The 144,179-nt window shown below is 42.6% G+C and overlaps 5 protein-coding genes and 2 long non-coding RNA genes across 10 annotated transcripts; 4 read left to right on the top strand and 3 right to left on the bottom strand.

Moving 5' to 3' along the window:
* Positions 1–20,048: 20,048 nt before the first annotated feature.
* On the bottom strand, positions 20,049–21,871 carry LOC115148482 (forkhead box protein I1-ema). Its single transcript, XM_029690398.1, has 2 exons — positions 21,129–21,871; positions 20,049–20,926 (listed from the first exon to the last, which is right to left on the bottom strand). The coding sequence occupies exons 1-2, from the start codon at positions 21,721–21,723 to the stop codon at positions 20,385–20,387; spliced, it is 1,137 nt and encodes a 378-aa protein (XP_029546258.1). The 5' UTR covers positions 21,724–21,871; the 3' UTR covers positions 20,049–20,384.
* A 5,569-nt stretch (positions 21,872–27,440) lies between these two features.
* Positions 27,441–45,004, bottom strand: LOC115148480 (lymphocyte cytosolic protein 2). Of its 3 annotated transcripts, none has more exons than XM_029690395.1 (22): positions 44,944–45,004; positions 40,018–40,299; positions 39,807–39,869; positions 39,628–39,674; positions 39,372–39,437; positions 39,247–39,275; positions 39,083–39,123; positions 38,748–38,952; positions 36,115–36,212; positions 35,955–36,015; positions 35,739–35,840; positions 35,627–35,652; positions 35,294–35,313; positions 34,936–35,040; positions 34,456–34,480; positions 33,465–33,477; positions 33,260–33,335; positions 33,103–33,146; positions 32,887–32,972; positions 29,177–29,251; positions 28,772–28,921; positions 27,441–28,431 (listed from the first exon to the last, which is right to left on the bottom strand). In XM_029690395.1, the coding sequence occupies exons 2-22, from the start codon at positions 40,093–40,095 to the stop codon at positions 28,294–28,296; spliced, it is 1,548 nt and encodes a 515-aa protein (XP_029546255.1). In that variant the 5' UTR covers positions 40,096–40,299; positions 44,944–45,004; the 3' UTR covers positions 27,441–28,293. The 3 variants fall into 3 exon arrangements, with proteins under 3 accessions (XP_029546255.1, XP_029546256.1, XP_029546257.1); XM_029690396.1 differs by lacking the exon at positions 44,944–45,004 and adding an exon at positions 42,360–42,374; XM_029690397.1 differs by lacking the exons at positions 27,441–28,431; positions 28,772–28,921; positions 44,944–45,004 and having other exon boundaries at positions 32,787–32,972; positions 40,018–40,653.
* A 10,121-nt stretch (positions 45,005–55,125) lies between these two features.
* LOC115148218 (uncharacterized) lies at positions 55,126–64,062 on the bottom strand. The gene is made up of 3 exons (XR_003866599.1): positions 63,896–64,062; positions 59,091–59,233; positions 55,126–55,401 (listed from the first exon to the last, which is right to left on the bottom strand). It is a non-coding gene; the product is annotated as an uncharacterized LOC115148218 (long non-coding RNA).
* Positions 64,063–75,692: 11,630 nt separating this feature from the next.
* Positions 75,693–94,162, top strand: fam53c (family with sequence similarity 53 member C). Its single transcript, XM_029690394.1, has 6 exons — positions 75,693–75,710; positions 75,883–76,012; positions 77,280–77,520; positions 79,247–79,304; positions 85,794–86,635; positions 92,917–94,162. The coding sequence occupies exons 3-6, from the start codon at positions 77,449–77,451 to the stop codon at positions 93,172–93,174; spliced, it is 1,230 nt and encodes a 409-aa protein (XP_029546254.1). The 5' UTR covers positions 75,693–75,710; positions 75,883–76,012; positions 77,280–77,448; the 3' UTR covers positions 93,175–94,162.
* Positions 94,163–94,636: 474 nt separating this feature from the next.
* On the top strand, positions 94,637–112,242 carry LOC115148478 (C-terminal-binding protein 1). Of its 2 annotated transcripts, none has more exons than XM_029690392.1 (10): positions 94,637–94,769; positions 95,627–95,730; positions 105,650–105,804; positions 106,010–106,154; positions 106,286–106,492; positions 106,758–106,972; positions 108,039–108,169; positions 108,357–108,484; positions 108,757–108,877; positions 109,060–112,242. In XM_029690392.1, exons 2-10 carry the CDS (start codon positions 95,673–95,675, stop codon positions 109,247–109,249), a joined length of 1,350 nt encoding a protein of 449 aa, XP_029546252.1. In that variant the 5' UTR covers positions 94,637–94,769; positions 95,627–95,672; the 3' UTR covers positions 109,250–112,242. The 2 variants fall into 2 exon arrangements, with proteins under 2 accessions (XP_029546252.1, XP_029546253.1); XM_029690393.1 differs by lacking the exon at positions 94,637–94,769 and adding an exon at positions 97,485–97,600.
* Positions 112,243–127,530: 15,288 nt separating this feature from the next.
* LOC115148217 (uncharacterized) lies at positions 127,531–128,315 on the top strand. The gene is made up of 2 exons (XR_003866598.1): positions 127,531–128,073; positions 128,157–128,315. It is a non-coding gene; the product is annotated as an uncharacterized LOC115148217 (long non-coding RNA).
* A 3,244-nt stretch (positions 128,316–131,559) lies between these two features.
* On the top strand, positions 131,560–133,983 carry LOC115149627 (uncharacterized). Its single transcript, XM_029692577.1, has 5 exons — positions 131,560–131,787; positions 132,147–132,340; positions 133,077–133,159; positions 133,387–133,582; positions 133,853–133,983. Exons 2-5 carry the CDS (start codon positions 132,148–132,150, stop codon positions 133,981–133,983), a joined length of 603 nt encoding a protein of 200 aa, XP_029548437.1. The 5' UTR covers positions 131,560–131,787; position 132,147.
* The last annotated feature ends 10,196 nt before the right edge of the window (positions 133,984–144,179 follow it).

Raw genomic sequence — 144,179 nt, 5'->3', positions numbered from 1 at the left:
TCTCAGAACCTCCATGCAGCCTAAAAATAAATGTTCCCAGAACAGGCGAAATTGTCAGTTCTGTTCTCAGAATGGCTTCGTTTCTACAGCCAATGTGAAACCAAAAACATTCGTTACACATCTTCCAAGGAACCAAATGAGCTAGCTAGGATATTGCCTCACACACTGCCAACAAAGACACAGGATCAGGGGGAGGGTGAAGTTTACTGGAAAGCATTCTTTAAATGACTTAAACAGTTTTCTTAAACCACCCCCTGTGCTGTCAGTCATATACAGTATTTCAGTCAAATACTAAATCAACCGCATTATAATTTGCTATTGTTTCTCTGTATGTGTGTGTGCTTGCGCATGTTTGTGCGTTTGCTCGTGCAGTGTGTGTGTGTTCTTGTGCATCTATGTAGGTTTGTGTGTAAAAGCAGGTTGTCAGTGAGCCAACTGGACTACCTTGAGGCGACCTGTATTTGCTCTCTCTGTCTGCTTGTGGGGACTTGTTCTCAGATCCCTCACCTCTGTCTCACTGTTCATAAACTCCTGTCAGCTCCAGCAGTTTACACCTGAGTAGGGCTGCTGCAGTGACCGTATTACTACCACACACGGCAGTCACCAGTCATGAAGGCAGTCAAATTCCACGTGACCATTTAGTCACGGTAATTAGGCTTCTCCAAGCGCTGATGCTGCTGATGGTCATTAGTAGCCTACCAAACTTGCTAACTGCCTGGCACTATATTGTCCCTCTAATCACTCTGATACAAATGCAAATCTAATCGAAAATCTCATCAAACACTTCATGAGAGACCATGATCTCATGTTGCACAATATTTAGAAGATAGATACAGAAGATAGCCCTATTTGGTAAAAGACCAAGTCCATAGTATGGCAAGAACAGCTCAAATAAGCAAAGAGAAATGACAGCCCGTCATTACTTTAAGACATGAAAGTCAGTCAATCCAGAAAATGTCAAGAACTTTTAATGTTTCCTCAAGTGCAGTCGCAAAAACCATCAAGCGCTGTGATGAAATTGGCTCTCATGGGCACCACCACAGGAAAGGAAGACCCAGAGTTACCTCTACTGCAGAGGATAAGTTCATTAAAGTTAACTGCACCTCGGGTTGCAGCCCAAATAAATACTTCACAGAGTTCAAGTAACAGACACATCTCAACATCAACTGTTCAGAGGAGACTGCATGAATCAGGCCTTCATGGTAAAATTGCTGCAAAGAAACCACTACTATAGGACACCAGTAAGAAGAAGAGACTTGCTTGGGCCAAGAAACACGAGCAATGGACATTAGACTGGTGGAAATCTGTCCTTTGGTCTAATGAGTCCAAATTTTAGATTTTTGGTTCCAACTGCCGTGTCCTTGTGAGACGCAGAGTAGGTGAACGGATGATCTCCGTATGTGTGGTTCCCACCGTGAAGCATGGAGGAGGAGGTGTGATGGTGTGGGGTGTGGGGGTGCTTTGCTGGTGACGTTGTTGGTGATTTATTTAGAATTCAAGGCTCACTTAACCAGCATGGCTACCACAGCATCCTGCAGCGATACGCCGTCCCATCTGGTTTGCGCTTAGTGGGACTATCATTTGTTTTTCAACAGGACAATGACCCAACACACCTCCAAGCTGTGTAAGGGCAATTTTACCAAGAAGGCGAGTGATGGAGTGCTACATCAGATGACCTGGCCTCCATAATCCCCCGACCTCAACCCAATTGAGATGGTTTGGGATGAATTGGACCGCAGAGTGAAGGAAAAGCAGCCAACAAGTGTTCAGCATATGTGTTGAACTTCAAGACTGTTGAAAAAGCATTCCAGGTGAAGCTGGTTGAGAGAATGCCAATAATGTGCAAAGCTGTCATCAAGGCAAAGGGTGGCTACTTTGAAGAATCTCAAACATAAAATATATTTTTATTTGTTTAACACTTTTTTTGTTACTACATGATTCCATATGTGTTATTTCAGTTTTGATGTCTTCACTATTATTATACAATGTAGAAAATAGTAAAAATAAAGAAAAACCTTTGAATGAGTAGGTGTGTCCAAACTTTTGATTGGTACTGTATATTATTTAGCATATGTTTAGACAAGATTGAGTTAAGAATAGTCTGATGGTGACAATACTAGCCTATCACTTAAAATTATATTTTATCACTTGTGAAAGTTGCCCAGCATAAGGCAAGAAAAAAATGCCTTTTTTTGCTACTTTTTCTAATCATAGTCGCACACCTCATGTAGCCTAGCCCATAGGTCTATATGTTTTGATAAGGTTTGTATCACAGCTAAAGTGGCCAAATAATTTATTAAAATTAAGCGCATTAATACGCTTTACAAGGGGTGTAGAGCGTAACTGGAATACATAAGCAGCGCGTGAGTTTCACGTTTGGGGAAGATAATTGTCACCATAAAAATGCACATTAATAAATAAAGCATTACTGCCATGTGCGCATTGCTACGCTTATAATGTGAAGAAATAGCCTAATAGTTTAAGAAACATTTAAAGCTAAATGTTCTGATCTGTCGCGTCAGCCACATTGCATTAAAAAAAATATGCTAGTGGTTGTATTAAATTGGGATCTATTTCATCCCACAACTGTCCCAGAGCATGTTTGGAATATTTATTTATTGCACAGAATAGAATAGGTCGTCTTTTGTATTACAGTGTGGGGGATAGTAGATTGACATAGGCTAGTGCTTTTGCTGTTCGTTAGGCCTACTCATCTTGTTTGCTGACGAAAAGTAAATGTGGACAGTTCTTCCAATATCTTCAATATGCACCTCAGAATTGGTTAAGGACCGATCACATGAAGGAGAGCCATGTGAGTGAGAGGTGCTTAGGAGCGCGCACGGCCACTAGCCGCAAAAGGCATGGATTTTTTTTTAGGGTGCATTACGGCCACACTATTTTAGGTATTTTCAAGTGATTGTCAAATTGTGAATGAGAGCCTGATGAAGTTTTACAACCTCCGCAATACACAAAGCAGAGCTCATGCCTTTTCAAGCGACTTTTTCCTAATCATCATTAGTCGCATCATGCAGCCTTACAATGTGTTAAACGTCAAAACATATAGCCCAACGTTTGTAGAACAATAACTTAGTAACAACTAAGGCAAGCATATAGGAGTACCTGTTTCTTTGTTAGCCGCTCAACACAGAATAGCCGCATGTGCGCACACCCTCAAATCGTTTGGAGAAAATATAATTTATATTTCATTCAGCTTTGTTCAATTGTATTCTTCATACTTAAAAATAATGCCACGTAAATCTAAGCTAATCGTGTCTGCTAAATGAACTAGTGTAGCCCACAGCCATTTGGCATAACCAGATCAGGACCTAACATAAGGACTACTCAGAGTTTACAATTCTGCTCTTCTGAAATAGACTACATTTTATTAATATCACGCTTCTTTAGACCTGTCTAAAATAAATAATGGATTTATTGCGAAGGTGTAGGATATATTACATGGATTTATTCTACTTTTTAAAACGTAGATGTTCCAAAGGTCTGCATCAGTGGCTTGTAGGCTGTATGTGGAGCCAGGAGATGCTAAGTGAGACCGACAGTTATTTGCTTGACAATCACTGGCTGACTAAATTTCGTGACCACCACAGCGCTACACCTGAGTGCAACGAAAAGTTCCACTCTTGACTTGCGATCTGATCAAAGCAACGGATATGACCATAGAAAGCTGGCTACAGATAAAATGACTGCCAGGGCTTGTTTCTGTCGCTGTCTGATGTGAGCAAAAGGCTATCAGACAGTCTGATGACAGTTTGCCAGAAAAGTGTAACAGGTGAAAGGTCAATGGGAAATGTGATTATTATCTACACTGAGCCTTTCCAATCCATCTACTGTACCTGGACAGCTCAGTATGTTTAAGAGCACAGTAGTGGTTGTGGAGGTTAAACTTGTGTGTGTGGTACCTGGCGATATGGCCTAGAGGCAGGGGGTATGGGGTTTACCCCTGCAGTTTGTCTCTGTTCCCTCTTCCTGGCTCTGTTCCAACAATGGTGAGGCGCTGAGATAAGTGTCTGAGTGTTGGAAGACCCAGACTCACTTGATTCCCAGCTAGCACATTTGGTTCCTTGGAAGTTGTGGGAACGTATGTTTTTGGTTTCACATTGGCTGTGGGAACGATCTGAGAACGGAAGTGAACATTTAGCCTTTTCTGGCAACGTTCATTTTTAGGTTGCAGGGAGGTTCTGAGAATGTTTTACTCTTGTTACCTGAAAGTTTTCCTGGGAAGCTTCATTAACGCTCTGAGAACAGAAATGATAGGTTATTTGAAGGTAATTAAATAACATTCTCTAAATGTTGTGACCTTTTCATTTGATTTTTCCATTGTGTTAATGATGGCGAATTGATTGATGAGAAGAGAATCATCTAGCCCCTTTGGGTTTCTCACTACACCCTCATATGCCATGTCTTGAAATATGCAGATGGCTTAAAAGTATGTTTACATTATCATACTTCTGAAAGCCAACTTTATATCTCAGTCCATAACTTTTTGACTTGATAGCATTCCTATAAAGCATGGATTATTGAGTCATTATTAGTTTTACACTTAAGACATGACTCTGCTGTAGAATCTGTGTGACGATCGTCGTAAGGAGGAGACCAAGATGCAGCGTGGTAAGTGCTCATGATAAATATTTATTATAACTCAAAACACTAAATCAAAACAACAACCAACGGAAACCGAACGTCACGTTCTGCAGGCTTTACTGAGCTATACAAAAACAAGATCCCACACTGAAGGAGGGAAAAAGGGCTGCCTAAGTATGATTCCCAATCAGAGACAACGATAGACAGCTGCCTCTGATTGGAAACCATACTCAGCCAAAAGAAAGAAATACAATGACATAGAATGCCCACCCCATATCACACCCTGACCTAACCAAACAGAGAAAAACGGCTCTCTCAGGTCAGGGCGTGACAATCTGTAGAGTTTGTGAATTTTGTATCTTGTATAATAAATTCGAAACATTAGTCTATACTGGATTAAGCATACATTTTTCTTAACTGTAATTTTGTTAGTTATGCTCCAACTTTCCCTCCATCTTCAGTTATTTTTAAGTCTTGGGACCAATAGTTTAGTTTATTTACTTTAGGACATTTAAACAATATTTTTAATATACAGTAACTGTTGTTGTTAATGTTCATAGTTTTACCCTTTGAAAACAGACATGACGTTTTGCAACAAAAACAATTTACTTCAAACGGAAAATGCAAATGAGAGTTTCTATTGGACAAATTCAGATAGGTCGCTCCCCATATCTCTGTTGTCTTGCGCTTGGTTCTTATATGGTAAACGGTTTCTGTAATGAATACACACCCCTGGTGTGGCCAATTAGTGGTCCCGGCCAACACACCTGAAGACACTTAACAATTCACAGAATATTGCCAAGAACTGACATAAAAGAGAACCATAAATTCTCTGAATATGAGAACATTGCTTAAGTCACAACATTTTTCTAACATTTCCAGAATGTAGCAAAAATATGACTTTAAATAGAACCACATCGAAACTTGTTCTGCAATGGTCTGTGGAAGTACTAAAATTCCCAAAGAAGAATGTTGTTTCTTAACATTCTTGAAACATTTTGAGAACATTACTTTAAATAAAACCATGAGCAAACCTGTAGGAAACGTTATGCTGAAGTACTGAAATTCCCACAGAAGAACATTCCCAATGTCAAACCAGTTGGAGGACGTTAAAACGTAACCATTTTTTAACTTTTAGGAAACATTCTGTTAGCAACCACACTCTTACCAAGCTCTAAGAAACACATGGTTCTCAAAGCATTATGTGCTAGCTGGGTTGTTACCAAAGAAATAGAATAACTAGAATCTGCGGAGCCCCTCAGACCGCAGCAATTTGGTTCTGGAGATAATTTTTCTATGGCTGTAACTCTATGACCTTACATTATGAGATGTATCTGTCAGGGGATAAATGCCTCTGTGGTTTGATATGATGGATGACTGTGTTGATGTGTTTGGGTGTAATGGAAGATGTGAGAGACAGGGAGTATCAGTGGATCTGAGCGTCGTCACACAGTCTGTCACCAGAGACTCCATCAGACAACAAACACGTAATCCTCTCCTCAGACAGGGACACTGTGGTGCGGGGGTTAGCTGGCGACAGTCACCAACATCTCTGTTTCTCTCTGTGTTTGTGTTTGTTTACTCCTGTGTGCGCCCGTCCCATTGAATGAAACCCGTGGGACGAGTGGATGGGTATAGGGGCGAGGCGGTTCGTATAGGGGCTCACAGTGCGGCCCGCCAGGGTGACAAGTGAGGCAAGCTGGGACAAGACCACAAGCAGGCGACCTGGGAGTGGGACACACACTGAACACATAGGGAGTGCTTCCCCTATATTTTTCTATGTCTACCACCTCCTTAACGGTGCACTTCCACCTAAGACTTACCCCACACCATTGTGTCGCCAGTGTTATGTTAATGTAAGCTCTAGTGTAATTGTGATTGCATTGGTAGTGTGACACTAAAGACTTGGGTATAGCAGGATCAACAACCTCTGCATCATCAAGACAGTTGCCTTTTGAAAAGGTGTTAGCCATTGAAATGTAAATGCCAGCTGGCCTGGCATTGGCCCTAAGTCAGAGCAGGTCCGCTGGATCCATGGCCCAGTGAGACACGGACACTGGCCTGCGTAGATGGAAACAGAAACGAGCACTAGCTATAGAAACACAATTACACTGGAGTTTACATTAACACAGTTCATGTTCATGGACGCCAAGGGAAGCCAGGCTGCCCAAATATTTAATCAACAAAAAAATACAAATGATAAAATAATTTATCTTTCGTCTCTCTGTGTGTTTTTATAATTTTCCATCAATTCGCAAGTGGCTGAATCTTACCGGAGAAATCATCCGAGCGAGGGAAACAGCACCAATCTGTCTCAGTATGTTTAGCCCATGTATCTGATGCTGTCTGGACCAAAAGAGTATAACATGTTGCTGGCATAGAATTTGATTGATTGATGCCAGCAAGCATTTGGCCTCTATTGATAAAACATTTTATAAAATAATTTGGCAATCAGCGTTGAGCTGAGCTGAGCTGAACTGTGGGTTGTCCTGGTGTAGCAAAACGCCCCCCAAGGGTGGCCAGTTTGGATTTGGCTTCACACCAATGAAATCAATTTCTAAACAAAACTTAATTGTCTGTTTCTGGTCTGCTTGTGTTGATGTCCTGCAGTAGCATTTTGCTTTCTAATCCCAGCCCCTATCTCCGCAGGAGGCCTTTTGCCTCTTGGTAGGCCGTCCCTAGACTTCCTGGCGCTGACGGAAACATGGATTACCACAGATAACACTGCTACTCCTACTGCTCTCTCCTCGTCTGCCCACGTATTCTCGCATACCCCTAGAGCATCGAGCCAGCGGGGTGGTGGCACTGGAATCCTCATCTCTCCCAAGTGGACATTCTCTCTTTCTCCCCTGACCCATCTGTCTATCTCCTCATTTGAATTCCATGCTGTCACAGTTACCAGCCCTTTCAAGCTTAACATCCTTATCATTTATCGCCCTCCAGGTTCCCTTGGAGAGTTCATCAATGAGCTTGACGCCTTGATAAGTTCCTTTCCTGAGGATGGCTCACCTCTCACAGTTCTGGGTGACTTTAACCTCCCCACGTCTACCTTTGACTCATTCCTCTCTGCCTCCTTCTTTCCACTCCTCTCCTCTTTTAACCTCACCCTCTCACCTTCCCCCCCTACTCACAAGGCAGGCAATACGCTTGACCTCAACTTTACTAGATGCTGTTCTTCCACTAATCTCATTGCAACTCCCCTCCAAATCTCCGACCACTACCTTGTATCCTTTTCCCTCTCGCTCTCATCCAACACTTCTCACTCTGCCCCTACTCGGATGGTATTGCGCCGTCCCAACCTTCGCTCTCTCTCCCGCTACTCTCTCCTCTTCCATCCTATCATCTCTTCCCTCTGCTCAAACCTTCTCCAACCTATCTCCTGATTCTGCCTCCTCAACCCTCCTCTCCTCCCTTTCTGCATCCTTTGATTTTCTCTGTCCCCTATCCTCCAGGCCGGCTCGGTCCTCCCCTCCTGCTCCGTGGCTCGACGACTCACTGCGAGCTCACAGAACAGGGCTCCGGGCAGCCGAGCGGAAATGGAGGAAAACTCGCCTCCCTGCGGACCTGGCATCCTTTCACTCCCTCCTCTCTACATTCTCCTCTTCTGTCTCTGCTGCTAAAGCCACTTTCTACCACTCTAAATTCCAAGCATCTGCCTCTAACCCTAGGAAGCTCTTTGCTACCTTCTCCTCCCTCCTGAATCCTCCTCCCCCTCCCCCCTCCTCCCTCTCTGCGGATGACTTCGTCAACCATTTTGAAAAGAAGGTTGACGATATCCGATCCTCGTTTGCTAAGTCAAACGACACCGCTGGTCCTGCTCACACTGCCCTACCCCGTGCTTTGACCTCTTTCTCCCCTCTCTCTCCAGATGAAATCTCGCGTCTTGTGACGGCCGGCCGCCCAACAACCTGCCCACTTGACTCTATCCCCTCCTCTCTTCTCCAGACCATTTCCGGAGACCTTCTCCCCTACCTCACCTCGCTCATCAACTCATCCTTGACCGCTGGCTACGTCCCTTCCGTCTTCAAGAGAGCGAGAGTTGCACCCCTTCTAAAAAAACCTACACTCGATCCCTCCCATGTCAACAACTACAGACCAGTATCCCTTCTTTCTTTTCTCTCCAAAACTCTTGAACGTGCCGTCCTTGGCCAGCTCTCCTGCTATCTCTCTCAGAATGACCTTCTTGATCCTAATCAGTCAGGTTTCAAGACTGGGCATTCAACTGAGACTGCTCTTCTCTGTGTCATGGAGGCTCTCTGCACTGCTAAAGCTAACTCTCTCTCCTCTGCTCTCATCCTTCTAGACCTATCTGCTGCCTTTGATACTGTGAACCATCAGATCCTCCTCTCCACCCTCTCCGAGTTGGGCATCCCCGGCGCGGCCCACGCTTGGATTGCGTCCTACCTGACAGGTCGCTCCTACCAGGTGGCGTGGCGAGAATCTGTCTCCGCACCACGCGCTCTCACCACTGGTGTCCCCCAGGGCTCTGTTCTAGGCCCTCTCCTATTCTCGCTATACACCAAGTCACTTGGCTCTGTCATATCCTCACATGGTCTCTCCTATCATTGCTATGCAGACGACACACAATTAATCTTCTCCTTTCCCCCTTCTGATAACCAGGCGGCGAATCGCATCTCTGCATGTCTGGCAGACATATCAGTGTGGATGACAGATCACCACCTCAAGCTGAACCTCGGCAAGACGGAGCTGCTCTTCCTCCCGGGGAAGGACTGCCCGTTCCATGATCTCACCATCACGGTTGACAACTCCCTTGTGTCCTCCTCCCAGAGTGCTAAGAACCTTGGCGTGATCCTGGACAACACCCTGTCGTTCTCCACTAACATCAAGGCGGTGACCCGATCCTGTAGGTTCATGCTCTACAACATTCTCAGAGTACGACCCTGCCTCACACAGGAAGCGACGCAGGTCCTAATCCAGGCACTTGTCATCTCCCGTCTGGATTACTGCAACTCACTGTTGGCTGGGCTCCCTGCCTGTGCCATTAAACCCCTACAACTCATCCAGAACGCCGCAGCGCGTCTGGTGTTCAACCTTCCCAAGTTCTCTCACGTCACCCCGCTCCTCCGCTCTCTCCACTGGCTTCCAGTTGAAGCTCGCATCCGCTACAAGACCATGGTGCTTGCCTACGGAGCTGTGAGGGGAACGGCACCTCCATACCTTCAGGCTCTGATCAGGCCCTACACCCAAACAAGGGCACTGCGTTCATCCACCTCTGGCCTGCTGGCCCCCCTACCTCTGAGGAAGCACGGTTCCCGCTCAGCCCAGTCCAAACTGTTCGCTGCTCTGGCACCCCAATGATGGAACAAGCTCCCTCACAACGCCAGGACAGCGGAGTCAATCACCACCTTCCGGAGACACCTGAAACCCCACCTCTTTAAGGAATACCTGGGATAGGATAAAGTAATCCTTCTAACCCCCCCCCCCCTTAAAAGATTTAGATGCACTATTGTAAAGTGGTTGTTCCACTGGATATCATAAGGTGAATGCACCAATTTGTAAGTCGCTCTGGATAAGAGCGTCTGCTAAATGACTTAAATGTAAATGTAAATGTCATTGTAAATAAGAATTTGTTCTTAATTCACTTGCCTAGTTAAAAAAAAGGTTAAATAAATAAATACAAGTAATAAGTAGCTAGCTTGCTAGGACAGCCACCTGATATTTAATAACATTGATTGGACTAAATCGTTTTTGGTATCTTTAACTATATATATTTTATCTTTAAGCATATATAGCATTGTTGATTTGATGAACGTTTAAATAGCCTTGTTGATTTGATAAATGTTTAAATGGAAATGACGCTGGAATAGCGGAAAGGATGCTCCTGTTGTTTTTGTGCTGACTTGCGGTTGTTCTAAATCAGTAGTTGTTTAGTAAACTGTAAAAACATGAACTTTCTTGACCATGCTGCAGGAGATATAACTGTTTGTTACATGCAATATTTGCTTTGTGGACTTCAGCGGACAGATGTTGCTCTGCAGTTTTGTGATGAAACAAAAGTATGGGTAGTTGAATTTATCCTGTCACTGTGTGACTGTTGTTTTTGTTGTCACGGCCTTATTGTATATCATGGTGGCGTATGAACGAATGGGTTATAGAGCAAACAATGCAATTATCACAACAAAGATTGTATTGCTTTTTTACAGGTTTAGCTTGGCTTCCACAGTGATTTTACCCACACACTGCTACTGCATTAACATAAAACACTGGCAACTCACTGGTGTGTGGGTAAATCTCAATGGAAATGCTAAGTGAAAGCGTTCTGTCACGTCCTGACCAGTATAGAGGATATTTTGTTATTGTAGTTTGGTCAGGACGTGGCAGAGGGTAGTTTATTTATGTATTACGGGTTTTTTTGGTCACTGGTCTATGTTTGTCTTTCTATGTGTATATTCTAGGGTAGTTTTTCTATGTGTAGGTTGGGTGCTGGACTCTCAATTGGAGGCAGGTGTTTCTAGTTGCCTCTGATTGGGAGTCCTATAAATAGGTGTGTGTTTTGTTTGTCACTTGCGGGTAGTTGTTTGAGAGCACTGCTTTTGTTGAGCCTGCTTCTCTGTTCCTGTCGTTAGTTTGTTTATTGTTTTTCCGTGGTGTTCTCATTTTATTTAATAAATATGTTGAGCACGCAACCCGCTGCGCCTTGGTCCCATTCTCTCTTCCACGACAGCTGTGACAGAACTACCCACCACAACAGGACCAAGCAGCGGAGGAAATCTGGCAAGGACCGGGGAACACGGCTGGTAAGGGAGCCCGAGAGGCAGCCCCAAGAATTTTCTGGGGGGGGGCACAAGGGCAGTTTGGCGGGGCGAGGATGGAGCCCCAGGCCAGCTCCCCGTACCCTTTTTGGGCAGAGACATACTGGACAGGTCCCGTGCTTTGGGGTGATGGGTGCTGTGGCGAGGCCGGGTATTTTCAGGCCGGTACGCGCAGTACCAGCGCCCCGCATGTGCCAGGGGAAAGTGGGCATCCAGCCAGTAGGGGTGATGCCAGCCCTGCACTCGAGACCGCCAGTGCGCCTCTACGGTCCAGTGTTTCCCGTTACACGCACTAGCCTTGAGGTGCGTGTCTCCAGGCTGGCACGTCCAGTACCAGCCCCACGCATCAGGCTTCTAGTGCGTCAACCCAGTCCGACTCGGCCTGTTCCCGCTCCCCGCACTAGCCCTGAGGTGCGTGTCTCCAGGCTGGCATGTCCAGTACCAGCCCCACGCATCAGGCTTCTAGTGCGTCAACCCAGTCCGATTCGGCCTGTTCCCGCTCCCCGCACTAGCCCTGAGGTGCGTGCCCAGACTGGCACATCCTGTACCAGCACCACGCATCAGGCTTCTAGTGCGTCAGCCCAGCCTCGCCAGTCTGGTGCCGCCAGAGCCGCCAGCCAGTCAGGAGCAGCCAGAGCCGCCCGCCAGTCAGGAGCCGCCAGAGCCGCCCGCCAGTCAGGAGCCGCCAGAGCCGCCCGCCAGTCAGTAGCCGCCAGAGCCGCCCGCCAGTCAGGAGCCGCCAGAGCCGCCCGCCAGTCGGGCGCAGCCAGGGTCATCCGCCAGCCGGGCACAGCAAGGGTCGCCCGTCAGCCGGGCGCAGCCATCGCCGCCCGTCAGCCGGGCGCAGCCATCACCGCCCACCAGCCGGGCGAAGTCAGGGTCGCCCACCAATCCTCCGACGCGGCCAGGGGCGCCACCTAAGTGGGCGACGCCGAGGGTGGAGCGGGGTCCACGTCCCGCACCTGAGCCGCCTCCGATATAGGTGGGTTGGGGAGGGGGGTGTAGCACAGTGCCGTCGTTGACGGCAGCCACCCTCCCTTCCCTCCCTTTAGGTTAGGGGGATTTTTCTGTTTGTTTTGGGAGTTTTCTGTGTTGTGTTAGGTGCATCCGGGGTCTGCACCTTTGGGGGGGGGTACTGTCACGTCCTGACCAGTATAGAGGATATTTTGTTATTGTAGTTTGGTCAGGACGTGGCAGAGGGTAGTTTATTTATGTATTACGGGGTTTTTTGGTCACTGGTCTATGTTTGTATTTCTATGTGTATATTCTAGGGTAGTTTTTCTATGTGTAGGTTGGGTGCTGGACTCTCAATTGGAGGCAGGTGTTTCTAGTTGCCTCTGATTGGGAGTCCTATAAATAGGTGTGTGTTTTGTTTGTCACTTGTGGGTAGTTGTTTGAGAGCACTGCTTTTGTTGAGCCTGCGTCTCTGTTCCTGTCATTAGTTTGTTTATTGTTTTTCCATGGTGTTCTCATTTTATTTAATAAATATGTTGCGCACGCAACCCGCTGCGCCTTGGTCCCATTCGCTCTTCCACGACAGCTGTGACACGTTCATATCTTATCTGTTCTTTCCAAATACAATAGAATCTAGCTTGTGTGCTTTAGCTGACAAGCATGGTTGTGTGACAGTATTGCGTCTTTCCCTCTATTCGGCCCAACCTGGGCTTAAACCAGGGACTTTCTGCACACATCAAAGGTCAACCTAAAAGCATCGTTACCTATCGCTCCACAAAAGCCACGGTCCTTGCAGAACAAGGGAAACAACTACTTCAAGGTCTCAGAGCAAGTGGCGTTACCGATTGGAAAAACTACTAGTGCACACAACTAATTAGCTAGCCATTTCACACTGGTTACAGTTGTCCAGGGATGTCCTCAAGTTTGCACCATCCAAAGGTCATCTATGTTGTGATCAGTGATGTATATGTAACAGGGTTCTATTGGTGATTCCCCTTGCCACTTTGTTAAGCCAATGGGTTTTTGGTTTTGTCTTGCCTTCACCTACTCAATATGGCATCTTATTGGCTGGTTTGCGTGGCTTGCTTACGAGGGAGGATGTTTCAGTTAGAATCGTCCCAGTGAACAAGCACCAAACCAGAGGTAAATTGTTGGTTGCAAAGCTCTGTACGTCAAAAGGGATTTTTATACTCCCAAGTGATGATTTGAATGTACAATTTAGATACATTTTTGTAAATGTTATTAGAACATCACACATAAGATGCAGAATTTTTTGTGCATATTTGTTTTGGATTTTGTTGTAGAGAATTCCAGCTAATACTAGCTAGCAACTTACTGTGTCTGGTGGGGAGGTTCGTATATTTTGCACAGTACGTGAGTGCAGAGTTAGATGGTCAGCCGTGCAATTTTGTGCTGTTTCTATCAGGTACAATGTTGAAAATATGATATATTGTTGTATCTACGTTGCCCAGTAAACAAGCACAAAACCAGCGTGCGTGAGTGCAGAGTTGGATGGTGAGCCGTGCATTGCAATGACGTGCAATTTTGTACTGTTTCTATCAGAGTAAATCTCAATGACTGGTGCTATCATGACACAAGGCGAGACCCAGATGCAGACACAGGAGGCAGATGGTTGGAGTCTTACAATGTTTATTAATCCAAAAGGAGTAGGCAAGAGAATGGTCGTGGACAGACAAAAGGTCAAAACCAGATCAGAGTCCAGGAGGTACAGAGTGGCAGACGGGCTCATGGTAAAGGCAGGCAGAATGGTCAGGCAGGCGGGTACAAAGTCCAGAAACAGGCAAGGGTAAAGACCGGGAGGACTAGAAAAAAGAGAAATGCAAAAAGCACGAGAACGGGAAAACCGCTGGTTGACTTGGAAACATACAAGACGAACTGGCACAGAGAGACAGGAAACACAGGGATAAATACACTGGGGAAAATAAGCGACACCTGGAGGGGGTGGAGTCAATCACAGGGACAGGTGAAACGGATGCAAAATGAGTACTGTTACATAAATAAACCCTGGATTGCGGATGCTATGTATTGGTCGTTGAGAGGCTTTGAAGCCAACGGTCGGCCAGAAGGAGCAGTCCTCCATAAGAATGAATGGAATTCTACACTATTTCAATGAAATATATAGAAGTATTTTTGTTGTTGTAGTAGGCACAGTAACATTAGTTATCTCTAAAAATTATACTTTAAGAAAAATGTTTTATATACAGTATAATAATATAATTAAAAATATGCATTAATGTGTCTGTGATAGAATAAATGTGTATTTTTTTGTTGTTGCCATTAATAATGCATTTCTAGAGCTTGCAAAATAGTTTTTATAACGGTGGGGGAGTGCCAAGATGGTAATCTAGTGTATATATAAATCCTTGCTTGTGATCAATTTCCTTCCTCTAATCTTATCAGACAGTATTTGAACTAATGCCACTTTTCAGTTTCATAAATTGACCCATAATCTTCAATATGAATGGGGAAATAATGGATATACTGCACATAATAGAATATTGGAAATAAAATGGTTGTCAACAATCCCAAAGTGTTGTCATTCCATGTCTTGTGTTTGGAATGGGACAGCAAGGACCATGTACAAGCGCCTTGAGAGTACAAGAGAGTGTACATGACAGTGTACATGAGCCTTTTGTTATGTGATCAGGACATCTAAAGTGGGCCATAGAAACCCGCTCAGCCCTCTGGTTTCATCAGAGGATACACAGTAGAATTAGCCTTAGTCTAAAAAAAGTGAAGTGGAGAGTAACCGTTGTAAACCCCACATAAACACACTGAAAATACAACAAAAGTAAAGTGGAAAAGTTCATTAAGTTCAGTGAAATTGGTAAGACACAACATAGTAGTTAATATAACATCTGCAACGCTAGACGGGCAATTGAGGTCATGTTTTCTCAATCCAAATACCGCTTTGGCAATGTTCTGTACCGTCCATATTCCTATGCAAATAGTCTGGAGCTATAATTGTGGGAATAGCAAGAATGGGCACTGGGACAAATTTATCAAGGATTATGTCTGTGGTAAGAGGAATATTGTACCAACAACCCCACCATTTAAGATCATGTTTCCCAGGGTAAAGCACTGCAGGCCAAAACTGGATTATGTTCTGACGTACAGTACCAGTCAAAAGTTTGGACACACCTACTCATTCTTTATTTGTACTATTTTCTACATTGTATAATAATAGTGAAGACATCAACACTATGAAATAACAGATATGGAATCATGTAGTAACCAAAAAGGTGTTAAACAAATCAAAATATATTTTATATTTGAGATTTTTCAAAGTAGCCATCCTTTGCCTTGATGACAGCTTTGCACACTCTTGGCATTCTCTCAACCAATGTAGAAAATAGTACAACTTTTGACAGGTACTGGTACTGTATACTGTACACGTGTAATTAATTTAGCAATATTTGTGAGACATAAATTCCAACTGAAGACAATGTAAATATGGGTTTAATGTCAGTCTACTGAGCAATCCCCCAATGAGGCCTTTGTTCTTGTAAAATACCTGCAATAAGATAATACTATCTGGGGAAAAGTCATAACAATCAACTTTCTCAAATGTCTTAAAATGTAATTCATATCTTTGATGCTCTTACTCAACTCTGATCATATTTTTGAACTGTACCAAACAAATAAAAACACAATGTCTTCTACATACTCTGTATCCCTCTTCTTCCTTCTTTGGGTGGATCCAACAGTTTGTTTCCGGAACTGTATGATTGCGCTCGAGGGCATAGTGAGGTGTTCATCTCTACCCCCCATCAGCATCAGTGTTTACCAACAATACAGTCCTATTGTTGTGGAATGTGTCAGTAAACACAAGGCACACTTACTGTGTCGTTGGACGTGAGGCATCTCGTCAGATTTACTCATCTGAATGGGTGCCCCATCTTACCAAGGGCAGATAGAGATAGCATTATGCCTGCCCTGTTGTATCACTAAAGATGAACGCTTGTGTCATTTGATGGGGCAAGGTCAATAAAGTGAAGAGAAGTGTGTGTCTGTGTCTGCATGTGTGTGTGTGTGTGTGTGTGTGTGTGTGTGTGTGTGTGTGTGTGTGTGTGTGTGTGTGCGTGTGTGTGTGCGTGTGTGTGTGCGTGTGTGTGTGCGTGTGTGTGTGTGTGTGTGTGTGTGTGTGTGTGTGTGTGTGTGTGTGTGGTACATGCCGGCCTTATCAGTGTATTAGTGTTGACTGGGTTATTATTGCCCCAGTGTTGCCAGGCTGGGGTCTTGGTATTAAGGTCCAGATTACTCTCCCCCACCTCTCCTTAATTAGAGTCATTGAGTGATTCACCCAGTTGGGATGGTAGCACACCTTTCTCTGTGTCAAATGGGTTTACTGGTTTGGATTGAATGTACTCACGTTAGGGTTGGTACAATGAACTGTGTATGTGGTGTATTACAGTAATATAATTAAATGATTACTCAGGAATTACCTAGCTACATTATGATCATATGTAACTTCCTAAAACAACGCAATACATGTGCAGGTGGACGCTGATGCAATGGGAGATGAGAGTAGAACAACAACAAAAAAATTCAGCGTAGGACACAATATGGGTAAATCACGGTCATACTGTTCAACCCCGTCTTTTGGGATACAATATTGCTCCAAAGCAACTGGAGAGAAAAAAAGTATTCATTAAATATAATGTCTGATAGAGCCTTTTCCATGTCAATGAATGTCAGCAGGTCTTTTCAAATTAAAGTAAAGAACCTGGCTGAATTGACGAGGTAGTGATGAAAATGCCTTTTCGATCAAGCCACTAGAAATGTTGGGATATGACAGTGAATCAGGAGAGAAGCGTTCGAACAGGTAGAAGTGATCCACTGTGCCATTCGCCCCCTTTTTTAACAATACCATGTGGTTTTAGACTGAGCGTGTGGACGAGCAGAGAGACGGATGCCGTTTGCACCCTCTTTGGCCTCAGACGTGCTCCTGCTGTGAGCTAGAGACACCTGTGAACTAGAGACAGACCACCGGCACATACCACATGCCACACAGGACACATTGAGCCCCTCATTTACAACTATCTGGCAGCTGTTGATCTATTTGACTTGTCAGAGACATTCATTTACATATTGGGGTTTTATCTAATTATTAGATTCTTTCTAATCGCTTATGCATAGCAATTGTATTTACCTGAATTAAATCGGCCTGGCATTTTTAAAAACTTAGGGAGCCTGAGCTGGTTACTGCATGCTGTATTGAGATGAAGGTGATTTTTTTTCCACTACCGTCATGCAGAAAGCTAAAGGCAAAAGAAATCTATCTCTCCAACATAAGCAACACTGACAGAAACAGTTGAGGAGGCACAGGACCGTAAACACACGGCACACTTACTGTGATCGCTGGTCGCGTATTAACCCCCTCTTTATGACACGTCTGAAAGGAGAGGGCTGTTTCATCCAGTCAAGATAGTATTGTGTCAATTAAAAACACATGAGGATGGGGTCACTGGAGCATGTGGGTGGGGTGGTTGCGGCGATGGTGCTATAGTTAGAGATGTGTGGCACATGCCACTCGTATCAGATTTGAATGGGTAATGACGAGGCGGCTGTTGTCATGCGCTGACAGAGTGATTGGACGCCTGAGGGTTCATTAGGCTAATTAGACAAGGTGGGGCGATTACTGTATATCGCAACTCCTCACAAGGAGTCTCTCTAGACAGACAGGTCGCCTCCCACAATGTACCAATGTCTGCTGTTGCTCCTAGGTCTGGGTTTTCCGAGACTATGTCACAAGGCCTCTTTCATCTGAGGTGATCTCAGGCTGTTAAATGTAAATCTTTGACTCACTCTTATATCTTACATTTTGGATACCGCAGAAGTGTGGAGTTTACGTAGCACAAGTAACAGTAAGGACACATACTGTATTGATATTTGACACGGTTTAGTGTCAAAACCAACCATTCACACTTCTTCTCTAACAGAAGAAAGGGATTTTTTATTGTTTTATTTAACTAGGCAAGTCAGTTAAGAACAAAACCCAGACAACGCTTGTCCAATTGTGCGCCGCCCTATGGGACTCCCAATCCCAGCTAGATGTGATACAGCCTGGATTCGAACCAGGGACTATAGTGACACCTCCTACACTGAGATGCAGTGCCTTAGACCGCTGCGCCACTCAGGAGCCCAAGAGGGAAGGAAGCATCAAAGTAGAGAACAGAGGCAAATGATTATACCTGTGAATATCACACAGCCAAAACCACTATGACAAGTGATCACGCTTCCATGTTAAGGGAACCCTCACTCACCCTTCACTCACCTTCCAGACTGAGTAGTAACAGGGGAGGTGTGGAATGAGGGGGGTGAGGAGAGGAGAGATGGATTGGAGGGCGCTGAGGCCTGTAGAGAGGATCATTATCCACTACCCCCTTCTCCTCATTCCTCACATTCCTCCCTTCAATTTCTCACTCAATGTTTCTCTCGTGCCTCTCCACAGATTCTTCCTTGCCAGAGATATACATGGGAATGGTTCCTCAAGCATGTTCTCTTGTCCCCCTTTGCTGCCTGCTACTCAGAGGGAGAAATGGGGTGCTGGTTCCCATGGCGCTAAGCGTTGGGCTACAGATGTTGACCTCAGCATCTTACAGACCTCCTCAGTGGAATCTGTTGAGGTGACATGTTTTTTAGCTCAGGTGAATATTGGAGGTGTGAGATTTTAATGTTACAGTCAGCAGTTTATACATTGTGACGAGATGAAAGCAAAATAGTTCAAGCAAATAAATACATGCCGTATACTGTATGTAATGAGTCTACTTTCACATTGATTCCCAGGTTGTAGAGTTGTGGATACTCTACATTATGGCATAGAGAAGCTAAAAGAAGCTTCAAGTCGATGGTGTGCTAGAAAGATTTTGAAGTCTACATTTAATAATGTGACTTGAACAGAACTCAATTTGAATTGTAAAAAGGGTGGGACAGAAACGGGACAGGTAGGTAGTCTATATTTTACATGTCCAAAGGAGAAAAGAGGCCATCCGAAGTTGAAATGCCACACCCACCTCCAAACCCTTGCATGGAGGTGGGTGTGGCATTTCAACTTCGAATGGCCTCTTTTCTCCTTTGGACATGTAAAATATAGACTACACACCTGTCCCGTTTCTGTCCCACCCTTTTAGATTAAAGGTTGTATTTACCAATATGAGAAATAGCACACAATTGCAAATAGCCTTTTAAAGTTTTTAGGTGTACTGTTCATATAGTTCAAAATGAAATGTATCTGTTGAATAGGTTGTTATGTCTCCAAAAGCATGGCTGACTAATGGTGAGAGGCATTAGCTTATACCCTGAACCCAAGAGGGGCAAATAAAGGGAGATAGAGGTGATGAGAGGGGGCTGTAACTGTAAATGGGAGCAGAGGGCAACCTTGAGGAACAAGTTCTGTGGCATATATCTTTTTTTCCCCTGGCTCTCACCTGTCTTCTCCCCCATCCTGTTCAGTGTTTAACGGTTTCTTGGCCTCGCTCATTTCACACCCTGTCTCTCAGATCATTGACTGTAATGGGAGCTTGACTTGTCTTATCTCAATCAAAGGCGCTGGCAATCAGATCTTGATCAAACTGCATGATATCATGTTTAAGTACCATCCTAAATAGTTATTTCAGAATGAATCATGTTTTGACCATATACTGCATTTGCCTCTTTAAATGTGTTTTCATACAATAAATACTCCCAGAAATATAGCAATGAGAATTTATTATTTTTGTTGTTCTTTATTTAAAAAAATCTGAACAAATCTTGATGACAGGACATTTACGTACATCACATACAAAACCCATTTTTTTATTAAAGCCAAGAATTCCTCAAATATTTGACAGATAGTTGAGTTCATATTATAAAGACAGTATATGGAACAGCAAACAATATACATACAATCAATTAAGAGGGGAAAAAAACATTGTAAATCATCCTCTTTAGTATGAGTTCAGTGCAGTTTCATTCTCTGCTGAGGAAGACATTGTAGTGAGAGTTTGCCCAAAGGCAGAATGCCCTATGGAGTACAGTGGCTCTATCAGTTGTGCTTTACACCTCTGTGCCTTCCTGTTGGTAAAGCATTGAGTCCAAGGCTGGGTATATCTGGCTGCTGAGCCGGGAGAGGACAGAGTCCCTGTAGCCCCCAGGGTAGAGGGGAGGGGAGGAAGGGATGGTAGGTTGCTGCGGATGAGACATATGGACCTCCCAGTGAGGCACTGTAGCGTTGGGAGAGTAGGAGCCGTATCCCTGGGACGGAGAGGCCAGTTGGGGTACCTCTATAGGCAGCCTGGGTGTGTGGAGGGTATCTGCCACTACTGTGTTTGATTCCATCCCCACTTCAGCCATCTGAGACAGGAAGCTGTTCAGGCAGAGGGAGGGGGCTGAGGAGATGGGGGAGGGGCCGCGGTCAGAGGAGCTGGACACGTCACTCATGTTGTTGGGGTGTTTGGGGCTGGACTCTAATGACTCAGAACCTGAGGAGCCCCCGTCGCCAGGCAGGGATTCTGACTTCCTCTTCCTCTTGCGACGGAAGTTGCCATTGTCGAACCTCTTCTCACAGTTGGGGTCCAAGGTCCAATAGTTACCCTTGCCTATAAGGAGACACATAAGACATGTTTGTTAAGGATTTGCTCTCACATAGTTGGGCAAGAGTTAATATCTGTCTGAGACACATTACACAATTTTTTTAAAGGTTATAAATGTATACATTTCTCTTTTGTAAATAGAAAATTGTGTCGACATGGAACACCTTGAAATTAAAAGACCAATTTTTAAAACATGAAATGTTCTTACCTGGATCATCCTCATCTCGGGGCACCTTCTTGAAGCAGTCATTGAGGGAGAGGTTGTGGCGAATAGAGTTCTGCCACCCGGCCTTGCTTTTGTTGTAGAAGGGGAAGTTGTCTGCTACATATTGGTAGATCTGGCTCAGGGTGAGCCGTCTGTCTTGGGCCCCATGGATCGCCATGGCAATAAGGGCAGAGTATGAGTAGGGTGGCCTGACTAGCTTCATCAGCTCTTCCTGAGAGGGCATGGAAAACCAGCTCAGGTCCCCTACACCAACCCCCGGCCCATCAGCACCCAGATAAGGCCTCTGAATGTTGTAGTGTTGGGGCACATAGGGCCCACAGGCTGGCCCCGTGGGTCCCCCTATGTAGGGAACACTGTTGAGCTCTGGGCTATTGAACCACAGGTAAGGGTTGGTAGGAGGGTTGGTGTAGTCTCCCAGGTCGTAGGCAGGAGGGGTGGCCTGCTGCAGGCTAGGCACGGCTGGAGGGCTGCAGAAGCTGTCGCTGTACAGGCTGAACTCTGGAGACTCCTGTCTCAGACTGGGGTACTGGGTCCCACATGGAGGTGGAGAGAGGCTCTGTGGCACAAACAACGTCATGCTCACCCACAGACTGGTCCTTGGATTGGCAGCTGGTCTCTTCAGTCTGATAAATGGCTCTCGCTTTTCTTCAGTATTATCTGTTCCTCTGCTTCTAGCTGAGAGGTGAATTTGCCTTTCACTCTGTTCAAGACTATTTTGTGTCCAGTACAGGTGCATCACAACCTGCCACATGTCTCACCTGGTCAATTTATAGTACTACAGCGACACCCACGTCTGCTCTGATTGGTTGTTTCTGAGACAGTGTCACACTTTGCATTTGAGTGAGTTTAGGCCGGTTTAGGCGTGGAGGATTCCCTTTGAATTGGAGGTGGAATTCCACCAGTACTCCACCAGCAGTTAGTCTAAGCTCTGTGAAATGTTTTGCAATTTTAATTTGACACCCACCCAGAACATGGGAAAAATGATTGTTTTACTGAGTAATGGGAAATTGGTGCTACATTTACAAATATTACAGTAATTTAAAAGCATGTATAACAATTTAGACTCTAATATAATAATAGGTCACTTATTCTTTGGGGAAATCCTATACATGGGTTAGCTAACAACGTCACAAAAAACGATGTGCACACATCAATGGGCAGAAGTCCGTGAGTTGTTGTGAGTCTGAGTGGCCAGATAGCTACCAACAATGAAAATAAACTGCCATGTGGGGAATAGTAAGTGACTCGTTTCAGCTAGTTTCATCTTGTTCTTGATACCCAACCAGGTCACAGAGCATTTCGTATTATTCTGTACGTAAATCTATGACACTAGTTTTTGTATATGTTATGTTTCGTATGGTGTGTATTAATTTGTGGATGTCCATCACCCATTTCAATTACATATCGTATAATATGTTTTACAAATTACAATTTGTACAATATGTTACGAATTGGCAAAATGTACAATATGTTACCTGTTCTACCGGCCACTGTGGCAAGTAAGTAAAAAAATCTACCAGCCACTAAGATTTTTTACCAGTCAAAATATTTTTGGAAACATGAGGATAAGGTCTCACTTTAGTAGTTAGACCAACTGTTATGCCTGTGTGCATTGTTTCTAAAAACAAATCTTTCAGCACTTCACTCACAGCGCACACAGCCCCCCAGCAGGGATTCCTATTTATTTGTGTATTACCAGATATGAAACAAAATTAAATTAAATTCTTGCATTGTAGAGCCCTGTGTGTGACCATCTGCCAACGTGGCTGGTGAATTAGACATTCTTACCCGCCAATGCCAAAATCTAGCCGCATTTGACGGGTGGCGGGTGTTAATTTTAGGCCCTGGTAACGAATGTCCAAAACGTACAATATGTTACGAATTTGCAAAATGTATGATATGTTAAGGTTAGGGTTAGGGGAAGGTTAGCTAACATGCTAAGTAGTTGCAAAGTAGCTATAAAGTAGTAAGTAGTTGAAAAGTTGCTAAATAGTTAAAATGCTAAAGTTGTCCGTGATGAGATTCAAACACGCAACCTTAGGGTTATATGCCCACCCACTCACTCACTCACTCACCCCGACCAACCACCCTCCTTTCATTTTTGCTTAAAGTAACCTTCTGTCTTATGTAACCATACCAAAAAGGAACATTTTACTAATTTAGGTGGCCCGGATTTAAGTTACTATGTTATGTCTAGTATATGAGACCAGGCTGTCTTGTTTTGAGGTGTTTTGACTCATTTCATGTCATTGCTAATATGGCTAAAATTCACTAGCTAGCTAACCATCAAATGTAACGATGTATTTGAGAGACAAACAAGTGATCATTGTGCAAATGTATTCATGTTTTCAAGAAACATTGGAGACGAAATATAGTTTACATGTTGTCAACAATCTAAGCCAACCCTGTCTGTTTTACCACATAATTGCACATGCATCTGGTTTTGTTGCTAAACAACCAGCCTGTCTATGGTGAAATAACTGCCGTTTTTGTAGGGTTTTTAAATAATCACCGAAAATATGGTCATTGGTAAACACAGGCTTAGGAGATCTTATACGTTTTGTTCTATGATATCATCTTCATCAGCTAATGTCCCTTTTTGTGAATTTTGAAGCATTTATGTATTTTTAAAAAGTACATAAAGGCTTCATAATTGAGAAAGGTCATGACTGATATTATCTCATAGAACAAAATCTCCTAAACCTGTGTTAACCTCAGACCTTATTTTCGGCGTTTATTCATTCCCCATTAATTTTCCCATAGGGACGGCTGAACGAACCAGAGGTAACTCATTTCCAGGTTTTATGATACAAGCTGGCGATCTCTGTTGTCATGAATCTTGCCCTGGAGGCAGGACCTAGGGGTGTACAACAAATTACAGACACGTATTGACATACACCTATTGACTGTTTATACAGCTTTCTTATTCAAATAATGTAGAATTATTTTAATGTACTGCTCGAACTCCTTTTAGAAAACAAGGAAGAATGTTTTTTTATTTGTGAATTTATATGAATGAATATGACATTTCCCCATTAGCACAATTAAATGTGAAATTGTCTTTCTTTATCCTTACTATAGTTAAGGAAACCGAGCAGCACATTTTCCCATAATAAACAAAAGTCATCAAGAATATAATAAATTATAAATCCGCAAATATCTTGCCATAATCTCTTTACGTGTAGACAATGCCAAAATACATTCAAAAATGTTTCTGGATGCTCATCACAAAAAGTACAGTTAATGCTAATGTATGTTCTTATGTTAGCCATGGTATATTGGCCATATACCACAAACCCCCAAGGTGCCTTATTGCTATTACAAACTGGTTACCAAAGTAATTAGAACAGTACTGGAGGCTCCGGGCTGGGGAGCGTCGCTGGAGGCTCCTGACTGGGGAGCGTTGCTGGAGGCTCCTGACTGGGGAGTGTCGCTGGGGCCTCCGGCCTGAGGAGTGTCACTGGAGCCTCCGGCCTGAGGAGCGTCACTGGAGGCTCCGGGCTGAGGAGCGTCACTGGAGGCTCCGGGCTGAGGAGCGTCACTGGAGGCTCCGGGCTGAGGAGCGTCACTGGAGCCCTCCTGCGTGGAGCTGGGACCTGTCACCCCGGACTGGGAAGACTTACAGGAGACTGGGTGCGCAGAGCAGGAATGAGGCACACTGGGCCGTGGAGGCGCACCGGAGGTCTGGAGCTCAGGGCTGGAACACTCCGTCCTGGCTGGATGGTCCCTGTAGCCCGGCACGGGCGGAGCGCTGGCACAGGGCGAGCTGGGCTGTGCTGGGGGATGAGGGTTGCCGTGCATAGAGCAGGCGCAGGGTAAGCTGGGCCGAGGAGACGCACTGGCGGCCCGATGCGCTGAGCAGGCACACTCCTTCCTGGCTGAGTGCCAACTCTAGCACGGCAACGCTGCGGAGCCTGTACCGACCGCACCGGACTTTGAGTGCGGATGGGCTAGATAGTGCGCATCACCCCATAATGCATCGCTCAGCCCTCTGCACGCCTGCTCAGTCGTGCCCTCTCTGCCAGTACCTCCTTCCGGAATCTCGCGTCAAGCTCGGCGCTCGACTCCTTTCTCGGCTCCGGTTTGCTCCACGGCTCCCTCCGAATAGCCCGGGAAGTTAGGTCAGGGTTTCCCCATGACCTAGCAACACTCCCCTTATGCCCCCCCCAAAAAAAATGTTTTGGGGGCTGCCTCTCCACCTCCTGAATAGGAGGATACAACGCCTCGTACCCTCGTCGTTCCCTCTTCGACTCCTCCAGCTCCGCCTTCGGGCGCTGGTACTCCCCAGCCTGGCTCCATGGACCCTTGCCACTGAGGAGCTCCTCCCACGTCCATGACTCCAAATACCTCTCCTGCTGCTCCTTCTTCCGCTGCTTGGTCCTTCTTTGGTGGGTGGTTCTGTCACAGGTGTCGATGAAGGGGGACCAAAACGCAGCGGGTATTGTGCTCATCTTCTTTTATTACTTAATAAAGTGAACACTTAAACGAAAACAATAAACCGACAAACAACAGTTCTGCAAGGTACACAGACTATGCCAAAAGCAACCACTCACAAAAACACAGGAAAAAACAGGCTGCCTAAGTATGGCTTCCAATCAGAGACAACGAAAGACACCTGCCTCTGATTGGAGGCCATACCTGGCCACACATAGAAAAATAAACATAGAAATGGAAAACTAGAACAAAAATCCCCTAGAACCAAAAACCCCAAAACACACAAAACAAACACCCCCTGCCACACTCTGACCATACTACAATTACAAATGACCCCTTTACTGGTCAGGACGTGACAGTATCAAAGACTATGGCAAACTCTCTAGGATAGCGTGTATGCTGTTGTTTGTTTGTTTGTAGGCTTCCTGTATGTATACTGGTGTTTTGTGCAATAAAATAAAGAATAATAATAAACAATTTAAATAAATGTTAACAGATTTTTTTTTAAATGGCAGAACTGATTTTTAAAGGAACTTCAACAGGAGAGATCACATGGATCTTCTTGCCTTGGCTAGCTAGCTATCGATAAGCCACACTTGGGCCAGCTAACCTTTTGCTCACAGTACATTTAGCAGAAAGGGTCTAGCTATATGGTAACATTTGGTCAGAAATACCATAGCAAAATTATTTTTATGTGGTAGCCCAGTTAGCCACGGTTTGCAGGCAGCATCCATGTAACATTTGCAGGTAGCATCAAGTAACCTTCTGTCTTATGTAACCATACCAAACATAACATATCATACTGTCCCATCCTGACCAGTAAAAGGGGTTGTTTGTTATTATAGTTTGGTCAGGGCGTGGCAGGGGTGTTTGTTTAGTGTGTTTCGGGGTTTTTGGTTGATGTTCTATATTTTCTATTTATATGTGTTTGTCTAGTTTTTCTATTTCTATGTTGGGGTTTTGGAACAACCTCCAATTAGAGACAGCTGGTTGTTATTGCCTCTAATTGGAGGCCATATTTAAGTAGGTTAGTTTTCTCTTGTGTTTGTGGGTGGTTGATTCCTGTTTAGTCTATGCACCTTACGGGACTGTTTCATCGTTTGTTTTGTGTAAGTGTTTTGGTTTCCTTCAATAAAAGAAGATGTTCACTATACATTTACATTTAAGTCATTTAGCAGACGCTCTTATCCACCCGCTGCCGTTTGGTCCACTACCTATAACGACGCTTGTGACACATACTCATTTGTATCCTGGGTTTTCATTTACTATGTTACTTCTATTCTATGAGACCAGGCTGCGTGGCTCCAGAGAGCTTGATGTCTATGGCTTCTTCATGCAGAATAATAAACTTTTACTTAGACAGGGACGTATGTACCGCCATGGACTTTTTTGGGGTGAGCGAGGGCTTTGATTTCAGTGATCCATGCAGGCTTTACTGCAAACATTTCTGCACAGTCATAGATAATTCAAGCCTGAATTTGGGCAAACAGAGGCATGTGGCAGTTGGGTAGTTTTTGCTCTTCATTATTTGTTCCTCCCAAAGATATATCCCACCTTATCAGCTCAGAGTTGTCTCTCTCAAGTTGCCTGCAAGGACAGGTTAAGTGTTCTATGATTCATTTCCAGGAAAAAAAATCTTGTAGGCTGCCAAGGATGGCAGTTAGTGTGATTGATGTAATCCTCTCCTCCTGTGCTGACACAGACACAACAGCATGTCTGTCTCTCCAGGAGGGTTATATTGTCTGCTATTGTATTTTACATACTGTACGCTTTAAATCTTCTCTCTAGGCAGAGGAGTCAGGTTTAACATGTATTACACTAATGTAAGGCTTGTGTAAATTATAACAAACAAATCTGAGATTAGGGACATAAAGCTTTTATACACAGATTATGAGGCATTATGTTTTACAACAGGTTAGTGGTGCAGATGCAACATGTTTACATTTTTTTGGAACTGGTATTAATATTACACTACCAGATCAGCAGTGAGACAACCCTTTTGTCATCGTCTATGTTTCAGGCAAACAAAAGTCAATGAAAAAGCTGGGCAGAATTTGGCACAGAGGTCAGTGAAGTTTTTCTAGTGTGCCGCCATCAATGACCAATGATTTGTAGAATTTCTGCCACAAGTTTCCAATAAGAAAATTCAAAGATTGTTTAAACAGTAAAGACAGCAACATAAAGGAACATACAGTGTCAGAAATTAAATAATATTGCTTTCATTTAACCATGCAGGAAAGAAATACTGTTTTATTTGGAAGCCAATCAATTCCATATTACGAAAGCTCAGCAGTAGTGATTGACTGTTTACCCCACTATTTCCTTACTTGGATAATGTATGCTGGTTCTGATTCACAGCAGATCTTGCTGCTATCTAGGCTTGTAACAGGAAAATAACAGAGAGCAACGCACATGGACATTTTCAGATTCTGTGGTCTCCGTACTCAAATAAATACATAAGTAGAGAAAAAAAACGACAAATATTGTGACTTTTCTTTTTGAAGTCCATCGCGTAAACAGTTGACAGTGGCGTACTCTTCATCCAAGAGTTACTTGGCTTTACATTAAATGACTGTACATGTAAAGACAATGAACTGGAATTCAAAGGTTGCATAATTCATTCCCCCATAATGTTAGTGGTATTCTTTTATTAAAACCAATGCCAATCTTGACTATTGCTCCATGTTATTGTTCTCCCTCCCCCAGGTTTCTGTTAAAAGGATGGACGGAGACCTGCTGGGTAGATCAGGGGACACTGGTTCTGCTGACCTGATTCACGGTTCTTAGCATCAATCAGCAGAAGTGGTTGCTGTCTGTAATGGTTGATGATGTGTGCCACCATCGGAAAGGTCTGAAACATAAAACAGGAACCCATCCATTAGCAGGGGTTCATTCAGCCGTATCATAACAGAAGCTGAAACATACATGTCAGAAGGCTGTACATCTAATCAAATCTTCTAGTTGATTTTGGGGCAAAAAGCACTTCATAACAAACTTTCAGATTACAGATGCATGGATTCAGTTCACAAAGCTCACTACGTCATCCTCAGAGTGCTTGCTAATATGATATAGAATTACACATGTTACTCTGACTGGTCATAATTAGGGCTATGAATTTATTTTTGACCATTTGACCTGATCAGGAACAACTCCTAGCCTTAGTCAGGATGAATGAGGTAGATATTGTGTACCTCTGAGCCTTTAAGACCAGTTCCCAGCAGAAACTCATTCTGTTCGCAGCGAATCTGGATATTGTAGACTTTGTCCTGGTAAAGCACCATGAGCGTATAGGGCTGGATGGACGAGCGCTTAGAACTGTCTCGTACCAGGAATGCACCATCCTAATCAGCAAATGAAACAGAAAAACACTGCTCATCATAGTGGTGTTTGTGTTGTATTCTATCACCACAGAGCACTGGTGAACTATACATTTTTATTGAAATAATATTGTCATTTTGAACATTGGACTATATATGATATTTCCTTGTCCCCTTCAAAAACCATTGTCACGATGAATCTGTAAGTACAGTGCATGAACGAGAGTTATTACAGTCAACCAGGTGTGTGAGCGATATTGGCAGCAGAAGACGCCTCACCTTATTGACCCGTTTGAGGCAGCCCTCCGCTTGGCCCCGTGTCACCTGGCCGACGTACCACTGAGGGTTCATGTCCTACACATTCACACAGGAACACGATCACACATCCATCATATGGGATTTGTGACCTGTTACTAATTTCTGTAATAGGATTCAGACAAAAACCATGTCACAACAACAATTGCTGCGTTTGCAACGTTTCCAAATGTTTCAATGGAAGTGACTTGTCGTCTTTTACGAACCTATCAAGAATATTTTTTTCCATCTTCGTAACATTGCCTAAATCAGAAACTTTTTGTCCAAAAATGTGCAGAAAAGCTAATCCATGCTTTTGTCACACTCTCCGGCTGCCCGGATAAAGCACTAAATTAACTTCAGTTAGTACTAGACTCGGCTGCTAGAATCCTGACTAGAACCAAAATAATGTATCATGTTACTCCAGTGCTAGCGTCTCTACACCGGCTTCCTGTTAAGGCTAGGGCTGATTTCAAGGTTTTACTGCTAACCTACAAAGCATTACCTATCTCTCCGATTTGGTCCTGCCGTACATACCTACACGTATGCTACGGTCACAAGACCCAGGCCTCCTTATTGTCTCTAGCATTTCTAAGCAAACAGCTGGAGGCAGGGTTTTCTCCTACAGAGCTCAATTTTTATGGAATGGTCTGCATATCCATGTGAGAGACGCAGACTCGGTCTCGACCTTAAAGTCTTTACTGAAGACTCATTTCTTCAATAGGTCAGTAGGTCCTATGATTAAGTGTAGTCTGGCGAAGTTGAACGGCAAGGTACTGGAGCGACAAACTGCCCTTGCTGTCTCTGCCTGCCCGGGTTCCCTCTCTCAACTGGGATTCTCTGCTTCTGACCTTATTACGAGGGCTGAGTCACTGGCTTACTAGTGCTCTTCCATGCTGTCCCTAGGAGGGGTGTGTTACTTGAGTGGGTTGAGTCAGACATTATCTTCCTGTCTGGTTTTGCTCCCCGTCGGGCTTGTGCGTCGGAGGAGATCTTCGTGGGCTATACTCAGCCTTGTCTCAGGGTAGTAAGTTGGTAGTCTGTTGATATCCCTCTAGTGGTGTAGGGGTTGTGCTGTTGCAAAGTGGGTGGGGTTATATCCTGCCTGGTTGGCCCTGTCCGGGGGAATCGTCGGGCGGGGCCACAGTGTCCCACTTGACATTTCCCACATGTTATGTTACAGCCTTATTCTAAAATGGATTAAATAAATAAAAATCCTCATCAATCTACACACAAAATCCCATAATGACAAAGCGAAAAGAAAAAACATAAGTATTCAGACCCTTTAATATGACACTAGAAATTGAGCTCAGGTGCATTCTGTTTGCATTGATCATCCTTCAGATGATTCTACAACTTGACCGGAGTCCACCTGTGGTAAATTAAATTGATTGGACATGATTTGGAAAGGCACACACTTGTCTATATAAGGTCCCACAGTTGACAGTGCATGTCAGAGCAAAAACCAAGCCATGAGGTAGAAGGAATTGTCTGTAGAGCTCTGAGATAGGATTGTGTCGAGGCACAGATCTGGGGAAAGGTACCAAAACATTTCTGCAGCATTTAAGGTCCCCAAAAACCCAGTGGCCTCCATCATTCTTAAATGGAAGAAGTTTGGAACCACCAAGACTTCCTAGAGCTGGCCGCCAGGCCAAACTGAGCAATCGGGGGAGAAGGGCTTTGGTCCGGGAAGTGACCAAGAATCCAATGGTCCCTCTGACAGAGCTCCAGAGTAGAAGGACAATCATCTCTGCAGCACTCCACCAATCAGGCCTTTATGGTAGTGGCCAGACGGAAGCCACTCCTCAGTAAAAGGCACAAGACAGCCCACTTTGAGTTTGCCAAAAGGCATCTAAATGACTCTCAGACCATGAGAAACAAGATTCTCTGGTCTAATGAAAACAGGATTGAACTCTTTGGCCTGAATGCCAAACGTCATGTCTGGAGGAAACCTGGCACCATCCCTACAGTGAAGCATAGTGGTGGCAGCATCATACTGTGGGGATGTTTTTCAGCGGCAGGGACTGGGAGACTAGTCCGGATCGAGGGAAAGATGAAGGGAGCAGAGTACAGAGAGATCCTCCTGCTCCAGAGCGCTCAGGACCTCAGACTGGGTCGAAGGTTCACCTTCCAACAGGACAACGACCCTAAGCACACAGCCAAGACAATGCAGGAGTGGCTTCGGGACAAGTCTCTGAATGTCAGAGCCCAGACTTGAACCTAATTGAACATCTCTGGAGAGACCTGAAAATAGCTGTGCAGCGATGCTCCCCATCCAACTTGACAGAGCTTGAGAAGATCTGCAGTAAAGAATGGGAGAAACTCCCCAAATACAGGTGTGCCAAGCTTGTAGCATCATACCCAAGAAGACACAAGGCTGTAATCACTGCCAAAGGCTCTTCCACAAAGTAACGAGTAAAGGGTCTAAATACTTGTGATATTTCTTTCTTATTTTTCTTCTAAATTTGCAAACATTTCTAAAAATATGTTTTGCTTTGTCATTATGGGGTATTCTGTATAGATTGACGAGGGAAAAAAACGATTTAATCCATTTTAGAATAAGCCTGTCACGTAATAAATGAATGCACTGTATCCGGTGTAATTCTCCTGTCTTATCTGTTGTCCTGTGTGAATTTAAGTATGCTCCCTCTAATTCTCTCGCTGTCCCTCCCCTCCCGGAGGACCTGAGCTCTAGGACCATGCCTCAGGACTACCTGGCCTGATGACTCCTGGCTGTCCCCAGTCCACCTGGTCGTGCTGCTGCTCCAGTTTCAACAGTTCTGCCTGCGCCTATGTTCATCGGACGTGCTACCTTGTCCCAGACCTGCTGTTTTGAAAATCTCTCTCTCTCTCTACCGCACCTGCTGTCTCGACCTCTGAATGCTCGGCTATGAAAAGTTAACTAACATTTAGTCCTGAGGCACTGACCTGTTGCATCCTCTACAACCCTGCTGGTCATCTATGAACATTTGAACATCTTGAAGAACAATCTGGCCTTAATGGCCATGTACACTTATAATCTCCACCAGACACAGCCAGAAGAGGACTGGCCACCCTTCAGAGCCTGGTTCCTCTCTAGGTTTCTTCCTAAGTTCCTGCCTTTCTAGGGAGTTTTTCCTAGCCCCTGTGCTTCTACATCTGCATTGCTTGCTGTTTGGGGTTTTAGGCTGGGTTTCTGTACAGCACTTTGTGACATCTGCTGATGTAAGAAGGGCTTTATAAATACATTTGATTGAATGATTGATTAAATGCACAAAATTACCATTATTTGCACATACAGTACTGTATGAGGGCCTACTGAAATATTTGATTGATTCAATAGGAGCTGACTGTCTCACATTGAGTCAAAGGGCTCTGCTCATAGACACTGCAGCAATTGAGACTAGGGGCTGCAGCCAGAATCTACAGTACTCCCTTAGAAGTTATTCCATGTGTAACTCTGTGTTGTTGTTTGTGTCACACTGCTTTGCTTTATCTTGGCCAGGACGCAGTTGTAAATGAGAACTTGTTCTCAACTAGTCTACCTGGTTAAATAAAGGTGAAATAAAAAAATACAAAATAAAATAAAGAAGAACAATACAATGTCGCCACCTACTGAGCTATGCAAGTCATTGCATCACTAGAGCAGGTCCAACGTAAGTACGTTCATGTTCGAGAATCTGTCTGTCTGTCGGGCTGTCTGTATGGTAGGTCACCTGTTCATCCTCTAGGTCTGCCGGTGGAGGCATAGAAGCTTGCACAGGTGACGGCACGGGCATAATCTTGCTCCTGTGTGAGAAAGCTTAGAAAGGAAAAAGGAGAATCCAATCAGATATCAATCGAGAAGTTGTGAGTCATAGTTGTAAGTTGTGAGTCACACAGTTCCATTTACCAGAGTAGAGTGGGGACTGAAGTGAAAATACAGTACTCACATGCCTGCAGTCTTGAAGCAGTTGTAGCGATATTAGGTGGCAAGCTGGAGAGAGACGGAACAAGAGTTTACAGATTACCATTCAAATGTTAACCTTTGAATTCCATCACCTCTGCAAAGTTATGTCCTCCGTATAAGCCATTTTCAACTGATCTTACCAGTCTGAATGTAAGGTTGGTGTAGGGAGCCCTGGTCTAGGAAATGTGTTGGAGTTGAAGGATTTGGCCATGGACACTAGAAGAGATACATATAATCATTATGTGAATGAAAGACATACTGCATAGTCCTTCAGGGTAAAACAGGATGAAGAATAATGTAAAGTTCCCTTATACAAGAAGAAAAAGCTTTTAGAAAATGGCTTACCTTCCTTTCGTACCTGTTGATGACATAAGAGAGAAACAGGGTATGAGGTGGGACTACAGCCTTTTCTCAAGCCCCGTTTATACCTGGTGCTAACATGAGTTCTTTGTTTTGACCTTGTCCACGTTCTGATTGTGCCCACTTTTTCCAGATACGAGTCCACACATGGTATTAAATATGTATTTTATCCGTTCACTATGTCCGCATTGTGACCAGATTTCCTGGTTATTATTTGAAGGGATATATCATATTTTTTTATTTAAAGACACATGCCACCTGTCAATGATTTTAGAGGGCGGGATAATGATGATTTAAATGTTTTCACTATCCAGATCCATCTACACTTGCAAGATATCCAGACACAATGAGTGGTCAGGAAGATCTGATCACAATGCGTCTTTTATTTTCTCACTACACCTGGCAAAAAATGTGGGCACAATCATAATGTGGACAAGATCAGGACAAAGGACGCATGTTAGAACCAGGAATAAGTAGAGGTTTAGTGAAGCTAAATACACAGTTTCAAAATCCTTATTAGCACCCTGCATCCCACTGCTGGATTACTTCTGAAGCTAAGCAGGGTTGGTCCAGGTTGGTCCCTGAATGAACCAGATGCTGCACCCTTTCCTCTGGTCTTAAAAAAAACAATGCCCCAGGGAAGTGATTGCCCTGTGTAGGGTGCCGCTTTCAGATGGGACTTTCAACGGGTGTCCTGACACTCTGTGGTCCCTAAAGATCCCATGGCATTTATCGTAAGAGTAAGGGTGTTAACCCTGGTGTCCTGGCTAAATTCCCAATCTGGCCCTCGTACCATCACGGTCACCTAATCATCCCCAGTTTACAATTGGCTCATTCATCCCCTCTCCACTGTAACTATTCCCCAGGTTGTTGCTGTAAATGAGAATGTGTTCTCAGTCAACTTACCTGGTAAAATAAAGGTAAAATAAAAATAAAAAACTTCTACCGTTGTAGTGATCCAGTGAAATAGCCTTACCTCATTTCTTGCACCAGGCACATATCTGCAACAGAAATGGAAATTACAGATGAATGAGTTGTTATATTCACTTGCATATTTCTAATTAGGGTTAAACTGAGTAAGCGAGCACAAAGATTTAGCCAAATATGTGCAACAGCCAACAAATCAAATGAAACACAGACGGAAAACTGGAAGGGTAATACTAAAATGATACACATATCGTGATGCAGAGAGCTTCTCCTTTGCACCACAAGCAAAGGTCCTACAAAGGAGTGATCTGTGGCAGTGATTCACCCCAGCTCAAATAGCTCCCGCTAACTAAACAACCACAGTTCCATTCCTCCACCCCATGTATTCCTGATGGAGTGTGCTGTACTTCCCTAACCACGGAACCACAGTGTGTTTATTTAAGGATCAGCTGATATGTAGTGTATATGACATAATGTGTCTGGAGCTGTGCTGTATGGAGCATGAAGGGAAGCTCGATGCAGTGCAGACCTGCTGTTGCCCACCGACGAGCTGCTCCTGATGACTCTAGCTGACAGAGGGAGGGGAGGTTTGGGCATCCTGGGAGGGTCCGGACTCCTCTCTTCTGCCTGAGGCCTGGAAATAGATGGGACGTGAAGTCAGAGGTTCCCATACTGGTCAGAGTAGTGAGCATTTCAGTTGTAGCTTGTTTCGTTTCTTGAGAAAGGTACAGTTATAGAACTGAGTGTATGTACAACAAATGTGGCACAAATGCACATGTGCAGTCACAATTCAAACATGGAAGGCGGTGCATTGTCAATGATATGAAATCGAATTGAGAGAAGACATATGAAGGAAAGCAATACACAAAAAAAGAAGACTTCTTTACCTCCATAAATGTGGAGCAGGCTGTGTGTGTGAGGAAAAACAAACATGTCATATACTTCATTGTGAAATCTACCTATATCAAACTATTAGTAAAGATTCTGGGATGGCCTTTAAACACTCACATGTAGACATGCTCCTAGCTAAAATGTATACAGTTATAAAAAAGCTAAATATAACAGTTATAAAAAAAGCTAAATATAACTTCAGCAAGCACATAAAAGATATATGTGTATATTTGTCTTCACTTGACATTGAGCGATGATGTAGGGATGAGAAGAAAGTTGTTTGGACACAATATAGGACAAATTAGAACATAATCAAATGTAATTCTCACCCTATCTGTTGTGTTCAACTTCCTTGCTGTGTGGACAAACAGAGCAGGTGTAAGAACAGACAACTGCTGTAGTCAACTTTTGCTTGCTAGGTTAAGATTGGTGTGAGAGTACCTGGTATTGGAGATTCATTAAGGTTTGTTCGATCCAGTTTGGTGGGCTTTATTCTGCGGTCAACCAGTGGAGCAGGAGGAGCACTTGAGAAAGGAGCGGGCACTTTAAAAGACAACATGAAAAGACAAGGTAAAAATCAATACAAGTGACTAAAAAGTGTTAAATGCTATATTTATAGTGAGATACTAACATTCCAGTGTGTACACTTAGTCTTACCAGGGAGTCTGCCAGGGCGCTGGGGAGATTGCTCCCTTCTGGGCGGGGGAGGCTCCACTAGCTGCAGAAACAAGGAGTTTAACGTAATGATGAAGGACTGAGTGAAAGGAGAGAGAGTGGAGGAGTGAAAGAGGGGTGCAGTCAGAGGGGACATACTCACACTAGGGCGACTGGCGGAGGGGAGTGGAGGACCAGGCCCAGGGCGTTGAGGTGGTGGAGGTGGTTGCCTTGTAGTAGCCCGCACCGCAGTACAGCTATCTAGAGACAGATACAGACAGATACAGATAGACAGACAGACAGATACAGACAGACAGATACAGATACAGACAGACAGATACAGACAGACAGATACAGATACAGATAGACAGATACAGACAGATACAGATAGACAGATACAGATAGACAGATACAGACAGATACAGATAGACAGATACAGACAGATACAGATAGACAGATACACAGATACAGATAGACAGATAGACAGATACAGATAGACAGATACAGACAGACAGATACAGACAGACAGATACAGACAGACAGATACAGACAGATACAGACAGACAGATACAGACAGACAGATACAGACAGACAGATACAGACAGACAGATACAGACAGACAGATACAGACAGACACAGACACAGACACAGACACAGACAGACAGACAGACAGACAGACAGACAGACAGACAGACAGACAGACAGACAGACAGACAGACAGACAGACAGACAGACAGACAGACAGACAGACAGACAGACAGACAGACAGACAGACAGACAGACAGACAGACAGACACAGATAGATAGATAGATAGATACAGATAGACAGACAGATACAGATAGATACAGATACAGATAGACAGATACAGACAGATACAGATAGACAGATACAGATACAGACAGATACAGATAGACAGACAGATACAGATAGATACAGATACAGATAGACAGATACAGACAGATACAGATAGACAGATACAGATACAGACAGATACAGATAGACAGACAGATACAGATAGATACAGATACAGATACAGATAGACAGACAGATACAGATAGATACAGATACACAGACAGATACACATAGACAGATACAGACAGATACAGACAGATACAGACAGATACAGACAGATACACATAGACAGATACAGACAGATACACATAGACAGATACAGACAGATACAGACAGATACAGATAGACAGATACAGATAGACAGATACAGATAGACAGATACAGATAGACAGATACAGATATAGATAGACAGACAGATAGACAGACAGATACAGATAGACAGATACAGATATAGATAGACAGACAGATAGACAGACAGATACAGATAGATACAGACAGACAGACAGATAGATACAGACAGATACAGATAGACAGATACAGATAGACAGATACAGATAGACAGATACAGATAGACAGATACAGATACAGATAGACAGACAGACAGATACAGATAGACAGACAGACAGATACAGATAGATACAGACAGATACAGATAGACAGACAGATACAGATAGACAGATATACAGATACAGATAGACAGACAGATACAGACAGACAGACAGATACAGATAGACAGACAGATACAGATAGACAGAGACAGATACAGATAGACAGACAGACAGATACAGATAGACAGACAGACAGATACAGATAGACAGAGACAGATACAGATAGACAGAGACAGATACAGATAGACAGACAGACAGACAGACAGACAGACAGATACAGACAGACAGATAGACAGACAGACAGATACAGATAGACAGACAGATACAGATAGACAGACAGACAGATAGATAGACACAGATACAGATAGACAGACAGACAGACAGACAGACAGACAGATACAGATAGATAGATAGACAGATACAGATAGACACAGATAGATAGATAGATAGATAGACACAGATAGATAGATAGATAGACACAGACAGATAGATAGATAGATAGACACAGACAGATAGATAGATAGATAGACACAGACAGACAGATAGATAGACACAGACAGACAGACAGATAGATAGACACAGACAGACAGACAGATAGATAGACACAGACAGACAGACAGATAGATAGACACAGACAGATAGATAGATAGACACAGACAGATAGATAGATAGACACAGACAGATAGATAGATAGACACAGACAGATAGATAGATAGACACAGACAGATAGATAGATAGACACAGACAGATAGATAGATAGACACAGACAGATAGATAGATAGATAGACACAGACAGATAGATAGATAGATAGACACAGACAGATAGATAGATAGATAGACACAGACAGATAGATAGATAGATAGACACAGACAGATAGATAGATAGACACAGACAGATAGATAGATAGATAGACACAGACAGACAGATAGATAGATAGACACAGACAGACAGATAGATAGATAGACACAGACAGATAGATAGACACAGACAGATAGATAGATAGACACAGACAGATAGATAGACACAGACAGATAGATAGATAGACACAGACAGATAGATAGATAGACACAGACAGATAGATAGATAGACACAGACAGATAGATAGATAGACACAGACAGATAGATAGATAGACACAGACAGACAGACAGACAGACAGACAGACAGACAGACAGACAGACAGACAGACAGACAGACAGACAGACAGACAGACAGACAGACAGACAGACAGACAGACACACACAAATTGTAATCAATGTGGGACAATACAAAGTGGCAACATATGTCCTTTGTGAGAGCAGTTTTGCATGGCAGTGTTGTACTGACGTCTCCGTACCAATGTAGTCATCTTCAGCCATGCGCTTGGCAACACAGAGTTTATGGGGAATCTCATCAGGCGGCTCAGACGGAGGTGGCTCATAGTCGTTGTCACTGTCCTCACCTCCAACCTCCGGCCCCTCTGTTGGTGACTCATAATCGCCCACACTGCCGTCATCATCATCAGCATCTGGGCTTTCATAGTCATCGTCACTCACCTCATCCTGGGAGTGACAGACAACCAAGTTAAATACTGATGAAAAGATAAATAATCCAGAGAGGAACAAGACTTGAGATTAATTAAACAGGGAGGAATGGAATGCAGTAAAGTAACATAGCCAAATACAGACTTACAAATTCATCAGGTCCCCAGGGCTGAACCTCTTGTGATGTATCTGCAGTAGGTAGCAGTAGAATGGTAAAATTTCCCATTTATCATGGTCCAATTGCTTCTATGTCAATCATAATAACTTGATCTAGGGTAAGGTCTATGCTTTCAAATTCTAAATAATACATACCTGGTTCATGATATTTTGGTGCCGCAGATCTGGAGAAAATACAGAGGAGAGCAAGATTGTGCTTGGATATTGCTTTGAATTAAACTACTAAAGTTTAATAGCTAAGAATTGCAAGAAGTGCACACCTTTTAGTAAAGAATGGCCTTTTTTCTTCTTTCCTGTTGATTTCACAGCATATTTTGGAGATAAGTCTGTAAAAAGAGCAGACAACATTGTGGCAGTCAATATTTTGCCTTACCCAAAAGTGGAGTACTTTTTCAGGGTGCTTAGTCTACCTGGGTGCCTATGCTGGTTTTCCGTGTGAGCATGTAAAAATGGTTTGATGTAATTGTTGAAATGTTCAGTTTAACAAAATTCAAGAGAAATTTATGAAATACTCACGGTGAATGGACTTTGGGGAATTTCTGAATGTCATTTTCACTCATGTTCTACAAAATGATAGATTAAGTATTTCCATCAAGTGATATATTACATGACAGTCCAAAGATTAATTATTTTGTCTTCCAGTCCAACTAGGAACACGTGGGAAAAGGGACACACATTTACTTCATATCTCTTACCAAGAACCTTTGCCCATTTATGTTACATTTCACGATGACTTTGTCACATCCACTTAACTCCAACTATAAAAAAAGAAAAAAAAAAAGGAATTAATATGGACACTGTGAAACAGCTTTGAATATGATGTTGTATGACAGAGAAATTAAGGAAAGCTTTTACAGGTTGTGAACTGTCAACAAAAGGTGCAAAATTAACCTGAAAATGACTTACCCTCCTCATGTAGTCTGACAATTGGTGTGGATTCCAGCCCATGACCTCTGACTTGGATGGCACTCTGTCAAAACTCATTGTTTCCCCTCTGTCTTCTGAATATAAATGAAGTATTTACCAACTCCTTTGAAAGACAGCTGGCTGGGAAACCTCCTCTGTTACGGGGCAGTCATATCCATAGCCATGTTTGACTTTGAGGCCTGTCAGAAAATGGCTCCTTGTATCTTTCTGCGACACCCTTGGCAATGCTCTGTCTGGCGCTGTGCGGAGGAAGTGTGCAGCCTGAACAGTGTTCAGAGAAATAAAATGGGAAGATATCACTCTTTCACAACACAGAAAAGAGGCAGAACAACACCCACCACAAGTGCTATCTGAGAGCAAAAGTAGAAAAAAAATCTATTCTGTGAAATCGTGTCAGGTGTGATGTCAAGTGGCTGGTAGGTGATGAAATCCATTCACCAAGAGTTATGTATGATCTGAAGTCCAGACAACAGCAACATATACATTTAAATGTCAATATCTTAAAAGCTAGTCCGTTCTCTGAGAGCTCTGAGAAAAGAAAGAAAGCAAACTTCCTCTTGCGTTTCCTGTTGATGATGACAGTAGTGGTGGCAACAGCAAGGGGAAGTACAGACCCTTGTAAGAAAAATACCAGTTAACATAGCTAGGAGCATAACCTACACAATATGCCTAATGACACTCACTAAACCCCCCTCCATCCCCCTTGGACCCCCCACCCCACCCCCCACACACACACAATTCACATAAATGGCTGCTATTACTACAATGATTTGAGACTTCAGCAAGGTCATTAACTTGTAAACAAAGTTGAGAAATATATGGCAAATAGAAATCCAATATGGATGGTGTTAAGAGGTAGATGGGAAGGGTTTGAATGGAGCTGAAGGGTGTGACTAATAACAACAAGATAACAAATGTAAAATGTATATAGATTCAGAGTTTTGTGAAATAGCACAGATAAAAATATGTGGCAAGTGGAAATCAAACTGGATGGACATCACAAATAGATGGGAAAGGTGGAGGTTAGAGGAAGGCAAGGACTAAAGACAAACAAAATAAAACTGTTGAAAAATAGATTGTGTCCGTAAAATGTATATACTATGTGTAAGCCTTTATTAGTTTACTCCAAGGGGTGGGGTGGTAGGGTTTGCGGGAAATAATAAAGGAAAATACAACAAAAAAATACGTACATATATATATATTTATACATGTATGTGTATTTGTATGTATGTATATGTACATACAAATACATGTATGTGTATGTATATGGAAACCCATGCTTTCCACCTGGCTACCCCTACCCCATATATATATATATTTATACATGTATGTGTATTTGTATGTATGTATATGTACATACAAATACATGTATGTGTATGTATATGGAAACCCATGCTTTCCACCTGGCTACCCCTACCCCAAACTTGGTGGGTGTCAAATTAGCTAGCCGTGATGGCTGAGCTATGTACTCAGAATATTGCAAAATGTGCTTTCGCCGAAAAGCTATTTTAAAATCTGACATAGCGTTTGCATAAAGGAGTTCTGTATCTATAATTCTTAAAATAATTGCTATGTATTTTGTCAACGTTTATCATGAGTAATTTAGTAAATTCACCGGAAGTTTTCGGTGGGTATGCTAGTTCTGAACATCACATGCTAATGTAAAAAGCTGGTTTTTGATATAAATATGAACTTGATTGAACAAAACATGCATGTATTGTATAACATAATGTCCTAGGAGTGTCATCTGATGAAGATCATCAAAGGTTAGTGCTGCATTTAGCTGTGTTTTTGGTTTTTGTGACATATATGCTTGCTTTGAAAATGGCTGTGTGATTATTTTTGGTTGGGTACTCTCCTGACATAATCTAATGTTTTGTTTTCGCCGTAAAGCCTTTTTGAAATCGGACAACATGGTTGGATTAACGAGAGTCTTATCTTTCAAATGGTGTAAAATAGTCATATGTTTGAGAAATTGAAGTTATAGCATTTTTGAGGTATTTGTATTTCGCGCCCCGTGATTCCACTGGCTGTTGAATAGGGTGGGACGCTAACGTCCCACTGGCCCAGAGAGGTTAACAAACAGATCACCGACCATTTCAAATACCATCGTACCTTCTCCGCTATGCAATCTGGTTTCCGAGCTGGTCATGGGTGCACCTCAGCCACGCTCAAGGTTCTAAACAATATCATAACCGCCATCGATAAAAGACAGTACTGTGCAGCCATCTTCATCACCTGGCCAAAGCTTTCGACTCTGTCAATCCCCGCATTCTTATCGGCAGACTCAATAGCCTTGGTTTCTCAAATGACTGCCTCACCTGGTTCACCAACTACTTCTCAGATAGAGTTCAGTGTGTCAAATCGGAGGGCCTGTTGTCCTAGAATCGGCTTCCTATTTCACAACAAAGCCTCCTTCACTCATGCTGCCAAACAACTCTGTGTTGTTGTTTTTGTTGCACTGCTTTGCTTTATCTTGGCCAGGTAGCAGTTGTAAATGAGAACTTGTTCACAACTGACCTACCTGCTTAAATAAAGGTGAAAAAAATGAAAAAATAAAAGATGAAGCCCCTAAATAGCATCTGGTTGAACCAATTACCTTCAGAAGTCACATAATTAGTTAAATAAAGTCCACCTGTGAGCAATCTAAGTGTCACATGATCTGTCACATGATTTCATTATATATACACCTGTTCTGAAAGGCCCCAGTCTGCAACACCACTAAGCAAGGGGCACCACCAAGCAAGCGCCACCATGAAGACCAAGAAGCTCTCCAAGCAGGTCAGGGATAAAGTTGTGGTGAAGTACAGATCAGGGTTGGGTTATAAAAAAATATTAGAAACTTTTGAACATCCCACAGAGCACCATTAAATCCATTATTAAAAAATTGAAAGAATATAGCACCACAACAAACCTGCCATGAAAGGGCCACCCACCAAAACTCACATACCAGGCAAGGAGGGCATTAATCAGAGAGGCACAAAGAGACCAAAGATAACCCTGAAGGAGCTGCAAAGCTACACAGTGGAGATTGGACTATCTGTCCATAGGACCACTTTAAGCCGTACACTCCACAGAGCTGGGCTTTACAGAAGAGTAGCCAGAAAAAAGCCATTGCTTAAAGAAAAAAATAAGCAAACACGTTTGGTGTTCGCCAAAAGGCATGTGGGAGACTCCCCAAACATATGGAAGAAGGTACTCTGGTCAGATGAGACAAAAACTTTGCTTTTTGTCCATCAAGGAAAACGCTATGTCTGGTGCAAACCCAACACCTCTCCTCACCCCGAGAATACCATCCCCACAGTGAAGCATGGTGGTGTCAACATCAAGCTGTGGGGATGTTTTTCATCGGCAGGGACTGGGAATTTGGCAGAATTGAAGGAATGATATATGGTGCTAAATACAGGGAAATTCTTGAGGGAAACCTGTTTCAGTCTTCCAGAGATTTGAGACTGGGACCGAGGTTCACCTCCCAGCAGGACAATGACCATAAGCATACTGCTAAAGCAACACTCGAGTGGTTTAAGGGAAAACATTTAAATGTCTTGGAATGGCCTAGTCAAAGCCCAGAACTCAATCCAATTGAGAATCTGTGGTATGACTTAAAGATTGCTGTACACCAGCGGAACCCATCCAACTTGAAGGAGCTGGAGCAGTTTTGCCTTGAAGAATGGGCAAAAATCCCAGTGGCTAGATGTGCCAAGCTTATAGAGACATACCCCAAGAGACTTGCAGCTGTAATTGCTGCAAAAGGTGGCTCTACAAAGTATTGACTTTGGGGGGGTGAATAGTTATGCACGCTCAAGTTTTCCGTTTTTTTGTCTTATTTCTTGTTTGTTTCACAATAAATAAAAAATGTCGCATCTTCAAAGTGGTAGGCATGTTGTGTAAATCAAATGATACAACCCCCCCCAAAATATATTTTAATTCCAGGTTGTAAGGCAACAAAATAGGAAAAATGCCAAGGTGAATGAATACTTTTGCAAGCCACTGTATATATTTACCCAACAATATATGGGGGATTGGAAATGATGCAAAAAAATTACATTGATGGAGGCTACAATCTATCCACAATATTAAAGCTGATCTACCTCCTAAAAAAAAGAAGAAAAAAAGGTGTAAACAAGGTCCAAGACCAAGGCCAGTCACACAGGCCTTTCGCACGCTCCTCGGCGGAGGCCATTATTACGTAGCTAGCTAATCACACAGGTAAGGTTCTTTGATGTAATAGAAGCACCAGAATCGATGTATCGTGTCTGCCGCCATCACAAGCAGTCACTCACGAGCCTGATAACGAGAAAAACACATAGCTAATGTGCTTATACTTGTAGCTATTTGTTTAGCTAGCTACTTGCTTGTTTGTCATTGCATAGTTAGCTAATGGTTGCGCTATCGAACCTGCTAGTAGCTATTTGTGCTATCATTCTTTTTTCAGAGGGGTGGGGGGGGGGTTAGAGGTACAAAAACAATCAAAGAAATACATACAAAGATAACCCCAACCCATTCCCCACCTCAGTCACCATCCACCCGACCACATCCTCCCTCCCCACCTGGAAACCACGTTTCCCAACCCGTCTTCCACCATTCGACTAGCACCATTAATTCTCGCTGTTGATAATTCTAATGTTATAACTTGTAATTGTAACTGTATCCACTGGTTAAACGGGAGAGAGTGGGTTGGTTGCCATCTTAAGAGACAAAAACATTTTCCCCAGAAGTGCTGCCTACCAGCCGTAATCTTCTCTGATTGATTGAGAGATTGAAGGGGCTATCAACGTTAAGTAACATAATAGATGCAAAGCATTGAATATTTACATTCCTGCAAATCAAAAGTAATTTTGTAACTTTGCCGCAGAAGCATTTAACTGCAGTGCACTCCCACATCCTATGAAGGAATATGCCTACCTGATTTAGGGGACACCGTAAAACTTTTCGTTGGTGTTAAATACAGTCTGGGAACAAACTTGAAATGTTGATGGTTTGGATTACGGGATGCCAAGTTCATATTTTTCCATATTCGGTTCCAGTTAAAGGGTTGTTCGGATTCAATTAGGACTATGGACAATACTTTTTTAATATAAGCTTTCCAAAATGTGTTTATACATATTATAGAGATCAGTCCTTTCGGGAGTCCGGATAATTTATTTTTAAATCCCATCATTGGATGATTGGGTAGTTGGGTTTCCCAAACCAGCACAGCTGTCCAAAATTGTAAATATAGAAAAAAAGAGTTGCCTGGTAATGTGTATGTATCTTTCAAATCTTGGAATGTTATAAAAGCGTTACTGTCCATGATATCGGTAAGGGTATGGACGATTGGGGTGATGCAAAAGGCCGGCCTCCAGATCGCAAGGCATTATTGTGAGATATTGGAGTAGGGGCATGCAATTTTGATTCCCAGTTACATTGCTTTTCAATGTTTCTCCAAATAGAGATTGTGTGAACAATAATAGGACCAAAGCATAGTTTACATTGTTTAAGGGATATATCAGTGAAGACCACCTCCTCCAGGGCAATAGGAGACACCATATTTCTCTCTGTACTCAGCCAGGGGCAGAATAATCATGTCTAAACCAATTTAGGATGGGGCGAAATGCCAGTGCCTGGAGATGCAACTTAAAGTTTGGTACGGATAGTCTTCCTACGTCTTTCCCTCTTTGTAAATTTGATAATTTTATCCTGGATTGTTTACCTTGCCATATACAGTAAAAGCTCTTATTTGTGGATTAAAAAAATATTATAACTGTAGCTACAACTAGGATTGCACATGACTCAAGTTTGGGCTTGCGTTTGTGGACGCCGGCAAGACAGGTCCAAAGAACGTCTCCAATGTCATATAAAAAAATGTAGCAGACAGTTGAAAACAAATCGAACGTTTTCACAATTTGTTTCCAATGGTGGGTGGTGGGGGGGCACTTATCTTGAGCTGCACACCCACCTTTGAATTTTTTGGGGAAGCATCTTCAATAACACCTTTTGCAATATGTAAATGTTAACTTTGAAGAAGATCATTGTGTGAGTGTTTAATCTATGAAGAATCAAGAATCACATCCAAAAAATGAGACTGATATTTCAGGCTACTGTAGCTGTCAAATGCTCACATGCCTCCACTGACACCAACCCATAAACAGGTTGTAAGCAATATGCTTGCATGTTAGTGCAGTAGCAATAGCATGCATGCTGCTTGCTGTCTTGACAGCAGTTGTTTCAATACCACAGTTTCCACTTCCTGGTGACTGATGTGGCAAAGTAGGAGTTTGTGAACTATATTTACAGGTCAAAGGAGAAAATGAGTAGGTGACTGTTTAGATCATGAAGATCTTTAAATCTCCTGGAAAAAAGTAGTCATGCTTTTATGCAATACAACTAACAAAACAATAGGCCTAACGGGTAAAGCAAAGTTCACAAAGTTTTAACCCCTTTTCCATCCATTTTTTGCTTTCACAGTTGTCATCTTGCTGGCCCTGCATTTGCCTTTGGGGAGCACAACACTTTTATCAGAACCCAATTCTTCCACACAGTGGATAACACATGGTGCACTTCTTCAACTATGTTCGCTGTGCTGTGGCCACTACTCTGGCACTAGGGGCTGCCAACTAGAGAACAGAACCCACCAATTATCTGCAGGGTTGGGATGTAACTGATAGGGTTGGGGTGCAGGGTTGGGGTGTTACGTTAAAGGCAAAAATATTGTAATCAGATTACAGATACTTAAAAAAATATATATGATAACTTGTTGATTACTTTAAAATTCAGATGTTTGCAAAAAAATACATTATGGTACCTTACTGTTTTCACAATGACATTCAATTCAGCACTGAAAAAAGGCGCAAGTTTAAGTTTGTTCCACCTGAGCGAATCTGACCACAAGTGAGAGACCACTATGATGACACCCTAAATGTGTTTGATGGATCATTTTTGTCTTCTCCTAACGCATAAGGGGAAAGTAATCAAAAAACAACTGAAAGTAATCCAGAAATTACATTACTGATTACAAGGTAACTATACTGCTCAAAAAAATAAAGGGAACACTAAAATAACACATCCTAGATCTGAATGAATGAAATAATCTAATTAAATGCTTTTTTCTTTACATAGTTGAATGTGCTGACAACAAAATCACACAAAAATAATCAATGGAAATCCAATTTATCAACCCATGGAGGTCTGGATTTGGAGTCACACTCAAAATTAAAGTGGAAAACCACACTACAGGCTGATCCAACTTTGATGTAATGTCCTTAAAACAAGTCAAAATGAGGCTCAGTAGTGTGTGTGGCCTCCACGTGCCTGTATGGCCTCCCTACAACGCCTGGGCATGCTCCTGATGAGGTGGCGGATGGTCTCCTGAGGGATCTCCTCCTAGACCTGGACTAAAGCATCCGCCAACTCCTGGACAGTCTGTGGTGCAACGTGGAGTTGGTGGATGGAGCGAGACATGATGTCCCAGATGTGCTCAATTGGATTCAGGTCTGGGGAACGGGCGGGCCAGTCCATAGCATCAATGCCTTCCTCTTGCAGGAACTGCTGACACACTCCAGCCACATGAGGTCTAGCATTGTCTTGCATTAGGAGGAACCCAGGGCCAACCGCACCAGCATATGGTCTCGCAAGGGGTCTGAGGATCTCATCTCGGTACCTAATGGCAGTCAGGCTACCTCTGGCGAGCACATGGAGGGCTGTGCATCCCCCCCAAAGAAATGCCACCCCACACCATGACTGACCCACCGCCAAACCGGTCATGCTGGAGGATGTTGCAGGCAGCAGAATGTTCTCCACGGCGTCTCCAGACTCTGTCACGTCTGTCACATGTGCTCAGTGTGAACCTGCTTTCATCTGTGAAGAGCACAGGGCGCCAGTGGCGAATTTGCCAATCTTGGTGTTCTCTGGCAAATGCCAAACGTCCTGCACGGTGTTGGGCTGTAAGCACAACCCCCAACTGTGGACGTCGGGCCCTCATACCACCCTCATGGAGTCTGTTTCTGACCGTTTGAGCAGACACATGCACATTTGTGGCCTGCTGGAGGTCATTTTGCAGGGCTCTGGCAGTGCTCCTCCTGCTCCTCCTTGCACAAAGGCGGAGGTAGCGGTCCTGCTGCTGGGTTGTTGCCCTCCTACGGCCTCCTCCACGTCTCCTGATGTACTGGCCTGTCTCCTGGTAGCGCCTCCATGCTCTGGACACTACGCTGACAGACACAGCAAACCTTCTTGCCACAGCTTGCATTGATGTGCCTTCCTGGATGAGCTGCACTACCTAAGCCACTTGTGTGGGTTGTAGACTCCGTCTCATGCTACCACTAGAGTGAAAGCACCGCCAGCATTCAAAAGTGACCAAAACATCAGCCAGGAAGCATAGGAACTGAGAAGTGGTCTGTGGTCACCACCTGCAGAACCACTCCTTTATTGGGGTGTCTTGCTAATTGCCTATAATTTCCACCTGTTGTCTATTCCATTTGCACAACAGCATGTGAAATTTATTGTCAATCAGTGTTGCTTCCTAAGTGGACAGTTTGATTTCACAGAAGTGTGATTGACTTGGAGTTACATTGTGTTGTTTAAGTGTTGAGCAGTGTAGTAACTGTAACCAATTACATTTAGAAAGTATCCTACTCAAACCTGCATATGTTTTCTCAGGTATTCTCACTCACTGATTCTAAAACCATGTTGTTTGGGCCACTTTCTCTCCACTCAATACTTTTGAGGTGAGGTTTGTTATATGGCTTGTGTTGAGAGTGTTCTTGTTTTCTCAGAACTAATCTACCCTCTGGCTTGTCACTGGGTCTGGGACCAGCAAGGCATCGTCAGTCAAACCTCTGCCTCCTACCCATCACAGGTGTGAACCAGTCACATACCATACTCAAATTCAGGATTTAGGTATGTATTATAAGCAGAGAGAGTAACTCTTATTGACCTACATTTCTGTCCAGGACTATGCAGACTATATCAGTGTGATCTTACTGGGTTATGCAGCTGCAGCCATCTCACTGCGGGCTATAGGATCACGGACTTGATGCTGGAGTCCCAATTTCAAAGGCCATCGGAAAGTATTCTGACCCCCTTGACAGCCTTATCCTAAAGTGTTTTAAATAGTTTTCCTCTCATCAATCTACAAATCAATCAACACACAATACCACATAATGACAAAGAAAAAACAGGTTTCGATTTTTTTCTCACATTTATTAAAAATAAAATACTGAAAAATTCCATTTACGTAAGTATTCAGACCCTTTACGCAGTACTTTGTTGAAGCACCTTTGGCAGCAATTACAGCTTCAAGTCTTTTTGGGTATGACGCTACAGGCTTCGCACACCTGTATTTGGGGAGTTTCTCCCATTCTTCTCTGCAGTTACTTACAAGCTCTGTCAAGTTGGATGGGGAGCATCGCTGCACAGCTATTTTCAGGTCTCTCCAGAGATGTTCGATCAGGTTCAAGCCCGGGCTCTGGTTGGGCCACTCAAGCACATTGAGACTTGTCCTGAAGCCACTCCTGCGCTGTCTTGGCTGTGTGCTCAGGGTCATTGTCCTGTTGGAAGAAGAACCTTCACCTCAGTCTGAGGTTCTGAGCGCTCTGGAGCAGGTTTTCATCAAGGATATCTCTGTACTTTGCTTCGTTCATCTTTCCCTCGAACCTGACTAGTCTCCCAGTCCCTTCCGCTGAAAAACATCCCCACAGCATGATGCTGCCACCACCATGCTTCACCGTAGGGATGGTGCCAGGTTTCCTCCAGACGTGATGCTTGGCATTCAGGCCAAAGATTCAATCTTGGTTTCATCAGACGAGAGAATCTTGTTTCTCATGGGCTGAGAGTCCTTTAGGTGCCTTTTGGCAAACTCCAAGCCGGTAATGTGCCTTTTTCTGAGGAGGGGCTTCTGTGTGGCCACTGTAACGTAAAGGCCTGATTGGTGGATTCCTGCAGAGATGGTTGTCCTTCTGGTAAGTTCTCCCATCTCCACAGAGGAACTCTGAAGCTCTGTCAGAGTGACCATCGGGTACTTGGTCACCTCAGTGACCAAGGCCCTTCTCCCCCGATTGCTCAGTTTGGCCGGGCGGCCAGCTCTAGGAAGAGTCTTGATGGTTCCTAACCTCTTCCATTTAAGAATGATGGAGGCCACTGTTCTTGGGGACCTTCAATGCTGCGGAAATGTGTTGGTACCCTTCCCCTGATCTGTGCCTCGACACAATCCTGTCTCGAACTCTATGGAAAATTCCTCTGACCTCATGGCTTGGTTTTTGCTCTGAAATGCACTGTCAACTGTGGGACCTTATAGATAAGTGTGTGCCTTTCATATTCAGTACCAATCAATCTAATTTACCACAGGTGGACTCCAATCAAGTTGTAGAAATATTCTTAGGATGATCAATGGAAACATTTTTTGCCTCATAGCAAAGGGTTTGAATACTTATGTAAATAAGGTATTTCTGTTATTTGTTTTTTATTCATTAGCAAACATAAAAAAAACAGTTTTCGCTTTGTCGATATGGGGTATTGTGTGTAGATTGATTAGTAAAAATAATAATGTAATACATTTTAGAATAAGGCTGTAACGTAACAAAATGTGGAAAAAGTGAAGTGGTCTGCACTGTATACTGTAGAATAGCACACTGTAGTATCCCTCGATCATGTGTAGTACTTACTATAGAATGTTGTAGTATACTGTAGAATACTATAGTAAATACTACAGTATTATCCGCAAAGAAACTGTAGTAAATACTACAGTAATGTAACAATAATGTCCCCAAAAACTCTACACTTTAACCATAGTAAATACGACAGTTTTTAGTTTGCATAAACTGCGCCCATTCCCCTCCCCCAATTTCCAATTTGTGCAGCCCATAAGTGAGAAACCTACATGCTAAGTATTGACCATATATTGTGTTCCATACAGGTTATAGAAAAGAGCTTAAGCTCTAAACTATTTGGCTGCCCCCAGGTGGTAAGGGTAGGTAACAGCACATCCGTCACACTGATCCTCAATACGGGGGCCCCTCAGGGGTGTGTGCTCAGTCCCCTCCTGTACTCCCTGTTCACTCATGACTGCATGGCCAGGCATGACTCCAACACCATCATTAAGTTTGCCAATGACACAACAGTGGAAGGCCTGATCACCGACAATGATGAGACAGCCTATAGGGAGGAGGTCAGAGACCTGGTCATGTGGTGCCAGGATAACAACCTCTCCCTCAATATTATCAAGACAAAGGAGATGATTATGGGCAACAGGAAAAGGAGGACCGAGCAAGCCCCCACTCTCATCGACGTGGCTGTAGTGGAGCAGGTTGAGAGCTTCAAGTTCCTTGGTGTCCACATCACCAACAATTTATCATGGTCCAAACACACCAATACAGTCGTGAAGACGCCTATTCCTCAGATCCTCAAGAAGTTATACAGCTGCACCATCTAGAGCATCCTGACTGGTTGCATCACTGCCTGTTATGGCAACTGTTCGGCCTCCGACCGCAAGGCACTACAGAGTGCCAAGTCTAGGTCCAAAAGGCTTCTTAACAGCTTCTACCCCCAAGCCATAAGACCCCTGAACAGCTAATCAAATGGCTACCCAGACTATTTGCATTGTCCACCCCCCCTTACGCTGCTGCTACTCTCTGTTAATTATCTATGCATAGTCACTTTAACTCTACCTACAGTACATGTACATATTACCGCAATTACCTCGACTAACCTGTGCCCCCACACATTGACTCTGTACAGGTACCCCCTGTGTATACCCTTGCTACTGTTATTTTACTGCTGCTCTTTAATTATTTGTTATTTTTAACTCATCTATTTTTACTTGACACTTATTTTCTTAAAACTGAATTGTTGGTTAAGGGCTTGTAAGTAAGCATTTCACTGTAAGGTCTACCTACACCTGTTGTATTCAGCACATGTTCCAAATAAAATTTGATTTGATTTGAGGTTATGGAAATGTGCTCTTTTAGTATTTCTTCAGTAGGTTTCCTCTTTTAGAAAGTTTTCACTTCTATGTCAAAAGATAATTTAAAAAAAATACAATTTTAAACACTCCTGAAATGTCAGTAAAAACCCTGCAGTAAATATTACAGTATATTACAGTCTGCAAAAACCCTACAGTTAATACTACAGTATACCACAGTCTGCAAAAATGCTCCTGTACATTGCCTTCAGAAAGTATTCATACCCCTTGACTTATTCCACATTTTGCTGTGAAACAGCCTGAATTCAAAATGGATTAAATTAATTTCATTCTCACCTATCTACACACAATATCCCATAATGACAAAGTGAAAACATGGTTTTAGAATTTGTAGCAAATTTTTGGAAAATTAAATACATAGATATCTGTTTTACATAAGTATTCACTCCCCTGAGTCAATACTTTGTAGAAGCACATTTGGCAGCGATTACAACTGTGAGTCTTTCTGGGTAAATCTCGAAGAGATTTCCACACCTGGATTGTGCAACATTTGGCCATTATTATTTTCAAAATTCTTCAAGCTCTATCAAATTGTTTGTTGATCCTTGCTAGACAACCATTTTCAGGTCTTGCCATAGATTTTCAAGTAGATTTAAGTCAAAACTGTAACTGCCACTCAGGAACATTTACCTACTTCTTGGTAAGCAACTCCAGTGTAGATTTGGCCTTGTGTTTTAGGTTATTGTCGTGCTGAAAGGTGAATTAATCTCCCAATGTCTGGTGGAAAGCAGACTGAACCAGGTTTTCCTCTCGGATTCTTCCTGTGCTTAGCTCCATTCCGTAGCTTTTTTGTATTCAGGACAAAAAGTGAAATTACTTTGCCACATTTTTTGCAATATTACTTTAGTGCCATATGCATGTTTTGGAATATTTCTATTATGTACAGGCTTCCTTCTTTTCACTCTGTCAATTAGGTTAGTATTGTAGAGTAACTACAATGTTGTTGATCCATCCTCAGTTATCTAACCATCACAGCCATTAAACTCTGTAACTATTTTATAGCCACCATTGGCCTCATGGTGAAATCCCTGAGCGGTTTCCTTCCTCTCAGGCAACTGAGTTAGGAAGGACGCCTGTATCTTTGTAGTGACGACTGGGTGTCACGTCCTGACCAGTATAGAGGATTATTTGTATTATTTGGTCAGGGCGTGGCAGAGGTATGTTTGTTTTGTATGGTGGGTAGTTGTATGTTAGCACTGCTTTTGTTTAGCCTGCTACACTGTTCCTGTCGTGAGTTTTGTTTATTGGTTTTTCCTCGTGTTCTCATTTAAAATAAATGATGATGAGCACGCAATCCGCTGCATATTGGTCCACTTTGTCCAACAGCGATTTCAACATATCTTCTGACGAAGAGGTTTGTGACACTGGGTGTGTTGATACACCATCAGAAGTGTAATAACTTCACCATGCTTAAAGGGATATTCAATGTCTGCTTTTTTAAAAACTTTAACCCATGTACCAATAGGTTCCCTTCTTTGTGAGGCATTTTAAAATCTTGATGATCTTTGTGGTTGAATATGTATTTGAAATTCACTGCTCGAGTGAGGAACCTTACAGATAATTGTATGTCTGGGGTACAGAGATGAGGTAGTCATTCAAAAATCATGTTAAACACTATTATTGCACACAGAGTGAGTCCATGCAACTTATTATATGACTTGTTAAGCAGGTGTTTACTCCAGAACTTATTTAGGCTTGTCATAACTAAGGGGTGGAATACTTATTGACTAAAGACATTTCAGCTTTTTTTATTTATTACTTTCTAAAAACATCATTCCACTTTGACATTATGGGGTATTTTATGTAGGTCAGTGACCAAACAAATCTATATTTAATCCATTTAAAATTCTGGCTGTAACACAACAAAATGTGGAAAAAGTCAAGGGATGTGAATACTTACAGTATACTACAATCAACAAAAACACTACATTAATTACTATGGTATATACTACTACTACAGTATTTCTATTTTTACATGTAAATAGTTCACAAAATCACTACATTGAAAACTATAGTATTTATACCATGGTATACTATATTATTTTTTCATGTGGGCACTTTACACATTTATTTGGACAAGGGCCGTCTCATTTCAAGCAAGCGCATTTCCATCCACGGTCACTTTCCTCGCCGACTCTCCTCAGTTAACTTTTACCTTTTTCAATAGGAGGAAAGAGAGGACGGTGGAGAGAGGATGCAGGAGGTGAGCAAATCTAATTGATAAAAGGCCCTTATGTCTCCCTTGGGTATGACTGTTCATAGATGGCGGTGCTGGGAGGATGCCTTCAAATACTGGGCTTCTTGGCGTGGTGATGGGCACCCCTGTGTGTTGGATACTGATGAGAGCCAGCTGCTGGGGCTGGGCACTATAAACCTGCTGCATGCTGCTTCAAGCGGAGGACTCTACAGACTATTGATCCAACGCATTGACAAATACTACTTTGATCTCATCAGCATGCTCTCTTGGGCCCTTGCTGGCATGGTAACACACTTTGGGGCTTGAAGTTGTCTGTCTGTCTGTTGTGATAGCACATTATCAACGGGTCTTACATTGACCAGTGCATTATCAATAACTAAGCATTTATTTTTACGCTGACTTCAGAGTCCTGTCCTTCCGTGTTGTTTACAGGTGGCAGTATGTGCAGAAACCTACAGCACATGCCTGGTGTGGCAGTCATGTGTGGGGCCACTGGTTCGCTCCTCTTTCTCAGCTTTTGCCGTTCCTCTGTGCTGTGAAGGTGGATGACCCCCTAGTAGAAAAACGATCTCCCGTCCCCAAAACCGACATGAATCACGTGTCTCACTTCCTTTTTATATAAGGATACTTCATTTAAGGGGCCTGGGGCTTTTTGCTTGCTGGTTTATTATCTGATCATGGGTGCTCATTGAGTAAATAGCCAGGTGAGGAATAAAACAGAACACCCTCAGTCTAATTATAACAAGTGCGCTGAGAGTCAGGAAGCAAGTTCAGGGAGTGAGTGTTTTAATCAATAAAGGAACACAAAACACAAACAATGCACCGACATGAAAACAGAGTCAATAACACCTGAGGAAATAACCAAGGGGAGTGACACATATAGGGAAGTTAATCAAGGAGGTGATGGAGTCCAGGTGAGTGTCATGCGGCGCAGGTGCGCGAGACGATGGTGACAGGTGTGCAGGATAATCAGCAGCCTGATGACCTAGAGGCCGGAGAGGGAGTATAGTGACACTAATAGAATACTACAGACAGCAAAGTTTTCTTTGTGGTCAAATACATTTCTTTAGGTAATTTTGTTTTTGTTTGAGGAACCAAACCCTGAGAATCCTATCATGTCAGCGATTTCATCATTCTCCTCGAAGAGATCCTCCTCTGCTTTAAGAATCTTTTCTTTCTGCTTCTCCTTCTTGTAAGCTTTCGCTTTCTCCTCCTGGGAAAAGAAGTAGCAGGGATACATCAAATCAAATTGTATTTGTCACATGCGCCGAATACAACCTTAGCAAAATGCTTGCTTACAAGCCCTTAAAACCTGTTGGGGCTAGGGGGCAGTATTGAGAAATTTGAAAAAAATATGTGCCCATTTTTAACTGCCACCTACACCAACTCAGAAGCTCGGATATGCATAATATTACCAAATTTGGATAGAAAACACTCTGAATTTTCTAAAACTGTTTGAATGGTGTCTGTAAGTATAACAAAACTCATATGGCAGGCAAAAACCTGAGAAAACCTGAGAGAAAAAAAGAATTTTGTGGCTGTACTATTTATTTTGAGTCAATGTTTAATAGATACCACAGTGAGAAAGGATTCATTTTGCAACTCCTACGGCTTCCACTAGATGTCAGCGATCTTTATAAAGTTGTTTGAAGCGTCTATGATGAACAGAGATCGAATTAGAATGCAGGGAAGTTGACGTCCCTGGGATGTCGTCACTTCCATTATTGCCTGCACCTGCTAAACAACGTTTGACATGTTTGAACGAACGTAAATAGATTATTTTTTAAAACTTTTTTTAACTTTTCGCCGTGACTTCACACCCCCCCGCGCTACTTTTTAGTAGCCACCGAAGCGCTAACAACATGGAACAACTTGGAGTTATTTGGACATCAATTATGAACTTTGTCAAAAGAAACCACATTTGTTGTGGACCTGGGATTCCTGGAAGTGACAATGGATGAAGATAATCAAAGGTAAGGGATTATTGACAATAGTATTATTGATATTACATGGTTACAAGATGATGCTAACCTATATAGCCTAGCCTATTGTTCTTAGCACAGCACCCGGTTTATTGCAACTTGTGATTTCCCAGTAAAGTTATTTTGAAATCTGGCAATACAGTAGCATTTACGAAATGTTAAACTATAATTATTTGAATGACAATATTATAATTTACCAATGTTTTCGAATAGTAATTTTGTAAATTGTAACGTTGTTCACCGGAAGCATTTCAGAGAAGAAAAAAATCTGAATTTCACCGCTACTGTAAAATGCTGTTTTTGGATATAAATATGAACTTGATGGAACAAAAAATGCATGTATTGTATAACATAATGTCCTAGGAGTGTCATCTGATGGAGATTGTCAAAGGTTGGTGCATAATTTTAGCTGGTTTCTGCTTTTGGTGACGCCTGACCTTGAATTGAAAATGGATGTTTGTACTTTTGTGGCTATGTACTGTCCTAACATAATCTAACTTTATGCTTTTGCCGTAAAGCCTCTTTCAAAATCGAACAATGTGGTTAGATTAAGAAGATATTTATCTTTTAAATGGTGTAAAATAGTTGATTGTTTGAGAAATTGAAATTATTAGATTTTTGATGTTTTGAATTTCCAGCCTTGCTAGCAATCCCGTCTCGGGGTTCATTGCTACCACGTAGCCCCAACAATGCAGATTTAAGAAAAATAAGTGTTAATAAAGTATTTACTCAAATAAACGGAAGTAAAAAATAAATAAAATATGAAAATAAAAATAAGAACATTTAAAAATAACAAATAATTAAAGAGCAACAATAAAATAACAGTAACGAGACGATATACAGGGGGTACCGGTACAGAGTCACTGTGTGGGGGCACAGGTTAGTTGAGGTAATTGAGGTAATATGTACATGTAGGTAGAGGTAAAGTGATAATGAACAGAGAGTAGCAGCAGCGTAAAAATGGGAGGGGGGGGGGGGTCAATGGAAATAGTCCGGGTAGACATTTGATTAGCTGTTCAGGAGTCCTATGGCTTGGGGGTAGAAGGTGTTAAGAAGCCATTTGGACCTAGACTTGGCGCTCCGGTACCATGCGGTAGCAGAGAGAACAGTCTATGACAAGGCAGGTGGAGTCTTTGACAATTCTTAGGGCCTTCCTCTGACACCGCCTGGTATAAAGGTCCTGGATGGCAGGAAGCTTGGCTCCAGTGATGTACTGGGCCGTACGCACTACCCTCTGTGGTGCCTTGCAGGCGGAGGCCGAGCAGTTGCCATACCAGGCGGTGATGCAACCAGTCAGGATGCTCTCGATGGTGCAGCTGTATAACTTTTTGAGGATCTGAGGACCCATGCCAAATGTTTTCAGTCTCCTGATGGGGAATAGACATTGTCATTCCCTCTTCATGAATGTCTTGGTGTGTTTGGACCATGAACTTGAAGCTCTCAACCTGCTCCACTACAGCCCCGTTGATGAGAATGGGGGCGAGCTCCTTTTCCTGTAGTCCATGATCATCTCCTTTGTCTTGATCACATTGAGGGAGAGGTTGTTGTCCTGGCACCACACTGCCAGGTCTCTGACCTCCTCCACTGCCAGGTCTCATCGTTGTCAGTGATCAGGCCTACCACTGTTGTGTCATTGGCAAACTTAATGATGGTGTTGGAGTCGTGCCTGGCCATGCAGTCATGGGTGAACAGGGAGTACAGGAGGGGACTGTACACACACCCCTGAGGGCCCTCCTTGTTGAAGATCAGCATTTCACCTGAAATGCATATGGTAATTTTTTTTGCTGGATCTTTGTAGAATTTTGACCCATTTTGAGTCATACAAAATCATGTGTTATCTACTCCGACAATTAATCCACAGATAAAAGAGGAAACCTAGTTCGTTTTTCGTTTTCTTTGATTAATCTCTCCTCGTTCCTCGTCCTTCTTCTGTGGATTTTATATGGCGGTTGGCAACCAACTTTAAGGTGCATTATCGCCACAATCTCACAGGTTTAAAATCACATTTCAAGAACAGAAATTGCAGAAATAAATGGGGTTTATGACTGTGTGGATGTCGTAAATAGTGACGACCCAAATAGAACAATGAGCCGGAAGCATCCGGTTGGCATTCCTACACACAACCAAATATGGTCGATGAAAGGAAGCCCAGTGGCCGGAGGTAGGAGAAGATGGAGCGAGATGGATTTTGGCCGATGTTCTGATCATTTTCTCATCGATTCAACATTTTCATCTCAATACAGTTGTCTGTTTCCAAAACTAGAATCTGTTACAAACAGTGGACTAAGTTTTGTGGAATTTCCCCTTTACCAAAGTTTTAACAATGGTGTTGTTTAGAAGGAGTGCCAGGGCAAATGAAGTTAATGCACATGAGCACTTCACAGAAAAGGCGTTCCCTAATGGGAATATGCAAATACATGCTAGAATGCACCAACAGGATCTCGCTAGCTCTAGCTTGGCTCTGCCCATCTCCTTGCTCGTTCTGCCACTATGATTCATTTGCTCCCATTAGAAACGACAGGTTGTGGTCTATCTTTGGTTAGTTATAGAAATCTTTGATCAATTGGACTGGAGTGTGCACCTCGTTCATCTTTCAATCACCTATGTAGGATCTTACAAACCAAGGAGCAGATGGGAGAGGCGGGACTTGCAGCACTTTAGGCATCTAAAATACATAGAACCAAGTTCTATTTCAGGGCCTGGCAATGCAGGCGCCCTTTGTCGCATGCGAGCAGTTTGGATTAAATGATTGAATAACATGTATGTAAATTTAATTTGCAATGCTGGCACATGCAACCCAGCAGGTTAAGTCAGCATGTTAGACATACCAGCAATTACATTTATTCCCTGACCTGAACTAATAGACATTACATCCATTTGGACTGACACAGAGTAAGCTTATTCTAGCCCCATCACTGACCTCTTCTCAAAGCTCTTTCATGCGCTCTTCAGAATCATACTCCTGCTTCTCCTCAATCTTCTTATTGTTAGCTTCAAATAGTTTCTTCACCCGGTCCAATGAGGAGCGCTCTATGCGCATGGACATTCCCAGATTCCTCCAGTCTGTGAGGAGAAAGAAGATGAGAGGAGAGAATACAAATTATTACCAAATTAGCCATCTACTCAGCCCTTCTAATGTGCACTAAACAAAAATATAAACCCAACATGTAAAGTGTTGGTCCCATGTTTCATGAGCTGAAATAAAATACCCCAGAAATGTTCCATATGGACGAAAATCTTATTTCTCTCAAATTTTGTGCACAAATTAGTTTACACCCTAAAACCTTATAAATAAGCAGAAAAGCCTTATTCTGTGGGGTTTATCAGCAGTTGGCATCCAATGTTAAGGTGCATTACCGCCACCTAAATCGTACCTGCCAGCCCCATTTGTCTTAAAAAAATAAAAACGGTTGGAAACTACTGTATAACTAATGATGTTCTACTTAATAAACTTTTTATACTCAATTCCTCTATCCCCTTCTCTCATACCACCTCTCAACCTCTCTCTCTCTCTCTCTCTCCCTCTCCCTCCCCCTCCCTCCCATTGTCCACACTGTATTAACACAAAAGTTTGAAATTCCTGGCAATAACCACACTTTGAGGTGTTCAGCCGGCTGTGTACTAGAGAAAATGGGCTCCTCTTTCCTGTCCCTTCCTGCTATCCTCCCCTCTCCAACTTTCCTTTGTATTTGGTAGAGATGCCTACCTTTATTATGCCTGCATCACCACTGTCCATATGAGGCTCTTAGCCTTTGCTTTACTCATGGGCACCTCAATGTCCACCTCCCCACCGTTCAGGGACTGCATTGCCAGAACAGCTGCCTCATTTCCCTCCACCCCCACATGAGCTTGGACTCAAGTAAATCTAGCCTGTATACCCATCTGTCATAACCAGCCATGGGTGAGAAGTATCTCATATAACAGGTCTGATATATAACAGGTTTAAAAAAAAAAAAATTAACCTTTATTTAGCTAGGCAAGTCAGTTAAGAACAAATTCTTATTTACAATGACAGCCTACTGGGGAACAGTGGGTTAATTGCCTTGTTCAGGGGCAGAACGACAGATTTTTACCTTGTCAGCTCAGGGATTCGATACAGCAACCTTTCAGTTACTGGCCCAACGCTCAAACCACTAGGCTACCTGCATCCCCTATACCTACACTGCTTGGCTTGACTTCCTCCACCCACTGCAATGCCAACAGTACAGCTATCGGCTCTGCTGTGTAAACAGCGAAGTGATCTGTAATGCGTTTCCTGACTGCCACCCCACTTTCCTGTACAACAAAGGCTAACCCAGTCCAACCTGCCCTTGGTTCTTTTGATTCATCTGTATATATCGGCATAAAATCCTGATATACAGTATACAGCCATCTTTTAAATAACTTGAATAGATCAACCTGTCTTTCCTTAATCTCTCCAACATTTGTAGATCAACTACTGGAGTAGGGAGTAGCCATGGTGGACTCACAGGGATAGGTAACGTGGGGTTACACTCCCTGTCATACAGTCCCATCTGCCTCACCTCGGTATTACGCACCCATCCAAAGCTTGTATTCTGACCACGTTCATGTTCCCAACATGCCTGTAACAAACACCCCTTTCATGGAGTGAGACATGCCATGTCCCTGTAAGTTAACCCAATAGTTAACTGCCAGCTGTTGTCAGCTGTTGTCTTGTAATATGTACTGGCATCTTCCCCCATCTCCAGCTGTAGAGCTAACACGGGATAGGTCAGAAAGGCCCCACTACAGTTCTTGCGCCTGTCTGACATTTTTACATTTACATTTTAGTCATTTAGCAGACGCTCTTATCCAGAGCGACTTACAGTAGTGAATGCATACATTTCAGTTAATTTCATTAAAAAAAATGTTTTTTCCCGTACTGGCCCCCCCGTGGGAATAACTCACAACCCTGGTGTTACAGATACAGATATCCTGTATGTATCCTGTGTGTTTCGTTTCTCTCTCCTTCTCCCCTCACAGGTGACAATCATCAATCAGTCCCCAAACAGAAGACACCTGCTCCTCTTCCCTCACCCAATCACAGCCCCTTTCCCTTGGTTTAAAAAAACAGTCAGTTGTTTTCTCCCCAGATCAATCTTTGTGTTCATTCTCTCAATCTCTCTCTGTGTCCCCTGCGCTCTATCTCTGTATTGATCGCTTTTGTTTTTGCAACTACATGTCACATTTGTCCGGTAATCCTGTGAGTATTGTTTTGTTGTTTGACTGTTTGTTTGTTTGGTGGGAAAAGGGGGTACCAAGACAAGTCGCCCATGGGCATACATTACCCGTAGGAATACTGTGTCTAAGTACCCTAGTTAGAACTGGGCGGACCACCCACTGTATTTTTGGTTAGTTAGCTAACTGTTCTTGAAATAGGCTAGTCTAGCTTAGGGGTGTTTTTGGCTTATTGTTTCTTTGATTGGGTCCAGCTCAGCCCCTTTTCTCACACCCCTTTACCGTGTGTTTAAAATAAACCTTTTGAGTTTGACGGTTGATTTCAGTTGTCTGTGGTTTTGGTTCTCACTGCTCTTTATCACTATTATAATTTGCATGATTTATGTTACGGTCTCGTATCCATCCCCCCCTAGACTGCTGGGCCAAAGGGATTCGTAACACCTGGCGTTGCAAACACCATGCGTTGCAAACACCATGCTCTACCAACTGAGCTACAGGGAAGGCATCATGACATCAACCCTTTCCAGTGATGTCCTGGCTGCCAAACCATACACTATAGTTCCATAGTCTATTACAGATAGGATCAAAGCAACATACAGTTGAAGTCGGAAGTTTACATACGCTTAGATTGGAGTCATTAAAACTCGTTTTTCAACCACTCCACAAATTTCTTGTAAACAAACTAGAGTTTTGGCAAGTCGGTTAAGACATCTACTTTGTGCATGACACAAGTAATTTTTCCAACAATTGTTTACAGACAGATTATTTCACTTATAATTTACTGTATCACAATTCCAGTGGGTCAGAAGTTTACATACACTAAGTTGACTGTGCCTTCAAACAGCTTGGAAAATTCCAGAGAATGATGTTATGGCTTTAGAAGCTTCAGATAGGCTAATTGACATAATTGGAGGTGTACCTGTGGATGTATTTTTAGGCCTACCTTCAAACTCAGTGCCTCTTTGCTTGACATCATTGGCAAATCAAAAGAAATCAGCCAAGACCTCAGAAAAAATGTAGACCTCCACAAATCTGGTTCGTCCTTGGGAGCAATTTCCAAACGCCTTAAGGTACCACGTTCATCTGTACAAACAATAGTACGCAAGTATAAACACCATGGGACCATGCAGCCGTCAAACCGTCTCCTAGAGATGAACGTACTTTGGTGCGAAAAGTGCAAATCAATCCCAGAACAACAGCAAAGGACCTTGTGAAGATGCTGGAGGAAACAGGTACAAAAGTATCTATATCCACAGTAAAACAAGTCTAATATCGACATAACCTGAAAGGCCGCTCGGCAAGGAAGAAGCCACTTCTCCAAAACCACCATAACAAAACAGACTACGGTTTGCAACTGCACGTGGGGACAAAGATCATACTTTTTGGAGAAATGTCCTCTGGTCTGGTGAAACAAAAATAGAACTGTTTGGCCATAATGACCATTGTTATGTTTGGAGGAAAAAGGGGAGGCTTGCAAGCCGAAGAACACCATCCCAACCGTGAAGCACGGGGGTGGCAGCATCATGTTGTGGGGGTGCTTTGCTGCAGGAGGGACTGGTGCACTTCACAAAATAGATGGCATCATGAGCCAGGAAAGTTATGCGGATATATTGAAGCAACATCTCAAGATATCAGTCAGGAAGTTAAAGCTTGGTCGCAAATGGGTCTTCCAAATGAACAATGACCTCTAAGCATACTTCCAAAGTTGTGGCAAAATGGCTTAAGGACAACAAAGTCAAGGTATTGGAGTGGCCATCACAAAGCCATGACCTCAATCCTATACAGAATTTGTGGGCAGAACTGAAAAAGGATGTGCGAGCAAGGAGGCCTGCAACCTGACTCCGTTACATCAGCTCTGTCAGGAGGAATGGGCCAAAATTCACCCAACTTATTGTGGGAAGCTTGTGGAAGGCTACCCGAAACATTTGACCTAACTTAAACAATTTAAAGGCAATGCTACTAAATAGTAATTGAGTGTATGTAAACTTCTGATCCACTGGGAATGTGATGAAATAAATAAAAGCTGAAATAAATCATTCTCTCTACTATTATTCTGACATTTCACATTCTTAAAATAAAGTGGTGATCCTAACTGACCTAAAACAGGGAGTTTTTTACTAGGATTAAATGTCAGGAATTGTGAAAAACTGAGTTTAAATGTATTTGGCTAAGGTATATGTAAACTTCCGACTTCAACTGTTCAACTTCCTCAGTGAGGAACGCACAGCCCCGCACTCCCTGTCAAGCAGCGCATCACATTTATAACTTTTTTACATTTTCCCATCAGTCTCTCCATGTTTTCTGCCGAGGCCAGCTTAGTATCAATGTACACCCCAAGGAACTTGAAGAACCCCACCACCCCAATGTCTCCCATACACAGGATGGCGTCGGCAGAGAGGGCTGCCACGCTTCTAGTCCTTAGGAAACTTTGCATTATGTATTATTATGTATTATGTATTATTTCTTACATTGTTAGCACAGAAAATCTTAAGTGTTATTACATACAGCCTGGAATAACTATTAGATATCAGAGCGACGTCAACTTACCAGCATTAGGACTCGGAATACGACATTCCCGAAGCTGATCCTTTGTCCGAACTTCACAGGGCATTTCAGCTGATTCCAGAGGCTGAGCCAAAACAACGCCGCCAGGGAAGAGGTAGACGGAGCGGTCTTCTGGTCAGACTTCGGAGGCGCGCACACCACCCACCGCTTCCGAGTATATTACTCGCTAATGTCCAGTCTCTAGATAACAAGGTAGATGAAATTAGGGCAAGTGTTGCTTTCCAGAGAGACATCAGGGATTGTAACATACTCTGTTTCGCGGAAACATGGCTCTCTCGGGATATGCTGTCGGAGTCGATACAGCCACCTGGATTCTTTGTACGTCGCGCCGACAGGAATAAACATCTCTTCGGGAAGAAGAGGGGAGGGGGGGTGTATGTTTTATGATTAATTGTAATTGTAACAACATACAGGAACTCAAGTCCTTTTGTTCACCTGACCTAGAATTTCTCACAATCAAATGCTGACCGTATATTCTCCCAAGATAATTCTCCTTGGTTATTGTCACAGCCGTGTATATGCCCCCTCAAGCCGATACCACGATGGCACTCAAGGAACTTCACTGAACTTTATGAAAACTGGAAACCATATATCCTGAGGCTGCATTTACATTTACATTTTTACATTTTAGTCATTTAGCAGACGCTCTTATCCAGAGCAACTTACATTTCATACAATTTCATTAAAAAAAATTCTGTGCTGGCCCCCCGTGGGAATCGATCCCACAACCCTGGCGTTGCAAACACCATGCTCTACCAACTGAGCTACAGGGAAGGCTGTAGCTGGGGATTTTAGCAAAGCAAATTTGAGAACAAGGCTACCTGAATTCTATCAGCATATTGACTGTAGTACTCGTGCTGGAAAAACTCTGGATCACTGCTACTCTAACTTCCGTGATGCATACAAGGCCCTCCCCCACCCTCCTTTTGGCAAATCTGACCATGGCTCAATTTTGCTCCTCCCTTCCTATAGGCAGAAACTCAAACAGGATGTACCCGTGTTAATAACTATTCAACACTGGTCTGACCAATCTGAATCCATGCTTCAAGATTGTTTTGATCACGCGGACTGGGACATGTTCTGGGTAGCCTCAGAGAAAAATATTGACGTATTCGCTGATTCGGTGAGTGAGTTTATAAGGAAGTGGATAGGAGATGTTGTACCCACTGTGACTATTAAAACCTACCCTAACAAGAAACCATGGATAGATGGCGGCATTCGCGCAAAACTGAAAGCGTGAACCACCGCATTTAACCATGGAAAAGTGACTGGGATTATGGCCGAATACAAACAGTGTAGTTATTCCCTCCACAAGGCAATCAAACAAGCAAAATGTCAGTATAGAGACAAAGTGGAGTCGCAATTCAACGGCTCAGACACGAGACGTATGTGGCAGAGTCTACAGACAATCACGGACTACAAAAAGAAAACCAGCCATGTTATGGACACCGACGTCTTGCTTCCAGACAATCTAAACACCTTCTTCGCCCGCTTTGAGGATAATACAGTGCCACCGATGCGGCCGCTACCAAGGACTGTAGGCTCTCCTTCTCTGTGGCCGACGTGAGTAACACATTTAAACATGTTAACCCTCGCAAGGTTGCCGGCCCAGACGGCATCCCTAGCCACGTCCTCAGAGCATACGCAGATCAGCTGGCTGGGGTGTTTACGGACATATTCAAACTCTCCCTATTCCAGTCTACTGTCCCCACATGCTTCAAGATGGCCACCATTGTTTCTGTACCCAAGAAGGCAATGGTAGCTGAACTAAACGACTATCGCCCCGTAGCACTTACTTCTGTCATCATGAAGTGCTTTGAGAGGCTAGTCAAGGATCATATCACCTCCACCTTACCTGTCACACTAGACCCACTTAAATTTGCTTACCGCCCCAATAGGTCCACAGATGATGCAATCGTCATAAGACTGCACACTGCCCTATCCCATCTGGACAAGAGGAATACCTATGTTAGAATGCTGTTCATTGACTATAGCTCAGCATTCAACACCATAGTACCCCCCAAGCTCATCATTAAGCTAGAGGCCCTGGCTCTCAACCCCGCCCTGTGCAATTGGGTCCTGGACTTCCTGACGGGCCACCCCCAGGTGGTGAAGGTAGGAAACAACATCTCCACTTCACTGATCCTCAACACTGGGGACCCACAAGGGTGCGTGCTCAGCCCCCTCCTGTACTCCCTGTTCACCCATGACTGTGTGGCCATGCACGCCTCCAACTCAATCATCAAATTTGCAGATGACACAACAGTAGTAGGCTTGAATACCAACAACGACGAGACAGCCTACAGGGAGGAGGTGAGGGCACTCGGAGTTTGGTGTCAGCAAAACAACCTCTCACTCAATGTCAACAAAGCAAAGGAGATGATCATGGACTTCAGGAAACAGCAGAGGGAGCACTCCCCTATCCACTTCGACGGGACAGCAGTGGAGAACGTGGAAAGTTAAGATCCTCTGGGTACACATCACAAACAAACTGAAATGGTCCACCCACACAGATAGTGTGATGAAGAAGGTGCAACAGCGCCTCTTCAACTTCAGGAGGCTGAAGAAATTTGGCTTGTCACCTAAAATCTTCACAAACTTTTACAAACGCACAATTGAGAGCATCTTGTCGGGCTTTATCACCGCCTGGTATGGCAACTGCACCGCCTACAAACGCAAGGCTCTCCAGAGGGTAGTGCGGTCTGCATAGCTCATCACTGGGGGGAAAACTACCCGAATTCCAGGACACCTACAGCACCCGATGTCACAGGAAGGCCCAAAATATAATCAAGGATAACAACCACCTGAGCCACTGCCTGTTCACCCAGCTACCATCCAGAAGGCGAGGTCAGTACAGGTGCATCAAAGCTGGGACCGAGAGACTGAAAAACAGCCATCACAGAGAGGCTGCTGCCTACATAAAGACTTGAAATCATTGGCCACTTTAATAAATGGATCACTAGTCACTTTAATAATGCCACTTTAATAATGTTTACATATCTTGCATTACTCATCTCATATGTATATACTGTATTTTATACAATCTATTGCATCTTGCCTATGCTGCTCTGTCATTGCTCATCCATATATTTAAATGTATATATTCTTATTCCATTCCTTTACTTAGATTTGTGTGTATTAGGTAGTTGTTGTGGAATTGTTAGATTACATGTTAGATATTGCTGCATTGTCAGAACTATAAGCATAAGCATTCCGCTACACTCGCAATAACATCTGCTAACCATGTGTATGTGACCAATAACATTTGATTTAAATTGATACAACCGCAGGCTTATCACATCTCCTACCTTCCAATCCTCCTGTTAAAGAACACCGAGATTTCACTACAGAGAACCTGACTCCCCACTTTAATGACAACCACTCCACCTCATCAATTGCTTCCTGTACCTTCCTGACTATGTATGGTACATTTCTTTCCCTATTCCATAAGGCCCCATCATCTGCAAATAAACACCTCCCAATGTCCAGTTGAGAGAACACATCATTGATCATGATTAAGAACAAAGGAAGACTAATCACACGCCCCTGCGTTGTACCGTTATCCACCAATTAGCTGTCTGATAGAGATTTCCCCACCCTCATCCTTCCCAGGTGAGGTTAAACCAACCTTGCCTATTGCCCTCTTCACCTCCAGTTCACCTAGTAAAAGGTGCACTCAACGCATTATTTCCTGTCCAGCACATCAGGTTGCTCCCCTTTCATTCTCTCTCTCCCCCTCTGCCAATCCTCTAGCAGATTAGCCAAGCTACGCACTTGGACAAATGCATTTGCCATCATCTCTGCCATCTTTTCTTGTTACTGCCATATCCTCCACACTCATCAACACCGGATAATCCCACATTCAAAAGAGTATCTCATGATAAACTGTAGACCACACTATCTACCTAGAGAGTTTATCTGTATTTTTCGAAACTGTTTAAATACCACCACAGACTGAGGCTGGCACTAAGATAGCATTGAAGGAGCTGTATTCAGCCATAAGCAAACAAGAAAACGCTCTCCCAGAGGTGGTGCTCCTAGTGGCCGGGGACTTTAATGCAGGGAAACTTAAATCAGTTTTATCAAATATCTATCAGCATGTTAAATGTGCAACCAGAAGGAAAAAAAAAACTCTGGACCACCTTTACTCGACACACAGAGACGCATACAAAGCTCTCCCTAGCCCTCCATTTGGCAAATCTGACCATAATTATATCCTCCGGATTCCTGCTTACAAGCAAAATTAAAGCAGGAAGCACCAGTGAATAGAAAAATAAAAAAGTGGTCAGATGAAGCAGATGCTAAACTACAGGACTGTTTTGCTAGCACAGACTGGAATATGTTCCGAGATTCCTCCGATGTCATTGAGGACTACACCAAATCAGTCATTGGCTTCATCAATAAGTGCATCGATGACGTCGTATCCCACAGTGACTGTTCGTACATACCAACCAGAAGCCATGGATTACAGGCAACATCTGCACTGAGCTAAAGGCTAGAGCTGCCGTTTTCAAGGATTGGGACTCTAACCCGGAAGCTTATAAGAAATTCCGCTATGCCCTCCTATGAACCATCAAACAGGCAAAGCGGCAATACAGGACTAGGATCGAATCGTACTACACCGGCTCTGACGCTCGTCGGATGTGGCAGGGCTTGCAAACCATTACAGACTACAAAGGGAAGCACAGCCGAGAGCAGCCCAGTGACACGAGCCTACCAGACGAGCTAAACTACTTCTATGCTCGCTTCAAGACAAATAAAACTGAAACATGCATGAGAACACCAGCTGTTCCGGAAGACTGTGTTATCACACTCTCCGCAGCCGATGTGAGTAAGACCTTTAAAAAGGTCAACATTCACAAGGCCGAAGGGCCAGACGGATTACCAGAACGTGTATTGAGAGCATGCGCTGACCAACTGGAAGTCTTTTCACTGACATTTTCAACCTCTCCCCGTCTGAGTCTGTAATAGCAACACGTTTTAAGCAGACCACCATTCTTGTGGCCAAGAATACTAAGGTAACCTGCCTAAATGACTACCAACCCGTAGCACTCACGTCTGTAGCCATGAAGTGCTTTGAAAGGCTGGTCATGGCTCACATCAACACCATTATCCCAGAAACTCTAGACCCCCTCCAATTTGCATACCGCACCAACAGATCCACAGATGATGCAATCCCTATTGCACTCCACACTAGCCTTTCCCACCTGGACAAAAGGACCACCTATGTGAGAATGCTATTCATTGACTACAGCTCAGCGTTCAACACCATAGTGCCCTCAAATCTCATCAATAAGCTAAGGGCCCTGGGACTAAACACCTCCCTCTGCAACTGGATCCTGGACTTCCTGACGGTCCGCCCCCAGGTGGTAAGGGTAGGTAACAACCCATCCGCCACGCTGATCCTCAACACAGGGCCCCTCATGGGTGCATGCTCAGTCCCCTCCTGTACTCCCTGTTCACTCATGACTGCATGGCCAGGCACGACTCCAACACCATCATTAAGTTTGCCAATGACACAACAGTGGTAGGCCTGATCACCGACAACGACGAGACAGCCTATAGGGAGGAGGTCAGAGTCCTGGCCGTGTGGTGCCAGGATAACAACCTCTCCCTCAACGTGATCAAGACAAAGGAGATGGTTGTGGACTACATGAAAAAGAGGACCGAGCACGCCCCCATTCTCATCGACGGGACTGCAGTGGAGCAGATTGAGAGCTTTAAATTTCTTGGTGTCCACATCACCAACAAACTAACATGGTCCAAGCACACCAAGACAGTCGTGAGGAGGGCATGACAAGACCTATTTCCTCTCAGGAGACTGAAAAGATTTGGCATGCTTTTCCAGTCCTTGGAACGTCCCCACGCTAAACCCTATACCCCTACCTTAACCATTTCACCCATTTAAACTTCAATGGGGTAGGGACGTAAATTGTAGTTTTAATGGCGAGTTCCCTGTTGTTATTGGGAAAATAAATAGCCTATTCCCCCTGTTCATACCAAGTAGTAGATTTATCATATAATACATTTTCAAAACCAAATCTGACTGCTTAATTAGAATTTTCGCCTTGAGTCATTTAATTTGATGGAACAACTGATTGTATTGCATTAAGATAAACAATCACATTGTTATCTGTTGTACATCAGGTAAGATTAAAGAAATTACTTTAACCATACTGAGATGCCGAACCAAAGAGCCATTGACCAACCCTTAAAATAGCACCGAACAGGGACAAGCATGTTACTCAGTCAATATACAGTAAACTACACATGATAGAATGACCAAAAAAACAAACAGAACTTGGCTCCATAATTGCACCTTGAATTGTGTGTAATCTAGTCCAAACCATAGGCAATTTAGCAAACATTCGAACTGAACGCACCCAAGATGGGGCTGGTGCACACCCCTGCGGCCCCGCCCTGATGGCGCTTGGCGTTCATTTAAAACCTGTCCTTTCAGCAATGACGAATTTACTGCGTGGCTGCAGACAAACTCAACATGTCATCACCGTCGAAACTGCATTTCAAGGTCCATTTATGGAGCCGAGGTCTGTATGTTTTTTTTAGTCATTCTATCATGTCGTTTAAAACTGACTCGACATTTAAGATGATTAGCCCATTTTCATTATGTGCATGACCGAAAATCCCCTCTCGATGAAGTGGCCTACCACTATTAAATTGTTTTTGTTTTATCTGCCACTAATTACCACCAAAATGATCACATAATTGATTATGACAAATTGCATAAACAGTCATACAATCTTCTATGTGTTTTCAATTTGATAATGGGACAACACCACAGATAAACAAAGAGGCAGATATTTCACTGGATGTATATATGTGAAGCATCTGGTTGGCATTTCAACTCACTGATGAGAGGAAGCCCAGTGGGAGAAGATGGAGTGAGATGGATTTTGGCCAAACATTCTGCAAATGTTCTTATCAATGAAACAAAGATGTAACAAAGCCTGTTCAAGAAAAAAAGTTTTACGTTTGCCAAAGTTGATAAAAAAATGGTTGTTTAGGAGTGCAAGAGCAAATTGAGTTATTGCACACATGCACTTCGGAGTAGGAGTTGCCTAATGGCAATATGCAAATAAATGCTAGAACACGCCAATAGGATCTACCTAGTTTGGCTCTGTCCACCTCTTTGCTTGTTCTGCCCACTGATTAATTTGCTCCCATTGACCAGAGCCTGTCGTTTCCAATCTTAGGTAAGTTATACAAATCTTTGACAAAGCATTTCTCATCCCTGGATTGAGGTACATTTTCTGAGGCATATCTCACATTGGCTCTGCAGTGTCTTAATCTACATAGGAATGCTGTCTGACCCTAGTGCAGCTGGCTACTTTTACTGCTGGCTACTTTTACACAGGCAGAAAATGAACAGCGGTGCATTAACCAATGTTAACTTTTATGCCTTTCCCTAAACCTTACCTTCACCTTACTGAAACTATACCTAACCCTTTGTTTTCCTTAATCTAATGTTAAAGGTTGACTCAGCTAAATTAAGTTGCCATGAGCAGCACTGGAGATATTGAGATGCAAGACACACAGTATCTGTGCATGGGTTTGCTTCACTCTGAGTGTGGTAGTTACAAAACACTTTAGTTTAGCCTCACGCTTCAACGCTCTTAGTTGTTTTGGAAATTGACCCACTATGCTGTTTACTTTTTGCACCTACGTCATATTGCTGAGTCTACCTTTAACCATAACCTTAATTAATTTCGACCCCTATGCCAAATATTAAATATTTGTTCAGCCGGTCAAATATTAATTTCTCTACTTGTATCTTTATCACATTTTTAATCACCATTTACTGTCCCTTTTTTAGCAATTCAGCCCCAGCCATGCCTACCTCACCCATGAATGGTGAAAGGAGACCTGCCCCTGCTATGCAAAAGCCTTGCAGGTACTGTTCATGACTAGCACCTGCCTTGGACTTAGTGCACACGTAGCAAAATGTTTTGCAAATGAAAATATCAGGTGGATAAGTTCACGGAGTCTCTGGTTGCTTTTCCCATCAGGTCATCCATCCTTGAGCGATGTATCCTAAGCATGTCTACTGCCAGTGTTGCTGTTGGAACAGAGGACATGGATGGTATCAGGTCAGCATGAAAAATGTATGCGCTCACTACTGCAAGTCGCTCTGGAAAAGCACGTCTGCTTAATGACTAAAATGTAGATAATAAAACATTGTTAACCTAAAGAGCACAATTAAGCACACTCATCTGAAGGGCCTCAGTACCTCAATTGGTGGAATTGAACCATTTACCATTCTATATTACCCTTCCTCTTTTGAAATGTAGTGCATGTTCTCTATTTCCATGCACAATATTATTTCAAGCAATATTATAAGGGGGAAATCATGAAGGCTTATTTTTCCTAGGTCCCAGGCAGGGATGCGGTGGGCCCTACGAAACCTGGATCCAGCTCACACAGAAGGCATGAATCGGTCCTGAAATGACGGCAGAAACAGATTCAGTACGGCAAGAACACATCTGGCTACCAGAATTACCTGGAGCAGGTTCCTAAGTATGAGAACTGATGATTCTACAATACATTTTTATTGTAACTAGGTTCTGAAAGGTAACTGATGGCCTGTGAAGAGCCCACAAAAATAAATTTATTGAACTGTTTATTGGATGAGACCTACAGTGTATTCAGACTCCTTGGGTTTCTTTTTTATTTTTATTTTTTTACATTTTGTTACCTTACAGCCTTATTCTAAAGTCTATTCAATTATTTCCCCCCCCCCCCCTCATCTACACACAATACCCAATAATGACAAAGCAAAAACAGGTTTTTAGACATTTTTACAAACGTGTTAAACATAAGTATTCAGACCCTTTGTTATGAGACTCGAATTTGAGCTCAGGTGCATCCTGTTTCCATTTATCATCATTGAGATATTTCTACAACTTGATTGGAGTTGACCTGTGGTAAATTTAATTGATTGGACATGATTTGGAAAAGCACACCCCTGCCTATATAAGGTCCCACAGTTGACCATGCATGTCAGAGCAAACCATGAGGTAGAAGGAATTGTCTGTAGAGCGCTGAGATAGGATTGTGTCGAGGCACAGATCTGGGGAAGGGTACTAACAAATTTCTGTTGCATTGACGGTCCCCAAGAACAGTGGCCTTCATCATTCTTAAAATAGAAGTTTGGAACTTTTCCTAGTGCTGGCTGCCAGGCCAAACTAAGCAATCGGGGGAGAAGGGCCTTGGTCAGGGAGGTGACCAAGAATCCGATGGTCACTCTGACAGAGAGCCAGAGTTCCTCTGTGGAGATGGGAGAACCTTCCTGCAGCACTCCACCAATCAGGCCTTTATTTTACAGTGGCCAGATGGAAGGCACATGATGGCCCACTTGGAGTTTTCTAAAAAGCACCTAAAGACTCTCAGACCATGAGAAACAAGGTTCTCTGGTCTGATGATACCAAGATTAAACTATTTGGCTTGAATGCCAAATGTCACGTCTGTAGGAAACCTGGCACCATCCTATGGTGGTTGCAGCATCATGCTGTGGGGATGTTTTTTAGCAGCAGGGACTGGGAGACTAGTCAGGATCGAGTCAAAGACAAATGGCACAAAGTACAGAGATCCTTGACTATATCCTGCTCAGGACCTCAGACTGGGGCAAAGTTCACATTCCAACAGGACAACTCTAAGCATACAGTCAAGACAATGCAGGAATGGCTTCAGGACAAGTCTCATTGTCCTTGAGTGGCCTAGCCAGAGCCCGGACTTGAAACCGATCGATCATTTCTTGAAAGACCTGAAAATAGCTGTGCAGTGATGCTCCCCATCCAACCTGACAGAGATTGAGAGGATCTGCAGAGAAAAATGGGAGAAACTCCCCAAATACAGATGTGCCAAGCTTGTAGCATCATACCCAAGAATACTCTAGGATGTAGTCACTGCATAGGTGCTTCAACAAAAATACTGAGTAAAGGGTCTGAATACTTATGTAAATGTAATATTTCAAGTTATATTTTGCTCCGATTTCTAAACCTGTTTTTGCTTTGTCATTATGGGGTATTGTGTGTAGATTGAGGGGGGGAAAACTCTTTAATCCATTTTAGAATAAGGCTGTAACAAAATATTGAAAGTCGAGGGGTCTGAGTACTTTCCGAATGCACTGCTACTTCCAAACACAAATGATGGCTTTACCTTTAAGTCTCCGTGATGAATGGGTGGAATATTTATTTTTGCTTGTCTTCCCTCTCTCTGATACAAGGCGTCTGAGAATCCCTGGGCTGCACCCATCCACTCCAAACAAATCTAGAAAATACAGCCGCCGATCCTTGGACATGCAGGTTCGTGTTTGGCGGAGAGCTCTGCATGGGTGGGACCCTCCATCTGAATCGCAGAGAGAAGCCGAAGGACAGGACCCTGTTGACCAACTGTAGGTATTGGTGATTTTACATTAGTAATGGTATTTCCTTGTCTTAAGTTGACCTCATTGTTGCTTGACGATATGCAGGCAGGGGTTGCTTGAGCAGATGAATTGCAAGCTATATGAAGACAGTGGAGTTAAAAAGGGGGCCAAAGGGAGAGGGCTACCTTCAGATTCAAAAGCCCCCTTCTCCCCTAACCTGCTGGAATGTCATTCAACAGTCCCTGGATGCTTCCCCATGGATCCCAGGTCTGAGTGTTACTGTTCCTATATTAGCAGACATTGTCTTGTTTGGAGACATCCATTCACTGTGGTTTGCCTCTTTAGGTGGATGTGTCTGGTCCTCAGGTCTCATCCTCCAAGCCAGGCTTGGTGTACTCCTTTAGCAGTTGCCTAACAGCTGAAGAGAATGTGTTGGGGTGGCTGAGATTTCTCCTGGAAACTGATCACGATCAACAAGTGCCCATGCAGAGAGACTGGCTACCGTGGAAACCATACTGATCATGGCTGTCAGTCACAGCGGTATAGACTTGCAGGGGTGCACTGGGTGCTGACTGAAAGATATGATTGCTGTAAAATATTGACCACACACACACACTTGTCAGTTTTGGGACACTTCTTACACATTATTGTTTTGTATCAAACACACGTTTAAGCAGTATCTGCTTCACTAATGGTGTACCTAGATGTTTATTTGGATCCAGTATTATTCTTCACTTTTTATACTTTATTTTCTTGTCCCAATTACATTAATTTGTTTTAGGTTTTCTTCATGGCCCGAAATTAATAAAGATTGGACTTTTTCAGCACACAATTCTCAGGAGATTTATCCAATGTTAATTTGAAATGTAGGCAATGTCCGCGAAGTTGGCTTTCCTGGCATAATGGGTCTCCGGGATTGGTGGGATAGCGCTGAGGTCTTAACGTTTTGCGCTTTCATTTGGCCCGTCCAACATGCAACGCTAACTGCAGTATTCAAAGCATCCACAAGATAACGGTATACGCTAGTTCTTGTACTTGCCTCACCAATAAGTCGTACGGTAGGATGATATATAGGTAATATGAAAAGTGACATATTCCAGTGTTAAGGCGTGACTTTAAAATGGTCCCCGAGCCTAGCAATTTGTCAAGTAAACAACTGATATGAGTAGCGAACTACAAGTACCACACTTTATAGCCATCTAATAACCTTACGTCGGTTCAGTCAAAGTTGTGCCATTTTCAACAATGAACGAAATCTTGCGATTTGACATCCTTTAAAACAAAAATGTTTTTGTACGCACTTTTAAAATTCTACGCTATTGCACGTCGGCTACTTCAATCTTTTGTTTGAATGATGATCGAATGCGCCCACTGCTTGGGCGCCCCCTATTTATACATTCAAATCGCTCACAGGTTTGATTGTTTTCATTGATTTGAAAAGGACAACTGAATTGTACGCTGTGCTATTTTTGCCTAAGACTGATATGTCCCGTATATTTCAATGGCACGTTGACTATGACGTTAATTTTATGCCCCAGATATTGTAATCAACGAAGGTTCTGGTACATGTTATGCTTTTTAATAGGCCAATAATATCGGAGACACAGACACTAACCTGGCTGCTAGTCGCGTGCTGCACAGGCTCCAAATTGGTTTATCCTTCACGAGCAGCATTTAACCCTTGTAAGGCCTGATGTCCGGTGGTGTTGGTCGAGGTAAGAACGACATTTTAATCAAGTAGCCGTTACAAAGAAAAGTTATTGGTTAGCCGTTTGATTTATCTGAAATGTCTCACTGCATTATAAAATGTATGGCCGTGTTTTGCAAGCACGCGTCCTAAAACACGGCACAGCGGTCCAAGGCTGTAGCAATAATAGCTAGCGAGCCTCGACAGCTAGTGATCTAATCGGGTAGGGGGGGTAATAAGTTATTTGTTTATTACAGACTAACAAGCTATGTTTTTGTGTGGATGTGTCCGCAAGTCTGCATACTCGGTTAAATGGACGTACGCTAAGCTAGCTAGCTTGCCAACCATACAAATTACGATTTGCGTTAGCATCATATTGTCAGTGCGGCTTGCTATTGCTAACGTTAGTCATCTTGACTGAGCTAGCTAAGTGAAGGCTTCATATTCTGTGAAGGGGTTTAGACCGACCTTCAAAAATATGATATACTAATTGTGAATGAATAGCTCGCTACCACACATTTCTCATTTGAAAGGTTTGTAATGGACAGCAAGGATACCATCATTTGATATAAACGAGTTATGTAGCCATCATTCTGGCTTTCCAAATGTCCTTATCAAAATGGTAGCTACCAAACGTTAGCTAGCGAAGAAGCTTTTTCTCAATCTGTTCCGTTGCAAATATTGTTATTGAGTGAAGAGCATGCCAGTTCTTGATAGATCATGACATGCTTGGTACTTTGCCAGATTGGACCTCAGTATGCACCCTTTTCAAATTCACATATCAATAATTAAGGTTACTTGTTGAGGTGTTCGTTTTTCGTTACATTTTCTGGTTGTCAGACATGTGCCTCGTGATCTTGAGTAGGTATTCAATAAACCCCCGAGTGGCATCAGGAAGGCCATCTCTGTAAAACAGGCCCCTTGACCCTTGAGTCGTCGTACTTGCTTTCCCCAGGCACCTGTCACCATTATTTCTGCACTCAGCGATGGAGTGTCTGAACACCTCAGTGAGCACGTTTGGCCAGTGGTTGAGCATCTAAAGACGTTAAAGTTATGTCAGGTCTGGAAAAGACCCCATTTTGACATTAGGCTTAAGTTGTCTACTCTGTAAGATACAGAGAAAGTGATGGGTTACCAAAAGTCAATATGGCAAACTGTATAGAACATGAAAATGTGATTACAAATGTCCTAAAACATTAACAGCTTTCCCATTTGAGCAGTATCACCTCTCTTTGAAAACCCCTGCACTGTCATTTCCTTTTGGTAACACTGGTCCGTCGGACTTTACCCTTCAGGTGAGCTGACTACAGTGATGACCATGTCCCAGTGAGACTGGGCAGGGCAACCTGGCCCAGAGGAGGAGTGGAGGTGCCAGAGAAGCTCTGCCAGTCACGATTAGACGGAAGAACAGATTGAGGGACACGCCCCTTCCCCTCAACACTGTCCACCACCTCGCAACCATGCATGGTTTCACTGATCGAGCATCTGCAGAAACTTAGTCTGGACGGCAACGCTCACCAAAGGGCCCTCAACGTGGTACGTTTTTTTTATTTAACCTTTATTTAACTAGGCAAGTCCGAAACATAAATAAGAGCACCAGCTGTTCCGGAAGACTGTGTGATCACTCTCTCTGCAGCCGATGTGAGTAAGACCTTTAGACAGGTCAACATTCACAAGGCCGCGGGGCCAGATGGATTACCAGGACATGTACTGAGAGCATGCGCTGTCCACCTGGCAACTGTCTTCACTGACATTTTCAACCTCTCCCTGTCCGAGTCTGTAATACCAACACGTTTTAAGCAGACCACCGTAGTCCCTGTGCCCAAGAACACTACGGTAACCTGCCTAAATGACTACCGGCCCGTAGCACTCACGTCTGTAGCCAGGAAGTGCTTTGAAAGGCTGGTCATGGCTCATATCAATACCATTATCCCAGAAACCCTAGACCGACTCCCAATTTGCATACCGCACCAACAGATCCACAGATGATGCAATCTCTATTGCACTCCACACTGCCCTTTCCCACCTGGACAAAAGGACCACCTATGTGAGAATGCTATTCATTGCCTACAGCTCAGCGTTCAACACCATAGTGCCCTGAAATCTCAATAAGCTAAGGACCCTGGGACTAAACGCCTCCCTCTGCAACTGGATCCTGGACTTTCTGACTGTCCGCCCCCAGGTGGTAAGGGTAGGTAACAACACATCTGCCACGCTGATCCTCAACACAGAGGCCCTTCAGTGGCGCATGCTCAGTCCCTTCCTGTACTCCCTGTCCACTCATGACTGCATGGCCGGGCACGACTCCAACGCCGTCATTAAGTTTGCCAATGACACAAGTGGTAGGCCTGATCAGACAACGACGAGACAGCCTATAGGGAGGAGGTCAGAGTCCTGGCCGTGTGGTGCCAGGATAACAACCTCTCCCTCAACGTGATCAAGACAAAGGAGATGATTGTGGACTACATGAAAAAGAGGACCGAGCACGTCACCTTTCTCATCGACGGGCTGTAGTGGAGCAGGTTGAGAGCTTTCAAGTTCGTTGGTGTCCACATTACCAACAAACTAACATGGTTCAAGCACACCCAATACAGTCGTGAAGAAGGCACAACAAAACCTATTCTCTGTTATCATCTATGCATAGTCAATTTAATAGCTCTACCTACATGTACATGTTACCGCGACTAACCGGTGCCCCCGCAAATTGACTCTGTACCAGTACCCCCCTGTATATAGTCTTGCATTGTTATTTTACTGCTGCTCTTTAATTACTTGTTACTTTTATTTGTTATGTTTTTTTTCGTTTATGTATGTATTTTTAAACTGCATTGTTGGTTAGGGGCTCCAAAGTACGCATTTCACTGCTAGGTCTATACTTGTTGTATTCGGCGCATATGACTAATAAAAAGTCAAGAACAAATTCTTATTTTACAATAATGGCCACACGCTCCCCTAACCTGCACGACGCTAGGCAAATTGTGCGGCGCCCTATGGGACTCCCGATCACAGCCGGTTGTGATACAGCCCTGGATTGAAACCAGGGTCTGTAGTAATGCCTCTAGCACTGAGATGCAGTGCCTTAGACCGATGCACCACTCGGGAGCCCACTTATGTGTCAGCCTATGACTGTGCTTGCATGTCCTTGTCTTGATTGTAACAGTGCTCAGCTTCATGACCATTTATGTCTCTTGCTGTCAATTGAGCCGTTCTGAATTTTTTTTTCCTGTGCTTTTGCTCCTCAATGAACATGTCTGTCTTCCAGTTTCTGCTGGACCCCAACAACCTAGGAATTTGCTGGCCTACAGATGGATTGATGCCTGGTGAGTATGTACAAGTGAAACCACGTAGCCTGTTATTCAGCAAAGACTTGCATTAGGCATTGTAACTTTGGCTTTGCACTGTTGCAAAGTTGATAAGAGCACAGACTAATGGAGGTGAATTCCAAATGACAGAAAGGAAATGTTTGTGTAGGTTGTTAACATCTCTTGGGGAGGTGGGATGCTAGCGTCATAGTTCATAATTCAAAGTTCTTAAACATACGACTATTTTACACCATTTTAAAGATGCACGTCTCCTTAATGTAACCACATTGTCCGATTTCAAAAAGGCTTTACGGCGAAAGCATAAAGTTAGATTATGTTAGGACAGTTCCAACACAAGAAAAACCACACAGCCATTTTCCTAGCAAGGACAGGCGTCACAAAAACCAGAAAACCAGCTAAAATTATGCACTAACCTTTGACATTTTTCATCAGATGACACTCCTAGGACATCATGTTACACAATACATGCATTTTTTGTTCGATCAAGTTGATATTTACATCCAAAAACAGCATTTTACATTGGCGCGTGATGTTCAGAAAATATTTTGCCTCCAATACTACCGGTGAATCAGCACAACAATTTACAAAAATACTCATCATAAACGTTGATAAAATATTAAACTGTTATTCAAAGAATTATAGATGAACATCTCCTTTATGCAATCGCTGTGACAGATTTCAAAAAAGCTTCACAGGGAAGTACTGCGCTCAGAAAAAGACATCAAGCAATACAGATACCCGCCATTTTGGAGTCATCTAAAATCATAAATAGCATTAGAAATACTAACTTACCTTTGATCTTCATCAGAAGGCACTTCTAGGAATCCCAGGTCCACAATAAATGTTGTTTTGTTTGATAAAGTCCATAATTTATGTCCAAATACCTCCTTGTTGTTTGCACGTTCAGTAAGCTACTCCAAGTGTAGGAAGCGCGGCCAAAATGTCACGACGAAAAGTCTAAAAAAGTTCTATTTACGTTCGTTCAAACATGTCAAACGTTGTATAGCATCAATCTTTGGGGCCTTTTTAACTTAGAACTTCAATAATATTCCAACTGGACGATTTCAATGTCTTGAAAAATGTTTTGGAACACAGCTACCACTCATGTGAACACGCGCCAATGAACTCATGTGCTTTCCTGAGTCAACAACTTCCAACTTCCTTTGTTGGCTCTCTGTTCACCATAGACGCCTCAAACAACTTTCTAAAGACTGTTGACATCTAGTGGAAGCCTTAGGAAGTGCAAAATGAACCGTAAGTCACTGTGTGTTGGATAGGCAATCACTTGAAAAAACTACAGCCTCAGATCCTCCACTTCCTGGTTGTATTTCTTCTCAGGTTTTTGCCTGCCATATGAGTTATTTTATAGTCAGACATCATTCAAACAGTTTTAGAAACTTGAGTGTTTTCTATCCAAATCTACTAATAATATGCATATTCTAGTTCCTGGGCCAGAGTAGTAGGCTGTTTAATTTGGGTACGTTTTTCGTCCGGCCGTGAAAATACTGCCCCTTACCCAAGAGAGGTTAAACAGGAAACCACATTACGTGATCTATTGTGCGCATGTATCTTCTCAGGCTGATCATGCAAAGGGAGTCTTCTTAAAGGTAGACTCAGCAATACATTGAGTTCTGAAAGTATTCCGACCCCTTCACCTTTTCCACATGTTATGTTACAGCCTTATTCTTAAATTGTTCTTTTACCCTCATCAATATACATACAATACCCCATAATGACAAAGCAAAACTGTTTTTACATTTTTTCCCCCCAAATGTATTTAAACTGAAATCACATTTTCTTAAGTATTCAGACACTTTACTCTGTTGAAGAACCTTTGGCAGCGATTACATCCTCGAGTCTTCTTGGGTATGACGCTACAAGCTTGGCACACCTATATTTGGGAAGTTTCTCCCGTTCTTCTCTGCAGCTCCTCAAGCTTTGTCAGGTTGGATGGGGAGCGTCGCTGCACAGCTATTTTCAGATCTCTCCAGAGATGGTGGATTGTGTCCAAGTCTGGGCTCTGGCTGGGCCACTCAAGGATATTCAGAGACTTGTCCCGAAGACACTCCTGCGTTGTCTTGGCTGTGTGCTTAGTGTCGTTGTCCTGTTGGAAGGTGAACCTTCGCTGCAGTCTGAGGTCCTGAGTGTTGTGGAGCAGGTTTAGATCAAGGATCTCTCTGTACTTTGCTCCGTTTGAGAAGTCTCCAAGTCCCTAACTCTGAAAAACATCCCCACAGCATGATGCTGCCACCCATGATTCACTGGGTGGCAGGTTTCCTCCAGATGTGACACTTGGTATTCAGGCCAAAGAGTTTCCTCAGATCAGAGAATCTTGTTTCTTATAGGCTGAGTCCTTTAGGTGCCTTTGGCAAACTCCATGTGGGCTGTCATGCTTTTTACTGAGGAGTGGCTTCTGTCTGGCCACCCTAACATAAAGGCCTGATTGGTGGAGTGCTGTAGAGATGGTTGTCCTTCTAGAAGGTTCTCCCATCTCCAGAGGAACTCTGGAGCTCCGTCAGAGTGACCATTGGATTCTTGGTCACCTTCCTGACCAAGGCCCTTCTTCGATTGCTCTGTTTGGCCGGTCGACCAGCTCTAGGAAGAGTCTTGGTGGTTACGGACATCTTCCATTTAGTAATGATGGAGGCCACTGTTTTCTTGGGGACCTTCAATGCTGCAGAAATGTTTTTGTACCCTTCCCCAGATCTGTGCCTTGACACAATCCTGTCTCGGAGCACTACAGACAATTCCTTCGACCTCATGGCTTGGTTTTTACTCTGACATGCTGTTAGACCTTATATAGACTGGTGTGTGTCTTTCCAAATCCTGTCCAATCAATGTAATTTACCACAGGTTGTAGAAAGATGTCAATGATGATGATCAATGGAAACAGGATGCACCTGAGCTCAATTTCGAGTCTCACAGCAAAGGGTCTTAATACTTGTGTAAATATGGTATTTCTGTTATTTAAAATTTTTTTTAAAATAAAAAATTTGTTAGAATTTTTTACAACCTGTTTTTGCTTTGTAGTTATGTGGTATTGTGGTGTTTGAGGGAAAACATGTATTTCATTTTAGAGTAAGGCTATAACGTAACAATGTGGAAAAGGGCAAGGGGTCTGAATACTTTCCGAATGCACTGTGTACAGCAGTACATATAAACTCAGCAAAAAAGAAACATCCACTCACTGTTAACTGCGTTTTATTTTCAGCAAACTTAACAAGTGTAAATATTTGTATGAACATAAGATTCAACAACTGAGACAAACTGAACAAGTTCCACAGACATGTGACTAACAGAAATGGAATAATGTGTCCCTGAACAAAGTGGGGGTCAAAATCAAAAGTAACAGTCAGTATCTGGTGTGGCCACCAGCTGCATTAAGTACTGCAGTGCATCTCTTTCTCATGGACTGCACCAGATTTGCCAGTTCTTGCTGTGAGATGTTACCCCACTCTTCCACCAAGGCACCTGCAAGTTCCCGGACATTTCTGGGGGGAATGGCCCTAGCCCTCACACTCCGATCCAACAGGTCCCAGACGTGCTCAATGGGTTTGAGATCCGGGCTCTTCGCTGGCCATGGCAGAACACTGACATTCCTGTCTTGCAGTAAATCACGCACAGAACGAGCAGTGTGGCTGGTGACATTGTCATGCTAGAGGGTCATGTCAGGATGAGCCTGCAGGAAGGGTACCACATGAGGGAGGAGGATGTCTTCCCTATAACGCACAGCATTGAGATTGCTTGCAATGACAACAAGTTCAGTCCGATGATGCTGTGACACACCGCCCCAGACCATGACAGACCCTCCACCTCCAAATCGATCCCGCTCCAGAGTACAGGCCTCGGTGTAATGCTCATTCCTTAGACTATAAATGTGAATTCGACCATCACCCCCCTGGTGAGACAAAACTGCGACTCGTCACTTGAAGAGCACTTTTTGCCAGTCCTGTCTGGTCCAGTGACGGTGGGTTTGCGCCCATAGGCGACGTTGTTGCTGGTGATGTCTAGTGAGGACCTGCCTTACAACAGGCCTACAAGCCCTCAGTCCAGCCTCTCAGCCTATTGCGGACAGTCTAAGCACTGATGGAGGGATTGTGCGTTCCTGGTGTAACTCGGGCAGTTGCTGCCATCCTGTACCTGTCCCACAGGCTTGATGTTTGGATGTACCGATCTTGTGCAGGTTTTGTTACACGTGGTCTGCCACTGCGAGGACGATCGGCTGTCCGTCCGGTCTCCCTGTAGCACCGTCTTAGGAGTCTCACAGTACGGACATTGCAATGTATTTCCCTGGCCACATCTGCAGTCCTCATGCCTCCTTGCAGCATGCTTAAGGCACGTTCACGCAGATGAGCAGGGACCCTGGGTATCTTTCTTTTGGTGTTTTTCAGAGTCAGTAGAAAGGCCTCTTTAGTGACCTCAGTTTTCATAACTGTGACAGTAATTTACTACGTCTGTAAGCTGTTAGTGTCTTAACGACCGTTCCACAGGTGCATGTTCATTAATTATGGTTCAAGCATGGGAAACAGTGTTTTAAACCCTTTACAATGAAGATCTGTGAAGTTATTTGGATTTTTACGAATTCTTTCAAAGACAGGGTCCTGAAAAAGGGACGTTTCTATTTTTCCTGAGTTTATTAGAGTAAGCTTAGGGTTGGGCGGTATACCGTTTTTTGCTATATACAGATTGATGCACGGACTGGTTTGGGTTTTTACTTTATCTTCTGTACCGGTATTTGAATGTTTGATTTGTTAAATGTGAAACGCAATGTGTAGCGTCCATTTTTATAGTTTACTTCTCTACTTGAGTCATCTCTCTCCACTCTGTCGCTTTCCACACAGACCTAGCCACGCCCCCTGTCACTCAAGGAGCGCATTTGATGTTCCTCAATCAAGAGACACTTGCCTTCAGTCTGCATGGTCAATGCAGCATATGCAACACAGTTGATAACAACGATGCAGTTGTCACTTTGCTTCTTAATATAAATCTACTAGCATTTTTAATTACACTATTAGCTTGTGTTTCTTACATCTGCAAACAGCTGGTTTGTCTTTTTATTAGCAATTTGTTCCTAAATCTTGTTAGCCGCTAATGCTAATCGCTAGCTTGCTAATAAATGTACTGAGTAAGCGCAAGCGTAATTAGCTATGCGGCCTGATAATACCAGTGACTGTGTAGACATAATAGCATGTTTGTGCAAGTGTCTTCTAAAATTAAAGAGGTAAACGCAAAGCAAGAATATGTTATCTACATGAAGTAGTTAAGAGAGAACATTCAATGTAGCCAAAGATTATAGGGTCGCCTAGGAAACACCTATCAACACTTTTGGTTCCTACCCTGTCACTAACTCCTCTCTGGCATTTTCATTCGTTGTCATGTCAAACACTGTATTTAAAAGTGCCCACTATTATATTCTAACTATATAATTAGAATAGACATTCTATTTCCCATGATTCCAACAGTTAACCGAAGTGTTTTGCTCTAAATCGCAAGTCAAATTGCAACATTTGGTTAAAATAAGGCCCAGATTACTTGCCCATATCGTGCAGCCCTACGTGGCAGTGTGGAAATTCTCAAATGCAGAAATTGAAAATGATGACTTTTGGTGTTGAATTGTTTTATACTGATCAATCAGAATGGAGAAAGACCCATTGAAATCACTTAGAATGTGTGTGTTGCCACCCTAGGGTCACGCACTACTCATAAAGCAAATTTACAACTTTTATTATTAAAAAACATAATGCCGTCGTACCGTAATTTACAAAAAAAATACTGTGATATAATATTTTGGCCATATCGCCCAGCCCTAAGTAAGCTATGTCAAGAATCCAGTATATAAATAAATATGGGGTGTTTTTTTTATTTTATTTAAATTTTGATTTGTTTCACCTTTTATTTAACCAGGTAGGCCAGTTAAGAACAAGTTCTCATTTATAGTCACGCCGTAGAAATATTACAATGAGCTACAACGTTTATATGTCGAATACATTATTTAAATACACAGTTCAAAACCCCGTGGTAAAATGGATAGAATTGCAGGAAATTAGCTTCAGGACCGCTGTCGTTGTCAAGAGCAAGCTGCAACTACATTGTATCAGGAATTAATTGCTTTTCTTTGATTTTTCTCACATTATCCAATTAAATAAACCTCAATAGTAGTTTCTATTAATGTTAGAGCTGGGCGACACGGACAATTCAGTACATTTATGATATGGATTTATCACAATAAATAGAATAAGTCTAACATTAATGTGCACCATAGTTACGTTTGTATACTTGTATCTACTACTACTACTTTGAATGTAGTACTTATCAAATGTCCCATTAGGAATTGCCCAAATTAGCAGACTCTTTTCAAACTTCACATTTTCTCTAGTATTGTAAAATGTATTTGATGTGGTTGGTCAGTTTGGTTGATGTTGACATTTTTGGTTAATTATTCCAGCTCTAATTTATGGTATCTTTCTTTCTCCTTCTCCCTAATAGAGAGTGGTTATTGGCAGCTCTGCCCTCCCTCCAAGCCTGGCCTGCAGGGTGTGCTGAGCTCCAGCTTCCCCCCCTGCCCTGTCCCTCTGGTTCCCCCCGAAACTCATCTGGCAGAGGGGGAAGCCCTGCACCGGCCCCTGGTCCCAAGCACCTCAGTGACAGACCTGTCTTTTCCAGGTGCACCCCCTCCCCCCCCGCCACCCCCCAAACGCCACTGTCGTTCACTGTCCGTGCCAGAGGACCTTTCACGCTGCCGTTACACCTGGCGGCCCAGTGCTTCGAGGGTCTGGACACCTGTGAATCGTCAATGCCACAGTGGAGGGGTAGCCGGGGGGCCTTGTCCGCTTCGTGCTCCTAGCTCATCTCTAAACTCTTCACTACACTCTTCTTCAAGCCCCACATTCTTTAGCATTGCTCTCTCCCCTGACTCCCCACTGCCCTGGAATTTCCCATGGGACCCCAGTGACACTGCTGGAGGCGGCGCCTGCTGCTGTTTCTTCCACTCCCCATCATCATGCTCCTCTCCGTCCCCGCTCCACCCTCCCCTTCCTCCACAGCGACGCTTCTCTCTGTCACCTGTCCTTATCAGAGAGGCTGCCGCCCAGTTCCTGCCCCCGCCTCCAGTTCCACCCCATTGTGCAGCACCCCCTCCGGCTGTGCCTGCTTTGCCCTCCTCTGCCTGCAGCACCCCGTCCTCTCTTCGCCGGGCCATCCCCCCTCAGCTCCCTCGCTGCCACTCACAGCCCTGTGACCTGCTCCTTCTCAAACCCGGACTGAAGCGACGCCGTGACCCAGACAGACCATTTGCCCGGCCAGTACTGGATTTCACCAAGATGACTCAGGTAAACAAAAAATCATTAAGGGTCAGGAAATTAATAGAAATGGTTGCTGTATGTAGGTTGGTAGTGGCACATGCCATCTGCTAGCCAGAGGAAAGTTGTTAATTTGAAGGTTAAAGTGATAGTTCACCGAAATTACAAAATGGAATACTGGTTTCCTTACCCTGTAAGCAGTCTATGGACAAGGTATGACAGCAATGCATGGGATTTGTGTCACAAGGCCTAGAACGTTAGCATTCGGTGAAACAAAACCAAAGCATGGATTCCTGTCATACATTGCCCGAAGACTGCATACCGGGTAAGGAAACCAATATGTAATTTGGGTGAACTATCCCTTTAAAGGTAGACTCAGCAAAATGACGTTGCCACGAGCAGCACCGCAGATATTGAGATGAGCAAAGATGCATGACTTTGCTCTCATACAGTCACACACAGTATGTGCGCATGGGTAGCCAGGGCACCAAAACAGCAGAGAAGTTGAGCGTTGCACTAAAACCCCCTCAGTTGTTGTGGAAATTGACCCACTATGCTGTTTACTTTTCACCTATGTCATATTGCTGAGTTGACCTTTAACCTTCATTAAATTAGACCCTTATGCCTATTCTTAAATGTTTGTTCAGCCGGTCAAATATCCACTTCCCTACTGTTGCGGAAATTGACCCACTGCTGTTTACTTTCTGCATCTACTAGATGTGTGCCAACATGAACGTTCTCCTAGTCGTATCCGTAAATTGACAGTTGATAGTCGGATCGGATGATACTTGTTATCGGAAAAAACAAGTGTTTTAATATGCTAAGTATATGTTGGCAAAATACTTCCTGCATGTTCTCACTGCAAAAGTGTGTGTGTGTGTGTGTGTGTGTGTGTGTGTGTGTGTTCTCTATTTGCAGCAGGTAGCCAAGTTTGCTGTCATTCAGTCAGAATGCGCATCAGTGTTTAATATTTTTTTCTAGTGATGCACCGATATTACATTTTTGGTCGGTACCGATATCCAATATTTTCTTGCCAAGAAAACCAATACTGATTATTAAAATTTTTTGTGGCGTTTTAAGCATTCTAGTACAGTTAAATAGTTAACACACACATGGACGCAGCGGTCTAAGGCACTGCTTCTCAGATCTCAGCGTCACTACAGTCCCTGGTTCAAATCCAGGCTGTATCTCATCCGGCCGTAATTGGGAGTCCCATAGGGCGGCGCACAATTGGCCCAGCATCGTTCGGGCTGTCATTGTAAATAAGAATTTGTTCTTAACTGACTAGTTAAAGGTTACACACACCACACTGACCAAAAAGTTATTTTGTTGGCATTTACGTATGTCCCTATTACCAGTAAAACCTAATCAAAACCTATTTCTTTCACTTACTTGCTGTGCTGTTTCGTTGTTCAGTCGTTTCATTCTCAACCAGGATTTCTATGGAACGCTATTTGGGTCTTTGCGTGTCAAAAAGATACACGTCAAATAACACTATTTGACAGGTCAAATAACAAGACATAATCTGTTGCAGTTGCTATAGTTGGCTAGCTAACTATATAGCTAGGTGTCATCTAAAATAACCCTAATTTATAAGACAGTTCTTATTTGATTAATGGTGGTCGGACCCATCTATGTGAAGCTAGCCACAATAAGGATTAGCCACAATAGTGGACTTTGCGGTTAGCCTTAAATAAAATTATGGCATAATTCTCCTATTTGTTCATTTGCATCACTGTCAATTACATACTTTTATTTTGAAGGCAAACCGCAAATTCCACTCTTGTGCCTAATCCTTATTGTGGCTAGCTTCACAACACATAACCCGGTTTGGTCGAGCCTCACTAGACAGATGAAGCTAGCTGGTTGCTCATAACGTTAGCTTTGGGCAACAAGGTTAAGTAGCTGGCTAACTATTTTCATGAACTGAAGTTCAGTTTCAATAGGCGAACAACTAGTGGCAACCTAGCTAATACTTACCGTAATTTCCGGACTATAAGCCGCTACTTTTTTCCCACGCTTTGATCCTCCGGCTTAAACAATGACACGGCTAATATATGGATTTTTTTTTTCTTCTCCATACCCTTGCCTCGCTTGTTAGATATTATGCACATTGATAGCTTGATAGAAACGTCCTCACCATGCAATTTATCATAGTAGCAGGCAGCAGCAATCTAAATTATCAGAGAGAAGGAATAATTGATCAGGTGAAATTATGAAGCGAGTGGACGGCTACAACTTCACTATCCAATCGGAGCATACGGCCCACCCTTCTCTTTGCAAACTAGCCAGTTGAGTTATTTAGATCACGTAAAACCTCGCACATGACTGACTGACATGAGAAAGATGCATGCTGGCACCCGGAAATGTCATTTTTTTTCCCCGATCATGGATAATTACAAAAAATACTCTGATCAAAATCGTATCCAGAAAATGTCCCATACGCGTTACGATACAAGCATTTCACTACACTCGCAATAACATCTGCTAATTATGTGTATGTGACCAATAAAATTTTATTTGATTTACACGTTTTGTCCGACTACTCGCCCACACCCCAAGCATCGACGTCATATCGCTGAGCCTACCTTTAAGGCTCAGAAAGCATCCTTGTGAAGCTTGTCAAACCACACAGTCTAACTGTACTGTAAGAAACATTCCCGTTTGTCAGTGAGATGGACCATTTATTTTTATAACATCAATAGACATGCAGAGGCAACTTTCACCCATAACTCCATTCTTAGAATACAGACCATATCTGTGTATTATTGTTCTTGTTACCAGTCGTCCCAGGCCACAGATGTCTCTTCTGTTCCCATGCCCCAGGCGCAACCCCTGAGTGTGGTTAATTGGCAGGGTGCCAATGGCTCTCCCTGTAGGCAATGCCAGGCAAATGTTATACTGTACACCAAGACTCACTCTTGAATGGATTTGCATATCATTTGCATGCAGCTGCAGAAAGTCTGGCGTCCCTTTTCAGTGCGCTCATCCAGTCACTCCCTCACATAAAAAAAAAACATGGTACACTACATTTATAAGTTGCAGGTTAATTTTGCCCGACTCATTTACATGTAGTATATGTACAACCGTTGTGTTCTGGTTAGGTTTAGAATACTCTTTCAACAGCCACAGTCATTGGAAGAGCTTAATGTTTGAGTCGGGCATACGAGACTAGGCTTACACCTACAGTATTCGGTAGTCCAGCCCGCTATATTCAAGTTGACAATACTATCACAGTTAATTTTCAGGGAGATGTGGCATCATATTACCCTTGTTTCTATTGTTTGTAACATTTTAAAAGAAAATCCTGAACTTGCTAAACTACTGCACCCATGTTGCAAGAATCACAAAGATTTTATATGATGCTACATTTTTCCACATCCTGAACAGTTATATCAACTTTGTTTCATTTGATTTAGGGTTGTTCCATAAGAATTAAATTACTTTCTGACTGCACCCCTTTAGATTTGAATGAAACCTTCCATTCAAGTTTGCTCATGGTAGAAGTGGTCAGAAAGTGACTTTTTGGACCTGAATGCCAAAACATTTAGGAGATGGGGGTGCTCAAAGTTGACCTGTTTTCCATACCCCGTCCTACCATGAGATGTCATCCATTTTTTTTCATCACTGAAAAATATTTACATTGCTGCATCTCAACTGATGACGGTAAAATATGCATTCTCTTGAATACCTGATGGGTGTCATTTAATTCATGCAAACAGATTTCATCGAATGAACCTATCCCGTCAGACCACTGCAATTTAGCTGGTACACTTATGACATTTTATTTAATTTTTACTATTTTCAATTACTATGCAAACATGTATGTGGGACAATTTGAGGAAGAGCTCCTTTACAAAACATAGACACACCCCCTACTTTCTGAAGGCCTCCTATGGAAGAAATACATAGATGTCTTTGTGCTATGGGAAGGAAGTAAGCAGGAACTAAATGAAGTACAAACTACTAAACGAGAGCTCGGAATACCTCAAATTCACCATGCAGACTGATGAGAGAAAAGTATACTACTAGTACTTATGGATCATCAAAGAGTGATGCATTACACACAGACTTATACACAAAGCCCACAGACTGCAATACCCTGCTATGTGTGGATAGTATGCATCCCCTTCCCCTCATGAATGGTCTACCATATAGCCAGTTATGTAGGGTTAAACGAATCTGTGGCCACCAGACAGATTTTGACAGCAATGCAAACCAAGAGGGGAATTGCTTAACTCAACCAAAGAAGAAAAACAGCGCAACAGTGTTTTGCACCAAGTGTTTGGAGAAATTGAAAGCAATCCTGAAAAAGCACTGGCATATTCTGCAATCAGACAGAAATATTGCACACCTGTTCAAGGAACCCCGACTCGGTGGTCTATAAGTGCGTTTGCAATATTGGCGATAGCTTGCTGAGATCTGACCTGTACCCTGAGCCCACCAGACACTCTTGACACTCTTGACACCCATTCCTAATGGGAACCACAAATGTGGCTCATGCGTGCAGTGCAATAGCACTATAAAAACATCCAGGTTGAAAAATCCCTGTTAGGGGTATCATCTCATGCAAGACCAAGGGAGTATCTATCTCATCACCTGTTCATGTGGGAAAGCCTACAAAGGGAGGCTTACTGGATATCCTGTCTAAAAACATTGACCCCTAGTGGTCTGAATATTGACTTTGATCTCAGGCCCTTGTGAACAATTGTCTCTTATGAACAAGTCTTATAAATGGATATATTCTTCCTACAGCTTATCAGCCAGCGTACACCCAATATGTTCTCCCTGTTGATGATGCTTATTATGAATTATAGTTTAACCAAAAGATTACATGTAACAAAAGTAATGAAATGGGGAAACAATTAAATATACTGAATTGGTGAAATTGAATTAAACAATGTATGTTGATGCTAATATTATGTACAATATTTAATTGTTTCCATATGATAACAATAGCCTAATATATTCAATATGCTATAAACAGTTTTTTTTTAAAGTTTCCCTTAGTTCATTCTAATGAACTTAATAATTAGGACACAATTGTCATTGGTTGCACAAATTGCACTGTTTATCTACATAACCTGGTTCAAGCATTTATGACATTATCCTGAAGGCACAGTGATGCCGAAACATTGGTGATTTACCTAATAAATTACTGGCCGTTTATATATAGTGTGCAACTCTCTTTATGTTTATACCTTATAGTTTATTTTCCATTTAGTCAGCACCTCTACATAAAATAATTGTCTCTGTGTGTGCTCCAGCTCATGTCTTTTATTCAAAGTTTTAATTACTACCAAAAAGATGGCCACCAGTCCATCCATCGTTGAATGTCAACATGAATTAAAATCTATATTCTATTTCTATGATTTCAATAGGTTTCCAATGGAAGATCGACAGTTTAATTTAAAACAATGGATATTCCCACTCAAGTCAACGTTATCTGATGTGTGGACCTTCAACCATCTTTGTGGTAGCGTTTGAAAGTTGAAATTACAACTTTATTCATGTTTTAGTTCATTTATCTGCCAAAACGTTAGCTACAGATTGTAACACCAGATATTGTGATTTAACCCCAAAAAATGGGTATCCATTATACTGGGAGTTACAGGTTAGGTACTGTTTGGTGTAGCACAGAGAATTTTCGACCAACCTTGGCGATACTGTCTTTATCCTTGATTTGTGGAAACAGGAGTTTCATAAAATGTCCTTGTCTAGTCGCAGGGTGTCCTTGGAAAATTGAGTTAAGCAAACTATTAAAATATATTTTTTGCTCCATGAAGAAATCCAACAATGTGTATGGCGCCATCTTGTATATTTCAAGTTTTCTCCCATTGATTGATTGATTGATTGATTGATTGAGATGGGTTTTTTGGTAATTTATGTAAAGAAATGATCACATAGTTTGACAGCACTGTTTGTATGCTTTCAAATGATAACAAACTCAAACGTTTATCTTTTTCAGTCAGGAAGACATGGATGCGTCATGGTAGGGTGGAGTATGCAAAATGGGTCAACTTTGAGCACCTCTATCTCCTGAATGTTTTGACATTCAGGTCCAAAAAGTCACTTTCTGACCACTTCTACCATGGGCAAACATGTATGGAAGGTTTCGTTAAAATCAAAAAGGGGTGCAGTCAGAATGATTGAAATCATATGGAACAACCCTTTACCTATTTCTGTATCATGAATAGAGAACATGTGATTTGAATGTAGACCGCTCTTGTCTTTTCTAGAGGGATGATACATGTGTAAACAAGGCCTTGTTCTCTCTCTCTCAAATGTTTCTCCTATTTGTGTCTTTTCAGACTCGCAGTACAGACCCCTTGAGTGGTATGGAGCGTGGGAGGCTGGCTTGTGGAGGGGACGTTTGCATGGGCTTTGAGCCTTTTTTGGGGGACTTCAGAGGGTCGTGTTCACCAGAGGGGCTGGGAAGGACAAGCATTGGTCCTCTAAGCGAGAGTGACGAGGAGGGGGAGGAAGACCCTGATCGAGAGGAGTGTCAGCCGAGTATCTTTGAGAGGGATTGTACAGAACTAGATTTGAGCCTAATTGAAGAAAATTAAAATTGTTTTTAATTGGAGACTGTTTTCCCCTTTACCGCCAGCATTCAACACTCCACTCCCAGCCCTGCTATACTTCATCGGCAGGGCTCTCAGGAACATGACTTCTCTCTCATGGGAAGAGCTGGGGTATATATAATCTCATTGACAATGGTCATGATTTGACTACTACCAATAATAACAATTAATTCAGGTAGCCATGGATGCTGTCCTTCCATCAGAGTACATTCCAGAACCAGTTGCTGAAACATTGTGAATAATCTGAATGCTGGAGATGCCAGCTATTCCCATAGTGTCTGTTGGATGTTTTCTTAATGCGCCCTCAGACTGATGGAATTTTGGAAGACTAACAAGCTTCTGGTCACTTGCTTTCTTTTACATGACTTTTCTTTTAATTATATTTTTTTGGTGCAGTAGTAAGAATAGACTTGAATGATGATGGTGGTGAATTGAATATCTGTGTTTTGTTCAGTTTGATGCAAAAGGGCAGTATGTCATTGCAGTTTTATTTCTGCCGTCCTGTTATTTTCTGTTAAACAATCCATATGATTCAGCATAAGCCTTAAGACACCATCTTTTTTTCTGTAAACAAAAAAATACAACTATGAAAAGGAAATGAATTGTGTAGCTGTTGCTATTAGTCCTTTTAATTGTTTATTTTCTGCTGTTTTAAAAAAATATTATCTATATGACTCATCTTCTGAAAATAGAGATGTATAGACATTGATAATGAATGCACTGTTTGACAAGTTAACCTAAAAATGGAAGCAACCACTTTATTCTGAGGGCACATTGTAATATTGTATTATACAGCGTTCATTTGTTGAAAACAAGTTGTGTAAAGATGGTAGCTGGGAGACCTGGGGCAGGCCATTGCTGTCTTTTAGACATGTTTTTTTTTTTATTGTATGTGTTAATAAAAAAAAAGATGGCAATTTCAAACTCAGTTTGTGAATAAATAAAGTTTATTGGAAATTATTTTACAAGGAAAGGAAAGTGTCCAGTGAGCTTTTTTTTGAAAAGATTATTGAAATAATGTGTGTGTGTAGTGCATACATGCTTGATTTCAAGCATGCATGTCAGGTATCTGTCCACATCCACCATGAATGGGTAGCCCCCAACCTTCACTGACCACAATTAGTGGCAGTGAGTGATGGCCCATCATGCCATGACATCAAGATATCCTCAAGTAGCACAGTAAGAGTCCACTCTTGTCCTGTCTGTGACTGCCCTCCACTAGATTCACTGGAACTGTAGCGATTAAATTGGGCAATACATGGAAAAGGGAAGTAGCAGCCTGCCTGTGGTTGAGAATACATTGTGATCTTTGCCATCTTGGAAAAAAATGAATATCTCAAATGTGGTCCCTGAGCAATCGGGCGGATGGTCAGTGTGCGACCTGCCAGATGCAATACCCCCTGTGCTACGTGAAGGCGCCACACTCAACTAACAGTTGTTTATATAGGATTTTCTTCATTCTGTGACTCGTCCGTCACCTGACTCCTCTAAACAAACTGTTTGGATTCATGACGAGCCGATCAGTGGGAAGACAACTCATTTTGACCCCACAGCACCAAGAATATAACCTGCACTATTTGGTAATGAATGAACCTTAGCTAGCTACCAATTAGTGATCTGATCCAACAGCTACAATAATGTTACTGCTCCGTAACGTTAGTCGTCGTATTATTCTCTTGAAACAAAAAAAAACATTTCGCCGCTTGAACTTGTGTTGATGTATGCCTGTAATTTATCTGCGCTAGCTAGTTATCATTAGCTTACTAGCTAGCTGATAGCTTTGTAAAACAGGCCTGTATTTGCGAACACTCACGTTTGCCTGGTGTTCGGTACGCTAACTAGCCATGTTAGCCACTCGACTTTCTTGGCTACTGACTTTGAATTGTTAGGCTAGCGAACTACTTTTTAGTTTGCTGACGATGGCTAGTTAGGCTGCTAACAGTTATCGAACTAGCTAACAACATTTAGCCAGCTACAGTACATAGTTAACGTTAAAGTTTGTATATTGCTTACTGCTTAGCTATTTAGCTAACGTTAGCTACTTATAAACTGAAGCTTCAAAGTGTTTCACGTATTAGCTAGCTAGCTAACGTTAGCTAAGAAGCCAGAATAGTGTGAAAGTTAATATGGAAAAGAGTTGGGTAGTTAGCCCCTAATTGTCTGTTGGCTCTTGCCAGCAGTCATGCTAGCTAGGGAGGTTAACTAAAATAGTTAGTTAGCAAAAAAAAACCTGAGTAGAGATAAGTAAACAACTTTATTAGCCATAGCTACGACTAGTCGCGTGGCTAGCAACTTTATGAATTAGTAGCTAAGCCTGTCACGTAACAAATTTATCTAAATATTGAAACGCTGTTCATTTTATTCAGCTTACAGGTTTTCATCGGTACACATTGTTCCCCAGGAAGTGTTTTTACTATTTGTCTTGTGTGCCTCACAGCTAAGCCTTTGGTCTGTTTGTGCTTTGGCTGGGGTGAAAAACGCTGATGGCTCTCATGGATAAGCACAAAGTCAAGCGCCAGAGGCTGGACCGCATTTGTGAAGGTCAGTACATACTTTTTCCCCATATCACATTAGGGACTGACAATCCACGTGTACAAGCTTCTGTAGCTAACTAACATAGTTAAGGATTCTTGAACATTTAATATTTTTTATCCAATGTAGAATGGCCTTATGATGGACCATAGACATAGATAGGTGATGGACAGCATGAAGTTGTGCTTGACTTCATTATGGCAGACAATGGGGCACCTCTGCCCAGGCGTTACTGACATGCCAGATCTTACAACGCCTGGATAGCTATTTTACATATCAGCAAACCACATATGTTATAGCAATCTGTAAATTGATGAAACAGTTGATGAAGTGGCACGCAACCATTGGTTAATGCATGCAGCATCTGAGCAGGGGAATGTGACCAGTGTTATACTCTGTCCAATGTGTGAAGGGAAGGGTTCTCCAATGATTGATTGAATAACCGCTCTAATTCCATAAACAGTAAAAGAGCGAGGATGCCTGCCTGTGGTCCTTCACTGGCTGTTTAGGTTACATACTTTGATAAAACAGGAGTGCATTTGGAAAGTATTCAGACCCATTCTCTTCTTCCACATTTTGTTATATTACAGCCTTATTCTAGTTTGAGAAAAAAACAATCTACACACACAATACCCCATAATGACAAAACAAAAACATTTTGTTTGAAATTTTAGCAAATTTTATTTAAAATAAAAAAACATACCTTACTTGCATAATTATTCAGACCCTTTGCTATGAGACTTGAAATTGAGCTCAGGTGCATCCTGTTTCCATTGATCATCCTTGAGATGTTTCTACAACTTGATTGAAGTCCACCTGTGGTAAATTCAATTGACATGATTTGGAAAGGCACACCTGTCTTTTATATGGTCCCACAGTTGACGATGCATGTCAGAGCAAAAAAAACAAGCCATGAGGTTGAAGTAATTGTCCGTAGAGCTCCGAGACAGGATTGTGTCGAGGCACAGATTTGGGGAAGAGTACCAAAACATTTCTGCAGCATTGAAGGTCCCCAAGTCCACAGTGGGCTCCATCAATCAGCTGCTGGGTTTTCTGTTATTTACAGAGGTTTGGAACTCTTTCTTGTTGGTCTATTAACTAAAACTCCATCCCCAGGCTGAAATTTCAGGTGGTCTTTTCAAACTGCTCTTACACTTAAAGGGCATTATCATAATTTTCACAATTCAACAGTATTATTCCAACCTCAGATCTATTTACATATATCCACACTATCTACTACAGAAAATTCAGTTTTGAAAGCACTGTGCCTTATTCAAGGGTTTACATGTGGTTAGGCTATGTTTTATTGTAATTTTTTCTTCAATAGCTTTTGGCATATTATGCACTTTATTATTAATCTAGTTTACTGCATATTAAGTAGCAGTCTAGCTGCTCTTAGCAACGTGGGTATATTTACATACACTAGCGTTGCTTTCTATTGTATTGGGTTGCACAAAAACAGTCTCCGGGAAGCCAATTCCATTTCAACTTACTGTGCCAGTGGGCAGGAAGGTTGGTCATTATGGGAATTTGAGACAAAATATCTAAAGGATCGTATTATTAAACAGACTTTCCAAACGTGGATCTGTTGTAGACCCACTTCCTCTCTGCTTACCTCAGTGTCAAAATAAGTCCCCCACAAGTTATTCCTTTTTTGTCCACAAATGGCGCACATGCAGGACTACCTAACCTAGCGTCTCAATGCTAATAAGCTTTGTTTTGGTTGGTTAAGGCTGAATTGTTCCTCCCTCTGATTGGAGCAGGGGGCAGGCAGAAGGAGGAGGGTGTTTGCCTGGGATTGTGCCAAGCGAAAGCATTCTGACAGTAGCTGTAAGTGGAGAAGGAGAGGAAGAAAGGCTGGTCAACTGCAGCATGCAAGGTTAGGAGGATGAATGTCTTGTTTTTCTGGAACGAGAGAGGGGAAGCAGGGGTAGATGGATAGGACAGAGTACAAATCTGCTATTTGGTTTAGCATTTTTGTCCTTGGGGTCTCTTCTGGTATTGTGTGAGAGAGAGAGTGCTCTGGAGCTTGTGTGGCAGGGGGCTGGGTGGGGTCCTGCAGCATTATCAGCCACCCCTCCCTGCGAGCTCACTTACACCCACAGTGGCAGGCGGAGGGGGAGAATGAATGAACGCTGAATGAATGGCATTGTGTGCATGGCCCTGCTGCCGGTCAGACCAGGCTTTCCACACACACGCACACATGGTCATGCACACACTGCCAGGCGTCTGTCTCCAAGACCATATGGTGTATGTGTGTTGCCCGCTCTGCTCTCTATTTGTTGTGCACCTTTTTTGTTGTAGTTGTCGTTTTTAGGTTAATTTGTAATTATGCCTTTGTTTTTTTTGTCTAGATAGAAATGGGTTATTTTTGTAGGTTTGGTGAGTGCTCTGCTTTTGTTGTGTGTTTATATTCTGCTCCAATCGCCTGTGAAGATTTGTCAGACTAGCGCCTTATTACTGCCTTGTTTCATTTTCTGGATCAGATTAGAATGAGCCAAAAAAGCAATTTCTTTCTCCATGAGTTGTCCTTAAGCAGGAATGATGGAATTTGTTGGCAAACAGAACAGTAATCTGTACTTGGAGCCTTCATATTAAGGAAAGGAAGCAATTGACAGTCACAAGTGTCGTGGTCTGTGTGCACGCAGTGCTGTTGCTTTGAGTATTGCATTCTCGTCTCTTTAAGCATCAATAATGTCTAGGCTACTCTTTGATTTTCCTTAGCTCTGCAAAAAAACTAGCTCCACATAAGGCCCCTTGTGTGCCTGTTAATTCCATTCTAACTTGTGTTTAGTGTCATGATTTAGAAAGACACTGGTAGTTGCTTTTTTTTTTTTTTTGCTTGTCAGAGTTTTCTGCTGTCTCTACTTGGCACTCTGGCCTTAACGTTTTAGAATTGCGCTATTGGAATGGATTGGCATTCTACTGCCCTTCAAGGATTAGCAGAGTTACATTGCTGCATCACTTTAGGGGATTTCTCAACTGTTAATGAATTATCTTCCAGCTATCTCTTAGGGATGGGCATGGTTATTCGAATATCCAAACTGAAATTAGTATTTGATTACTCGGAGACTAGTCATTTTTGAAGACAATAAAAAATAAGGCCTATTTTAACAATGAAAAGGCTTAGTTAAAATTAAATGCAATTATCTGTGATGTTGCTATATAGCCTACAAGGATAGACCATGACATAAAAAATGTACAACAGTTTGAGTGCGCCCCATAAAAAAGACGCACCGGTAGCCTACACACATTTCACACGTGTAGCTTGTTGTTGTTATTGTCGGTCAATCAAAGCAGCGCTGCAGTGAAATGCACCATATGAGAAAGTGAAATTGGGTATTTCTAAATGGAAATACAATTACATAATTATTTTTGGCTAAATTAGGAGTAGCTACAATGATTGATTAACAAACAGCCTGTTGCTTCATATGAATGGAGTTGTTGGAGTCAAGGACAGGCAGCACAGCAACATAGCCTCTACTGTAGCTAGCTAGCTTCTTTACAAATATTTGATGAGGTCAAGACGGGCACTACCAGATGGTATAAATAACCTACAGTGAGGGAAAAAGTATTTCATCCCCTGCTGATTTTGTACGTTTGCCCACCGACAAAGAAATTATCAGTCGATAATTTTAGTGGTAGGTTTATTTGAACAGTGAGAGACAGAATAACAACAAAAATATCCAGAAAAACACATGTCAAAAATGTTATACATTTATTTGCATTTTAATGAGGGAAATAAGTATTTGACCCCCTCTCAATCAGAAAGATTTCTGGCTCCCAAGTGTCTTTTATACAGGTAACAAGCTGAGATTAGAGCACACTCTTAAAGGGAGTGCTCCTAATCTGTTTGTTGCCTGTATAAAAGACACATGTCCACAGAAGCAATCAATCAATCAGATTCCAAACTCTCCACCATGGCCAAGACCAAAGAGCTCTCCAAGGATGTCAAGGACAAGATTGTAGACCTACACAAGGCTGGAATGGGCTACAAGACCATCGCCAAGCAGCTTGGTGAGAAGGTGACAACAGTTGGTGCGATTATTCGCAAATGGAAGAAACACAAAATAACTGTCAATCTCCCTCGGCCTGGGGCTCCATTCAAGATCTCACCTTGTGGAGTTGCAATGATCATGAGAACGGTGAGGAATCGGCCCAGAACTACACGGGAGCATCTTGTCAATGATCTCAAGGCAGCAGGGACCATAGTCACCAAGAAAACAATTAGTAACACACTACGCCGTGAAGGACTGAAATCCTGCAGCGCCCGCAAGGTCCCCCTGCTCAAGAAAGCACATATACATGCCCGTCTGAAGTTTGCCAATGAACATCTGAATGATTCAGAGGACAACTGGGTGAACGTGTTATGGTCAGATGAGACCAAAATGGAGCTCTTTGGCATCAACTCAACTCGCTGTGTTTGGAGGAGGAGGAATGCTGCCTATGACCCCAAGAACACCATCCCCACCGTCAAACATGGAGGTGGAAACATTATGCTTTGGGGGGGTTTTTCTGCTAAGAGGACAGGACAACTTCACCGCATCAAAGGGACGATGGACGGGGCCATGCACCGTCAAATCTTGGGTGAGAACCTCCTTCCCTCAGCCAGGGCATTGAAAATGGGTCGTGGATGGGTATTCCAGCATGACAATGACCCAAAACACACGGCCAAGGCAACAAAAGAGTAGCTCAAGAAGAAGCACATTAAGGTCCTGGAGTGGCCTAGTCAGTCTCCAGACCTTAATCCCATAGAAAATCTGTGGAGGGAGCTGAAGGTTCGAGTTGCCAAACGTCAGCCTCGAAACCTTAATGACTTCGAGAAGATCTGCAAAGAGGAATGGGACAAAATCCCTCCTGAGATGTGTGCAAACCTGGTGGCCAACTACAAGAAACGTCTGACCTCTGTGATTGCCAACAAGGGTTTTGCCACCAAGTACTAAGTCATGTTTTGCAGAGGGGTCAAATACTTATTTCCCTCATTAAAATGCAAATACATTTACAACATTTTTGACATGCGTTTTTCTGGATTCTTTTGTTGTTATTCTGTCTCTCACTGTTCAAATAAACCTACCATTAAAATTATAGACTGATAATTTCTTTGTCAGTGGGCAAACGTACAAAATCAGCAGGGGATAAAATACTTTTTTCCCTCACTGTATGGCAACCACAAGTTTGACTAGCGCAAATTGGTTTGGCTACTCGCTTGCACTCTCTCTGCCATACAACCTCACCGGCCCCTGCCACTCCAGTCGTGCTAGCAAGTCTCCATTGAAGTCCCAAAAAAATACATGCTTTATTACGTGTTTCGACTATCCAGATATCTTAAATATCATGACATCTCCTAATGTAAAAAGGGTTTTAATAAATGTGATTATTATTCGAATAGTGAAATCATTTCAAATGCCCATCCCTATTATCTATCTTTGCTCATTTAGGTGTATATCGTATGTACGTTTTATTTATGAGATGTTTGTGGCGATAGGGCTGGCAGACAGGCTGTGTATTGTTGTAGAAGGGCAGGGGTTTCTGCCTCCAGACATAGACATTTAGGTCATGATCACTCAACAAGCCTGTGCCCCCAACCGTACCCTTCTGCTAATCTGCTAGAGGAGTCTCCCCTGATGAGGGAGGGTCTGGTGGGGGTTGGAGGACTGCCTTGTCTGTATTTGAGAATGAAGCCGACAGCTTTGTGTATTGTGTACTCTGAAATGGCAATTTTTTTGTATATATAGTGCATTCGGAAAGAATTCAGACCCCTTGACTTTTTCCACATTTTACATTGCAGCCTTATTCTAAAATGGATTACATTTGTGTTCCAAACCCCCCCCCCCCCCCACGCACACACACACACTACCCCATAATGAAAAAGCAAAAACAGGTTTTTAGAAATAAAATAAACTTTTAATATCACATTTACATAAGTATTCAGACCCTTTACTCAGTACTTTGTTGAAGCACCTTTGTCTGCGATTACAGCCTTGAGTCTTCTTGGGTATGATGCTACAAGCTTGGCACATCTGTATTTGTGGAGTTTCTCCCATTATTCTCTACAGATCCCCTCAAGCTCTGTCAGGTTGGATGGGGAGCGTCGCTGCACAGCTATTTTCAGGTCTCCAGATATGTTGGATTGGGTTCAAATCCGGGATCTGGCTGGGCCACTGCAGGACATTCAGAGACTTGTCCCGAAGCCACTCCTGCGTTGTCTTGGCTGTGTGCTTAGGGTCGTTGTCCTGTTGGAAGGTGGACCAATGCCCCAGTCTGAGGTCCTGAGCGCTCTGGAGCAGGTTTTCATCAAGGATCTCTCTGTACTTTGCTCTCTTAATCTTTCCCTCGACCCTGATTAGTCTCCCAGTCCCTGCCGCTGAAAAACTTCCCCGCAGCATGGTGCTGCCACCACCATGCTTCACCGTAGAGATGGTGCCCGGTTTCCTCCAGACGTGATGCTTTGCATTCAGGCCAAAGACTTCAATCTTGGTTTCATCAGACCAGAGAATCTTGTATCTAATGGTTTGGGAGTCCTTTAGGTGCCTTTTGGCAAACTCCAAGCGGGCTGCCTTTTACTGAGGAGTGGCTTCCGTCTGGCCACGTCTGGCCACCATAAAGGCCTGATTGGTGGAGCGCTGCAGAGATGGTTGTCTTTCTGGAAGATTCTCCCATCTCCATGGAGGAACTCTGTCAGAGTGAGACCTGAAAATAGCTGAGCAGCGACTCTCCCTTTAAAACCTGTTAGGGACAGATGTTCCGCTAGCGGAACGCCTCACCAATATCCAATGGTATAGAGTGGCGCGAATTACAAATACCTAAAAAATGCAAAAACTTCAAATTTTTCAAACATATGACTATTTTACACCATTTTAAAGACAAGACTCTCCTTTATCTAACCACATTGTCCGATTTCAAAAAGGCTTTACAACGAAAGCAAAACATTAGATTATGTCAGGAGAGTACCCAGCCAGAAATAATCACACACCCATTTTTCAAGCTAGCATATATGTCACAAAAACCAAAACCACAGCTAAATGCAGCACTAACCTTTGATGATCTTCCTCAGATGACACTCCTAGGACATTATGTTATACAATACATGCATGTTTTGTTCAATCAAGTTCATATTTATATAAAAAACCAGCTTTTTACATTAGCATGTTTTGTTCAGAACTAGCATACCCCCGCAAACTTCCGTTGAATTTACTAAATTACTCACAATAAACATTGACAAAAAAACATAATTATTTTAAGAATTATAGATACAGAACTCCTTTATGCAATCGCGGTGTCCAATTTTAAAATAGCTTTTCGGTGAAAGCACATTTTGCAATATTCTGAGTAGATAGCCCGGCCATCATGGCTAGCTATTTTGACACCCACCAAGTTTGGCACTCACCAAACTCAGATTTACTATACGAAAAATTGGATTACCTTTGCTGTTCTTCGGCAGAATGCACTCCCAGGACTTCTACTTCAACACCCAATGTTGTTTTGGTTCCAAATAATCCATAGTTATATCCAAATAGCTCCGTTTTGTTCGTGCGTTCAAATCACTATCCGAAGGGTGATGCGCCGGCGCGTTTCGTGACAAAAAATTCAAAATATTCCATTACCGTACTTGGAAGCATGTCAAACGCTGTTTAAAATCAATTTTTATGCGATTTTTCTCGTAAAATAGCGATAATATTCCAACCGGGAGACGTTGTATCCGTTCAAACACTGAAAGAAGAAAATGGAGTCGTCACTTGCACGCGCACACCAGTGCCATTGTTCTCAGAAGTACCACTCTCCAAAACCCCTACTGTTTTTCGCCCAGAGACTGCAGAGATCTCATTCCACGTTCTGGCGCCTTCTGAGAGCCAATGAAAGCCTTAGAAAATGTCTCGTTACAGCAGAGATCCTGTATTTTCGATAAAGAGGCTACAGAAGGCCAAGAAATGGTCAGACAGGGCACTTCCCATATAGAATCTTCTCAGGTTTTGGCCTGCCATATGAGTTCTGTTATACTCACAGACACCATTCAAACAGTTTTAGAAACTTTAGGGTGTTTTCTATCCAAATCTACTAATTATATGCATATTCTAGTTTCTGGGCAGGAGTAATAACCAGATTAAATCGGGTACGTTTTTTATCCGGCCGTGAAAATACTGCCCCCTATCCCAAACAGGTTAACACTAAGTGATTTTAAATGTAAAACAAATTGAAAGATAAAAAAAATGGTAACCTGGGTAGATTTTGGGCAGTAATAACTATCTCGGCCACTCAGGAACAGTCAATGTCTTCTTGGCAAGCAACTCCAGTGTAGATTTGACCTTGTGTTTTAGGTTATTGTTATGCTAAAAGGTGAATTCATCTCCCAATGTCTGGAAAGCAGACCGAAACAGGTTTTCCTCTAGGTTTTTGCCTGTGCTTAACTCCATTCAGTTTTTTTTTATCCTGTGAAAAACTCCCCAGTCCTTAACGATTACAAGCATTGCCATAACATGATTCAGCCACCACTATACTTGAAAAATATGTACAGTGGTACTCAGTAATGTTTGGATTTGCCCCAAACATAACACTTTGTATTCAGGTCAAAAAGTTAATAGCTTTGACACTTTTATTTATTTATTTATTTATTTATTTTTTTTTTTTGTGGTATTAATACTTTATTGCCTTGTTGCAAACAGGATGCATGTTAAGGAATATTTTTATTCTGTACAGGCTTTTTTGTTTTTACTCTGTCAATTAAGTTAGTATTGTGGAGTAACTACAATGTTGTTGATCCATCCTCAGTTTTCTCCTATCACAGCCTTTAAACTCGAACTGTTTTAAATTCACCATGGCCTCATGAAATCACTGAGCGGTTTCATTCCTCCCCGGCAACTGAGTTAGCAAGGACGCCTGTGTCTTTGTAGTGACTGGGTGCACTACAAAGTGTAATTGTTAACTTCACCATGCTCAAAGGAATATTCAATATCAGTTTTTTTGTATTATTACCCATCTACCAATAGCTGCCATTATTTGCGAGGCATTGGAAAACATGCCTGGTCTTTGTGGTTGAAATTCACTGCTTGACTGCGGGACCTTACATTTATCTGTATGTGTGTTTATTTGTAAAAATGTCGAGCAACATAATTCCACTTTGACATTATGGGGTAGTGTGTGTGTGTGTGCGGGTGTAGGCAAACGTTTAGGGGTGTGAATACTTTCTGAAGGCACTGTATGGTATGTTTGGGACATTTTATTGTGTTCTCAATAAACCCAAAAAATGTTAAGCCATCATTGGGCATTATGAAGCAATTATTTATTGAAATACTGCCATTTTGAAACCTGTCCTTTTTGGCACCATGGATTTAGTTGGTGGGAATTTTGGAATACTGCTGCCCGAGAGTGTAATAGGTTAAATTTGCAATGGCACTATAACTTTGAGAGACATCCTGGCTTTTTGTAGATGTGTTTTTGTCATCATAAAGGGATTTTGCAAAAATGGGTTCCCTCTGTCCTTGCTGGACATAATGCGTTCATATGGGATTTTACTTAGTGACGTGTACAGGGCGGGTTTCCAGTCGCGTTTCTTAAGTGACACAGTATATCATCATATTGTATATCACTGTAATCCCTAGACTTCAGTGAACACTTAAATCATGTTTTTCCAGTGTAAAATGTAACTTTGTATTTAATACATCACTTTGAAAGTGAAAATTATAATTATTTTACAGCAATTTCTGATGGGTTTTCATTGTTACGATCATAAAGAACAAAACAAATGATGTATGTTTTTGGTGGTTTTATTGAATGTGTTCCCCAGTCAATCTTAAACATGCAGATGTTGAGGAAACTGTGGAAATTGACAGTTTGGCCCATGTGATCATGTAGATGGTCTATCTGATTGACACTATAGAAAGGAGACATGGGGGGGATCCCATTTGACATTGCCGGTGTTGTATTTATCTAGGCATTCGCCCCCCTATTCTGAATGGGCCGATGCACCCGCGGCCCCTGGTGGCTCTGTTGGATGGGCGTGACTGCACCGTGGAGATGCCTGTCCTGAAGGACGTGGCCACAGTGGCCTTCTGTGATGCCCAGTCCACCCAGGAGATCCACGAGAAGGTTTAACCAACTATCTCTCCTATACACCTCGAAGTATCTATCTGCATTTCTTTAAAGTTGGGAAATGGATGCTTCGTGAACCTGTCTGTTTTTGTGGTGGGGGCTATTTCCAACTCAATGGAGCTAGGGAAAGTATTTGCTCTTTTAGTGCAATGGTAGAATAAGGATATGTCTGAACTTGTACATTCTCTCCCTGGTGCTTCAGGTGCTGAATGAGGCAGTGGGTGCCCTGATGTACCACACCATCAGCCTTTCGCGGGACGACCTGGACAAGTTCAAGGGCCTGCGGATCATTGTGCGAATCGGCAGTGGCTTCGACAACGTGGACATCAAGGCTGCGGCTGAACTAGGTTGGCTACTGTATCAATACTTTGCTTCACCTCCCCATCTCTTTTTCTTCTACCTACTACACCCATCCATCCATTCACCTCAGTATGTATCATAACTAACCGCTGTCTCCTTTGTGCTCTGTCCCCCTCAGGTATAGCTGTGTGTAATGTGCCTGCGACATCAGTGGAAGAGACGGCGGACACGTCCATGTGTCTGATCCTGAACCTGTACCGCCGCGTCACCTGGATGCACCAGGCTATGAGAGAGGGCACCAGGGCTTCCAGCGTGGAGCAGATCAGGGAGGTGGCCAGTGGAGCTGCCCGCATCCGGGGAGAGACGCTGGGCATCATCGGCCTGGGTGAGGAGGGAAATTGATCTTGTCTTAGCGAAGGATCTCTGCAAGTGCAGTCATCATAGGACACACATGTTAATTCAAGTTTTCTGATGTGTTTCGAAGTTGCAGTGTCTTTTTATTTTTTATAATCATCATTATTATTATTGGTGTCCTCTCAGATCATTTTAATGTATATTTAAAGTAAACCATTTTTAGTTTTCTGAGAAGTAGTGAGAGGTTCCTCTGACCGCTACGCCATCCTCCAGTCTGAGTGTATCTTGTGGCGCAGGGCGAGTGGGCCAAGCTGTAGCGCTGCGGGCCAAGGCTTTTGGCTTCAGTGTGATGTTCTACGACCCCTACCTGCCAGACGGAGTGGAGCGCTCTCTGGGCCTGCAGAGAATGGCCACCCTGCAGGACCTGCTCATCCACTCTGACTGTGTGTCACTGCACTGCAGCCTCAACGAGCACAACCATCACCTCATCAACGATTTCACCATTAAACAGGTATAAGACACACGCCCACTACTGTTGCAAGGTAAACCGACGCTTCTGTGCTTTTTTTCCCTCAATACTCTTAACATGGAAAAATGGTTCGTAACTAGAATTTGTTACTTTCGGTAGTTCTGTCAATTGCGGAACTATCAGTCCAGCCGACGCCTTATTATAGTGTGCACCGTGCCTGCTCCACTTCCACCTTGATCACACCGATAGCGTCGTTGTCACATCTGGATATGTATGCAACAAAAGTTCAACATTCACCTTCTGCTACCATTTCTGTCAAGCCGCCTACGCATACAGTTTGACGCATACGCTCGATAAATCCAACATATGCACCACACAGAACGCACTGCAACTGCCTCTGCAACGCAATGCTGCAAAGCAAACGCAGATTTCCATTGGAAATTAATGTACATCTGGTGTATCAAAATGCAGTGACGCTGTCGGTGTGATTGAGGCGTTAGTCATTGCTAGCCTGCACTGGGAGTCTGGGCTGCATCATGTTAGCTCCCCCTCATGCGGCCTCTCGTTTCTCCCAAAGATGATCAGCGAACAGACTGCCTCGTGAATGCCGTCAGAACTGGTTAAAGAGACGGCGCACATTTTTTGAAAATAAACTACTTCTATGCAAATGTTGATCAGTACAATAAAATAAGTCCCAAATGGAAGGGAAACAGATTGTCATCTGTAGCCCCATGAAATCAGGCAAAACAAACTCAACTCAATGCATGCTCACCTATTGAGAATGCATTTACCTGTATTATGGCCAAGCCTAGGCTACGTCTTGATTTACCCAGTTTATCAATAGAGATTTACCATTCAAGTAAATGATTACCATTATGTATTTGGATTAGTAAGAACAAAGTTTAATTGATTTATGCATACTTGGCTGTCTCTACTGTGGTATCAAGTATTGTGATACTAAACCTGGTATTGAAATCAAAGTAAAAATTCTGGTATTGTGACAACCCCAACACACACCTGTACACAATTTCTGCCACCCGCAACACCCTCATTACCAATGTGTTATTTCTGTCTGCATGGCTTGCTGACTGATCTGTCGTATGTGCAGATGCGTCAGGGAGCATTTTTGGTTAACACGGCTCGCGGGGGCCTGGTGGATGAGAGGGCCCTGGCCCAGGCACTGAAAGAGGGCAGGATACGGGGTGCTGCCTTGGACGTACACGAGACGGAGCCCTTCAGGTCAGCTTCCTCCCAGCCCACAGGCACTTATAGCCTCATCCTGCTTATAGCCCAGTCATGTAAAACGTGTAAACAATAACTGGTTTGACGGTTGTGATTCACCATTTTAACATTGTTTTTTTATGAACACCCCCTTGCGCACACACTTTAATCAGTCTCACCGGTCTGTTTATCTATCCTTCTCCAGCTTCTCTCAGGGCCCGTTGAAGGATGCCCCCAATCTGGTTTGCACCCCCCACGCATCCTGGTACAGTGAGCAGGCGTCACTCGAGGCGCGGGAGGAGGCAGCTAGGGAAGTGCGCCGGGCCATCACAGGTATTCAGTTATGCAAGCCTCAGTGTATAACAGCATATTTGTAGGCGTTAGGCACGTACACTAGGGTACAATGATACATTTCCATTTCTGTGCAGAGTGAACAACAGTCGGTCCACGTGAGACTTGGCACAGTAGCCCTAACCACTAAGTGATATAGTTTATGTATTACAGCCCACAAGTTGTTTTGTAGTCCATCCCAAAAAACCTTATCAAGAGTTGTCACTAAGTAGACTTTGATCAGTTTGACTGTTGTGGTGTTTTTTTTCCAACAGGCCGCATCCCTGACAGTCTGAAGAACTGTGTGAACAAGGAGTATCTGATGGCAACGCCCCAGTGGCCTGGCATGGACCCTGGGGCTGTGCACTCGGAACACAACGGAGTTACTGATTACAGGTACGACCATGCTTTGTGGAGACTGTTAAGAGGGACAGTAAGCACCTGTAGGTAATAAATGAGTGACAGTAAAGACAACTCCAGGTTTTGATGACATCTGGCTTGTGATATATGACCCTAGAAAGATAATTCCATATAATGCTATTCTAATTCTTCTGTCTCAACTCTTCATTTGTCAACAGGTTCTCTACTGGTCTAGTGGGAGTGGCAGCAGGAGGCCTGACGGGGGCAGGCGCTGCAGTGGAGGGAATTGTTGCAGGGAACCTGGCTATGGCACATGGGATTGCCCCCGTGTCCCGACCTCCCCACACACCGTCGCCGGGGCAACCCTCTAAAGCAGAAACAGACAGAGACATGCCAACGGACCAGTAGCCAGCTGTCCCCATTTCCCCTCTGGTCCACAACATTCCGTCATCACTCTTCATGTTCATGCAAGCAGATACACTAGTATTGAGGTCCATTCTGAACCAGCTTTGGTCCCATCCAACAGAACAGAATCCTTCACGAGAGACCAGTCTGCATAGACTCCCTACACTCGTCCTCTTTTCTCTCATCCAGAAAGCAATAAGTGGATTACTCAAGGATTTTTTCCAGTTTGCTTTTAAGCCCCTCTGTGTCTGACTTTCCTGTGGCTCAGTGTTTTTGTAAATGACTCCTTTACGGAGAGAAACCTGTTTTTCCTGTATTTTTTTTGTTTTTTATATCAATTGCTGTTTGACATGCTATAAAGTGAAGCATGAGTCTGGAATGGTATAGAAGATGAATAACATTTTTTCCACTACTATTTGTTCACAAACCTTACAAAGGATTTTATATTATTGGCCTCAATACATTTCTAGTTATCACAATAAAAGTGTGGCTCTGACTTTTTATGAGCTTTTTGATGTGAATTGAATAATATCGCAAGATATGCCTCTGCTGATAAGGAAAATACATACAGTATACAATGTTTGTCAAGACCACCACCTACACTTATTTTCTCTGTTGGTCTTGGAATATTTTCATGATTAAATGTATAGATCTTCTGCACATCCTTGTGGTTGCCAAGACTAGAGGGACGGCGGTTTTCTTACCTTTCTATTTTCCTTTATATGTTACCTTTGGATATGAATACAACATGAAAACTATATCTTTTGCCAAGTACTCAAATGATCTATCCTCCTTCACAGCACTCTAGTATCAGCATTGCCCCTCAGTGTCTGCTGTCATTGATGCTATAATTTTGGGTGTTCACCTTGTGTAGTTACTACTGCAGGCATTGAAACTTATTTGACCTGTATGGATTCCATAGTGGCTGTCAATCTCAAATGGAATGGAGTAATGAGGCTTCATGACTAGGATGATGGCAAAATGTGTCCACACCCATAGTAATATTTGTAAGGGGGCAGGAGCCCAGTTGATGTTGGGTTCAGTTCAATGTCCTGACCACATCTGAACACTTGTTTGTTTTCTGCTCTGGGTGAACCTAGTGCTCACTGCTGTGTTTGTGGGTGTGCCAGGCACGCATCTATGGCTTGGTCACAGGGTTGTTCACAACCATATTCAGAACGTTTGACGACCGGAGGACAGCGGTTCATTACTACTACATGAATTCGAGAAGTGGTTAGATGGCTTCATTTCATAATGGTCTTAATCTGAATTAATGCTTGGTACTTTGGCTGGCTTCCGGGTTAAGCGGGCATTGTGTCAAGAAGCAGTGTACCTGTGGACATAGACCAGGGAATCCGTGGCAGGGATATCCAATCTGTTTACCGACGATCAAGGCAAGTATAAGAAAAGATGAAGTGAAAAATCGAGAGTATAATTTTGGGTGTGTACTTAGCATTGCAGTCCGATGTGGGTAATGAAGTCCCTTATTGTATAAGGTCAGCAATTCCGATATGCTAGTGGCAAAGCCATAACCCCCCCCCCCCCACACACACACACACACACAAAAAGTAGTCTGGGAACCACTCTGTTTAGCGATCATTCCACTCCTTGTTATGCTAAACCGAATAATCTTTGGCATATGTCACGAAGTCGAATGATAGCTAAACAGACTGGTACCTAGGCTACCCACGCAGGCCTACAGTCATAGAAAATCTAGGGAGTTTATACATAATATCACACTGGCACAGCTTCAGAGTTGTGTAAGTGTGTTACTGGAGAAGGGGACCTTCAGCCAAAGGTGGACAGCCTCCCATAATGCCTACTTTTAATCAGGGGTAATTTACAAATGGGAAAGCAGTGGAATGGAATTCTGCCATCTTTGGCCATCATGATCTATAGAATTTCATTTCAACCCCTACTCGTAATTACACACTGGCCAGGTATAGGGAAATGCCTGTTATACCTCATTAACAGATATCGAATGTAGCTTACTCTGTTATTCCTCTTAACAGATACTGCTGAGATCTATTACCAATTTTAAATATGTGAAATCACTGTTGGCCCATCTGTTAGTAAATTGCATGATTTACTCAGTTTCAGCAGATTTCTCTGATTTAACTAAAAGAAAATAAATACTCCCTGATGAGTCTTGACCTCCATGCTTGTAGTTTTGAAGTTGTCTTGTATGTTTCTCTTTATGGGTATTAATGAATTAGTAATTAGAATCCCCCCCCCAAAATTAAGAAATGAGATTCAAGCGAGTAACAATGGAGCTACAACAGAATTAATAGTTGTCCTTGCCTATTTCATCAACCAAGTTTTATCAGTATTGAGATTACTTGTTTTATTGACATTGCAACAGAGAATATGAACAGTAAAGGGGAATCAAGCATTGTTACTAAAGTGGACTTCTTGCTGACACCCATATAATTTTTTTTATTTATATGCAGAGGTAGTACATTGAGCTACACAGCTGTGATGAAGGCCTTATCCTGGACCTAACGTTAACTTCCCTCCCAAGTTATTTCCCACCCTCCCTAACTGGGTGCTCCACTCTGCTCCTTTTTAGTTAAGTTAAATATAGCTTAGATCTGTATTCTGAAGACTTCATCTTGACAGCCCTAGTAACAGCATGATTAGAGCGTTAGTGTCTCTCTGGGTTCGTTCAAGCATATGTTTTACGTAAACTGATCATTTGAATTATCTGGAAAACAGAGCAAATTGAAATTAGCTGAGGGGGGTGGGATGTATGGGAGAGAGATCAAATCTTTAGAAATGGAATCCATGTGGTTCAAATTTGATGTGATTGATTCCTGGATAATTTACAACATACAGAAATGTAATGTGCATTAGGCTATTCTATTTCATGTTTAGATTTCTCAATCAGACTGCAAAATGAGAGCAACCCAATACATTTGTAATTAGGATTTATTCTGAACTTTTTAAATAGAAACAATCATTGTGTAAGCTTCTACAATAAAGTATTTTAATAAAAAGTTATGTTCCTCTGAAATGTTTCAGGCATGGTAATGCATTTTTGTCCGTTAGATTGTATTATTTTCATTGTTGGTCTCAGAATATGAATTCACAATGGTCAAAGCTTCCCATGCAATAATTAAAAGTGGTGTGTGTGTGCATTTTAGCATTTGAAAAGCTGTCACATTTATAATTTCCAGTAAGCCTGTCAGACAGAGCCATCCTGCACAGTGTACCTGCGGATTTCAAAAAGCCAAACTTGCGTGCTCAAATAGTGTGTGATTGCGGCCTGCAATTTTGGGCTTAACTGCATGTGGCATTCCTCCATCTGCAGGAAAACAGAACTGCCCGACAGGCGGTGGCGAAGGACACTACCTGTCGCTCCAGCAGGCGGGAGGCTGGGGAGACAGTTTGCTAACTAGCTAGCTTGCTAGTTAGCGACTCTGTGTGCTAGTTAGCTAACTAGCACATGGTGTCACTCTGTCTCCCACCTGCTGTGTAATGGAGACTTGATATTCTGGATTTCCCCTGACTGTCTATGTGATTAAAATGTGGGTAAAAAGGGTAATAAAAGTATTAGAGTTTTTCGTTAGGCTATGCCATCATTATAGTAGTATAATTAATGTGCAATATTATACCTTAATGTATGTGTAATCTGATGATGTGTTGGATAGCAGATGTAACAGATATACCAGCCACCCCACACATCTCTATCAAAGCTGTGAGGAAGTGATGTAATAAATAAAACAGACACCCTCGTCGTAACGTTAACAGAACTGTGGGAAAGCAGTGCTCGGCCGGCGGGGGCGAAGGACTATGGCCTTTTATCAATTAGATGTGCTCACCTCCTGCGTCCTGTCCTCCGTCCTCTCTCGCCTCCTTTTGAAAAAGGTCAGAGATGTTCGTTCTCCACTCGCGCCCATTAAGCCAATGAAGTTTACAGTGTGGTAGTGTCGGGGTAGGTTCCTTGTCCCTTGTCAATCATTGGCTTATTGGTGAAATCAGCAGTCAGACAATATCTTTAAGTAAATCAATCAAACCTTTATTAATGCAATTGCAGACAGAAGTTAACAATGGAAACAGCATGTATGTCTCAGTAAGTTCTGCAACCAACCAAAGGGCACAGCTGATTATATACATGTGATCACTCCCTGGTGGTGCGATCACCTACGTCGAAGCATATGTGCAGCAATAAGCTGAGGTTACCTTAAGGTAACCTAGTACAGTAGCTTCGCTGAATTCATTAGCATTGTCCAATGTCACGCAAGACACTGGTTACTTCTCTTTATATAGTTTCGTTCTGACTCACACCCAGCCTGCAAGCACACTCTTGCGACAGCTAGGGCTTAACCGCAAAAACTAATATAGATTGCACAAGCTAAGTATAGTGGCAGAGTTCAGACACATAGCAACAGTACAATAGTGCGACAAGAATATGAATCTTAAGGTCCCCTTAATCAATAATGGGGAGGGTCTTTGGGACCCTACCCCCTACAGTAGATTTAAAACTCTTCAGCAGTGGGATACACATGAGTAACCTCGATGAAAGGTCGATCGAGGAGGGGAGGACACTTCCGTTTACCTACTAACGAATTGACACATTCCTCGACCACTAGACCACTTATTGGTTTCCAGGTCACAGATGAGGGAGGACAGAGGAGAAAGGAATGAGTGCGGTCTTTCTCGTTCAAAATATATTTTATATTTGAGATTCTTCTAAGTAGCCACCCTTTGCCTTGACAGCTTTGCATACTCTTGGCATTCTCTCAACCGGCTTCACCTGGAATGCTTTTCCAACAGCCTTCAAGGACTTCCCACATATGCTGAGCTCTTGTTGGCTGCTTTTCCTTCACTCTGCGGTCCAATTAATCTCAAACCATCTCAATTGGGTTGAGGTCGGGTGATTGTGGAGGCCAGGCCATCTGATGCAGCACTCCATCACTCTCCTTTTTGGTCACATAGTCCTTACACAGCCTGGAGGTGTGTTGGGTCATTGTCCTGTTGAAAAACAAATGATAGTGGGACTAAGTGCAAACCAGATGGGATGGCGTATCGCTTCAGAATGCTGTGGTAGCCAATGCATGTTAAGTGTGCATTGAATTCTAAATAAATCACAGAGTGTCACCAGCAAAGCACCATGACACCTCCTCTTCCATACTTCATGTTCGGAACCACACATGCGGAGAGCATCCGTTCACCTACTGCGTCTCACAAAGAACCAAATACGGTTATCTTCAGTATACCATCCCTACCTTCTCACAACACAACTGATTGGCTCAAACGCATTAAGAAGGAAAGAAATTCCACAAATGTACTTTTAACAAGGCACACCTGTTAATTAAAATGCATTCCAGGTGACCACATCATGAAGCATGTTGAGAGAATGCCAAAACTGTGCAAAGCTGTCATCAAGGCAAAGGGTGGCTACTTTGAAGAATCTCAGATATAAATTTTATTTTGATTCTGACTTTTACTTTTGATTTTGACCCCCCCTTTGTTCAGGGACACATTATTCCATTTCTGTTAGACACATGTCTGTGGAACTTGTTCAGTTTAAACGCAGTTGACAGTGAGAGGATGTTTATTTTTGGCTGAGTTTACATGTTGAATAGGGTGGGGCTCAAGCTGCATCCTTGTCTCACCCATGGTCCTGTGGAAAGAAAGAATTCTGTGTGGTTCTTTTGAACACCACAGGCCTTTTTCGGTTGGAGGGTTTGTATTTTGTCCTGTAGTTCATCGTTGGTTGAGCCTTCTTGGGTGCGTGACATCACTCCAAGCCCTTACCAAACACAAAACAATGCCTGGCGGAGAATCTCTCTCCCCTCTGAACTAAAACCAGTAGTAACTTCAAAGGCACATCTTATATTCCCGCACCCCAATAACATTGTTGCTGAGGAGGACTTGTTAGCTAGCTACAGGGTTAGAGTCACCTTAGCAGTTGTTTTATCAAACAGCTCAGCTAGCCTCACTAGCTAGCTAATGAGATTAACAAACAGATTAACAAACGGCTCAGCCACAAAGCGGTAGGCCACACAAGCTCACAGAACAGGACCGCCAAGTGCTGAAGCGCAAAGCGTGTAAATATCGTCTGTCCTCAATTGCAACACTTACTATCGAGTTCCAACTGCCTCTGTAAGCAACGTCAGCAAAATAACTGTTTGTCGGGAGCTTCATGAAATGGGTTTTCATGGCCGAGCAACAGCACACAAGCCTAAGATCACCATGCGCAATGCCAAACGTCGGCTGGCTTGGTGTAAAACGCACCGCCCTTGGACTCTGGAGCAGTGGAAGCGTGCTCTCTGGAATGATGAATCACGCTTCACCATCTAGCAGTCCGATGGTGGAATCTGGGTTTGGCGGATAACAGAGGAATGCTACCTGAACAAATGCAGCGCTAAGTGTAAAGTTTGGTGAAGGAATACTGGTCTGGGTCTGTTTTTCCATGGTTTGGGCTAGACAATGACATTCTAGACGATTCTGTTCTTACATAATTTAAAGTGAGTACTATTTACTGTAAACTTTATAAATACTTTATAAATATTGAGTGACCAGTGTAATTTCATGACATTAGCAGACATTCCTGCAGCGGCGTGTATTCATGAAGGCATCTCGTTCTTTCGTTGTCCTCCGGGGGCTAGCTATCGATTTCCTAAAGTAGCCTTTACTGGATATAGGGATTTGGACTTGTGGTTTTACTTAATTCTCTGTACTGGCCGTGATTATAACGGCGATTCCGATCCAACCATTAAATTCATACATTGTGCCCCTGGTCTGAGAGGATGGAAGTTCAACATGTAGCTAGATGTAGAAGGCTCATGTTTACTAGCTGACCTGGCGCATCGTTGTCCATGAAAGAAAGTTTGGCTATTGATCAAGCATTTTAGCCAGGTAGCCTAGGACAACAAAAACTAAAATTCGGTACTGTATGATAGAGTCATAGACCATTTAGGCAACATGAAAAAGGGTGGCATTGACATTTCTCTACAAGTAGGGTGAGTCAACATGCTTTTTTTAACTTGCAAACACACAGACACGCACAGAGAGAGAGAGAGAGAGAGAGAGAGAGAGTAAAATCAGTACCATTAACAGCCACCAGTGCTTAATTTGTAAATCGGGAGGTGCCGGAACAAACAGTGAGCAAGAGAGCGGGGTGACCTGGGGAGTTCTGAGGTACTGGAATGCATACAATAAACCTCCTTTATAATAAAGCATTGCATTCACATCATCGCATTTGCATAGTGGCATAGAGCAGTAGAGTAGAGGCAACATGTACAGTACAAACCCCAACCAGAAGCCATAGATTACAGGCAGCATCTGCACTGAGCTAAAGGCTAGAGCTGTCGCTTTCAAGGAGTGGGACTCTAACCCGGAAGCTTGTAAGAAATTCTGCTATGCCCTCAGACAAACCATCAAACAGGCAAAGCATCAATACAGGACTAAGATCGAGTCGTACTACACCGGCTCTGACGCTCGTCAGATGTGGCAGGGCTTGCAAACCATTACAGACTACAAAGGGATGCACAGCCGAGAGACGCCCAGTGACACGAGCCTACCAGACGAACTAAACTACTTCTATGCTCGCTTTGAGGCAAATAACATATGCATGAGAGCACCAGCTGCACCGGAAGACTGTGTGATCACGCTCTCTGCAGCCGATGTGAGTAAGACCTTTAGACAGGTCAACATTCACAAGGCCGCAGGGTCAGATGGATTACCAGGACGTGTACTGCAAGCATGCGCTGACCAACTAGCAAGTGTCTTCACTGACATTTTCAACCTCTCCCTGTCCGAGTCTGTAATTCCAACATGTTTTAAGCAGACCACCATAGTGCCTTTGCCCAAGAACACTAAGGTAACCCGCCTAAATGACTACCGACCCGTAGCACTCACGTCTGTAACCATGATGTGCTTTGAAAGGCTGGTCATGGCTCACATCAACACCATCATTCCAGAAACCCTAGACCCACTCCAATTTGCATACCGCTCCAACAGATCCACAGATGATGCAATCTCTATTGCACTCCACACTGCCCTTTCCCACCTGGTCAAAGGAACACCTATGTGAGAATGCTGTTCATTGACTACAGCTCAGCGATCAACACCATAGTGCCCTCAAAGCTCATCAATAAGCTAAGGACCCTGGGACTAAACACCTCCCTCTGCAACTGGATCCTGGACTTCCTGACGGCCGCCCCCAGGTGGTAAGGGTAGGTAACAACACATCCACCTCTCTGATCCTCAACACAGGGGCCCCTCAGGGGTGCGTGCTCAGCCCCCTCCTGTACTCTCTGTTCACTCATGACTGCACGGCCAGGCACGACTCCAACACCATCATTAAATTTGCCGATGACACAACAGTGGTAGGCCTGATCACCGACAACAACGAGACAGCCTATAGGGAGGAGGTCAGAGACTGGCCGTGTGGTGCCAGGACAACAATCCCTCCCTCAACGTGATCAAGACAAAGGAGATGATTGTGGACAACAGGAAAAGGAGGAATGAGCTCGCCCCCATTCTCATCGACGGGGCTGCAGTGGAACAGGTTGAGAGCTTGAAGTTCCTTGGTGTCCACATCACCAACAAACTAACATGGTCCACGCACACCAACACAGTCGTGAAGAGGGCACGACAAAACCTATTCCCCCTAGGGAGACTGAAAAGGTTTGGTATGGGTCCTCAGATCCTTAAAAGGTTCTACAGCTGCACCATTGAGAGCATCCTGACTGGGTGCATCACTGCCTGGTATGGCAACTGCTCGGCCTCCGACCGCAAGGCACTACAAAGGGTACTACGAACGGCCCAGTACATCACTGGGGCCAAGCTTCCTAACATCCAGGACCTCTATACCGGGTGGTGTCAGAGGAAGGCCCTAAAAATTGTCAAAGACTAGCCACCCTAGTCATAGACTGTTCTCTCTGCTACCGCACGGCAAGCGGTACCGGAGTGGTAAGTCTAGGTCCAAGTGGCTTCTAAACAGCTTCTACCCCCAAGCCATAAAACTCTTGAACATCTAGTCATATGGCTACCCAGACTAATTGCATTGCTGCCCCCCTCACCACTGCCTGTGCATAGTCACTTTAATAACCCAACCTACATGTTCATACTACCTCAACTAACAGGTGCCCCCGCACATTGACTCTGTACACGCACTCCCCTGTATATATTGTTATTTTTTACTGCTGCTCTTCAATTACTTATTTCTTTTATCTCTTATTCTTATCTGTATTTTTTTTAAACTGAGCTTTTGGTTAGGGGCTTGTAAGTAAGCATTTCATTGTAAGCTCCACACCTGTTGTATTCGGCGCATGCGACTGATAAAATTTGATTTGACTTACAGAAGTTGCACACATTTTTACATTTGTAGTAGCATAATGTCCAGGAAAATGTTGGCCTTTTATAAACACATTTCATGCAATTCTCTGTCATTTTACATGACTGGATACTTTGGCTGAATCTTTGTTCATACCACAAAAATAATCGAAATGGCAGGCTACTTTGACACTGACAAACCGAGATCAATGAAAACGACCTTGTCTTGAATCAATCAATAGCCTCGGCCTAGGTGTGTGAAGACACATATTGAAGGAGATTATAGTCCTAATAATGCTTACCACTTTCACTCACCCAATGATGTGCCAAAAGCCTCTCTCTCTCTTTTGTAAAACAATATAAGGCGTCAAACTGACATCACGTTCATGTCACGTGACACATATACATCATGTAGACGTAGTATTCACGTCGTGTAATGTGGCACTGACTCGTCACGTGTCAGTTTGCTTGTAAGTTTATTATGAACAATCTCACCATGAACGCCTTACAAACATCTACATGTACATGATTTTGTAAAAAAAGACAGTTCATTGCCAGAGTAATCTAATCAATTTCATTTGTCGATTTTGCTAAAATAGGCATATCACTTCAATACAAAAATTATTAGGCTAGTTGATATCGCAACCAGCCACCATTACTGTGTAGATATGCCTATTTCTCACATCAATACAGACACAAGGGCTTCTTTGTTGGAGGTAGCCCTTTTCAGAAATAAGAGATAGTCTAGGTCTCTAGTGGCGCATTCAAAACAACTGGGAACTCGGCAATCTCTGACTTCCAACTTCAGTGCATTCAAGACAACTGGGAACTTGGGGAAAAAACAAGCTCAGACTGGGAAAAATAGTTTTGAACGGGCATTCAACTTGGAATTCCAATTCAGAAACTCTGCCATCTTTCTCTGACCTGAATATCACTGATGTCATGATTTGACCCCGTTTTCTCCCCAAAGTTCCTAGTTTACTGGTTTAACAGACACATTCACTGTCACCATGCAATCCGTAAGCTATACATTTCTGGGAGATGTCTTATGGTTAAAAGCAGGGCTTGAATTGAGGCGGTATGTGAGGATATAGGCCTAAGCCTTGTTATAGAGACAGATAAAAAGCACCCCTTGTTTGCGTAGCCTTAGAAAAAACAACGGTCCAGATTATATAAAGTGATCTAGGCTATAACAATGATTAACTCCACGATTATTTCTGCATAGTTTTCTAGCCTATCAAAGGTCTTGCTCAGTGTCAATTTACTTTCACAGATTTCCACTCACATGGCAATCAGAGCCTGAAATACTGAATTCTGGTGGGTGGAATAGAGAGGAGGTGGGTGCTGTGTGAGTGGGAGGTTCTGCCTGTCACTTGTTCTCAACAGGCAATCAGTCTCGGAAGGGGGACTCAAAGAGTTAGACAGCGAAGTCCAGGCACTGCTTCTCTGAGTGTTTGCAATGCTAGTATTTTGAGTTAATCTGTGTATGTCACATTATGTGCCCAGTATGATAGAGCAAGAACATTTCTTAGCAGATAATGACAACATGACAACAACAGTAGCTGTAGATGATGTAAGGAAAAGTTGGAGGGTGGTTGGTAATGGAGGACATAAGGTGGATCCATTTCTGGGTGTTAGGCAGAACCCCTAGATCCTGGAGAACAGGAGCTGTGTAAAGGGAACAGGGTAGGAGACAGAAAAGTAAACAAGCAAACACACAGGTTATGTAAAAATACAGTTAGTGAATGATTTAATTTAACTCTTTGATTAGACATGCAATAATGTTAATGGCGAACAGAAAAGAAAGGGCACCTGTCTGTAATGTTTTATGTCAGTGAGGTGGATGAGGAAGTGGTCCCTGGAAAAGATGAGAGAGGTGAGTTAGAAAGATGAGAGATGGTGAGTTAGTGATAGAAACTCTGGGGTGGTGTCACAACCACTGGAGTCATACACCTTAACAGTACCTACCTGGCAGCGGAGGTTACTTATTAATGTGACCCAGTACTTAGCCTTGAGATTGACTATTTGGAGCAACTCCCGGGCCAGTGTTGGTACTGCTGACAGCATGGCAATGCCGCCCATCGCGAGGAGGCAAATGCAAATAGTTATCATCTGAGATTTTTATAATCACCTTTGTGGATGGTGACCCCAGCTAGGAGCAACAGAGCAGCAAGGATTTTCAGGTCTCACCTCCTTTCATCCTTCCTCCAAACCAAGTTATTCGCCCGGATGTCGGTCCCCTCCTTGATTCTCCTCCGGTTGCTCTCCTTCTGTTTCTCCTGCACCTTGTCCATACAAAAATAGCAATAGACAAACAACTAGATGTCAATCACACATTTTAAATACTACAGTATATCCAATAATTGTATATGCAATTGCAATGTTTACCTCAGTCAACAGTTGCAGCAGTTGCAGTACATACAGCAGGCAATAGGGTGAGTACTCTGGAAGCTGCTGTTGTGTGCAAAGAGAATGACCTTCAGGTTGTCCTCCCACCATACCTGGAACCCATCAAGGGACTTGCCCATGGTAGTTTTGAAGGTGTGGTTGGTTTGTACATCCAAACCTGGAGGAGGGGGTGGAAAGGGGTATCTATTGACAATGGAAGATACTGAAATGTCTGATTATGTAACATGGAAAAACTAAAACTAACTGTAAAAAAAAACAAAACAAACCATTGGTGACAGAATATAACCTATAACATCCGTACCTTGTTCCAGGGTTCACGACCTCGGTCACTTAAGATGACCTTAGGAGAACCGTGGGTGTTGAAGATGTCCAACATCGCCTTGGAGGTGGCCTCGCCTGTGTTGTCCTTGATGGGTATCACACAAAAGAAAATCTATTTTTGGTTCCAAGCACCCTTTTTAAATGGGTTACAGAAGGGAGTTTAAGCACGTTCTCTTCCTTTACAGACCTTAATGTGTATTGCCTCCATCCACTTGGTAAAATAATCGGTCGCCGTCAGACACCAGCTGTTGCCATTCCTGGATTTCGTGAAGGGTCCAAATGAGGTCCACCTCTAACATATAAAGTGTTAGAGAGAAGATGACTTAATTCTTACCCGTATCTGTGTCATTCAGTATGCAGATATTCATATTTGTAAGGATAATGACACACAACCTATAATATTGAACTCTGCAGTGGTAAAATAAAGCAACCATTACAAAATAACTCATCAGGGCAAAATTTGAACTGTGACACTTACCGATCTTGTGCCATGTTGAAACAACTGATGGGCTTTAACTCTTGCGCCACAGTCTTCACCCTCTCAAACTTCTGTCAGGCTAGACTGGTACTGACCTTTAAGCGCAAGGTGATAAATTGAAACATTGTGTTCTCTCTGATATGACATTCATTGAGATCATAATAATTTCTGATACAATAGAATGTGATCAACAAACAAAAGGTTATTTCACTTGCCCAGCTGTCCACATCCTTGACAATCCCATGCCAAAAGAAGTGTATGTTGATTTCGGCAATCATGCGCTTCACTCCGAAATGGCCAACATGCATCTCGGTCAGCATGGCCTCCTTCTCCTCAGTGAAAATCACCCTCCTGTGTGGCTGGCCATCATTCCCCCATAGGTACATATGATTGCCTAACAAGTTTGAAGACAAGAGTTGCTGAAATACTCATGTAATTTTGCACGACTGTCTTTCTCTGTCTTTTCTCTCTATGTCCAAATACCTCCTTTTGTTCGCGCGTTCAGATCACTATCCAAAGGCAAAATGCGCGAGCGCAAAACCAGAGACGAAAAGTCCAAATGTTCCATTACCGTTTGTAGAAACATGTCAAACGATGTTTACAATCAATCCTTAGGGTCTTTTTAACATGAATATTCAATAATATTCCAACCAGACAATAGCGTATTCATTACACAGGAAAAAGAAGGAATGGCACGCCTGCGTGCCTGCACAGTAATCAACTCCTTGGTCTCAGGCAGTCCACTGGTTGAGACAGCTCTTATTCTCTCCCCAGTAACAGTGGAAGCATGAAACAAGGTTCTAAAGACTGTTGACAACTAGTGGAAGCCTTAGGAAGTGCAAAATGACCCCACAGACACTTTGGCTAGGGAATCGCTTGAAAAACTACAAGCCTCAGATTTCACTCTTCCTGGTTGGATTCTTCTCAGGTTTTTGCCTGCCATATGAGCTATGTTATACTCAGATATCATTCAAACAGTTTTAGAAACTTCAGAGTGTTTTCTATCCAAATCTACATATATAATATGCATATTCTAGTTCCTGGGCCAGAGTAGTAGGCCGTTTAATTTGGGTACGTTTTTCGCCCGGCCGTGAAAATACTGCCCCTTACCCAAGAGCGGTTAAACAGGAAACCACATTACGTGATCTATTGTACGCATGCATCTTCTCAGGCTGATCATGCAAAGGGAATCTTCTAAACCTGTTGGGGATAGGGAGCAGTATTTGCACGGCCGGATAAAAAACGTACCCGATTTAATCTGGTTACTACTCCTGCCCAGTAACTAGAATATGCATATAATTGTTTGATTTGGATAGAAAACACCCCAACGTTTCTAAAACTGTTTGAATGGTGTCTGTGAGTATAACAGAATGGTGTCTGTGAGTATAACAGAACTCATTTGGCAGGCCAAAACCTGAGAAGATTCCAAACAGGAAGCGCTCTCTCTGACCATTTCATGGCCTTCTTCAAACAGTTTTAGAAACTTCAGAGTGTTTTCTATCCAAATCTACTAATAATATGCATATCCTACCTTCTGAGCCTGAGTAGCAGGCAGTTTACTGTGGGCACGCCTTTCATCTGGACGTCAAAATACTGCCCCCTATCCTAGAGAAGATAACCTGATAATGACTTGATATTTGAGTGCATTCACAACAAGCCACCTGCAGACAACTTACAAAATGCAATAGCGCATCTGATGAAAATAGTTATTTGAGGCATGGCCTACTATTTCTAACTGGAAAAAATTATTCCTATGTCTTTTGTGAGTAAAATCCTTTTTCCAAAATTGATTTAGGTACATTTTTGTGAAGAGGTATGAGGGTTGTGATATGAGTCACTTAATAGTAAAATCATTTAAGGGATCAATACATTTCATTGCTTCCCCAGTATCTGCATGAACCATCAGGCCAAGTGTTTTTGGTTGACCCTGCTGGACAGAAAGAGAAGGAGGAATCGGGAACACGCTGCATTCACATTCAGGTCTTAGTTATTCTATTGTACTGGATCTAATGCATATTAGCATTTTACATACATTCATAAGTGTAATAATTTTTTATGACATACTCTGAAAAACTCTCTTGGCTGCTGGCTCTGTCACTTTCAGACATGCGCAGAGCAGACTGGAAGGGGAAGAGTAGCTCTTGACTTGAACCACAGAGGTTGTTCTCTGTGAAGAGAGAGTAATCCAAAAGGCACAGACACACCCCTTGACTTTCAATTGGCACCGTTGAAATGTATGTATTCTCTCCTGATTGGCTCTGTGGTGCACAGTCTGGCAGTCTGACTAAAGTGCCAGAGGTATGAGGAGAGACATCCTTCTTTGTATTTATGGGCTCAAATATTTCCTAACACTTTGGATTCTATGCTTGGACAGTTAGACAGTTACAATGCATCAATGCAAAACATTTTTTTACTAATTACAGTCCATGAGTAACCTCAACCTTGTGGGTCTGTGGGTGTTTGGGCCAATAAAGTGCCAACTCAATTCTACCACTGACTAGTCTCTCATGCCCCTATGAACTGGGACACAGGGCAATAGTTTTCAATCTAAACCAGCCCTTTTTTACTGGAGTACACTAACCCCTAATTGGGGCTATTTTCTTGACACACAGTAGCAGTTTACCAGATAAGAAGTCAAGAAGATTAAAAAGTAGATTGTTGTAAGGTTGTATTACGTCCTCTGCTGGCCCCATTGTCATATCCATTCTGGATTCTGAGTGGTAAAATCATAGCTGGAAAATGCCTCTATGTATGTGTAAACATTTTCCGCCAAGACAGAACTTCCAAAGGGGATGGAGTTGCAAACTACTGCAGAGACAGCCTGCAGAGTTCTGTCATGCTGTCCAGGTCTGTGCCCAAACAGTTCGAGCTTCTACTTTTAAAAATCCACCTTTCCAGAAACAAATCTCTCACTGTTGCCGCTTGTTACAGACCCCCCTCAGCCCCCAGCTGCGCCCTGGACACCATATGTGAATTAATTGCCCCCCATCTATCTTCAGAGTTTGTACTGTTAGGTGACCTAAACTGGGATATGCTTAACACCCCAGCCATCCTACAATCTAAGCTAGATGCCCTCAATCTCACCCAAATGATCATGGAACCTACCAGGTACAACCCCAAATCTGTAAACTCGGGCACCCTCATAGATATCATCCTGACCAACCTGTCCTCTAAATACACCACTGCTGTCTTCAACCAGGATCTCAGCGATCACTGCCTCATTGCCTGCGTCAGTAATGTTCCGCGGTCAAACGACCACCCCTCATCACAGTCAAACGCTCCCTAAAACACTTCTGCGAGCAGGCCTTTCTAATCGACCTGGCCGGGTATCCTGGAAGGATATTGACCCTATTCCGTCAGTAGAGGATGCCTGGTTGCTCTTTAAAAGTGCTTTCCTCACCATCTTAAATAAGCATACCCCATTCAAAAAATGTAGAACCAGGAACAGATATAGCCCTTGGTTCACTCCAGACCTGACTGCCCTTGACCAGCACAAAAACATCCTGTGGCGTACTGCATTAGCATCGAATAGCCCCCGTTATATGCAAATTTTCAGGGAAGTTAGGAACCAATATACACAGGCAGTTAGGAAAGCAAAGGCTAGCTTTTTCAAACAGAAATTTACATCCTGTAGCACAAACTCCAGAAAGTTCTGGGACACTGTAAAATCCATGGAGAATAAGAGCACCTCCTCCCAGCTGCCCACTGCACTGAGACTAGGAAACACTGTCACCACTGATAAATCCACGATTATCGAGGATTTCAATAAGCATTTTTCTACGGCTGGCCTTGCTTTCCACCTGGCTACCCCTACCCCGGTCAAAAGCTCTGCACCCCCCACAGCAACTTGCCCAAGCCTCCACCATTTCTCCTTCACCCAAATCCAGATAGCTGATATTCTGAAAGAGCTGCAAAATCTGGACCCCTACAAATCAGCTGGGCTAGACAATCTGGACCCTCTCTTTCTAAAATTATCTGCCGCAATTGTTGCAACCCCTATTACTAGCCTGTTCAACCACTCTTTCGTATCGTCTGAGATCCCCAAAGATTGGAAAGCTGCCGCGGTCATCCCTCTCTTCAAAGGGGGAGAAACTCTAGGCCCAAACTGTTACAGACCTATATCTATCATACCCTGCCTTTCTAAGGTCTTCGAAAGCCAAGTTAACAAACAGATCACCGATCATTTCGAACCCCACCGTGCCTTCTCCGCTATGCAATCTGGATCCGAGCTGGTCATGGGTGCACCTCAGCCACAATCAAAGTCCAAAACAATATCATAATCGCCATCGACAAAATGACTGCCTTACCTGGTTCACCAACTACTTCTCAGATAGAGTTCAGTGTGTCAAATTGGAGGACCTGTTGTCCGGACCTCTGGCAGTCTCTATGGGGGTGCCACAGGGTTCAATTCTTGGTCCGCCTCTTTTCTCTGTATACATCAATAATGTCGCTCTTGCGGCTAGTGATTCTCTGATCCACCTCTATGCAGATGACACCATTCTGTATACTTCTGGCCCTTCTTTGGACACTGTGTTAACTAACCTCTAAACGAGCTTCAATGCCATACAACTCTAACTCCAACTGCTCTTAAATGCAAGTAAAACTAAATGACCGCGGCCCGCACCTGCCTGCATGACTAGCATCACTACTCTGGACGGTTCTGACTTAGAATATGTGGACAACTACAAATACCTAGGTGTCTGGTTAGACTGTAAACTCTCCTTCCAGACTCATATTAAGCATCTCCAATCCAAAATTAAATCTAGAATTGGCTACCAATTTCACAACAAAGCATCCTTCACTCATGCTGCCTTTCATATCCTCGTAAAACTGGCTATCCTACCGATCCTTGACTTCGGCGATGTCATTTACAAAATAGCCTCCAACACTTTACTCGGCAAATTGGATGCAGTCTATCACAGTGCCATCCGTTTTGTCACCAAAGCCCCATATACTACCCACCACTGCAACCTGTATGCTCTCGTTGGCTGGCCCTCGCTTCATATTCGTCGCCAAACCCACTGGCTCCAGGTCATCTATAAGTCCTTGCTAGGTAAAGCCCAACCTTATCTCAGCTCACTGGTCACCATAGCAGCACCCACCCGTAGCACGCGCTCCAGCAGGTATATTTCACTGGTCATCCCCAAAGCCAATTCCTCCTTTGGCCACCTTTCCTTCCAGTTCTCTGCTGCCAATGACTGAACGAATTGCAAAAATCACTGAAGCTGGAGACTCATATCTCCCTCACTGTCTTTAAGCATCAGCTATCAGAGCATCTTACAGATCATTGCAACTGTACATAGCCCATCTGCAAATAGCCCATCCAACTACCTCATCCCCATATTGTTATTTATTTTATTTATATTTTTTTTGCTCCTTTGCACCCCAGTATCTCTACTTGCACATTCTTCTTCTGCACATCTATCACTCCAGTGTTTATTTGCGAAATTGTAATTATTTCGCCACTACGGCCTATTTATTGCCGTACCTCCCTAATCTTACTTCATTTGCACACACTGTATATATACTTTTCTATTGTGTTATTGACTGTACGTTTGTTTATTCCATGTGTAACTCTGTTATTGTTTGTGTCACACTGCTTTGCTTTATCTTGGCCAGGTCGCAGTTGTAAATGAGAACTTGTTCTCAACTGGCTTGCCTGGTTGAATAAAGGTCAAATAAAAAAAATACTGTATGTACGAATGTCTAATGTCCGTCCGACATGTAGTGTTGATACATGGAATATTCCGAACTGCATATATCATAAATTTCTATTGCAAATAGAAGTATTATGTTTAACAACTGACATTTTCAGATATTATTTTGACAAACACACTGGTGCTTACAATTCATTCTCTTTTGTCATAGATTTGGTGGGCACTGTCGTCTGTGATCTTTGTGATATGACTTTCCTTAAGCACGTACTGATGAAACTGTCACTTAATATTTTTTTCTTAAAGTCTACAAACGCTCTACATTCATTCACTCTGTGATAGGGTTGGATTCTATATGCTACTTTTATTATTGTCCTGTAAATGGTTCAGTGCCTATAATTTAGGCTGTGTGTAGAATGGGGCATAAATGAAATTACCTCTACTACTGAATTACTGCTAGATTATAGTGATAAGGAAAACAGCATACACATTTGCCTTGTGTATTCATTTGCCTATAACTAATCAGAATTCCATTATGTTTATATAAAAAAAGAGAATACTTCAAAATGAGAAGATCCTGCCATGGAAAAGACGAGTGGGTGGACATAAAGTGGAAAGGAGGGGAAATAACTCACATCATGAAGCAGGACACCTTCAGCTGCGGGGTCTTTGTAATGCAGGTTTGATAGTTATATTTTCAATATTGAATGGTTAGCTGTTATGTGACAATTAGGTCAAAACTCAATTTAATTTTTTGGTGAAGATGGCCAAGGAAGTTGCACAGGACTTCCCCAACATCCCCTCCCAAATTGATATGGAACCTTCAAAAACACATGGAGCAACTGCGAAAAGAAATGACTGAGGATATACTAAAAATGTCTGGTATGTAATGACATTTAATTCAAAGTAAATGTAAATTCTTTATTTTTATGTAGTTGTGTGGGACAGCCATATGTTCAGTTCATGCCTATGATTTCAGATTTCAACAAAGCCAACAACTGCTTCATGTGTGCCACTGATAAAGAACCTGGATGTGGCCCAAAGACTGACTGGGTTACTAACTTTATTTAACATGTTTATAGTCTTTTGACAACAGTGACGGCATGTAAGACAATTTATGATATAACACAATGGATGGCTAATTCGTCATTCGTCATACTGCATTGATATTTGATATTATTTATAACGTGTTACGCTTTGTTTAATTTTAGATTGAATGTTTTGCATGCCAACGGTGGTTCCATGTGCTGTAACTAGGAATGAAGACAAAATAGTTCAACAGAGTAAAGAACACAAACTGGAAGTGCAGTCTTTGTTGTTGAAAATGTATGCTATACCCCATCCATACTAAAGAGGCTCTGAAATGTACATCAACCAGGGATAAAGAGAACGTTAACACTGTGAAATGTTTCATACTTATTTGAAGTTAAGTGTCTGTTGACATGTTGGAAAAGATTAAAGGTCTACAATTTCTGTTTAATTTGTCAATATAACATTTTTATTCATTGATTTACTGGCCACCATTACTGTGGTTACATGTTCAGTATATGTATTGACCAGCAAACCCACTGCAGCCTACCTCACTAGCTCACTCTCCATCCCTGCTTTGGACAATTAATAGCATGACTCTCGTACTTTGCCCTTTTCCTTTATGGTTGATATTAGCTACGGAAGGAGATATTATCTGTCTCTCTCCTATTGTGTACCGCTGTTAAATACTGTGGAAAAATAAAAAACAGGGAAAATAAGAACTTAGAACTACCAATTATTATAGATAAATATTAAAGAAAAGGGTAAACACAACACTGGACAAACTAAAGGGTGTGCAATATATACTGCTCAAAAAAATAAAGGGAACACTTAAACAACACAATGTAACTCCAAGTCAATCACACTTCTGTGAAATCAAACTGTCCACTTGGGAAGCAACACTGATTGACAATAAATTTCACATGCTGTTGTGCAAATGGAATAGACAACAGGTGGAAATTATAGGCAATTAGCAAGACACCCCCAATAAAGGAGTGGTTCTGCAGGTGGTAACCACAGACCACTTCTCAGTTCCTATGCTTCCTGGCTGATGTTTTGGTCACTTTTGAATGCTGGCGGTGCTTTCACTCTAGTGGTAGCATGAGACGGAGTCTACAACCCACACAAGTGGCTCAGGTAGTGCAGCTCATCCAGGATGGCACATCAATGCGAGCTGTGGCAAGAAGGTTTGCTGTGTCTGTCAGCGAAGTGTCCAGAGCATGGAGGCGCTACCAGGAGACAGGCCAGTACATCAGGAGACGTGGAGGAGGCCGTAGGAGGGCAACAACCCAGCAGCAGGACCGCTACCTCCGCCTTTGTGCAAGGAGGAGCAGGAGGAGCACTGCCAGAGCCCTGCAAAATGACCTCCAGCAGGCCACAAATGTGCATGTGTCTGCTAAAACGGTCAGAAACAGATTCCATGAGGGTGGTATGAGGGCCCGACGTCCACAGGTGGGGGTTGTGCTTACAGCCCAACACCGTGCAGGACGTTTGGCATTTGCCAGAGAACACCAAGATTGGCAAATTCGCCACTGGCGCCCTGTGCTCTTCACAGATGAAAGCAGGTTCACACTGAGCACATGTGACAGACGTGACAGTCTGGAGACGCCGTGGAGAACGTTCTGCTGCCTGCAACATCCTCCAGCGTGACCGGTTTGGCAGTGGGTCAGTCATGGTGTGGGGTGGCATTTCTTTGGGGGGCCGCACAGCCCTCCATGTGCTCGCCAGAGGTAGCCTGACTGCCATTAGGTACCGAGATGAGATCCTCAGACCCTTTGTGAGACCATATGCTGGTGCGGTTGGCCCTGGGTTCCTCCTAATGCAAGACAATGCTAGACCTCATGTGGCTGGAGTGTGTCAGCAGTTCCTGCAAGAGGAAGGCATTGATGCTATGGACTGGCCCGCCCATTCCCCAGACCTGAATCCAATTGAGCACATCTGGGACATCATGTCTCGCTCCATCCACCAACGCCACGTTGCACCACAAACTGTCCAGGAGTTGGCGGATGCTTTAGTCCAGGTCTGGGAGGAGATCCCTCAGGAAACCATCCGCCACCTCATCAGGAGCATGCCCAGGCGTTGTATGGAGGTCATACAGGCACGTGGAGGCCACACACACTACTGAGCCTCATTTTGACTTGTTTTAAGGACATTACATGAAAGTTGGATCAGCCTGTAGTGTGGTTTTCCACTTTAATTTTGAGTGTGACTCCAAATCCAGACCTCCATGGGTTGATAAATTGGATTTCCATTGATTATTTTTGTGTGATTTTGTTGTCAGCACATTCAACTATGTAAAGAAAAAAGTATTTAATAAGATTATTTCATTCATTCAGATCTAGGATGTGTTATTTTAGTGTTCCCTTTATTTTTTTGAGCAGTGTATAAGGGTAGTCAGTGAACATTCTGAACCTTGTTTGAAGTAATTAGGTCACATGACCAAGGAGCGATTGATATTTAAATGTAGAAAAATTCATGTAAAATCATGTGAGATGAAAATGGACAAACTACATGATGTGCAATACATACGTTCTGAAACTTGTTTAAAGTCAGTAGGTCACATGATCAAGGAGCCATTCAAATTTTACATTTTGAAAAATTCATGTAACAACGTGTGAGATGAAAATTGACAAATTAAAGGGTGTGCAATGTGTAGGCCCACTGAGTGGACATTCTGAACCTTGTTTGAAGTCACTATGTCACATGACCAAGGAGCTATTGAAATTCTGAAAAATGTATGTAAAAACGTGTGAGATGAAAATGGACAAACTAAAGGGTGTGCAATATAGAAGGGTAGTCAGTGGACATTTTGAACCTTGTTTGAAGTCACTAGGTCACATGACCAATGAGCTATTGAAATTCAAATATGTAACTAAATAATTTAAAATAGTGCGAGATGTAAATCGACAAAAAAAAGTGTGTGCAATGTGTGTCTATGTCATCGGGTTAGCTATAACCAGTTTTTTAAGTTTTAGGAGTAATGGTTAATGAGCTATTGAAATGTGAAAAATTCGATTTGTCACTATGTTGACGGTCCCTAACTGCTGTTGGTGGACTTAAGGAAAACTACAGGCGAATATCCGTTGAATATCCAACTTGAAACTGTCTTTACCTCGGTCATAAGTTTGTTTGTCTTGAACTATGCCTCCGTCCAAATTGCACATGCTCCAGGCACTTCGTCGATAGTTGCACCCCCTCACGCCGAGCCTGACTCGCTGGTAGGCCTAGTAGCTAGTGGAGGTACCGGTGGTGATGCTGAACTGGCTGGATAAGCAGCGCTGCTAGCTAAGGGGGACATCGCCATCAGGAGCAGTTTTCTTCTCACTCCTCTCAACCTGCACTGACAGTTCTCTGGCTCGTTTCGGGTTCGATTCACCATATTTTAATACAAATGTGTCTTTTAAAGTGCATGAATTTGTGTCTAAAGTAATGAGCACTACATCATTCATATCATATTGAAATATGAAGTAATATACATACACTACAAACCTGTGATCATACATAAGTCACCAACTAGCATGGTAAAGTAAAACATGTCTAAAAAATAATCATGACACAAATACACAATCTAGTGGGCTAAATGTGGGACATTCAGAATCAGTGAGGGTCAGCGGTTCCAATCAACACCACAGCCTGTGTTTGTCTGGTCAGCAGAGCTAGTCCTCTTATGAGAGTCTTACTTTCAATACTATAAATGATGCATATTCATTCTCAATTTACACAGCATGTTTCACATTGTGGACTTTATATCCGTGGAGAAGAAGGAGACCGAAGTTGTGCCTTCATCATGGGTCCAGGATGGCATGAGCTACTGGCCCCCTTATACATCCACAGGACGCTGCACAAGGGCAGTGAAACGTCAAGAAGCACCTGACGAAACATGGGATTTGTTTGATGTGAACATCAGGTTCGCTAGAGGTGAGATAATGTTGTATTTGCAGTCAACTATTTATAACTGACATCAACCTCCTGAGACAACAATATGTATCTGCAATCCAAACACAATACATTTATATTCCCTTACAGACACATGAAGATGTTCGCCATAAGCTTCCTTTTACTGGCTGTGGTCCAATCTGATCTTCAGACTGAGGAGGAGGATGACCGCTATGCATATATGAAGAGAAAAGGAAGGTATAACAACTATAACAAATATGATTTCAAAAATATATTTCTCAGTCGATGGCCTAAATATCCAACATATGTTAACTTCACTGGTCATTCTTATGAGTTCAATAAGCTTATATTTTTAACATCAGGGGCACAAATAAGCAAATATTCAGTGCCACTGAAAGTGAGGATGAGGAGCCAATGGAAAAGTTTTCACGCAAGGGCCAGTCCAACACCTCTAAGGGTTTGCCACCTGCACCAGTTATCAGACCTCCAGAGCACAGAAGAGAGATACCTGAAAATTCTGATAGGCCAACAAGGCTTGAGCAAAACATTCAACGGCAGCAACAGCCAGTGTGTGATCATAAGTGTTACATGTAAGGTACATATTGTGGCCACCACCAACATCAAAGTTGCCCACCCCTGATCTAATGTGATTGAGTTGATTATGTTGTTTATATTTATCTTTATTATCCTTTATAACTTCAACTACTGAAAGAATGTGAGGGATAAAACAACTGTGTTCTGTTTTGTATTTGTGCAGCAATTCTCCGTGAGATCTTAACCTCCATAGAAATGATTAAGCAAAAGCAAAAGCTGATTTTGCCGCAGCTGCAAAAGCTCCAGGTGAACAGATCAACCCTGGATGAGGTTCCAGATTTGACAGACCTTTGACTTCCAATGTCCTTGCTGGAGAGTGGAGGGCCAACATTCGGAGGGCCAACATTCGGATCAAGACTTAAAAAAGAACCTGGTATGACAAGATATCATTATATCATTACATGTATTGCTGAAAAGTAATCAACCAAGCCACGATCTGACCCAGAGTACCATTCCAGCTTTCTTCAAATTAGTATTATATTCATTATATATGCGTTTTTGTTTTTCAGACCATGTATTTGAGACTGTCTGGAGGAATGACCACCAAGGGGAATGTGTGGAGAATCCTTTCAAAACTCCTTACAAATGTCCTGGCCATGAAAATGAATTGGAGAGGGGCCAATGGGAAACAGGCTTTTGAACCTCTTGCCTTAAAAAGTGTTGTTATCGGTAAGTTTTCTTTCAAGGCCACTTCATGGGGCAGAGAGGCATGAAGTGATTAATTAAATAAAACAGGCCAGCGTGTCAGTTGATTGTCAGCTGGGAAGTTCATTATTACAACACAGTTTAAGGCAGGAAGAATATAATGAACTGGAAATATTTTACAAAAAGCCATTGATAAAACAATTTTGTAGGGATAGGGGAGTTGCATAAACTATGAGTCATTTCTGGAAGTATTTCAATAGTGTTCTATTTTCTCTCTTCCTGATATTTTCAAAGGTCCTGTGCGGCGCAGCCATTCTGAAGTTCCTGATGTGGAGATAGAAAAATACGTAAAACGATGGATGCAGCTAGCCCCCGACAGAGATGGAGGGAGAAAAAGGAGACCAGACCAGACCTTGGAGGAGTGATGGAGAAAACCGAATGCCTAGCAGAGCTTAAATAGAAAGAAAGCTTAAATATACAAAATAAAACTACTTTTCATTGTTCCTGTGATCAAAAAAATTTTTAACATTGAAATTTAATTCTTTAAAGGTCTTTCCTGTTTAAGTAGTATTTTAGTATTTTGATACTTTGTTGAAGGCAATTGATCAGCATTAAAAACTTTGTGATGGGTATAATTTATATGTATAAAATGTACAATAGTTATATTTAAGATGACTAAATCTGGTAATTTTGTATACATTTATTTTAAATTTGCATGGTAAAATGCCGGCAAAGTCGGCTGAATAGACGGAATAGACGGAAACGGCCCGATGTACTTGAGCCGATTCTGGGCAGTCATTCATTTTGATTCCGGGCCGATTCTGGTACCCGATTCCGGGCCGATTCAATCAGTTCCGGGCCCCCGGAAGAGGGCCGCTTCTAGGCCGATTCATCATTGCTAGCTGGATAGGAACCTCTTCACTAGCTGACCACCACTGCCAATACCTGCTTAAAGATCAGTTACTTACCTCGCCGGCCCGCGTGTGGGATACCATATTCACCATATGAATGGCGTGATTGGTAAGATTTTTCCACCTTTTAAGGGGGTGATTGGTGGCTAATCGGGTGCCTATATGTACAAATAAGAGATCAAGTCTGAAATCAACCAATCGTCAGTCAATTGTGTCAGTGCAGTACATGTTGAGTGCCCTTCTCTAAAGGTCTGTTGTCTATTTGTTTATTGATAAATAGCATTGTATTTGAATGACTTTGGCATCACTAGCGGTTCTGGGGGGGGGGGGGGCAGTGCCCCTGTGACAACAATTTTGGACTCCCTTGTGGCCCCCCTAAATGTGGAGTAGGAAATCACTTTTAGATAACTCATTTTTGCTATCGTTCTTTTTTACATCAGTTATTAGACAGTGGCAACGCGGAACACTAATTTAACCCAAACATTTTCTAGAGGGACGGCTTTAGGCGGAACACAACAGTACCGTACCACATGCATCTGCAAGTTTGCCTGCAATGCAGTGAAGAAAACAATATGACAACAATAACGTCTAATGTAACTGGCCCCTCTAACAGTACAACTGGCCCCAGCTTGGCCCCCCCAGTTGAAATGGTCTAGAACCGCCACTGTTTGGCATCTCTCCAGGCCTGAGAACAAACACTTTCTTTACATTAAAAACCAAAGGCTGTCAGATTTCCAGTCATTCCAATTAATTTAATATCACTTGATCTTCAAGAATAGGACTTGGAAATTTGGAAATATAGATTAGCCAAATTGTTTTACCTGAGCATAACACATAAACTAAGGACTTACTAGCCTACTCTGTTGTTTATGCTGCTCTCATGGAATGGCATGCTTGAGTGCTAGCTTCGGGGCAGGGGAATTAGCCACTATAGCCACTCGGTAGCAGCTAGCTAGCAGCAATGATTCGATGCAAAGGTCCAGAGCTTACGGCAAGGTTCCGGTGGAGTAGTGGATTCTAGCCGTGTTGGGGTAGAGTGCGGGAGGCATCAGCTGTGTAGCCGAGTGATCACTGAGTAGGCCGGGAGGTGGGCCTGGTTCAGAGCTAGCTTTGGGGCTGGGTCACTCGATGGTAGCTAGCTAGCTGTGATGATCAGGAGTAATGGTCCAGGGTTTACGGCAGGAATCCGGCGTTGTATTGGAGAAAACAGTCCGATACTGGCAGGCTGGCAAGTATTATCCAGGCTAAAAAAGTCTGGTGTCTGTGCAGAAGGTAAAGGCTGCTAGCAGTGGCTGACAATGACTAAATAGCTAGTAGCTAATTAGCTGGTTAGCTTCTGATGGCTAGCTTCTGATGAAGGTTCTGGCTATAAGGTCTAAAAAAATTGTGGATCCGTATCACATTGGGTGAGGCGGGTTACCGGAAGGTATATTTAATTTACAAATGGAAAAGAGATTGAAAATAAATTGAAATATATACAAAAAAAGACGAAAAATACAAAAAGTACACGACAGAACGACAAACCACGTCTGCACTGCTACGCCATCTTGGTTGAATGTGAGATTCTACAATAAAACAGTGGAAAAACAAATACATTTTCACTAAATGTCAATAAGGTGGTCACCAAAATACATAAGAAATCATTTAAAAACATTAATGTGGCTATGTCTAAAATTCCCAATACTTTACATTATGATATTTAGCGACCACAGGAGGTTGGTGGCACCTTAGTTGTGGAGAGCGGGCTCATAGTAATGGCTGGAATGGAATGAAAGGAATGGTGTCGAACTCATCAAACACATGGTTTCCATGTGTTTGATACCAAGCAAGTCTCTTCTTATTATTGGTGTCCTTTAGTTATGGTTTCTTTGCAGCAATTCAACCATGTAGGCCTGATTCACACAGTCTCCTCTGAACAGTTGATGTTGAGATGTGTCTGTTACTTGAACTCTGCGAAGCATTTATTTGGACTGCAATTTCTGAGACTGGTAACTCTAATGAACTTATCCTCTGCAGCAGAGGTAGCTCTGGGTCTTCCTTTCTTGTGGCGGTTCTCATGAGAGACAGTTTCATCATAGCGCTTGATGGTTTTTGCGATTGCACTTGAAGAAACTTTCAAAGTCCTTGACATTTTCCGGATGGACTGACCCTCATGTCTTAAAGTAATGATGGACTGTCGTTTCTCTTTTCTTATTTGACCTGTTCTTGCCATAATATGGACTTGGCATTTTACCAAGTAGGGCTATCTTCTGTATACCACCCCTACCTTGTCACAACACAATTGATTGGCTCAAATGCATTAAGAAGGAAAGACATTTCCCAAATTAACTTTTAACAAGGCACACCTGTTAATTGAAATGCATTCCAGGTGACTACCTCATGAAGCTTGTTGAGACAATGCCAAGAGCGTGCAAAGCTGTCATCAAGGCAAAGGGTGGCTACTTTGAAGAATCTCAGATATAAAATATATTTTGATTCGTTTTTTTGATTACTACATGATTCCATATGTGTTATTTCATAGTTTTCATGTCTTCACTTTTATTTTACAATGTAGAAAATAGAAAAACCCTGTAATGAGTAGGTGTGTCTAAACTTTGGACTGGTACTTTATATAAGTTTAAGTAAAAAATCTACATGTGTAGAAATAATTGACAAAATAAATGTCTCCAAACTGTTTTAAATATGCATAAGCCCAATGTGAATGAAGTATACTTTTTGTTGATCTTGTTTGCTTAAATATATATTGATTGAAGTGAATTAATAAAAAATAAAGTGTTTTTAGTTTTTACCCTTTATTTGCTTCTTGAAATTACAGTTGCAAACACTCAGCCCTTAGAAAAGTATTGGTGATGGGAGAATTTGTAGTTCTCTTCTTGAACAGCAGAGGGCCCAATTGAATCATAAAAGTTACGTGGGTGATACAATGACTGAACACACTAGACACGTGCCTTTTTGTTTGTAGACAGTAATTTCAATATTCTTCTTTTAGACTTAAAATGTTGTACCCAGCACCTAGACTATCTACTTTGTCATGAGTTTTAATAGTGTCATTTCTTGCCAATAACCCCATACCATTAACATAACATCGGAGTGAATTATTATTAAGGTATTTCAGCAGGCATTTTTTATTTCTGGATGAAGCATGGACATTTGTAATGAAATACATGCATATTCATTCTGTACAGTTATCATTTGTTTATCAGTGTTGGGTATCGTCAAGTATATTGTACTTATTCACAACTGGACAGTCCACAAACGTAAATATCAACTTGATATCTTCTTAAATGGATGTTTTCTTAACATTACTGATGCTATGTCCCTTCAAAGTCTTCATATTTCATAATGATCATGACTGGTAAAGGATTTGATTTGATTTCAAAGAAAGATGCTTGCTGGGTGGAAGAATGTCTTCAGCCTCCTGTTGTGCCTTCTTCACCATGATGTCTGTGTGGTTGGACCATTTCAGCTCCTCTCTATAGGCTGTCTTGTTGTTGTTGGCAATCAGACCGACTACTGTCATGTCATCAGCAAACTTGATGATGGAGTTGGAACTGTGTGAGGCACCCAGTTGTGGGTATACAGGGAGTACAGAAGGGAACCGAGGACTCACCCTTGTGGGGCCCCGTGTTGATGATCAGTGTGGAGGAGGTAATGTTGCCTACCTTTACCACCTGGAGACGGCCCGTCAGGAAGTCCAGGACACAGTTGCATAGGGAGGAGTTCAGTCCTAAGGCCGTGAGCTTGGAGGGCACTGTGGTATTGAAGGCCGAGCTCTAGTCAATGAACAGCATCCTCACATATACATTATTTTTGTCCAGGTGGGTGAGGGCAGTGGTGGAAGAAGTACCCAATTGCCATACTTGAGTAAAAGTAAAGATACCTTAACAGAAAATGACTCAAGTAAAAGTGAAAGTCACCCAGTAAAATACTACTTGAGGAAAAGTCTAAAAGTATTTGGGTTTTAAATATACTTAAGTATCAAAAGTAAATGCAATTGCTAAAATATACTTAAGTATCAAAAGTAAAAGTACAAATGATTTATATTTCCTTATATAAAGCAAACCAGACGGCATCATTTTCTTGCATTTAATTTATTTTTTACGGATAGCCAGGGGCACGCTCCAACACTCAGACATAATTTACAAATGAAGCATGTGTTTAGTAAGTCTGCCAGATCAGAGGCAGTAGGGATGTTCTCTTGATAAGTGTGTGAAATAGGCAATTTTCCTGTCCTGGAATAAGCATTCAAAATGTAACAAGTACTTTTGGTTGTCAGGAAAAATGTATGAGTAAATAGTTCATTATTTTCTTTAGGAATGTAATGAAGTAAAAGTAAAAGTAGTCAAAAATATAAATAGTAAAATAAAGTACAGATACCCCCCAAAACGACTTAAGTAGTACTTTCTAGTATTTTTACTTAAGTACTTTACACCACTGGGTGAGGGCAGTGTTCAGTGGAATGGTGATTGCATCGTCTGTGGATCTGTCGGAGTGGTAGGCAAATTGGAGAGGGTTGAGTGTGATGGGGAGGGGAGGGAGGAGGTGATGTGATCTTTGACTATATAGCCACTCGAAGCGCTTCATGATGACGGAAATGGAAATGAGTGTTACAGGTCGGTAGTCATTCCGTTCAGTTACTTTCCCTTTCCCATTGATGCATTGCACTTTGAATGAATCTCTCTGCTACTGAGTTGGGGTTCGTCTCAGTCGTCCACAGAGCAGGGAAAAGATCAATCGTTGCAGTTGACAGGCTATATATTATAGCTGCAAATGGTTACTACACAAATGGGTAAAGAGGGCCAAGGAGTTGAACACTTTTTTTTTGCCGCTGTAACACTCAGAAATAGATGGTAGTGCTGCTGATCAGTTTATCCGACCCCACCCGATTCCTCCACCTTTTATCCATCAGTCCCCCACCCTGACCTTTCAGATCCATGGCGTGAGAGCCCAACAGGGTATGGCGTTCCCATTTACTGTACATTGCTGTGATGATAATTGGCTCTGCAGGCCCTGTCATGCCCTGTCATTTTTAGACAATCACCAAACATGACCACAGTAAACTGAGCTATATCAAAGCTACAACGTTGGGGGTCAGTTTAATTCAGATTCTGCATCAAATGTATTGAGCAGCTAATAGCCATGCTGAAGCCCAGGGCTGCCTTTAAAGGTTAAAGGGCTGACGTTTATTTAATACTTCATTGCGTCGATTTATAGAGCGACACATGGTTGCCATGTCTCATCCTGTAGCATCAAATCATTGGGAATGATTACCTACGTTTATAATGTCACATAACAAGCACTCGCCACAGGGTATTACAACTTTAGAAGTGACGCTGATAGAACATGTACATTTCATCAAGTCATATTACATTGTCTAATAGACAGATACGATTTGCCACACAAGGCTACGCCGCTGTGCGTAGAATAAAGGGTTTAGGACATTTGGCCCTTATGTTTAGCGGGAACATTACTTCAGTGGATGTTTTAATGGTAGAGACACAGACCATATCACGTGCTGGATCACCCACAGTCATTCTTTATCTCCTGATACTTTTAAAACCAATTTGATTCCAAGGAATAGTTGGAGCTCTTTACTGTGATGCACATTCAAACAAAAAAATATAGAGTCCTGTAGGTGTATTATCATAAAGGGGCTGTGCAGTCAAAAACTTCATTTCCTGTCCAAAAAAAAATTCTCCCACACTATGTCGAAATAACACTCTGAAATTATGAAAATTATGATAAATTATGATAGAGCTTTTAGAAAAAAATGCCTGGAGTTTTTGGCCCACAGCATGACATCATAATCAGATCTGATTATTTTGAACAATAACCAGTCATCTTTTATTTGCATTTATACAATGGGTGGGGTCTAATCCTGAATGCTGATTGGTTAAAACCGCATTCCAGACGGTGTCTATTCCTCAAGTTACCACAGGTTAAATCTATTATGTAAAAATGCCTATTTACTCTGTTCCATCTGACTGTGCAAATCCACTGTCTCATCAGCCCAACCATTTATTTATAAACTTGATCTCCACTATAAAAAGCATCTAGAGATTATCTAACATTTCTTTCAGATTAAGATTTAGTTTTCAACTGCAGAGATTTGCATTAACCTTGCTGTCTGTCTCTCCGACATTTGCAACATTGTTTCAATATTCAAATTCGATCTCCAGCTGTCGCATAGTAATGAACATGTCGGGAGTCGGGATGAGACAGACAAGGAGGCAGCCTTTCTCAGCCAGTTGAAATCATGAATCAGCATAATTTTTATGGATATATACAAAGAAATGTCAATTGAAAAAAGGTAAAACGAAACGAAATGCAGCTAGTTTGAAGTCTTTCCAGCTTCAGTTTGAAGTTATTGTGTTAGCTGTGTTGTTGACTAGCTCCTCTGAACAATAGTGTCCTAATGAGAGAGCACATTTTCTATGCAAGGCAAAATCGTGCCTCATTAGCTCATTGTTATGGATGTATCCAAATAAATGTCACTAGAAACAGCTTAAACAAATGTAAATGCAGCTACTGTTGTTAGGCCCTCGACGACTAACAACACCCATGTCAACATATCCTCTAAACACCGGCTTCTCTGGTATTATCACTTAAATGTGTCCTCCTACTTTGAAAAGGGGTGTCAAACAAATTTTGCCCCGGGGGCCTCATTCAGTCTTCAATGAGATCTAGCATCCCGGAGTCGCCTCTTCACTGTTGACGTTGAGACTGGTGTTTTGCGGGTAATATTTAATGAAGCTGCCAGTTAAGGACTTGTGAGGCGTCTGTTTCTCAAACTAGACATTTTAATATACTTGTCGTCTTGCTCAGTTGTGCACCGGGGCCTCCCACTCCTCTTTCTATTCTGGTTAGAGCCAGTTTGTGCTGTTCTGTGAAGGGAGTAGTACACAGTGTTGTACGAGATCTTCAATTTCTTGGCAATTTCTCGCATGGAATAGCCTTCCTTTCTCAGAACCAGAATAGACTTAAGAGTTTCAGAAGAAAGGTCTTTGTTTCTGGCCATTTTGAGCCTGTAATCGAACCCACAAATGCTGATGCTCCAGATACTCAACTAGTCTAAAGAAGGCCAGTTTTATTGCTTCTTTAATCAGAACAACAGTTTCAGCTGTGCTAACATAATTGCAATTTTTTTTTTCTAATGATAAATTATTCTTTAAAATGATAAACTTGGATTAGCTAACACAACGTGCCATTGGAACACAGGAGTGATGATTGCTGATAATGGGCCTCTGTACGCCTATGTAGATATTCCATTTAAAAAATCAGCCGTTTCCAGCTACAATAGTCATTTACAACATTAACAATGTCTACACTGTATTTCTGATCAATTTGATGTTATTTTAATGGACAAAAAAATGTGCTTTTCTTTCAAAAACAAGGGCATTTCTAAGTGACCCCAAACTTTTGAACGGTAATGTATATACAGTGCATTCGGAAAGTATTCAGACCCCTTCTTTTTTCGCACATTTTGTTACGTTACAAGCCTTATTCTTAAAAGGATGAAATCATTTTTTACCCTGAGGTTGAAGGAATTGTATGTAGAGCTGTGAGACAGGATTGTGTCGAGGCACAGATCTGGGGAAGGGTACCAAACATGTCTGCAGCTTAAAAGTTTTTGCTTTGCTATTATGGGGAATTGAAGAGGACATTGAAGAGGAAAAAAACAATTTAATCAATTTTAGAATAAAGTTGTAACGTAACAAAATGTGGAAAAAGTCAAGGGGTCTGAATACTTTCCGAATGCTGGTCGAGATAATCCTATCAGCCAATCAGGGCACTGTGTATAAATATATTTACATTTGTATCAACACGCCCACACAATCAGACTGAGCGTTTCAATGGCAAAAGAAGGCTCTGGGAAACAAATGATACAAAATATATTTTGGAGTCATTTTCATGAAATAAACCCACACAGTGATTTATTAGACATACAGTGATTATTTAAACATATAATTAAAAAGACTTAACGGGGGCTTTAATATTTCAGTATTGGGTGCATATACATGATTATTCGACTGAACATATAACATAACACTGTTCTGTTCTGTTCTGTTTTGCCTTTTACCATGCTCTCAATTCTGATCTCCCCCTACTGAGAGATGAAAACTGCTGCAATTACAGGTTATCTATGGGGAATTTGTGATAATGGATGCTTTTGAAATCAGCTATTATTAACAATAACATATTAGGTTCTCATCATAGTTCGTGTGTGTTTTTTATTCTTACTTTGATTTTGTATTCTATGTTCTATTATTATCTCTATTATTATTATTATTATTATTATTATTATTATTATCACTGCATTGTTGGAAAGAGCTCTCAAGGTAAGAATTTCCCTGTACTGTTTTACACCTGTCGTATCCTGTGCACGTGGCGAATAATCTTAGAAATGTGAAACTAGGTCTTTCTTCAGGCTTATTCATGCCCAAAATTGCACCGCAATCATGCTGTTATGGTACAACTTTCAGTTACCTGTGTTCCATTATCAAGAAAGTGAGTGATGGATGGATTCATATGCTTTACTCATAAAATGAAGAACCAGCAGTGATGGAACAAATAAGACATCATACTGTAATCATACTGCATTATAGTCAAATGATCATGCAACACCATATCACATTTAGAGGGAGATAAAATGCCTTTCTCCACAGGCTCTGGGCACTTTAGCAGCATTACCAATTTAATTAACGGTACTTTCTAAATATCTTCTCTGCGTGATTAATTTCTTTTTTCTTCCATTTTCATTATTTTAATGGTCTCGTTTTAAGCATAAGACATTGTGCGTTGTGAGAGTATATCTGGTGCCATCATATATTTTCATGCCTTCCTGCTAATTTTAGATGGCAGCACGATTTTTTTTGGGGGGGGGGGAGAAATTGAAATGTTTGTTCATAAGGGGTCAGAGCAATCCAGCGATGTTACGGTATTGCCCAGTTTTTAGGACCATGAAGTTAGACAAATGTGGAAACACCTCATTGAGATGTCCCGTGTCAGCTTGTTCCTGCTCTTGGTTAATTGGAGGAATGGTTACACGTAATCCCAAAGGCTGTTGTAGTTTCTGAGAAGAGAGACTCTGGGGATTCTGGACACGTTTTGAACCTACCCTTCAATGTACCTTCACTAGTCACAAAAGGAAGACAATGGGGACTCCTTAGAAACAATAACAACGTTAAGAAGAGATGACAATATTAATAAGTATGTAGTAAGATACACGCATCAATATCATTGCATCTACTTTTGTTGTGTCGAGATGGATTCCTGTCACATGAGACCATAGCCACATGACACAACAAACAGTCAAGAACCCAAGCAAATAGGTCAGGACAGCCTCACAAATGCATTGCAATATGCTCATTTTCAAGGTATCCCTATTGGAAACCAAATATAGATCTGTTCGAAGTAACATTATAGTGAACAACACATTAGACAATAATAATTAGACAATAACACAGCTGCTCTCACCATTCAAATTTGATCACCCAAAAGAAGCAGGGAATCTTTTAAACACAGTGTGTGTTTGTGGAGATGGGGGATGAGTCATCAGCGGGGCTGTCGTGATTCATCTGATCCTTCCGTCCGATTTGTTCCACCTCAACCCTTCCAGCTGGTCTGTCTTGTTTCCTTCTTTTCACAACGGCTGTCATCGTCCCAGAGTCACACAAACACTTACAGGCGCACACTCCCGTTCATCCCTG

Source organism: Salmo trutta, chromosome 15 (assembly GCF_901001165.1).
Source record: "Salmo trutta chromosome 15, fSalTru1.1, whole genome shotgun sequence".
NCBI classification, from domain to species: domain Eukaryota; kingdom Metazoa; phylum Chordata; class Actinopteri; order Salmoniformes; family Salmonidae; genus Salmo; species Salmo trutta.
The sequence above is the reverse complement of the archived record's forward strand: the minus strand, read 5'-3'. Positions and strand labels throughout refer to the sequence as shown.

What these genes read in the sequence shown, in the direction of transcription:
- LOC115148482 (XM_029690398.1), bottom strand. Translation starts at nt 21,723, where the DNA reads ATGACGTTGTTTGTGCCACAGAGCCTCTCTCCACCTCCATGTGGGACC. An exon ending in CCGAGATGAGGATGATCCAG is followed by an intron (nt 20,927 to 21,128) that starts GTAAGAACATTT and finishes GTCTCCTTATAG; the next exon opens with GCAAGGGTAACTATTGGACC.
- LOC115148480 (XM_029690395.1), bottom strand. Translation starts at nt 40,095, where the DNA reads ATGAGTTTTGACAGAGTGCCATCCAAGTCAGAGGTCATGGGCTGGAAT. An exon ending in ACCAAAATATCATGAACCAG is followed by an intron (nt 39,124 to 39,246) that starts GTATGTATTATT and finishes TACCTACTGCAG; the next exon opens with ATACATCACAAGAGGTTCAG. An exon ending in CCAACCTTACATTCAGACTG is followed by an intron (nt 33,147 to 33,259) that starts GTAAGATCAGTT and finishes GTCTCTCTCCAG; the next exon opens with CTTGCCACCTAATATCGCTA.
- fam53c (XM_029690394.1), top strand. Translation starts at nt 77,449, where the DNA reads ATGGTTTCACTGATCGAGCATCTGCAGAAACTTAGTCTGGACGGCAAC. An exon ending in ACCAAAGGGCCCTCAACGTG is followed by an intron (nt 77,521 to 79,246) that starts GTACGTTTTTTT and finishes TCTGTCTTCCAG; the next exon opens with TTTCTGCTGGACCCCAACAA. An exon ending in ATTTCACCAAGATGACTCAG is followed by an intron (nt 86,636 to 92,916) that starts GTAAACAAAAAA and finishes GTGTCTTTTCAG; the next exon opens with ACTCGCAGTACAGACCCCTT.
- LOC115148478 (XM_029690392.1), top strand. Translation starts at nt 95,673, where the DNA reads ATGGCTCTCATGGATAAGCACAAAGTCAAGCGCCAGAGGCTGGACCGC. An exon ending in GCTGGACCGCATTTGTGAAG is followed by an intron (nt 95,731 to 105,649) that starts GTCAGTACATAC and finishes GTATTTATCTAG; the next exon opens with GCATTCGCCCCCCTATTCTG. An exon ending in CAAGGCTGCGGCTGAACTAG is followed by an intron (nt 106,155 to 106,285) that starts GTTGGCTACTGT and finishes TGTCCCCCTCAG; the next exon opens with GTATAGCTGTGTGTAATGTG.
- LOC115149627 (XM_029692577.1), top strand. Translation starts at nt 132,148, where the DNA reads ATGTTTCACATTGTGGACTTTATATCCGTGGAGAAGAAGGAGACCGAA. An exon ending in CGCAGCTGCAAAAGCTCCAG is followed by an intron (nt 133,160 to 133,386) that starts GTGAACAGATCA and finishes TCTTCAAATTAG; the next exon opens with TATTATATTCATTATATATG. An exon ending in CTTAAAAAGTGTTGTTATCG is followed by an intron (nt 133,583 to 133,852) that starts GTAAGTTTTCTT and finishes ATATTTTCAAAG; the next exon opens with GTCCTGTGCGGCGCAGCCAT.